At 50.9% G+C, this 144,179-nt stretch overlaps 1 protein-coding gene across 2 annotated transcripts; it reads left to right on the top strand.

Annotated features, from left to right (window-relative positions):
• The first annotated feature begins 32,502 nt into the window (after positions 1-32,502).
• On the top strand, positions 32,503-140,789 carry FAM83H (family with sequence similarity 83 member H). 2 transcript variants are annotated; one of them, XM_063921097.1, is made up of 5 exons: positions 32,503-32,701; positions 88,472-88,957; positions 104,510-104,674; positions 134,030-134,154; positions 136,763-140,789. In XM_063921097.1, the coding sequence occupies exons 2-5, from the start codon at positions 88,505-88,507 to the stop codon at positions 139,386-139,388; spliced, it is 3,369 nt and encodes a 1,122-aa protein (XP_063777167.1). In that variant the 5' UTR covers positions 32,503-32,701; positions 88,472-88,504; the 3' UTR covers positions 139,389-140,789. The 2 variants fall into 2 exon arrangements, with proteins under 2 accessions (XP_063777167.1, XP_063777166.1); XM_063921096.1 differs by lacking the exon at positions 32,503-32,701 and adding an exon at positions 41,907-43,125.
• Positions 140,790-144,179: the final 3,390 nt, after the last annotated feature.

The following is a 144,179-nucleotide window of genomic DNA, read 5'->3' as shown; positions in this document are numbered from 1 at the left end:
TAGTGGGCAGTATTGTATGTTTTTCCTCTGGCGGAGGCGCTGCTGCGATTCCTTGTCTTTAGATTAACACAACGCACTGTGCTGGATACAGAGGTCTATGTACTAAGCCATGAAGAGAGAGATAAAGTGGCCGAAGGTAAAGTACCAGCCAATCAGCTCCTAGCTGCCATGTTAGAGGCTGTGTGAGAAAAATGACAGGAGCTGGTTGGCTGGTACTTTACCTCCATCCACTTTATCTCTCTCTAGGGGCCGATTTATGATAATCCGCACGCTGTGATAAAATCAGCCCAATCTGCAATGCGATTATTGATGACATCACATGGATGTATGAATAATCCCATGCAGAGACAGAGCTTGTGAGAAAGCTCTGCCCCTGCGATGCCTCTCCGCACACTTATCGGGATATTTTTCGTAAAAAAATACCCAGAGTATGTGCTGAGAATCTGCTACTGCCGCCACCATGTACCCCATCTCGACTACCAAACACGCCCCCACTGCTGCTCTTCCTGCTGTGACCCCCCCGGTGCTTTATAGCGAGCTGCCGCTTCGCAGAAGCATCACTTTACTGCACCGGGGGTCACTCTGTCACAGGTATGAGGAAAGGTGGCGCACTTTGTCACACACATGAGGAAAGGTGCCACACTCACTCTGTCATGTATGAGGAAAAGTGCCATGCTCACTCTGTCATGTATGAGGAAAAGTGGCGCACTCACTCTGTCATATGTATGAGGAAAGGTGCCACGCTCACTCTGTCATATGTATGAGGAAAGGTGCCACGCTCACTCTGTCATATGTATGAGGAAAGGTGCCACGCTCACTCTGTCATATGTATGAGGAAAAGTGGCGCACTCACTCTGTCTCACATGTATGAGGAAAGGTGGTGCACTTTCTCTGTCACACACATGAGGAAAGGTGCCGCACTCACTCTGTCACATCTATGAGGAAAGGTGCCATGCTCACTCTGTCATATGTATGAGGAAAAGTGGCGCACTCACTCTGTCACATGTATGAGGAACAGTGCCACGCTCACTCTGTCACACGTATGAGGAAAGGTGGTGCACTTTCACACATATGAGGAAAGGTGCCGCACTCACACTGTCACATGTATGAGGAAAGGTGCCACGCTCACTCTGTCATATGTATGAGGAAAGGTGCCACGCTCACTGTCATATGTATGAGGGAAAAGTGGCGCACCCCCTCTGTCTTACATGTATGAGGAAAGATGGTGCACTTTCTCTGTCACACATATGAGGAAAGGTGCCGCACTCACTCTGTCACATGTATAAGGAAAAGTGCCGCACTCACTCTGTAACATGTATGAGGAAAGGTGCCACACTCACTCTGTCACATGTATGAGGAAAGGTGCCATGCTCACTCTCATGTATGAGGAAAAGTGGCGCACTCACTCTGTCACATGTATGAGGAACAGTGGCACGCTCACTCTGTCACACGTATGAGGAAAGGTGGTGCACTTTCACACATATGAGGAAAGGTGCCACGCTCACTCTGTCACATGTATGAGGAAAGGTGCCACGCTCACTCTGTCATATGTATGAGGAAAGGTGCCACGCTCACTCTGTCATATGTATGAGGAAAGGTGCCACGCTCACTCTGTCATATGTATGAGGAAAGGTGCCACGCTCACTCTGTCATGTATGAGGAAAGGTGCCACGCTCACTCTGTCATATGTATGAGGAAAGGTGCCACGCTCACTCTGTCATATGTATGAGGAAAAGTGGCGCACTCACTCTGTCTCACATGTATGAGGAAAGGTGGTGCACTTTCTCTGTCACACACATGAGGAAAGGTGCCGCACTCACTCTGTCACATCTATGAGGAAAGGTGCCATGCTCACTCTGTCACATGTATAAGGAAAAGTGGCGCACTCACTCTGTCACATGTATGAGGAACAGTGCCACGCTCACTCTGTCACACGTATGAGGAAAGGTGGTGCACTTTCACACATATGAGGAAAGGTGCCGCACTCACACTGTCACATGTATGAGGAAAGGTGCCACGCTCACTCTGTCATATGTATGAGGAAAGGTGCCACGCTCACTGTCATATGTATGAGGAAAAGTGGCGCACCCCCTCTGTCTTACATGTATGAGGAAAGATGGTGCACTTTCTCTGTCACACATATGAGGAAAGGTGCCGCACTCACTCTGTCACATGTATGAGGAAAGGTGCCATGCTCACTCTGTCACATGTATAAGGAAAAGTGCCGCACTCACTCTGTAACATGTATGAGGAAAGGTGCCACACTCACTCTGTCACATGTATGAGGAAAGGTGCCATGCTCACTCTCATGTATGAGGAAAAGTGGCGCACTCACTCTGTCACATGTATGAGGAACAGTGGCACGCTCACTCTGTCACACGTATGAGGAAAGGTGCCACGCTCACTTTGTCACATGTATGAGGAAAGGTGCCACGCTCACTCTGTCATATGTATGAGGAAAGGTGCCACGCTCACTCTGTCATATGTATGAGGAAAGGTGCCACGCTCACTCTGTCATATGTATGAGGAAAGGTGCCACGCTCACTCTGTCATATGTATGAGGAAAGGTGCCACGCTCACTCTGTCATATCGATGAGGAAAAGTGGCGCACTCACTCTGTCACATGTATGAGGAACAGTGCCACGCTCACTCTGTCACACATGTATGAGGAAAGGTGGTGCACTTTCTCACACATATGAGGAAAGGTGGTGCACTTTCTCACACATATGAGGAAAGGTGGTGCACCCACTGTGTCACATGTATGAGGAAAGGCGGCGCACTCACCATCACATATATGAGGAAAGGTGCTGCACTCACAGTCACATATATGAGGAAAGGTGCTGCACTCTGTCACACGTATGAGGAAAGGTGCCACGCTCACTCTGTCATATGTATGAGGAAAAGTGGCGCACTCACTCCGTCAAATGTATAAAAGTGCCACACTCACTTTGTCACACATATGAGGAAAGGTGCCGCACTCACTGTCACATGTATGAGAAAAGGTGCTACGCTCACTCTGTCACATGTATGCGGAAACGTGGCGCACTCACTCTGTCACATGTCTGAGGAAAGGTGGCGCACTCACTCTGTCACATGTATGAGGAAATAGATGACTCACTCAGTTACCTATATGAGGAAAGGTTCCACACTCACTCTGTCACATGTATGAGGGAAGGTGCCACTCTAATTCTGTCACAGATATTAGGAAAGGTGCAGCACTCATTCTGTCACAGATATGAGGAAAGGTGCCGCACTCACTCTGTCACACATGTATGAGGAAAGGTGGTGCACTTTCTCTGTCACACATATGAGGAAGAGTGCCGAACTCACTCTGTCACATGTATGAGGAAAGGTGCCATGCTCACTCTGTCACATGTATGAGGACAGGTGGTGCACTCACTCTCAAAACAAAATTTAAGATATATCCCTGCGCACAAATGCAGCCAACCCAAGGTCCTACCCAAGTGTGTCACCTTACACACTAGGAAGTGAATGATAGAGAGAATTTAGGATAGGGCTTCAGATGGCGCAAAATAATCAATAGTATTACAATGATTTACCCATGTGTGTTAGAGTCCGTTCCTTTTTCCATACAGGAAAGTTCATATGTAAGTCCGTTATCCAGGAGGTGGTGTATGAAAAAGAAACACAAACACAAATGTTCAGTAACACGCCTTGCAGAGGCTCAAAGGGTAAATATCAACCCAGGCTTCCTTCGACTATCCAATATTGGGGATGTGCAGTTCTATTTGTAAGGTTCACATGAAGTGCTGCTCACATGTATGCTTGGGTGGTCTGCAGTATGCCGGCAGTCGGCCTCCCGGCGACCAGCATACCGGCGCCGGGAGCCCGACAGCCGGCATACCGACACTTATTCTCCCTCGTGGGGGTCCACGACCCCCCTGGAGGGAGAATAAAATAGTGTGGCGCGCATAGCGCGCCACCGTGCCTGTAGCGTGGCAAGCGCAGCGAGCCCGCAAGGGGCTTATTTGCGCTCGCCACACTGTCGGTAAGCCGGCGGTCGGGCTCCCGGCGCCGGTATGCTGGTCGCCGGGAGCCCGACCGCCGGCATATCATAGTGAACCCGTATGCTTACTTATCAAAAACTGGAATAACTCCTATCAAGGTTTCTTTTGTCCTTCTAAAAGTGGTATTTAAGAACCGTATGCAGTCATACACCCATATTTATATCCCTGGATGGGGAGGATGCTCACATATATGCTTACTTCAGGATACGGTGTACTTTCATATAAAGGTTTATTTCAATATGTCCAGATGTTGTCCTCTTTCATTCCTTCAGTTAACTTTATGCTCGATATAAGCACAAGAAAACGAGGGAATGTGTGAGGGTACAAACAATTTTTAATAAAAGTAAAATAAAAAATACAAAGTTGTTTAAAAGATCATCACAAATGGTTTTATATCACAAAGAATCAATATTGTAATAACCAAGTGATACAACTGATCAACGTGAGAAAAAGATGGAAGACCCGGGTTATCTCACCGTTGTGTCGCTGCATTCACTGGTATAGTTGTTGTTCAGTTTCCATATGTTCCACCTGCACTCACTCTGTCACAGATATGAGGAGAGGTGCCGCACTCACTCTGTCACACATGTATGAGGAAAGGTGGTGCACTCACTCTGTCACATGTATGAGGAAAGGTACCGCACTCACTCCATCACATGTATGAGGAAAAGTGCCACACTCACTCTCTCACACATGTATGAGGAAAGGTGGTGCACTTTTTCTGTCACTTATATGAGGAAAGGTGCCGCACTCACTCTCACATGTATGAGGAAAGATGCCGCACTCTGTCACTTATATGAGGAAAGGTGCCGCACTCACTCTGTCACATGTATGAGGAAAGGTGCCGCACTCACTCTGTCACATGTATGAGGAAAGGTGCCGCGCTCACTCTGTCACACATGTATGAGGAACAGTGCTGCACTCAGTCACCTATATGAGGAAAGGTTCCGCACTCACTCTGTCACATGTATGAGGAAAGGTGCCGCACTCAGTCACCTATATGAGGAAAGGTGCCACACTCACTCTGTCACATGTATGAGCCACACTCTGTCACATGTATGAGCCACACTCTGTCACATGTATGAGAAAAGGTGGCGCACTCACTCAGTCACCTACACTCACTCTGTCACATGTATGAGGAAAAGTGCCACACTCACTCTGTCACATGTATGAGGAAAGATGCCGCACTCACTCTGTCACATGTATGAGGAAAAGTGCCGCACTCACTCTCACAAATATGAGGAAAGGTGCCGCACTCACTCTGTCACACATGTATGAGGAAAGGTGGTGCACTTTCTCTGTCACACATATGAGGAAGATTGCCGCACTCACTCTGTCACATGTATGAGGAAAGGTGGTGCACTCACTATGTCACATGTATGAGGAAAGGTGGTGCACTCACTCTGTCACATGTATGAGGAAAGGTGGCGCACTCACTCTGTCACATATATGAGGAAAGGTGCTGCACTCACTCTCACACATGTATGAGGAAAGGTGGTGCACTTTCTCTGTCACACATATGAGGAAGATTGACGAACTCACTCTGTCACATGTATGAGGAAAAGTGCCACACTCACTCTGTCACATGTATGAGGAAAAGTGCCACACTCATTCTGTCACATGTATGAGGAAAGGTGGCGCACTCCATCACATGTATGAGGAAAAGTGCCACACTCACTCTGTCACCTATATGAGGGAAGGTGCTGCACTCACTCTGTCACATGTATGAGGAAAGGTGCCACGCTCACTCTGTCACATATATGAGGAAAGGTGCCACACTCACTCTGTCACACATGTATGAGGAAAGGTGGTGCACTTTCTCTGTCACACATATGAGGAAGATTGCTGCACTCACTCTGTCACATGTATGAGGAAAGGTGCCACACTCACTCTGTCACACATGTATGAGGAAAGGTGGTGCACTCACTCTGTCACACATGTATGAGGAAAGGTGGTGCACTTTCTCTGTCACACATATGAGGAAGATTGCCGCACTCACTCTGTCACATGTATGAGGAAAGGTGCCACACTCACTCTGTCACACATATATGAGGAAAGGTGCCACACTCACTCAGTCACACATGTATGAGGAAAGGTGGTGCACTTTCTCTGTCACACATATGAGGAAGATTGCCGCACTCACTCTGTCACATGTATGAGGAAAGGTGCCATGCTCACTCTGTCACATGTATGAGCCACACTCTGTCACATGTATGAGGAAAGGTGCCACGCTCACTGTCACATGTATGAGGAAAAGTGCCACACTCACTCAGTCACATATATGAGGCAAGGTGCCGCACTCACTCTGTCATAAGCTGCTTCCACACCCTGGAAACTAAGTAATCAGAATCATTTCTAAAATGATTTCACTCATTTCTTCCCGTTTCCAGAGATACACTAGTTGTAAGAATTAAAAGTTAGTTTACAAGAAGGCTGCCAGTACTGCGTAGCCCTGAGCGCCACCAGAACCATGTTGGTGGTGCCTGAGGCGGCGGGATCTGGGGTGAGCCGGCGGGATCTGGGGTGAGCTGGGTGTCAGCGTCTCTGTGCAGCCGGCTGGATATAGGTAGGTGGGCAGGAATGGCTCAGTTTGATGTTTTCTCTGCACGTATCATTCCCAGCCCCCCTGATGTGTCTGCTCCGGTCTCCGTTACGCTCTGTCCTGGAATATGGAGTGATATTTGACATGGACAATGATAGTGAGTCAGGGAGGAGTCACTGGGATCTCATCACCTGTTCTCTCTCCTCTACCTGCTGCTTCACATCCTGCTATCACCTGGCCAGGCCTGTCTCAGGTGTCTGACGAGCCCCCGCCCCCCTTATGTAGCTCCCCCCGAGGGCAAACAGGCGCTCCCTCCCAGCTGCAGCACCACACCCAGCACACAACCTGACAGGCCTTGTTACCAGTTACAACAACATGGCCGCTCCACCCATTAACCCTGCAGCTGCTGTCTCCTGGCCAGATCCGCCATCATTCACCCACTCCAGCTGTCATATTGTTGTGTGTTATTTGATGTGTCAGGCTTTACAGGCATACATCTTATTTCTGGGTCTTGCGTCATTTTCTATTGTCATTTTCTGACGTGCCTGTTGCTGAGGTAATCCACACAGAATCCAGGGTCCGGCATCTTAGCCGGGGGGCAGGGTCTCCTGTCATACACACCGGAGGAGTATTTACCTACTCTCCGGGCTGTTGCGGTAGACTCCCAATTTTTTTTCTGGCAGTCCCCCGCACCCACCGGAAAGGGTTAGCCAGATCTGTTCCATCCCAGCCACTTCCTAGTGAAGAGCACAGGACGGGGAGATATTGCAGGGAACTGTGGCGCTGTATGGAGAGGTCAGGACTAAATTACGTGAAACTGTGTCATTTAGCCCCGCCTTATAGCGGCGCAGTGTGGCCGTAGGACGTAAGATGCAGCAGCCATTGTAACGGTGTAAGGGATCGCAGTCACACACTCCCCCGAAATGGTTGCAGCACTTCTGCGCTCCAGTCGCCACTTCCCCGCTTCCTTCCACAAGCGGTCACTGCCTGTCGCTCGCTTTGCGATGAAATGCTCACTGCGAATGCCGTAAGATCACCGTGGCACGTGCGCAGCGTACAACCTATGAGTCTCATTCAGGTGCGGCCGCAGTGCTGCTATTGGACGTTTTCTTACTGCGCGTGCATCTGAGCCTCAGTGCTCAGTAAGTGAAATGCGTTGGCGGTCACACCGAGGAATTCGATGCAAAGTGAGTGACAGGAAAACAGCGTTTAGGGGTGGGAATGGGGAGTGGTCAGGTAAACGCAGGCGCGCCATGTACAGTCGGCATTTTTTGGGCGTGCGTAAGTTAGCAGTTGCGATCTCACTCTCTACCGGAGAGCCCTCAGCATCCCGGGAGAGCAGCTCAGCCTGCGCGCCCTCAGACTCTCCGACATGACCCGATCTGCCGCGATGGTACCGATGTATCAGCAGTTCTACGCCTTCAGACAGAAATCATGCAACATCAGTGGGTGGTCCCTATGCTCAGGTTAGCTTCTGTCCGTATTAGCATATAACCACCATTGCGGGCACAAGATCGCAACGGCAGAAGCAGCAAGAACACCTACACCTGAATGAGCCGCTGTACACGTGCACAGTGGCAAAATATTGCACCGCAATGTACAACATCATCATCTCATCCCTCGCTGGACCAGGCCTCTTTGTCCATGGGCAGATTGAGCAATCCAGTATCGCCGCTCTCTTGTGTGTCTCAGAGCAATCCGGATCAGAAATGCACTGCGCAGTGTGCGCAGGAACACGAAACAGTAATGTGTGATCGCACCGAAACGCATCGTGATTGGGGAACCTGATGTGTCGTTTTAAAAATCCCTGAATTAAAAAAGAGAGTTTTAGTCTACTAAAGCATATACTGGGATGAAGCTAATGGCTCTTTGCGTTCCGTATCCCGCGGATGACGCAGTTGTTGTACAGAGACGATTGAAGGGAATTAGCTATATCATGTATCGTCTATGGCCATATTATCACAAAAAGAGAAACTGCCCCATATAGGCAAGTAGATGGCGGTCTAATATCAGCCCGTGGTGAGGTCCCTGGAACTTTGTTCACCCTCACTGAACGTTGCTGTTGGTGCTCATTCAATCTCTATGTGACAATTGCAGTATTTACAAATGCCAGAAGGTGACGCCACGCAACTCAGCGCAACGCTTCATGATAAGTAGGTACGGCCATCACATGGGGCACGTGCCTAGTGGTGCCACTTACTGGGGGGCGGCACAGCAAGCATAAGAGCCTTGGGGGGGGGCAGTAAATTGTGGTACATGAGATGGTGGAGGATGAGGTTGTGGCTGATATGGTGGTCTGGTGGCATTGTGACTGGCCACAACAAGTAGGGGCAGTAATGTAATGAGGGAGATCAGTGTTGTTGTGCCTAGGGGCGTGCAAGCGGCTATGTTGTTTAGGGAATCATTTTACACTTTACGACGCGGACAGAATTCTCATTTCTAGCAACAAGTTTTTACTGGACGGAAGAATTTTTGTGGGAAATATGTGATGACGTCCGTCTGTGACTTATGTAATACCTACAGGGGGTATTCGGAGTCTGGGAGATGACAGATTACATAATATGAACACGTTCCACCCATTCCACACAGCTGGATAGAGACACAAAGACATTAAACAAGAGAAATCGGTATCTAAATACTCTATGATCATGTCTCAGAATCATTTTGTCTTCTCCCCTATTTGTACACTGGCCCTCATTCGGAGTTGATCGCTTGCTAGTTGCTTTTAGCAGCAGTGCAAACGCTAGGCCGCCGCCCTCTGGGAGTGTATCTTAGCTTAGCAGAAGTGCGTACGAAAGGTTAGCAGAACTGCTCGAAAAAATGTTCATGCCGTTTCTGAGTAGCAGCAGACCTACTCCTACCTTGCGATCACTGCAGACAGTTTAGTTCTGTTTTGACGTCACAAACACGCCCTGTGTTCGGCCAGCCACTCCTCCATTTCCCCAGGCATGCCTGCGTTTGTATCTGACACGCCTGCGTTTTTTAGCACACTCCCGGAAAACGACCAGTTACCTCCCAGAAACACCCACTTCCTGTCAATCACTCACCGATCAGCCGTGCGACTGAAAAGCGTCGCTCGGACCTGTGTAAAACAGCATAGTTTTGTGTGAAGGTACTTGGCGCGTGTGCAGTGCGGCCCATACGCATGCGCAGAAAAGCCTTTTTTTTTTTTGCCTAATCGCTGCGCTGCGACCGAAAGCAGCTAGCGATCAACTCGGAATGAGGACCACAGTGACTTGCAGCTCGGGAAGACGTTTCCACGTTAGAACGCAGCGTTCTACATTACAGTTACTACATAGTCAGTATAGAAGTAGTAAAAGGGTTTTTTCCGCCCTTTCATTTTTGGTTTGTGGAAAGAACTGCCCCATGATATAGAGACATGACTGGAAAGCACAGAAAGAAGCCTAAATGGTGATTCAATTTATATAACAGGGGTGGGGAACCTTTGGCCCTGCAGCTGTTGTTGAACTACACATACCAGCATGCCTTGCTACAGTTTTGCTATTTGGCCATGCTAAAACTGTTGCAGGGCATGCTGGGATGTGTAGTTCAACAACAGCTGGAGGGTGGAAGGTTCCCCATCCCTGGTATATAGTAAGGGATGGGATCATTAGTGCCAGTACAGTGAAGTGCAGCGCCCCCTACAGCGTGAGTGACAGTTACGCCCCTTGTGATGAGTTAGGAGTGTTGCCAGGGTCCGGCTTTTGGGTTTTAGTCCAAATCCTGTCTCTTACAGTCTATAAATCTTCCACTTTCCTGACGTGTGAGCTGATTCTCCAGTGAGTGGAGAGGAAGCCACGGAGAGTCAAACTTACTACAACTGAGGGCACACTCAGGGCAGTGTGAGTGTTAAGGCCCGTAAGGGGGGGGGGGGGGGAGACGCTCATGTCACGCAGCTGGTGAGAGAGAGAGACAGTCCCACTATACAACAGAGTGTCAGCTCTCCTGCCAGTATCCTCGTGACCTGTGCTAATAGATGTAAATAAAGATAAGGCGCCCACCCATTGTGTCTCTGGAGAGCTGAGAGTGCAGCGTCCCCGGAGAATGGGAGTGCAGTTGTTCTCCCCGGAGAGATGGGAGTGCAGTTATTCTCCCCGGAGAGATGGGAGTGCAGTTGTTCTCCCCTGAGAGATGGGAGTGCAGTTGTTCTCCCCGGAGAGATGGGAGTGCAGTTGATCTCCCCGGAGAGATGGGAGTGCAGCGTTACTCTCCCCGGAGAGATGGGAGTGCAGCGTTACTCTCCCCGGAGAGATGGGAGTGCAGTTGTTCTCCCCGGAGAGATGGGAGTGCAGTTATTCTCCCCGGAGAGATGGGAGTGCAGCGGTACTCTCCCCGGAGAGATGGGAGTGCAGTTATTCTCCCCGGAGAGATGGGAGTGCAGCGGTACTCTCCCCGGAGAGATGGGAGTGTAGTTATTCTCCCCGGAGAGATGGGAGTGCAGTTATTCTCCCCGGAGAGATGGGAGTGCAGCGTTACTCTCCCCAAGGAGATGGGAGTGCAGTTATTCTCCCCGGAGAGATGGGAGTGCAGTTATTCTCCCCGGAGAGATGGGAGTGCAGCGTTACTCTCCCCGGGGAGATGGGAGTGCAGCGTTACTCTTCCCGGAGAGATGGGAGTGTAGTTATTCTCCCCGGAGAGATGGGAGTGCAGTTATTCTCCCCGGAGAGATGGGAGTGCAGTTATTCTCCCCGGAGAGATGGGAGTGCAGTTATTCTCCCCGGAGAGATGGGAGTGTAGTTATTCTCCCCGGAGAGATGGGAGTGCAGTTATTCTCCCCGGAGAGATGGGAGTGCAGCGTCACTCTCCCCGGAGAGATGGGAGTGCAGTTACTCTCCCCGGAGAGATGGGAGTGCAGTTACTCTACCCGGAGAGATGGGAGTGCAGTTATTCTCCCCGGAGAGATGGGAGTGCAGCGTTACTACTCTCCCCGGAGAGATGGGAGTGGAGCGTTACTACTCTTCCCGGAGAGGTGGGAGTGCAGCGTTACTCTCCCCGGAGAGATGGGAGTGCAGCGTCACTACTCTCCCCGGATAGATGGGAGTGCAGTTACTCTCTGCAGAGAGATCTGAGTGCAGCGTCACTCTCCCCGGAGAGATGGGAGTGCAGCGTTACTACTCTCCCTGGAGAGATGGGAGTGCAGCGTCACTCTCCCCGGAGAGATGGGAGTGCAGCTTTATTCCAGTCGCGTTACGCTCAGATGGAAAAAGAACTGTTGCTTCTAGTCTTTGCTTGTTAGAAGTTTCACACCTTCATGTATGGATGTCCAGTGCTCGTTGAGACAGACTGGCACCAACCCCTGATAATCTTTCTCCGCAAACCCCAGCAAAGTACCTCACCACAAAATCAATGTTCCTGGGCTCAGGTGTCCCTGATGAAGGATGTCATGGAGTTTGTTGTCCTTTCCTCCAGGAACATGGAGGCTCTCCATGATGTGAGATTCAGGGATGACCTAGCATATTGTCCTGCATGGCTGCCTTCTTCATTCCGGGAACTGAAGTGTTTTTCCAGTCTTTCTTCACCTTCCGTCATGAATTAACCCTCTCAGACAGCATCCTCTGATGTGGTCAGCGTTTTGTGGTATCTTTTGCCCTTCAAGGTTTTTCTTCTCAACAGGCCCACCAACGGCATCCCAGGTGTGAGGCCACCATATACCGGCATAAGGATGTCCTGCTTTGGCCCTCTATGGCTGATGACATTGAGCGGGTTGTCTCTGCCAAGGAACCTCTCGCACTCCATGAGATTCCCGACCTCCCTTGGTCCATCGTCCCTGTAGATATCTTTGAATGGAAGGTGAAATAGCAACTTGTGTTAGTGGATTTATATTCCGGTTGGTTCAAGAGAGATTTCTCTCGCTGGGTCCACAGGATTATCTACAGGATAACATTGGGATATTGTCGAGCGACAGCGAAACTGGCACCAACACGGTCACGAGCTTTCTGGCCTCCCAGGATGCATTGGGGCCTTCACCATATAGTCCCGCCCACTGACTCAGTCAAATCAGTTTTTTGCTTGGTGCGGCAGGAAGCCGCAGGGCTGCTAAGAGTAGCAGCCTCAAGCTTTTATTATTTTATTTTTATAGATTTACTATATTGGTTTTTTTGAGCGACTTCTCTTAACAGCGTCTTAAACGCATATTAGAAAGAGTCGCTCCAACAACTCCCCACCGGGTCGCAACAACGTTTACCTTCGGGTATTAGTGCTGTCTCGACGGGCGTCTGTGTCGGATGTTCTAGCAGGTCCAGCAGATGTAACCAGGCTGTGACCGGAGCATGGGGAGACGGTGAGTCTATGGACTTCCTCTTACTAGAGGGGTCAGGACACAGCTACACTGATTTGGTGGAGACTACAAACAGTGTGTTGATGCGCCGAACATCTCGAGTGTGACAGCGCTACGCTCCGGGGATCATAGGCGCCAGGACTAGGTAGAGGCCGTGATCCTTGGAGTTTAAGTCAACAGGGGGATTTAGACGCTCTCCTGGCCGCCCCTCCTCCGAGTTCATGGCCAGTTCCCGCGTGTTTCTCGTTTCATGAACTGAATGACCTCAATTCCGGCTCAGACGCTACCACGAGGGTACTCGGTCGCAGCTTAGATGCTGCGGTTGTGTACACTGGAGATAAAACCCGCAAGACCGAGTCGCAGGCCTTAGCGTCTGCATACACGTGGAAGTCGCTCAGCGTCCGTGTCCGTTGGTGAGCGTCCGTGTCCGTTATCAGTTATCAAGAGCGGCAGTGTACATCAGCAGCGTCTGAATCCACTCAGCGTCTTACGAGCGTCTTTGCTTGGATATGGAAGTGTGGTGAGTCTCCCTGTATCCCGCTCTCTGCAGGCAGGGTATACAGTACTAAAAATTCCTTCTATTTGTTAGTATGCATTGTTAATTTTTAGTACCTATTGCATATGAGATCTGTATATTACTGTGGTTTCTGCATGCTATGTTGAAAAAAAAGAACTGGTTAAAACAGAAGTACAATTTTCCTACTTATGTATAAGTTGTTATGGAGGTTGTATTCTCATATGGCAATGTCTAATGCTTTAACAGGTGACTGACTGCTAGTATGTGTGCTGACTTTTCTGTGTAATGTCAGTCCTGTTCTGACCCTCAAATCAGGTGCACTGTGGTCAGATTGATCTCACCTGTATATACTGACATATAGGGTGATTTTCAGCCACAAATTGTGTAGTCAATAACAGATTAATACCATGTCTGTGAGCGGCAAAAGTGATGAGGAGAATTTTTCAAGCACTCCTACAGCCCTAACATGCTTATCTTGTAAGTCAGGGGTAATTGATATGAATCAATGAGTCACTTATGAGGGTTTGTGTGCAAACTGTTTCGCGTTTCAGCGAAGTAAAAAGCAGGAGTTGGTACAACCACCAACAGAGCCACCATGGAATGAGTTCGCAAAGACTCTGTCTTCAATAGCGGACAGGTTAGCTCCGGTAGCACCACCTCAAGGGTTAAGTTACACTATGAACCCATACATGCAGCTCCCTTCCTACGGCTTGGTTCCAGTAGCCTCTACAAGCAACCAAGGGACAGGTAAGACTAAGACAGATACGTCTATGTGGCAGACTACACAAGATGATACATCGGATGATGATACAATAGCTTCAACTCCGTATGATGATCAGTCGCAGAGTTTTAGTTCAGAAGATGTAGCTGAACTTATTAATGCTGTGAAGGCTGTTCTCTCGTTGGAAGAGCCAGCCAAGACGGTGTTAAAAGCTAAAGCACCTGTATTTAAACGAACAAAGTCAGTGAAAGCTGAATTCCCAGCGTCGGATGAGCTGACGGAAATGATGGATGAGTCTTGGGCGGCGCCCAGTAAAAAGTTTAAGATTCCTAAAAGATGGGATTCTTATTATCCATTTCCAGCTGTGGATTGTTCGAAAAGGGAAGTTCCTCCAAAAGTAGATGCACATGTTCTGCGACTTGTGCATAAATCTGCTTTACCACTGTCATCTACCTCGCTAAATGATGTCACAGACAGAAGGGTAGAGAGCCTTTTGAAAAATGTATTTTCTCTAGTAGGAGCAGTGGTAAGACCTGCTATGGCTTTGGCCTGGGTAGCAAAGGCAATGGGCGAATGGATAGAGGAACTAGAGAATAGCATCCCTTCTCCTACTAGGGAACAGGAGGATCGTTTTTGCCGTTTAAGACAATCTGCCCAGTATTTGGAAGAAGCAGCAATTGATGTAGGTACAGTTGCTTCTAAAGCTTCAGCCTTGACAGTAGTTGCTCGCAGAGCAGTTTGGCTACGGACCTGGAAGACAGATGCGGAATCCAAGAAAGAATTGGAAGCATTGCCTTTTGTCGGTAATATATTTGGAAAACCTTTATCGGATATCCTAGAATCAGAGGCTGAATCGAAAAAGGTCAGATTTCCGGCTACCTATAATCCTAAATCCAAGGGTTTAAAATTTCGCTCATTTTGTTGGCAAAGCAAAGCGAAAGCTAAAGAGGAGCCTAAGCAACCCCAGTTTAACTCCATGGGTAGGAAGCAATGGGCTAGCAAAAAAACAGCTTCCAAGCCTGAACAGAAACCGTCAGCCTGAAGAGACTGGCCTCCGCCTGGAGGATTCCAGGGTTGGGGGCCAACTCCTTAATTTTGCACACATATGGCAACAGTCAACAGAAGATGCCTGGGTGCAGAAGGTAGTATCTCAGGGGTATGGGTTCCCATTCAGGAGGCAGCCTCCTCAAAGATTTTTTTGCACCAGCCCGTCTCGTATAGAGTCGAAGGCCAATGCACTGCAAGAAGCAGTTCAAAAATTACTGCAGTCAGGGGTGATTGTCCCAGTACCTCAATCACAAAGGGGACAGGGGTTTTACTCCAATCTATTTCTAATTCAGAAACCAAATGGGTCATATCGACCAATTCTCAATGTGAAAATGTTGAACAAATACATATGGATCCCGAAGTTCCACATGGAGACGTTACGCTTCATAATGTTGGCTATGGAACCGGGAGATTACATGGTATCTCTGGATGTACGGGATGCTTACCTACATGTGCCTATAGCACTGTTGCATCAGTGTTACCTCAGGTTTGCTATCCTCCAGGAACATTTTCAGTTCCAAGCTCTGCCTTTCGGGCTAGCTACAGCACCCAGGGTGTTTACCAAGATCATGGTGGTTATGGCAGCTTGTCTGCGCAAACAGGGGATAAGAATATTCCCATACCTAGACGACCTGTTAATCTTAGCACAGTCGCAAGATTTACTGTTGAGCCATCTTCAACAGACGATAGTTTGTTTACAGAGACACAGGTGGCTCATAAATTGGGAAAAGTCCCTAAATCCGTCACAGCGGATGGTTCTTTTGGGGGCCATATTTGATTCAGACCTACAGAAAGTTCTACCAGAGAAAAAGATAGTCAAGGTGCAGGTCATGGCTCAGGAAGCGTTGCAAGCCCAGACAATGTCAGTCCATGCAGCAATGCGACTGTTGGGTCTGATGGTATCAACCTTCGACATGGTGGAATATGCGCAATTCCACTCCAGACCATTGCAGCACCTTATTCTGACCAAATGGAACGGAAATCATCAAACGATAAAAAAGCAGATGATAAAGTTTCCAGTAAGTGTAAAAAGGTCTCTAGTGTGGTGGCTACAGACAGACCATTTAGACAAGGGGAGACCTGACAACAGATGCCAGCCTGCAGGGCTGGGGGGCGGTACTTGGATGCCTATGGTTCCAGGGAATATGGACCGCAAGGGAAAGTCGCCTGCCAATAAATCTGTTAGAAATAAGAGCCATTTACTTGGCTCTAGTTCAGGCAAAGGACAGTCTAAAAGGAAGACCAGTCCAGATCCGCTCAGACAATGCGACGGCAGTAGCATACCTCAATCATCAAGGAGGTACTCACAGCAAGAGATTGATGGAGGAAGTAACTCCCATTCTAAGATGGGCAGAACTCCATCTCCCGGCATTGTCAGTATTTGTCCCGGGTGTACTAAACTGGGAAGCGGACTTTCTCAGTCGGCACACCATTCAGGAAACCGAATGGGCACTACACCCAGAAGTATTTCAGACACTGGTGAACAGATGGGGTCTACCAGAGATAGACCTTATGGCGTCTCGTCTAAACAACAAAGTTCCAAGGTACGGATCGAGAACAAGGGACCCAGGAGCGGTCCTGGTAGACGCACTGTCAGTAGAATGGAGGTTTCAGCTGGCATATCTGTTCCCTCCAATATCTCTGTTACCCAGAGTAGTGAGAAAGATAAAACAGGCAAAAGGAGCAATGATTCTAATAGCTCCAGCTTGGCCAAGAAGGCATTGGTACACAGATCTGTTGAGAATGTCCGTGGAAGCACCGATACTGCTCCCTCAATGTCCAGATCTTCTAATGCAGGGTCCTTGTTGCCACAGTTATCTGGATCGCCTGTATTTGACGGCGTGGCTGTTGAAACTAGTGATGTGCACCGAAAATTTTTCGGGGTTTGGTTTTGGATTCGGTTCCGCGGCCGTGTTTTGGATTCGGACGCGTTTTGGCAAAACTTCTCTGAAATTTTTTTGTCGGATTCGGGTGTGTTTTGGATTCGGGTGTTTTTTTTACAAAAAAAACCTCAAAAACAGCTTAAATCATAGAATTTGGGGGTCATTTTGATCCCATAGTATTATTAACCTCAATAACCATAATTTCCACTAATTTTCAGTCTATTCTGAACACCTCACACCTCACAATATTATTTTTAGTCCTAAAATTTGCACCAAGGTCGCTGGATGGCTAAGCTAAGCGACCCAAGTGGCCGACACAAACACCTGGCCCATCTAGGAGTGGCACTGCAGTGTCAGACAGGATGGCCCTTCAAAAAATAGTCCCCAAACAGCACATGATGCAAAGAAAAATGAAAGAAAAAAAGAGGTGCAGGCATCGCAACCGACACAATTGGACTCTCCTTGGGGATTTGTGATTTAGAAGAACGCACAGTTCTTTGCTGTGCTTTTGCCATCTTAACTCTTTTAAGTTTTCTAGCAGGAGGATGAGTGCTTCCATCCTCATGTGAAGCTGAACCACTAGCCATGAACATAGGCCAGGACCTCAGCTGTCCCTTCCACTTCGTGTCGTAAATGGCATATTGGCAAGTTTACGCTTCTCCTCAGACGATTTTGATTTAGATTTTTGGGTCATTTTACTGAGCTTTATTTTTTTTGATTTTACATGCTCTCTACTATGACATTGGGCATCGGCCTTGGCAGACGACGTTGATGGCATTTCATCGTCTCGGCCATGACTAGTTGCAGCAGCTTCAGCACGAGGTGGAAGTGGATCTTGATCTTTCCTTATTTTACCCTCCACATTTTTGTTCTCCATTTTTTAATGTGTGGAATTATATGCCAGTAATATATCAATAGCAATGGCCTACTACTATATATACTGCGCACAACTGAAATGCACCACAGGTATGGATGGATAGTATACTTGACGACACAGAAGTAGGTAGAGCAGTGGCCTACTGTATCTTACTGCTATATAGTATATACTGGTGGTCAGCAAACTGTGCAAAACTGAAATGCACCACAGGTATGGATGGATAGTATACTTGACGACACAGAGGTAGGTAGAGCAGTGGACTACTGTACCGTACTGCTATATATATAGTTATACTGGTGGTCAGCAAACTGTGCAAAACTGAAATGCACCACAGGTATGGATGGATAGTATACTTGACAACACAGAGGTAGGTAGAGCAGTGGACTACTGTACCGTACTGCTATATACATAGTTATACTGGTGGTCAGCAAAATTCTGCACTGTCCTCCTACTATATACTACAATGCAGCACAGATATGGAGCGTTTTTCAGGCAGAGAACGTATAATACTGGTGGTCACTGGTCAGCAAAACTCTGCACTGTCCTCCTAATATATAATACTGCTGGTCCCCAGTCCCCACAATAAAGCAATTAGCACACTGAGCACAGATATTTGCAGCACACTGAGCACAGATATTTGCAGCCCACTGAACATAGAAACTGAGAAGACGCCAGCCACGTCCTCTCACGATCATCTCCAATGCACGAGTGAAAAATGGCGGCGACGCGCGGCTCCTTATATAGAATACGAATCTCGCGAGAATCCGACCGCGGGATGATGACGTTCGGGCGCGCTCGGGTTAACCGAGCAAGGCGGTAGGATCCGAGTCTGCCTCGGACCCGTGTAAAATGGGTGAAGTTCGGGGGGGTTCGGATCCCGAGGATCCGAACCCGCTCATCACTAGTTGAAACCTCTATCTTAGAGGCTAAAGGATTTTCTAAACAGGTAATCCAAACTATGCTTAGAGCAAGAAAGCCTTCTTCGGCCCGTGTGTATCATAGAATATGGCAAGCCTATATTTATTGGTGTACTGGAAAAAATTTCAATCCGAGATCCTTTAAAGTGTCAAGGATTTTGGATTTCCTTCAGGCAGGTTTGGATAAAGGGTTGAAAGTTGCTTCCTTGAGGGTTCAAGTATCAGCGTTAACCATATAGTTTCAGCAAAAGATTGCTGATTTACAGGATGTACGTACGTTTTTTTCAAGGAGTAGTACATATTCAACCTCCATTTGTTCCTCCTGCAGCTCCCTGGGATTTGAATTTAGTTCTTAAATTTCTCCAGGGCCTTCTGTTTGAACCACTTGAGAGAGCAGATCTCAAGTGGTTAACGGTTAAAGTTCTTTTTTTTACTGGCAATGGCGTCAGCCAGAAGAGTGTCAGATTTAGGAGCATTATTGTGTAAGTCTCCTTTCCTAAGTTTTTTTCCAGACAGAGCAGTTCTCAGAACGAGATCTAGTTATCTTCCAAAGGTGGTATCAAAGTTTCACCTGAATAAAGAGATTGTAGTCCCAGCTTTTCAGGTATCGGGACTTTCTGCGGGAGAAGCGTCGCTGGACGTGGTCCGGGCTTTAAGAATCTACATAGATCGTACTTGTGCCATCAGGAAAACAGATTCTCTCTTCATCCTCTACGGATTCCATAGAAGAGGATGGCCTGCTAGTAAACAGACGCTGGCGAGATGGCTCCGAATGGTAATATCAGAAGCTTATTCTCATGCAGATCTCCCTATTCCGGCTAATGGGGGTCATTCCGAGTTGTTCGCTCGTTATTTTTTTGTCTCAACGGAGCGATTAGTCGCTAATGCGCATGTGCAATGTCCGCAGTGCGACTGCGCCAAGTAAATTTGCTATGCAGTTAGGAATTTTACTCACGGCATTACAAGGTTTTTTCTTCGTTCTGGTGATCGTAATGTGATTGACAGGAAGTGGGTGTTTCTGGGCGGAAACTGGCCGTTTTATGGGAGTGTGTGAAAAAACGCTACCGTTTCTGGGAAAAACGCGGGAGTGTCTGAAGAAACGGGGGAGTGTCTGGGCGAACGCTGGGTGTGTTTGTGACGTCAAACCAGGAACGACGAGCACTGAACTGATTGCAGATGCCGAGTAAGTTTGGAGCTACTCAGAAACTGCTAAGAAGTGTCTATTCGCAATATTGCTAATCTTTCGTTCGCAATTTTGATAAGCTAAGATTCACTCCCAGTAGGCGGCGGCTTAGCGTGTGCAAAGCTACTAAAAGCGGCTTGCGAGCGAACAACTCGGAATGACCCCCAATGTCTCTGCACACTCTACACGTAAGGTAAGTCCTTCTTGGGCAGCACAACAGGGTGCTTCAGGAGAAAACAGATATGTAGGGCAGCCACATGGTCTTATTTATTTATTAACAGTTTCTTATATAGCGCAGCATATTCCGTTGCGCTTTACAATTAGAACAACAGTAATAGAACAAAACTGAGTAAAAACAGACAGACATAGAGGTAGGAAGGCCCTGCTCGCAAGCTTACAATCTATAGGTCTTCCATAAGCACCTTCATTAGACATTATTCCTTGGATACTTTTGCCTCTCATGACGCAGACTTCGGACAAAAGGTCCTCCTGTGCAATCAGGAGCGTCCCCACCACTAAATGGCTTTGGGAATCCCAATGTTATCCTGTGGATAATCCTGTGGACCCTGCCAGAGAAATATACGTTATGGTAAGAACTTACCGTTGATAACGTGATTTCTCTTATGTCCACAGGTATCCACAGGGATCCCACCCTGACGCATCTGATTTGAGGATCTGGACAATCACTAAAACCTCTTCCTTCTTGTATGGAAGGGTGTGCATGTGTGTTCTTATCGCCTAAACAGGTCTCTACCCGATGTTCCTGCCTAAACTCGCTGTGGAAAGAACTGATTTGACTGAGTCAGTGGGCGGGACTATATGGTGAAGGCCCCAATGCATCCTGGGAGGCCAGAAAGCTCGTAACCATGTTGGTGCCATTTTCGCTATCGCTCGACAATATCCCAATGTTATCCTGTGGATACCTGTGGACATAAGAGAAATCACGTTATCAACGGTAAGTTCTTACCATAACGTATATTTTCTTCCCAAACGGACAAATCATCAGCAAAATGAAAATCCACTTTTCTGCACGTGGCATAACACGCAAGCTGCTTACTGGCAACGCCATGCAGTTCATCAGTGGTGAGTCCAGACTTTCACCAGTGAGTGGGACATCTCACATGTCACCAGCAGAAAGGGCAGTATGTTCTCTGGAGGACCTGTCAGACAACTGTTATATAGATGGTTTTGACGTGTTTATATCGCTCCTCAGTTTGAGAAATACTCAGAGAGATGTATGTCCCTCTCCTGCTCAGAACCATCTGTCACCATTCAGACCCCTGTCGGGCTTGACAGTCGGGTCTGAGCAGAGATCTTCCAACAGTCTCAGTAGCTACGTGGTGCAATCTGCTGACGGTGTGTTGGATGAGCGCAACAGGCGCCACCTCCTCTTCAACTGACACCGACTGAGAGTGTCAGAACATCAATTATAATGGGCAATGAGACCCCTGAAGAAGCACCTATTGGGAGGACAGTCTCATGCCCAATGGTTAGCCTGTTCAGACACCAGCCACACCACTAGCCCCTTTCTCTTTCACCAGGTCTAGGAGAATTTCCAGGCCTAATCCACAATTCCAGGACTTTGGGGGAATACTTGTCTACCTGACCCTCTCCATGAGGGAGAAAATGTTCTGTTCCTGGACTTTCCTGGTAATGTATGATTGCCATCACCTGTGGTGAGCTAGTTAATTGATAAGAAAGGCGTTTCACCAAAGGTTACCAGGAAAGTCCAGGAACAGAGCATTTTCTCCCTCATGGAGAGGGTCAGGTAGGCAAGTATGGTACTAAGCCAGTCATAGCCAACCCTGGTCCTCGAGAGCTACCAATAGGTCACATTTTCCAGCTCACCCAGCAGGTGCACAGGTGTAGTCATTAATCACTGACACATTTTAAAAGAGCCACAGGTGGAGCTAAATAACTTAACTTGAGATTCTGTGAGGAGACCTGGAAAACGTGAACTGTTGGTAGCTCTCGAGGACCAGAGCTGGCTACCCCTGTACTGAGCAGTGAAAAAAAGTGGAGAAGTGAGCCAGTGGAGAAGTTGCCCGTGGCAACCAATCAGCTGCTCTGTATAATTTGATAGTATGCAAATTAGAGATGAGCGCCGGAAATTTTTCGGGTTTTGTGTTTTGGTTTTGGGTTCGGTTCCGCGGCCGTGTTTTGGGTTCGACCGCGTTTTGGCAAAACCTAACCGAATTTTTTTTGTCGGATTCGGGTGTGTTTTGGATTCGGGTGTTTTTTTCCAAAAAACCTAAAAAACAGCTTAAATCATAGAATTTGGGGGTCATTTTGATCCCAAAGCATTATTAACCTCAAAAACCATCATTTCCACTCATTTTCAGTCTATTCTGAATACCTCACACCTCACAATATTATTTTTAGTCCTAAAATTTGCACCGAGGTCGCTGGATGACTAAGCTAAGCGACCCTAGTGGCCGACACAAACACCTGGCCCATCTAGGAGTGGCACTGCAGTGTCACGCAGGATGTCCCTTCCAAAAAACCCTCCCCAAACAGCACATGACGCAAAGAAAAAAAGAGGCGCAATGAGGTAGCTGTGTGAGTAAGATAAGCGACCCTAGTGGCCGACACAAACACCGGGCCCATCTAGGAGTGTCACTGCAGTGTCACGCAGGATGTCCTTTCCAAAAAACCCTCCCCAAACAGCACATGACGCAAAGAAAAAAAGAGGCGCAATGAGGTAGCTGTGTGAGTAAGATAAGCGACCCTAGTGGCCGACACAAACACCGGGCCCATCTAGGAGTGGCACTGCAGTGTCACGCAGGATGTCCCTTCCAAAAAACCCTCCGCAAACAGCACATGACGCAAAGAAAAAAAGAGGCGCAATGAGGTAGCTGTGTGAGTAAGATAAGCGACCCTAGTGGCCGACACAAACACCGGGCCCATCTAGGAGTGGCACTGCAGTGTCACGCAGGATGGCCCTTCCAAAAAACACTCCCCAAACAGCACATGACGCAAAGAAAAATTAAAGAAAAAAGAGGTGCAAGATGGAATTGTCCTTGGGCCCTCCCACCCACCCTTATGTTGTATAAACAGGACATGCACACTTTAACCAACCCATCATTTCAGTGACAGGGTCTGCCACACGACTGTGACTGATATGACGGGTTGGTTTGGACCCCCACCAAAAAAGAAGCAATTAATCTCTCCTTGCACAAACTGGCTCTACAGAGGCAAGATGTCCACCTCATCATCATCCTCCGATATATCACCGTGTACATCCCCCTCCTCACAGATTATCAATTCGTCCCCACTGGAATCCACCATCTCAGCTCCCTGTGTACTTTGTGGAGGCAATTACTGCTGGTCAATGTCTCCGCGGAGGAATTGATTATAATTCATTTTAATGAACATCATCTTCTCCACATTTTCTGGATGTAACCTCGTACGCCGATTGCTGACAAGGTGAGCGGCGGCACTAAACACTCTTTCGGAAGAAAACACTTGTGGGAGGGCAACTTAGGTAGAATAAAGCCAGTTTGTGCAAGGGCCTCCAAATTGCCTCTTTTTCCTGCCAGTATAAGTACGGACTGTGTGACGTGCCTACTTGGATGCGGTCACTCATATAATCCTCCACCATTCTTTCAATGTTGAGAGAATCATATGCAGTGACAGTAGACGACATGTCCGTAATCGTTGTCAGGTCCTTCAGTCCGGACCAGATGTCAGCATCAGCAGTCGCTCCAGACTGCCCTGCATCACCGCCAGCGGGTGGGCTCGGAATTCTGAGCCTTTTCCTCGCACCCCCAGTTGCGGGAGAATGTGAAGGAGGAGATGTTGACAGGTCGCGTTCCGCTTGACTTGACAATTTTCTCACCAGCAGGTCTTTCAACCCCAGCAGACTTGTGTCTGCCGGAAAGAGAGATCCAAGGTAGGCTTTAAATCTAGGATCGAGCACGGTGGCCAAAATGTAGTGCTCTGATTTCAACAGATTGACCACCCGTGAATCCTTGTTAAGCGAATTAAGGGCTCCATCCACAAGTCCCACATGCCTAGCGGAATCGCTCCGTGTTAGCTCCTCCTTCAATATCTCCAGCTTCTTCTGCAAAAGCCTGATGAGGGGAATGACCTGACTCAGGCTGGCAGTGTCTGAACTGACTTCACGTGAGGCAAGTTCAAAGGGCATCAGAACCTTGCACAACGTTGAAATCATTCTCCACTGCGCTTGAGACAGGTGCATTCCACCTCCTATATCGTGCTCAATTGTATAGGCTTGAATGGCCTTTTGCTGCTCCTCCAACCTCTGAAGCATATAGAGGGTTGAATTCCACCTCGTTACCACTTCTTGCTTCAGATGATGGCAGGGCAGGTTCAGTAGTTTTTGGTGGTGCTCCAGTCTTCTGTACGTGGTGCCTGTACGCCGAAAGTGTCCCGCAATTCTTCTGGCCACCGACAGCATCTCTTGCACGCCCCTGTCGTTTTTAAAAAAATTCTGCACCACCAAATTCAAGGTATGTGCAAAACATGGGACGTGCTGGAATTTGCCCATATTTAATGCACACACAATATTGCTGGCGTTGTCCGATGCCACAAATCCACAGGAGAGTCCAATTGGGGTAAGCCATTCCGCGATGATCTTCCTCAGTTGCCGTAAGAGGTTTTCAGCTGTGTGCGTATTCTGGAAACCGGTGATACAAAGCGTAGCCTGCCTAGGAAAGAGTTGGCGTTTGCGAGATGCTGCTACTGGTGCCGCCGCTGCTGTTCTTGCAGCGGGTGTCCATACATCTACCCAGTGGGCTGTCACAGTCATATAGTCCTGACCCTGCCCTGCTCCACTTGTCCACATGTCCGTGGTTAAGTGGACATTGGGTACAACTGCATTTTTTAGGACACTGGTGAGTCTTTTTCTGACGTCCGTGTACATTCTCGGTATCGCCTGCCTAGAGAAGTGGAACCTAGATGGTATTTGGTAACGGGGGCACACTGCCTCAATAAATTGTCTAGTTCCCTGTGAACTAACGGCGGATACCGGACGCACGTCTAACACCAACATAGTTGTCAAGGCCTCAGTTATCCGCTTTGTAGCAGGATGACTGCTGTGATATTTCATCTTCCTCGCAAAGGACTGTTGAACAGTCAATTGCTTACTGGAAGTAGTACAAGTGGGCTTACGACTTCCCCTCTGGGATGACCATCGACTCCCAGCAGCAACAACAGCAGCACCAGCAGCAGTAGGCGTTACACACAAGGATGCATCGGAGGAATCCCAGGCAGGAGAGGACTCGTCAGAATTGCCAGTGACATGGCCTGCAGGACTATTGGCATTCCTGGGGAAGGAGGAAATTGACACTGAGGGAGTTGGTGGGGTGGTTTGCGTGAGCTTGGTTACAAGAGGAAGGGATTTACTGGTCAGTGGACTGCTTCCGCTGTCGCCCAAAGTTTTTGAACTTGTCACTGACTTATTATGAATGCGCTGCAGGTGACGTATAAGGGAGGATGTTCCGAGGTGGTTAACGTCCTTACCCCTACTTATTACAGCTTGACAAAGGCAACACACGGCTTGACACCTGTTGACCGCATTTCTGTTGAAATACTTCCACACTGAAGAGCTGATTTTTTTGGTATTTTCACCAGGCATGTCAGTGGCCATATTCCTCCCACGGACAACAGGTGTCTCCCCGGGTGCCTGACTTAAACAAACCACCTCACCATCAGAATCCTCCTGGTCAATTTCCTCCCCAGCGCCAGCAACACCCATATCCTCCTCATCCTGGTGTACTTCAACACTGACATCTTCAATCTGACTATCAGGAACTGGACTGCGGGTGCTCCTTCCAGCACTTGCAGGGGGCGTGCAAATGGTGGAAGGCGCATGCTCTTCACGTCCAGTGTTGGGAAGGTCAGGCATCGCAACCGACACAATTGGACTCTCCTTGTGGATTTGGGATTTCGAAGAACGCACAGTTCTTTGCGGTGCTTTTGCCAGCTTGAGTCTTTTCAGTTTTCTAGCGAGAGGCTGAGTGCTTCCATCCTCATGTGAAGCTGAACCACTAGCCATGAACATAGGCCAGGGCCTCAGCCGTTCCTTGCCACTCCGTGTGGTAAATGGCATATTGGCAAGTTTACGCTTCTCCTCCGACAATTTTATTTTAGGTTTTGGATTCCTTTTTTTACTGATATTTGGTGTTTTGGATTTGACATGCTCTGTACTATGACATTGGGCATCGGCCTTGGCAGACGACGTTGCTGGCATTTCATCGTCTCGGCCATGACTAATGGGAGCAGCTTCAGCACGAGGTGGAAGTGGATCTTGATCTTTCCCTAATTTTGGAACCTCAACATTTTTGTTCTCCATATTTTAATAGGCACAACTAAAAGGCACCTCAGGTAAACAATGGAGATGGATGGACTGCCGAGTGCCGACACAGAGGTAGCTACAGCCGTGGACTACCGTACTGTACTGTGTCTGCTGCTAATATAGACTGGTTGATAATGAGATGTAGTATGTATAAAGAAGAAAGAAAAAAAAAACCACGGGTAGGTGGTATACAATTATGGATGGACTGCCGAGTGCCGACACAGAGGTAGCTACAGCCGTGGACTACCGTACTGTACTGTGTCTGCTGCTAATATAGACTGGATGATAATGAGATGTAGTATGTATAAAGAAGAAAGAAAAAAAAAACCACGGGTAGGACTAGGTGGTATACAATTATGGATGGACTGCCGAGTGCCGACACAGAGGTAGCTACAGCCGTGGACTACCGTACTGTACTGTGTCTGCTGCTAATATAGACTGGTTGATAATGAGATGTAGTATGTATAAAGAAGAAAGAAAAAAAAAAACCACGGGTAGGTGGTATACAATTATGGATGGACTGCCGAGTGCCGACACAGAGGTAGCTACAGCCGTGGACTACCGTACTGTACTGTGTCTGCTGCTAATATAGACTGGATGATAATGAGATGTAGTATGTATAAAGAAGAAAGAAAAAAAACCACGGGTAGGTGGTATACAATTATGGATGGACTGCCGAGTGCCGACACAGAGGTAGCTACAGCCGTGGACTACCGTACTGTACTGTGTCTGCTGCTAATATAGACTGGATGATAATGAGATGTAGTATGTATAAAGAAGAAAGAAAAAAAAAAACACGGGTAGGTGGTATACAATTATGGATGGACTGCCGAGTGCCGACACAGAGGTAGCTACAGCCGTGGACTACCGTACTGTACTGTGTCTGCTGCTAATATAGACTGGTTGATAATGAGATGTAGTATGTATAAAGAAGAAAAAAAAAAAAAACCACGGGTAGGTGGTATACAATTATGGATGGACTGCCGAGTGCCGACACAGAGGTAGCTACAGCCGTGGACTACCGTACTGTACTGTGTCTGCTGCTAATATAGACTGGATGATAATGAGATGTAGTATGTATAAAGAAGAAAGAAAAAAAAAAAACCACGGGTAGGTGGTATACAATTATGGATGGACTGCCGAGTGCCGACACAGAGGTAGCTACAGCCGTGGACTACCGTACTGTACTGTGTCTGCTGCTAATATAGACTGGATGATAATGAGATGTAGTATGTATAAAGAAGAAAGAAAAAAAAAAACCACGGGTAGGTGGTATACAATTATGGATGGACTGCCGAGTGCCGACACAGAGGTAGCTACAGCCGTGAACTACCGTACTGTGTCTGCTGCTAATATAGACTGGTTGATAATGAGATGTAGTATGTATAAAGAAGAAAAAAAAAAAAACCACGGGTAGGTGGTATACAATTATGGATGGACTGCCGAGTGCCGACACAGAGGTAGCTACAGCCGTGGACTACCGTACTGTACTGTGTCTGCTGCTAATATAGACTGGTTGATAATGAGATGTAGTATGTATAAAGAAGAAAGAAAAAAAAAACCACGGGTAGGTGGTATACAATTATGGATGGACTGCCGAGTGCCGACACAGAGGTAGCTACAGCCGTGGACTACCGTACTGTACTGTGTCTGCTGCTAATATAGACTGGATGATAATGAGATGTAGTATGTATAAAGAAGAAAGGAAAAAAAAACCACGGGTAGGTGGTATACAATTATGGATGGACTGCCGAGTGCCGACACAGAGGTAGCTACAGCCGTGGACTACCGTACTGTACTGTGTCTGCTGCTAATATAGACTGGATGATAATGAGATGTAGTATGTATAAAGAAGAAAGAAAAAGAAAAAACACGGGTAGGTGGTATACAATTATGGATGGACTGCCGAGTGCCGACACAGAGGTAGCTACAGCCGTGAACTACCGTACTGTGTCTGCTGCTAGTATAGACTGGATGATAAATAATGATATAAAAAATATATATATATCACACTACTGCAGCCGGACAGGTATATATTATATAATGACGGACCTGCTGGACACTGTCTGTCAGCAGAATGAGTTTTTTAATTTTTATAGAATAAAAAAACACCACACAAGTCACACGACGAGTGTACTTTTTCAGGCAGACATTCAATCACAATATACTATACTGGTGGTCAGTGTGGTCAGGTCACTGGTCACAGTGGTCAGTGGTCAGTCACACTGGCAGTGGCACTCTGGCAGCAAAAGTGTGCACTGTTTAATATGTACTCCTGGCTCCTGCTATAACCTATAACTGCTCCCCAGTCTCCCCCACAATTAAGCTGTGTGAGCACAGTCAGATATTATACATAGATGATGCAGCACACTGGGCTGAGCACAGATATGGTATGTGAGTGTGACTGAGTCACTGTGTATCGTTTTTTTCAGGCAGAGAACAAGAACAGAACGGATTATTAAATAATAATAAATTATAAAACTGCACTGGTGGTCAGGTCACTGGTCATCAGTCACTAGTATAACTCCTCCTAAGCTCCAGTAAGTAAATGAAGTGTCTCACTCTCACTCTCCTATCTATTTTAATTTCTAAACGGAGAGGACGCCAGCCACGTCCTCTCCCTATCAATCTCAATGCACGTGTGAAAATGGCCGCGACGCGCGGCTCCTTATATAGAATCCGAGTCTCGCGATAGAATCCGAGCCTCGCGAGAATCCGACAGCGTGATGATGACGTTCGGGCGCGCTCGGGTTAACCGAGCAAGGCGGGAAGATCCGAGTCGCTCGGACCCGTGTAAAAAAACATGAAGTTCGGGCGGGTTCGGATTCAGAGAAACCGAACCCGCTCATCTCTAATGCAAATGATAAATCTTACTTCAATGCTGATTGGTTACCATGGGAAACGTATCCACTGGCTCACTTCTCCACTCTTTTCTCTGCTTTGTACATCTCCCCCTTATTCTCTCGTTAATGTTCTGTTGGTTGAAATTATATAGATCTATGCTGTATGTGGGTCAAACTTGCCTACTTACTGGCTGCTCCCACCGGGAGGGATCAGCCAGGCCGCAGAAGAGGGGGTGGTCCGTGAGTGTGGAGGAGGCAGTATAGGGGTATTGTAAAGGGGGGGAGGGGGCTTTGATGACGCGATTTAGCATGAATCGCGTCATCGCCCCGGGGGTCAGCTGAAGAAACTGGGGGAGCTGGTGGTGGTGAGATGGATGCGGGAGAATTGGCCACTTCCCCGTGGTGCCGGGAATGCCACCCAACTTTCGGGAGCCTCTCGGGCATTCCTGGAGAGTAGTCAAGTATGATGTAGATTGCATCACTGCCATGCACAGGAAGTGTATGTTATACAGGAAGTGCTGCTGCAGCCGTTGTGCAGTATGCCTTGCAGTTAGTAAAGACACACTTCTGCAGTTCTCCAGAGTACTGTGGTGATTTGCACACCTACCACAATGATTATGATCCAAACCATTCCATGTGGAAAGGGGAAGGAGGGGGGTAGATGATGCTGGGGACTGTAATTATCCACATAAGACTAGTAATTATCCATGTGATCTGAGAATGTCAAGGGATGGAAACGCTGACTTGCACGTATTCCATGGCAGATATAATTGTAAGTCTCAGTCTAACCATTTCCACACGTGCCGGCCTTTTACACTTCCATTTAAGGGAAATGGGTTATTTTTACAGACTGCCCCAGTTATAACCTGGTTTCTGGCCAGGAGAACGCTTCCCAGCATTACTTCATAGAAGCAGACATTCAGGCCCGGGACTGCGCTAAGACTGGCCCCGGAGGACAAGGATTGCTGTCTGGTTACTGACGGCCAGTAGGACAATGTGTCAGGAGATAAAACCATTTCCCCCCGCTGTGAGGAAAGTGTAATATGGAGGCCCGGATGGAGAATGCAGGAAAATGAGAGAAGCACTCACAGGATGAGGAAACCACTACAGGTCCATTGTTGTATGTAAGGAGGCGGCAGCGCCGACGCCGCAGCTTTATTACACCGTAACGAGTGCGAGCCACAGGCATGTATTTTATTCCGTGCCTCTAGTACCCCTCAAGCAGTTCCGTCATCTGTGGGGGTCAAAGAGACGCTGCAGCTGATGTTATTCCTGTATTTCTGTCTTATAATCCCGACTCCCGAGGGTGGAAAGTGACGTCGCCCTCGTTCCTTTCTCATGTTTCAGCTAAAAGAGAAATAACACAATTGTGTCGTCCACCTCCATCCCAGCGCCAGATAATGAGCGCCATTGCTATTATAATGAGAATATTACTGCGGCCGTAAGCCCGACCCACGTGGCTAAATTGTCCGCAGCGGCACTGAAGGGGTAGGCTGACCCTCATACACGACACCATTTTTACAAGGACAAACTGGTGCTAGGCGCCAATTTCAAATGTTTAGTCCAGCGCCGGGGTGTCTAAATAAAGTGTGTTACTGGCGCTGGGTGCAAATTTTAAATGTATGATCTGCGCTAGTTGCCATTCTTGATTGTGATGCCGGCGCTAGTGCCGATTGTGTAAAAATGTATTTTTAAAGGGCCCCGGACCCTCCCTGGCGGCAGCAGCAGCGACGCTGTTTGTTACCCTTTTGCTTCTGGTGCCCCGGCACTACAGGCTGTGCGCCGATCGCTGGGGTCCCAGAGCTCAGCTTCTGGTGCATCAGTGCTCCAGAGCAGCCGCGCAGCTGGTGCGCACGCTTCGCTCTGTAAGTCATGCGTGCCTACCTTTCAAAAAGCGTTTCAGGGATAGTGAGCGCGGTGTTACAGTGGAGTGTACTGCTGCTGCTGAGTATTGCTCAGTAAGATCTACTTGTTGATGAAAAGACTCTGATGGATTTCGGGGCTTGTTCATGCGTTCTGCTCCCGTGTGGTTACGTATAAGTGGCCACCAGAAACCTTGCTGGAAAATGCATCTAGCCATAGGGATCATTGTGCCCTATCACCCCACCTCCCGACTGTCCTGCATTCAGCGCGGCAGTCCCGTATTTCTAGGACTGGCCGTCCTGCAGCACATGCACAGGTCTCCGGGAAAATTGTCGGCCATTTTCCTAGTGAGTTTCCAAGTACACATGCGGAAAACACCAGGAAAATGGCCACCGCACCATTATTGCCATGGTACCTGCAGCGCTGCTGCTGCAGACTCAGGACACCGGAGGGTAAGTATTCAAATAAAAAATAGGTACAGAGAGTGCGGGAAGTGGTTACAATACCGCTAGTCGGGAACCCGGACGTCACTGTGCCGCCGCCGGAATACCGACTAGCGGTGAAATACCACCGCCAGAATCCCAGCGCCACAGGCTTTTCTACCTCTATGGGTGTCCACGAGAGACATAGAGAGAGAATATAAGCTGTGGCGAGCGCAGCGAAACATCATGGCTGCAGCAAGGCCTCATGGGGCTTTCTAGTGCTCGTTTCCACCACACACACTGCACCCATAATAGGTACACCAGTGGCCGGCAGAGCCTGGGGGTGCCCACACAGGGTGCCCTAAAGCTCCACCCCCTTTCTCTGAGGCCCCACCCTCTCTATGGTCATACACCTTTGTCGCTTTCCACGAACCATCATTATTAGGTCTGCTTATTATAACCAATGATCCCATGTGACTGGACCATACTTACCTACTTTGCTGCCTCCTCCTCCGGGAGGAGGCAGCGTTGTAGGTGTATGGGGGCGTTGCCGGCAGCAGGACGGGCGGTACGGAGGCGTGGCCGGCAGCAGGATGGGCGGTCCGGGGGCGTTTCATCAGGGTCGCGTCATCGTGACTCCACCCCCCGCTGTGCTGTGCTGAGAAACGAGGCGCTGCATAGTGGGGGGCGGAGCTACGATGACGCGATTCAGCGCGAATTGCGTCATCGGACCCCATCGGGCCGCCCACTTGTTCTCTGCTGCGGGCGGCCGAGGGGGAAAGCGGGAGGCTTGCCCACCTTTCCGGGGGGCCGGGAGGGTCACCCGATTTTCGGGAGCCTCCCGGCCATTCCGGGAGGGTAGGCAAGTATGGACTGGACAAACCTGCTACGTAATGGCGGCAGGGTGCAGTCAGGGAGATTGCTAGACTTTCAGGGAATAGGGGAGAGCCGGCCAGTTTGAGGTGCATCCCGGCCGTATCTGGATGGAGGAAGTTGCATGGTTGCCATTCACTTTGTCACACAGGAAGTGTTGGTCATACAGGAAGTGCCTCTGCAGCCATTGCTCAGCATGCATGCAGCTGGTATAGACACACTTCTGCAGCTCTCCTGAGCCCTGTGGTGATTTTGTTCACAGACCACTTTACAAATACAGCTGGCGTGTTTCCATGCAGAGCAGTTTCACAGCAGCCATCTTGGATTCAAAATGAGGCTGCCCTTTCCCTGAGAGCTGGCTGAGGTTCAGGGAGGAGACATGCACCCAGGTGAGCAGTCCTGGCGGGGTACTGTAGGTCCCATTGGTGTGAGGGCAAGATAATGGAGGTTGCACACAGTGAGGGGAAGATAATGTAGGTCTCAAACAGTGGATGTGAGGGGAATGCACACACATAGTGAGGGGAAGATAATGCAGTGCGCGCACACAGCGAGGTGTGAGGGGAATGTGCACACAGTAAGGGGAGGATAATGCAGGATGCAAACAGTGAGGGGAAGATAATGCAGGTGGCACACAGTGAGGTGTGAGGGGAATGTGCACACAGTGAGGGGAAGATAATGTAGGTCGCACACATTGAGTGTGCGGGGAATGCACACACATAGTGAGGTTGAAGATAATGCGGCGCGCACACAGAGAGGTGTGAGGGGAATGTGCACACAGTGAGGGGAAGATAATGCAGGTTGCACACTGTGGGTGTGAGGGGAATTTGCACACAGTGAGGGGAATATAATGCAGGTCGCACACAGTGAGGTGTGAAGGGAATTTGCACACAGTGAGGGAAAAATAATGCAGGTTGCACACAGTGAGGGGGATATAATGCAGGTTGCACGTAGTGGGTGTGAGGGAAGATGGCAGTGAGGTGTGGGGAGAGACATGCAGTGAGGTGTGAGGGGAGTTAGCACACAGTGAGGAGACGATAATGCAGGTTGCACACTGTGGGTGTGAGGGGAATTTGCACACAGTGAGGGGAAGATAATGCAGGTCGCACACAGTGAGGTGTGAGGGGAATGTGCACACAGTGAGGGGAAGGTAATGCAGGTTGCACACAGTGAGGTGTGAGGGGAATGCGCACACAGTGAGGGGAAGATAATGCAGGTTGCACACAGTGAGGTGTGAGGGGAATGCGCAGTTAGGGGAAGATAATGCAGGGCGCACACAGTGAGGTGTGAGGGGAATGCGCACACAGTGAGGGGAGAAGATAATGCAGGTTGCACACAGTGGGTGTGAGGGGAATTTGCACACAGTGAGGGGAAGATAATGCAGGGCGCACACAGTGGGTGTGATTGGAATTTGCACACAGCGAGGGGAAGATAATGCAGGTTGCACGCACTGGGTGTGAGGGAAGATGGCAGTGAGGTGTGATGGGAATTAGCACACAGTGAGAAGACGATAATGCAGGTTGCACACAGTGGGTGTGAGGGTAATTTTAACACAGTGAGGGGAAGATAATGCAGGTTGCACGTAGTGGGTGTGAGGGAAGATGGCAGTGAGGTGTGGGGAGAGAAATTCAGTGAGGTGTGAGGGGAATTAGCACACAGTGAGGAGACGATAATGCAGGTTGCACACTGGGTGTGAGGGCAATTTGCACACAGTGAGGGGAAGATAATGCAGGTCGCACACAGTGAGGTCTGAGGGGAATGCACACACAGTGAGGGGAAGATAATGCAGGTTGCACACAGTGAGGTGTGAGGGGAATGCGCACATAGTGAGGGGAAGATAATGCAGCGCGCACACAGTGAGAGGAAGATAATGCAGCGCGCACACAGTGAGGGGAAGATAATGCAGGTAGCACACAGTGAGGAGTGAGGGGAATTTGCACACAGTGAGGGGAAGATAATGCAGGTTGCACGCAGTGAGGTGTGAGAGGAATTAGCACACAGTGAGGAGACTATAATGCAGGTTGCACACAGTGAGGGGAATATAATGCAGGTTGCACGTAGTGGGTGTGAGGGAAGATGGCAGTGAGGTGTGGGGAGAGACATGCAGTGAGGTATGAGGGGAATTAGCACACAGTGAGGAGACGATAATGCAGGTTGCACACTGTGGGTGTGAGGGGAATTTGCACACAGTGAGGGGAAGATAATGCAGGTCGCACACAGTGAGGTGTGAGGGGAATGTGCACACAGTGAGGGGAAGGTAATGCAGGTTGCACACAGTGAGGTGTGAGGGGAATGCGCACACAGTGAGGGGAAGTTAATGCAGGGCGCACACAGTGAGGTGTGAGGGGAATGCGCACACAGTGAGGGGAAGATAATGCAGGTTGCACGCAGTGGGTGTGAGGGGAAGATAATGCAGGTGGCACACAGTGGGTGTGAGGGGAATTTGCACACAGTGAGGGGAAGATAATGCAGGCTGCACACAGTGAGGTGTGAGGGGAATGCGCACACAGTGAGGAGAAGATAATGCAGGTTGCACACAGTGGGTGTGACGGGAATGCGCAGTCAGGGGAAGATAATGCAGGGCGCACACAGTGAGGTGTGAGGGGAATGCGCACACAGTGAGGGGAAGATAATGCAGGTTGCACACAGTGGGTGTGAGGGGAATTTGCACACAGTGAGAGGAAGATAATGCAGGTTGCACACAGTGGGTGTGAGTGGAATTTGCACACAGTGAGGGGGAGATAATGCAGGTTGCACACTGTGTGATTGGAATTTGCACACAGTGAGGGGAAGATAATGCAGGTTGCACGCAGTGGGTGTGAGGGAAGATGGCAGTGAGGTGTGGGGAGAGAAATGCAGTGAGGTCTGAGGGGAATTAGCACACAGTGAGGAGACGATAATGCAGGTTGCACACTGTGGGTGTGAGGGGAATTTGCACACAGTGAGGGGAAGATAATGCAGGTCGCACACAGTAAGGTGTGAGGGGAATGTGCACACAGTGAGGGGAAGGTAATGCAGGTTGCACACAGTGAGGTGTGAGGGAATGCGCACACAGTGAGGGGAAGATAATGCTGGTTGCACACAGTGAGGTGTGAGGGGAATGCGCACACATTGAGGGGAAGATAATGCAGGTTGCACACAGTGAGGTGTGAGGGGAATGCGCACATAGTGAGGGGAAGATAATGCAGCGCGCACACAGTGAGAGGAAGATAATGCAGCGCGCACACAGTGAGGGGAAGATAATGCAGGTAGCACACAGTGAGGCGTGAGGGGAATTTGCACACAGTGAGGGGAAGATAATGCAGGTTGCACGCAGTGAGGTGTGAGAGGAATTAGCACACAGTGAGGAGACTATAATGCAGGTTGCACACTGGGTGTGAGGGGAATTTGCACACAGTGAGGGGAATATAATGCAGGTCGCACACAGTGAGGGGAATTTGCACACAATTAGGGGAATATAATGCAGGTTGCACGCAGTGGGTGTGAGGGAAGATGGCAGTGAGGTGTTGGGAGAGACAGACAGATGCACAGGGTGAGAGTACAGTGGGGGAGGAGAGTGCAGGTTGCACACAGTGAGGTGTGAGGGAAATATGCACACACAGTGAGGGGAAGATAACGCAGGTTGCACACAGTAGGTGTGAGGAGAATGCGCACACAGTGAGGGGAAGATAATGCAGGTTGCACGCAGTGGGTGTGAGGGGAAGATAATGCAGGTGGCACACAGTGGGTGTGAGGGGAATTTGCACACAGTGAGGGGAAGATAATGCAGGCTGCACACAGTGAGGTGTGAGGGGAATGCGCACACAGTGAGGGGAAGATAATGCAGGTTGCACACAGTGAGGTGTGAGGGGAATGCACACAGTTAGGGGAAGATAATGCAGGGCACACACAGTGAGGTGTGAGGGGAATGCGCACACAGTGAGGGGAAGATAATGCAGGTTGCACGCAGTGGGTGTGAGGGGAAGATAATGCAGGTGGCACACAGTGGGTGTGAGGGGAATTTGCACACAGTGAGGGGAAGATAATGCAGGGCGCACACAGTGAGGTGTGAGGGGAATGCGCACACAGTGAGGGGAAGATAATGCAGGTTGCACACAGTGGGTGTGACGGGAATGCGCACAGTCGGGAAGATAATGCAGGGCGCACACAGTGAGGTGTGAGGGGAATGCGCACACAGTGAGGGGAAGATAATGCAGGTTGCACACAGTGGGTGTGAGGGGAATTTGCACACAGTGAGAGGAAGATAATGCAGGTTGCACACAGTGGGTGTGAGTGGAATTTGCACACAGTTAGGGGAAGATAATGCAGGTTGCACACAGTGAGGGGAAGATAATGCAGGTTGCACACAGTGAGGGGAAGATAATGCAGGTTGCACCCAGTGAGGGGAATGTGCACACAGTGAAAGGAAGATAATGCAGGTTGCACGCAGTGGGTGTGAGGGGAGATGGCAATGAGGTGTGGGGAGAGACAGGCAGATGCACAGGGTGAGAGTGCAGTGGGGGAGGAGAGTGCAGGTTGCACACAGTGAGGGGAAGATAATGCAGGTTGCACACAGTGAGGGGAAGATAATGCAGGTTGCACACAGTGAGGTGTGAGGGGAATGCGCACAGTTAGGGGAAGATAATGCAGGGCGCACACAGTGAGGTGTGAGGGGAATGCGCACCCAGTGAGGGGAAGATAATGCAGGTTGCACACAGTGGGTGTGAGGGGAATGCGCACAGTGAGGGGAAGATAATGCAGGGCGCACACAGTGAGGTGTGAGGGGAATGCGCACACAGTGAGGGGAAGATAATGCAGGTTGCACACAGTGGGTGTGACGGGAATGCGCAGTCAGGGGAAGATAATGCAGGGCGCACACAGTGAGGTGTGAGGGGAATGCGCACACAGTGAGGGGAAGATAATGCAGGTTGCACACAGTGGGTGTGAGGGGAATTTGCACACAGTGAGAGGAAGATAATGCAGGTTGCACACAGTGGGTGTGAGTGGAATTTGCACACAGTGAGGGGAAGATAATGCAGGTTGCACGCAGTGGGTGTGAGGGAAGATGGCAGTGAGGTGTGGGGAGAGACATGCAGTGAGGTATGAGGGGAATTAGCACACAGTGAGGAGACGATAATGCAGGTTACACACTGTCGGTGTGAGGGGAATTTGCACACAGTGAGAGGAAGATAATGCAGGTCGCACACAGTGAGGTGTGAGGGGAATGTGCACACAGTGAGGGGAAGGTAATGCAGGTTGCACACAGTGAGGTGTGAGGGGAATGCGCACACAGTGAGGGGAAGATAATGCAGGTTGCACACAGTGAGGTGTGAGGGGAATGCGCACACATTGAGGGGAAGATAATGCAGGTTGCACACAGTGAGGTGTGAGGGGAATGCGCCCATAGTGAGGGGAAGATAATGCAGCGCGCACACAGTGAGAGGAAGATAATGCAGCGCGCACACAGTGAGGGGAAGATAATGCAGGTAGCACACAGTGAGGCGTGAGGGGAATTTGCACACAGTGAGGGGAAGATAATGCAGGTTGCACGCAGTGAGGTGTGAGAGGAATTAGCACACAGTGAGGAGACTATAATGCAGGTTGCACACTGGGTGTGAGGGGAATTTGCACACAGTGAGGGGAATATAATGCAGGTCGCACACAGTGAGGGGAATTTGCACACAATTAGGGGAATATAATGCAGGTTGCACGCAGTGGGTGTGAGGGAAGATGGCAGTGAGGTGTTGGGAGAGACAGACAGATGCACAGGGTGAGAGTACAGTGGGGGAGGAGAGTGCAGGTTGCACACAGTGAGGTGTGAGGGGAATATGCACACACAGTGAGGGGAAGATAACGCAGGTTGCACACAGTAGGTGTGAGGAGAATGCGCACACAGTGAGGGGAAGATAATGCAGGTTGCACGCAGTGGGTGTGAGGGGAAGATAATGCAGGTGGCACACAGTGGGTGTGAGGGGAATTTGCACACAGTGAGGGGAAGATAATGCAGGCTGCACGCAGTGGGTGTGAGGGGAGATGGCAGTGAGGTGTGGGGAGAGACAGGCAGATGCACAGGGTGAGAGTGCAGTGGGGGAGGAGAGTGCAGGTCACACACAGTGAGGGGAAGATAATGCAGGTTGCACGCAGTGAGTGTGAGGGAAGATGGCAGTGAGGTGTGGGGAGAGACAGGCAGATGCATAGGGTGAGAGTGCAGGTTGCACGCAGTGGGTGTGAGGGGAATTTGCACACAGTGAGAAGATAACGCAGGTTGCACACAGTGAGGGGAAGGTAATGCAGGTTGCACACAGTGTGTGTGGGGAGAGACAGGCAGATGCACAGGGTGAGAGTGGAGTGGGGGAGGAGAGTGCAGGTTGCACACAGTGAGGGGAAGATAATGCAGGTTGCACCCAGTGAGGGGGAATGCGCACACAGTGAGAGGAAGATAATGCAGGTTGCACGCAGTGGGTGTGAGGGGAGATGGCAGTGAGGTGTGGGGAGAGACAGGCAGATGCATAGGGTGAGAGTGCAGTGGGGGAGGAGAGTGCAGGTCGCACACAGTGAGGGGAAGATAATGCAGGTCGCACACAGTGAGGGGAAGATAATGCAGGTTGCACCCAGTGAGGGGAATGTGCACACAGTGAGAGGAAGATAATGCAGGTTGCACGCAGTGGGTGTGAGGGGAGATGGCAGTGAGGTGTGGGGAGAGACAGGCAGATGCACAGGGTGAGAGTGCAGTGGGGGAGGAGAGTGCAGGTTGCACACAGTGAGGGGAAGATAATGCAGGTTGCACACAGTGAGGGGAAGATAATGCAGGTTGCACCCAGTGAGGGGAATGTGCACACAGTGAAAGGAAGATAATGCAGGTTGCACGCAGTGGGTGTGAGGGGAGATGGCAGTGAGGTGTGGGGAGAGACAGGCAGATGCACAGGGTGAGAGTGCAGTGGGGGAGGAGAGTGCAGGTTGCACACAGTGAGGGGAAGATAATGCAGGTTGCACACAGTGAGGGGAAGATAATGCAGGTTGCACACAGTGAGGTGTGAGGGGAATGCGCACAGTTAGGGGAAGATAATGCAGGGCGCACACAGTGAGGTGTGAGGGGAATGCGCACACAGTGAGGGGAAGATAATGCAGGTTGCACACAGTGGGTGTGAGGGGAATGCACACAGTGAGGGGAAGATAATGCAGGGCGCACACAGTGAGGTGTGAGGGGAATGCGCACACAGTGAGGGGAAGATAATGCAGGTTGCACACAGTGGGTGTGACGGGAATGCGCAGTCAGGGGAAGATAATGCAGGGCGCACACAGTGAGGTGTGAGGGGAATGCGCACACAGTGAGGGGAAGATAATGCAGGTTGCACACAGTGGGTGTGAGGGGAATGCGCACACAGTGAGGGGAAGATAATGCAGGTTGCACACAGTGGGTGTGAGGGGAATTTGCACACAGTGAGAGGAAGATAATGCAGGTTGCACACAGTGGGTGTGAGTGGAATTTGCACACAGTGAGGGGAAGATAATGCAGGTTGCACGCAGTGGGTGTGAGGGAAGATGGCAGTGAGGTGTGGGGAGAGACATGCAGTGAGGTATGAGGGGAATTAGCACACAGTGAGGAGACGATAATGCAGGTTACACACTGTGGGTGTGAGGGGAATTTGCACACAGTGAGAGGAAGATAATGCAGGTCGCACACAGTGAGGTGTGAGGGGAATGTGCGCACAGTGAGGGGAAGATAATGCAGGGCGCACACAGTGAGTTGTGAGGGGAATGCGCACACAGTGAGGGGAAGATAATGCAGGTTGCACACAGTGGGTGTGACGGGAATGCGCACATTCAGGGGAAGATAATGCAGGGCGCACACAGAGAGGTGTGAGGGGAATGCGCACACAGTGAGGGGAAGATAATGCTGGTTGCACACAGTGAGGTGTGAGGGGAATGCGCACACATTGAGGGGAAGATAATGCAGGTTGCACACAGTGAGGTGTGAGGGGAATGCGCACATAGTGAGGGGAAGATAATGCAGCGCGCACACAGTGAGAGGAAGATAATGCAGCGCGCACACAGTGAGGGGAAGATAATGCAGGTAGCACACAGTGAGGCGTGAGGGGAATTTGCACACAGTGAGGGGAAGATAATGCAGGTTGCACGCAGTGAGGTGTGAGAGGAATTAGCACACAGTGAGGAGACTATAATGCAGGTTGCACACTGGGTGTGAGGGGAATTTGCACACAGTGAGGGGAATATAATGCAGGTCGCACACAGTGAGGGGAATTTGCACACAATTAGGGGAATATAATGCAGGTTGCACGCAGTGGGTGTGAGGGAAGATGGCAGTGAGGTGTTGGGAGAGACAGACAGATGCACAGGGTGAGAGTACAGTGGGGGAGGAGAGTGCAGGTTGCACACAGTGAGGTGTGAGGGGAATATGCACACACAGTGAGGGGAAGATAACGCAGGTTGCACACAGTAGGTGTGAGGAGAATGCGCACACAGTGAGGGGAAGATAATGCAGGTTGCACGCAGTGGGTGTGAGGGGAAGATAATGCAGGTGGCACACAGTGGGTGTGAGGGGAATTTGCACACAGTGAGGGGAAGATAATGCAGGCTGCACACAGTGAGGTGTGAGGGGAATGCGCACACAGTGAGGGGAAGATAATGCAGGTTGCACACAGTGAGGTGTGAGGGGAATGCGCACAGTTAGGGGAAGATAATGCAGGGCGCACACAGTGAGGTGTGAGGGGAATGCGCACACAGTGAGGGGAAGATAATGCAGGTTGCACGCAGTGGGTGTGAGGGGAAGATAATGCAGGTGGCACACAGTGGGTGTGAGGGGAATTTGCACACAGTGAGGGGAAGATAATGCAGGCTGCACACAGTGAGGTGTGAGGGGAATGCGCACACAGTGAGGAGAAGATAATGCAGGTTGCACACAGTGAGGTGTGAGGGGAATGCGCACAGTTAGGGGAAGATAATGCAGGGCGCACACAGTGAGGTGTGAGGGGAATGCGCACACAGTGAGGGGAAGATAATGCAGGTTGCACACAGTGGGTGTGAGGGGAATGCGCACAGTGAGGGGAAGATAATGCAGGGCGCACACAGTGAGGTGTGAGGGGAATGCGCACACAGTGAGGGGAAGATAATGCAGGTTGCACACAGTGGGTGTGACGGGAATGCGCACAGTCAGGGGAAGATAATGCAGGGCGCACACAGTGAGGTGTGAGGGGAATGCGCACACAGTGAGGGGAAGATAATGCAGGTTGCACACAGTGGGTGTGAGGGGAATTTGCACACAGTGAGAGGAAGATAATGCAGGTTGCACACAGTGGGTGTGAGTGGAATTTGCACACAGTGAGGGGAAGATAATGCAGGTTGCACGCAGTGGGTGTGAGGGAAGATGGCAGTGAGGTGTGGGGAGAGACATGCAGTGAGGTATGAGGGGAATTAGCACACAGTGAGGAGACGATAATGCAGGTTACACACTGTGGGTGTGAGGGGAATTTGCACACAGTGAGAGGAAGATAATGCAGGTCGCACACAGTGAGGTGTGAGGGGAATGCGCACACAGTGAGGGGAAGATAATGCAGGTTGCACACAGTGAGGTGTGAGGGGAATGCGCACACATTGAGGGGAAGATAATGCAGGTTGCACACAGTGAGGTGTGAGGGGAATGCGCCCATAGTGAGGGGAAGATAATGCAGCGCGCACACAGTGAGAGGAAGATAATGCAGCGCGCACACAGTGAGGGGAAGATAATGCAGGTAGCACACAGTGAGGCGTGAGGGGAATTTGCACACAGTGAGGGGAAGATAATGCAGGTTGCACGCAGTGAGGTGTGAGAGGAATTAGCACACAGTGAGGAGACTATAATGCAGGTTGCACACTGGGTGTGAGGGGAATTTGCACACAGTGAGGGGAATATAATGCAGGTCGCACACAGTGAGGGGAATTTGCACACAATTAGGGGAATATAATGCAGGTTGCACGCAGTGGGTGTGAGGGAAGATGGCAGTGAGGTGTTGGGAGAGACAGACAGATGCACAGGGTGAGAGTACAGTGGGGGAGGAGAGTGCAGGTTGCACACAGTGAGGTGTGAGGGGAATATGCACACACAGTGAGGGGAAGATAACGCAGGTTGCACACAGTAGGTGTGAGGAGAATGCGCACACAGTGAGGGGAAGATAATGCAGGTTGCACGCAGTGGGTGTGATGGGAAGATAATGCAGGTGGCACACAGTGGGTGTGAGGGGAATTTGCACACAGTGAGGGGAAGATAATGCAGGCTGCACGCAGTGGGTGTGAGGGGAGATGGCAGTGAGGTGTGGGGAGAGACAGGCAGATGCACAGGGTGAGAGTGCAGTGGGGGAGGAGAGTGCAGGTCACACACAGTGAGGGGAAGATAATGCAGGTTGCACGCAGTGAGTGTGAGGGAAGATGGCAGTGAGGTGTGGGGAGAGACAGGCAGATGCATAGGGTGAGAGTGCAGGTTGCACGCAGTGGGTGTGAGGGGAATTTGCACACAGTGAGAAGATAACGCAGGTTGCACACAGTGAGGGGAAGGTAATGCAGGTTGCACACAGTGTGTGTGGGGAGAGACAGGCAGATGCACAGGGTGAGAGTGCAGTGGGGGAGGAGAGTGCAGGGCTGGGTCAGCCTCAGGAATGTCTCTTTATCTGACAGCTCCCTGCAGTTACTGCTGGTGAATAAACAGAGCAGCCTGCCAGGCTCTGACTAGTCACTGGCTCTGGGTGGGGTTTACGCTTCTCTTCCTGAGGGAGTCTGATAGGGAGTGAGACCCAGGAAGAGACAGACTCAGCTGCAGAGAGACCGCTCCCCACCACCTGCCAAGGTAGGACCCGAGCACTGTCCCAGGAGACCCCCCCAGCACTTCCACTACTTGTGTGTAACTTTTCCCGCATCCACAGTTGTGTCTTGTTACATTAGTGCGCTGCTCCCATTCATCTGTGTGTCTGTGTCACACCGCCATAGAGCCAGACTGAGTATAACCAGACAGGATTACAGGGTACTCTGCGCTGTGCGCTCTCATATCCGCTGCCCCAGGCGGAGAAGAGGGACTGGCGCTGGGCGCGGGGTCCTGCCAGTACTTCTCCCACAAGTACAGACTCTTCTATGTACTAAGCCGTGGAGAGAGGTAAAGAACCAGCCAACCAGCTCTGCTTGTCACTTCTCAAACACAGCCTGCAACATGACAGGAGCTGATTGGATGGTACTTTACCTCCATCCACTTTATCTCTCTCCAAGCGGTGTTACACCTGGCACAGGTATCTGACTGCATACACAAGCTGCGTCTTATTTAGATTGTAAGCTCTTCTGAACAGGGTATCTCATATTGTCTCTGTGTTGTGCTTTTTACATCTATCTATCTATCTATCTATATCTATCACATTGTCTGTCTGTCTGTCTACAGTATCTATCTATCTATCTTTCTATCTATCTATCTATCTATCTATCTATCTATCTATCTATATCTATCACATTGTCTGTCTGTCTGTCTGTCTGTCTGTCTGTCTGTCTGTCTGTCTATCTATCTATCTATCTATCTATCTATCTATCTATCTATCTATCACATTGTCTGTCTGTCTGTCTGTCTACAGTATCTATCTATCTATCTATCTATCTATCTATCTATCTATCTATCTATCTATCTATCTATCTATCGTGCTAGTGAAGGTGTTGGTGATTTTGTAGATCTCAGTAATCTGTTTCATTTGTGATTCTGTTAATATAATTGTATTGTAAGTTAATAGCCGATAAAAGGGAGATCCTGAAATCCTGCCAGGCCCTCTTCATGCATTCCCTCCGTATAATACGTATAAGTACAGGTTACTCCCATCCAGGCTCCGTCCTAGTCTCTGTGTGTTGTGTAAGTGTGACATTGATTTGCACGGGTAGAAGTGTGTTTTGTGTGTTCTGAGACATGGGAGAAGTGACAGCGGCCATGTTTGATCAATCACTGATTCTGGGGGGGGGGGTATCACTGATTGGAGGGGCAGGGGGGGGGGGGGTTCACGTATCACTGAACCGGGGGTCTGAGCGGTGCAGTTAGTACTTTTATTTCCAGGTTTCAGGCTTTCACTTACTGACACATATAACTGTCGGACTCGGGCCTTGTCAGACTGGTGACAGGACAGGTTTTCATGATGCACTTTTTAAGCCAAATGTCCCTGGATTGTCCAGAGCAGTAATAGTCACTGATATGTGTCTGTATTATATATACCCGGGTGTTCCCTGGATTCTCTGCCGGGTGATTTTCTTGTCAATATTTGAGGATGAATTATACTTTAATAAATGAAGGTGACAGGATTTCCTGTGAGAGGTATAACCCTGTATATCCCAGCATGGCAGTGTGCAGTGGGGGTATACAGAAGACACGGACTGACCCCTCTTTCCGGTGCTGATGTTTATATCTGCACCTTGGTGCACCCCATTCTGTTCTCCGTGTAATTCCTCCAGGGGATGAATCGGGGTACAGTGATTTAGAGGTTGAGCCTCAGTTTTTTGCACCCACTTGGGGGCAGGAACCATCCTATGAGTGAAGGTCGCATTGTGCCCAGTTGTAGTCAGGATTATGGCTGAGTGACAGGAGGAGGAGGTGCCGAGAATTATCCGCCAGATTTAACGACCGGTTCCCAGGCGCACACCAGGAATTCTCTGTGTAACATGGGAGGGACACTGGGGTGTTCTGCATCTGACACATCACCCTAGGGTGAGACTCGGCCTAAACTATCACCCTGCACCCTCTAATGGTCTCCCACATTGCCCTGTGGCAGAGCAGCTTCGCACAGCCTGTAGCTCCCTAATGGTTGTAGAATGCTGGGACTTCTAGTTCTACAGCAGCTGGACGGTGACAAGATGCCTAACTTGCTCAGAGAGACCCTATTTTTTTTGCTGCATTATATCATGGATGATACCTAACTGCTATATATATATATATATATATATATATATATATATATATATATATATATATATATACAGTGTGTGTGTGTGTATATATCTATCTATATTTATGTATACGTGCGTGTGTATATGTGTGTGTGTGTGTGTGTATATATATATATATATATATATATATATATATATATACACACACACACACACACACACACACACACACACACACACACACGTTGAGTATCCCTTATCCAAATATTCCGAAATACGGAATTTTTTGAGCGAGACTGAGATAGTGAAACCTTTGTTTTCTGATGGCTCAATGTACACACACTTTGTTTAATACACAAAGTTATTAAAAATATTGTATTATAAGACCTTCAGGCTGTGTGTATAAGGTCTATATGAAACATAAAGGAATTGTGTGAATGTAGACACACTTTGTTTAATGCACAACGTTATAAAAAATATTGGCTATAATTACCTTCAGGCTGTGTGTATAAGGTGTATATGTAACATAAATGCATTCTGTGCTTAGATTTAGGTCCCATCACCATGATATCTCATTATGGTATGCAATTATTCCAAAATACGGAAAAATCCGATATCCAAAATACGTCTGGTCCCAAGCATTTTGGATAAGGGATACTCAACCTGTATATATGGGTGTGGTTCATCAAATCGACAGTATCTAGGTCGACAATGTTTAGGTCGACCACTATAGGTCGACAGTCTATAGGTCGACATGGATGGAAGGTCGACACGGTTTCTAGGTCGACATGTGCTAGGTCGACAGGTCTAAAGGTTGACATGAGGATTTTTTATTTTTTTTGGTGTCGTTTCCTTCGTAGGGTGACCGGGATCCCAAATTAGTGTACCGCGTCCCCTCGCATGGCTCGCTTCGCTCGCCATGCTTCGGGCATGGTGCCTTCGCTCCGCTACCGCTTCGCTCGGCACAGATTACCGTTCCAGTCGTAGTCCACGTGGATCGTTAAGTATGAAAAAATTCAAAAAAAGAAAAAATGTGAAAAACTCACGTCGACCTTTAGACCTGTCGACCTAGCACATGTCGACCTAGAAACCCTGTCGACCTTCCATCCATGTCGACCTAGTGACTGTCGACCTATAGTGGTCGACCTAAACATTGTCGACCTAGATACTGTCGATCTTCAGACCGGATCCCATATATATATATATATATATATATATATATATATATATATATATATATATATATATATATACAATGTGTATACAGGGTGATTCGAAAGTCGCAGTACACCCTTTTGTTTCAAAAACTGTGCAGGAAATGGGAAAACTGAATACTTGGGTAAGGAATGGGTGAGGTGGGCTATCTTTTAGGGTATGTACCGAACATGGGCGCCATCTTGAAATCGGCCATCTTGAATGTAAGTCAGTTTTTTCAAATGGTAAGGGGGTTGTACATCATGTCAGACAACATCAGAATTTGATGAAAAGTTTATTGCTGCACCCAGAAAGACCTCCAATTACACATAACACTGTCAGGTTCCTAATTTCCACATTCCGAGAAACTGGGACTGTGGCTGACAAGTCACGGAGTGGTCGTCCAAAGAGTGCTACTGGTCTTTCTGGGTGCCGGTTGTTAAAATCTGCAGCTATGACACAAAAACTTCGTTCTATGTATATATAATAATCTTAGACATCTGTCTGTGTATAAATATAGAGCCAGATTGCTGAGGAATGGCTGTGGTGCCTCTGGGCGGGAGGGGGAGGGGCGGCGGAGTGCTGTAAGACAGGTTGGCCCACTCCTCATACTGGAGAGACACCTCGGGCGTTGGACGCTGCTGCCTTGCGCTTCACTCCTGGAATTGGAACGAGAAGCACTCAGCCATTCAACCTGACCCACATGGAGTGCTGTGAGCACCTACCTGTGGAACGTGTAATTCTCTGGCTGCTTATTAACACTGTGATGATGAATCGGTTAGTGGCTGTGGCGGTGCGGGCACAGAAGGCCTTACAGATGGGCACAGCCGCGTATTCCTGCTGCTTCCATGTACAGGTTGCGTCTCCCGTATTTGCAAATCCAATATATTTTCCAGCATGACTGAGTGACGCCTGCGCTGCCTGATGGTTCAGTGTAAACTCTGTCTCATGCACAGAACTATTAAACCTTGCGTAGATGACCCTCCGGGCTGTGTATAGGGTGTATATGAAACATAAATACACTGCGTGTTAAGGCTTGAGTCCCGTCCCCAGGATATCTCATCATTATGGTATGCAAATATTCCATAATACAGAGAAATCTCATCTTCTGGTGCATGTCACGTATGGGAGGTTGTAATGTCAGCGGTCCGACACCCCAATCCCTGGTCTGATCCCATCATCACGCATGGAAATCTAACTGGTGTGACACTGCGATGTTCTATACATACAGTATATGCGTTCCTGGTGTGAGCGCCACGGTCCGTTACATGGGTCATAAGTCACCGTGTGTACATGTGGAGGGAGGCGATGGCGATTCAGTTGTTTTCCCCACGACTGCCACTAGATGGCATCTGACAAAGCAATTCAATTGTTGGTCTGTGTGGGGGGAGGGGGGGTACATTTCTGCTTGCAGCGTCTTGATGTGGCAGAGATGTGCGAAAACTCTGTGGTTTGGGCGCCGCAACGGCTGTCTGTGAGTTTAGTCGTGTTTAACCACTATACAAAGCTAAACCAGGTCTAATTGGACGCTACATGCGCGATAATTTTTGCGCAGAACAATGCAATCGCTTAGTCGGGCGCCCAATAATTAGAACCGCCTATAAGACGATTTAATCCCCCCCCCCCCCCCCCCCCACCCCTTGGTCACTGGGCGGCTGAGTTATATTAGGGAGACCCCAGGATTTCACACTTCACCCTCTGTATTAATTGTATAAAATAACGCTGAGAGATTGTTATGGTTTATTCATGTGACGTTACCATATATAATCCAGTGTCCAGCAGGCACGTCATCATCATGATGGTGAGAATCAGTTTATAGAATAGATAAGGGAGTAGAGATTTCCTGCATGATACTTGGGGAGGGGCTATTATTGATCAACATGAACCTTATGGACTACATCTAAATTACAAGTATGTGTGTGTGTGTGTGTGTATGTATGTGTATATATATATATATATATATATATATATATATATATATATATATATATATATGTATATATATATATGATTTATTATACAGCAAATGGAGAAAGGCTGCACTCCAGAGGCTTCACAAATAGTAAATATCACTACAAGTGTTTTTTGTAACATATCAGCGTTTCGGGGCCAGTCTTGAGAAAGGGGCAACTGGCCCCGAAACATCGTTATGATACAATAAACACTTGTGGTGATATTTACTATTTGTGAAGGCTCTGGAGGGGTGTGGATCATTAGATCGACAGTGTCTAGGTCGACAATGTTTAGGTCGACCACTATAGGTCGACAGGTCAAAAGGTCGACATTAGTTTTTCATGTTTTGTTGGTGTCGTTTTCTCCGTAGAGTGACCGGGAAGCCCAATTAGTGCAACGTGTCCTCTCGCATGGCTCACTTCGCTCGCCATGCTTCGGGCAAGGTGCCTCGCTACACTACCGCTCGGCACAGGTTACCGTTCCAATCGTAGTCCGCGTGGATTGTTGAGTATGAAAAAGTTCAAAAAAAGAAAAAAAATGTGAAAAAGTCATGTCGACCTGTTGCCCCAGAGCATGTTGACCTTGAAAACATGTCGACCTATAGTGGTCGACCAAAACATTGACGACCTAGACACTGTCGATCTTCAGACCGGATCCCCCACTGGAGTGCCGCCTTTCTCCATTTGCTGTATACTGAGTGGTGCAATCCCCTTTAGGAGGGCACCGAAGCACAGATAGACCCAGACGGGTCAAAGGAGTGCCGTGACGTTTGGATTTGCGCTATATGTGTGTGTATATATGTGTGTGTATATATATATATATATATATATATATATATATAGCCACTCTAACCATACATGGATGCAATAAAAGTTTCCTGATCAGCCTGTCTTTCTATCTGCTGAATGGTGCTGTGAAGTGACTGATAACAGGGGATAATAGCTTGTGCCCACTGCTTTGTAAGTGTATCGTATAAAACCATAAACCAGAGAGTCTCTGAAACCATGGCCTGCACTGACCCTTTGTCTATGTTTTTTGGATTGCCTAATTCTACAACCTCCAAGGATTACCAAACAATGGGCAATTATTCTTATCCACCCGTCTCCTCCCACGTGTCACTACACCCATGTTTAGGGTCCTGCGGCTTCGGATTTCTCCCCCAGGTAGTGCTTAGAAACATTTATCCTGAGCACCGGGTGGGGGAAGGATGCATTTAAGGTTCTCCATAGCGTTGAGCTTTGGCGCACTGAGCGGGGGTCATGGACGTGGGAACTCCACACTTGGATATCCATGGATGACAGAACTTTAATCCCTACCGCCATTATCCGCATCAAGATTCTTGGCGTATATCTGTTCTCCTTGCGTATGGTGACCGCCGCGCTTTTATCCCGAAGTCTGCGCTATTTTGTCTCCAGGAACCAGAATACGGTATCTCCAGGTTATATCTCGTGGCTCTGACACAGGTCACGGTGACTGTAAATGTTTTGTGGATTAAGAACATTTGATGAGAGTTTGTGTTTCACAATCTGGAGCTCACACTTTGGGAAAAGACGCCTCTGTCCGAGACGATGCCACCACAGTCTCCTGGAATACGTCCCATCGCAGCCCAATGTTGTATAATGGGAAGTGATATACTCCTGTACTGGGGTACAGAGAAGAGACGTGCTCTGTCTGGCCCCCTGCGTCCAACGCTGGCCCATTGTCTGTGACATTACAGTTGTAGTGGACTGAGGAGTGGTCTACTGACTCCTCATTGTGAGCTGAGCTCTTGGTTTTCATCCTGTGTCATTGCAGCTTCTGCTCCTCCGTGACGGCAGATGTTTATCCTGAGGAAAGCAGCTCATTGTGTATTCCCTATTATCCGTACACTCAGTGCTAGGAGTGTGTGTTATGGGGCGAGGGTGTAGGTGTATGTGTATAGCTCGGTTTGTGGAAATTTAGCCTGCGCTAATGTTACTGGGCAGATTTCCTGGGAATGTTTTTGTTTTTTGCTTTAGCCTCCCTGCTTTTTATTTATTTTTGCACCAGTATCTATAAATATATCTCCGTTCCATAACGTCATGATACAAACCAGTTAACACTAGGGAACACAGCAACAGCTGCAGGCTCTGTATTGTTAGTGAAGCTACACTGGAGGGACAGTAGGTGGCGCTGTGTCTTTAGTTGTCATTGTGTACTCTCTCTTTCTTGTGATAGTGTACTCTCTTCTAGAATTTTCTTGATAATACTCCATAATTGTGACTTTTACACGTACTTGTCACAAAATAAATGATCCCACAGTCATGTATGTTTGAGCCTCGTCTGCAACAGGTAATCCGCATGATGATGTAATTAGCATTGTCATCTACCTTGCCTTACTCACTTGATGATACAGACAGGTCACTCCCAACTATTGTCTTCCTTACGGCATCTCCTGCAAGGAAACTATGAACATTAAGGAAGAATAAGAACAATGAATACAGAACCTGTCTGAAATTCCCTGTTCAAACACAGAAACACACTGTTGTGAATGCCCAACTTCCCTTAGCAACGCGACACGGTCAGGGTAGTGCACTGTTTATTGCCTTGTTTACAGATGGCTTTAGGGCTGTTAACACTGGAATACACAATGCTTCTGCTTCAGGTTAACTAGCAACTACTTATCTGCGTCTCATAGTGCACAATGAGGGTCATTCTGAGTTGATCGCTCGCTAGCAGTTTTTAGCAGTCGTGCAAACGCTAAGCCGCCGCCCACTGGGAGTGTATTTTAGCTTAGCAGAAGTGCGAACAAAAGAATCGCAGAGCGGCTACAAAAAAAATTTGTGCAGTGTCAGAGTAGCGCCAGACCTACTCAGCGCTTGCGATCACTTCAGACCATTCAGTTCCGTATTTGACGTCACAAACACGGCCAGCGTTCGCTCAGCCACGCCTGCTTTTTTCCTGGCACGCCTGCCTTTTTTCCGAACACTCCCTGAAAACGGTCAGTTGACACCCAGAAACGCCCTCTTCCTGTCAATCACTCTGCGGCTGCCATTGCGACTGAAAAGCTTTGCTAGACCCTGTGTAAAAATACATCGCCCGTTGTGAAAATACGTCGTGCGTGCGCACTGCGCCGCATACACATGCGCAGAAGTGCTGCTTTTTCACTTAATCGCTGCGCTGCAAACATTTTTCACTAGCGATCAACTCGGAATGACCCCCAATGTGCTCCCATTGGGATGTTACGCTTCTCCCTGCAGACGCACGGAAGGACCCGTAAGATATAATTGCACTGGAGCATAATGGAAGCTAAACTGATTTTTCCAGTAGTTTTTATTTTCACATCTATTAAAATTCTGTTCTTGAAGGAGGTGAGCTTTTCACACACTGTCGAATGGCACCAACAGTGTGTTTCAGGGCGTTCAAAGGGCGATATCAGGCTCATTTGCAGCAAGCGTCTTCCATTAGGTTTTAGTACCCCTCATTTTGCTTTTAATTAGGGAAATTAACTTAAGAAAACCAATAAATCGCAGTAATGAGAAGACCGGAAATGTTTCAGTAGCTCGGTAAAGGCTGTAAGATGTATGGAGACGCCATTCCCAGTTGGCTGAACAATGGTCAGGACAAAGCGATGCATCGGTCATTGTATGGCCAGTGTATGTCCACTGGGCAGATCTGTGTGGGTGCAGTGAAGCAGTATGGTCATTTCTGTGGTAGAGTAGAGGAATATATAATTAGTGGAAGTGATAGCCTAAATCTGGCTAATTAGTTACGCACTGTTCACTGGTGATGGGGGGGAGCGTTGTATAGCGGGGACTGTCCTGGTGATGGGGGAGAGCGTTGTATAGCTGGGACTGTCCTGGTGATGGGGGAGAGCGTTGTATAGCGGAGACTGTCCTGGTGATGGGGGAGAGCGTTGTATAGCGGGGACTGTCCTGGTGATGCGGGAGAGCGTTGTATGGCGGGGACTGTCCTGGTGATGGGGGAGAGCGTTGTATAGCGGGGACTGTCCTGGTGAAGGGGGAGAGCGTTGTATAGCTGGGACTGTCCTGGTGATGGGGGAGAGCGTTGTATAGCGGGGACTGTCCTGGTGATGGGGGAGAGCGTTGTATAGCGGGGACTGTCCTGGTGATGGGGTAGAGCGTTGTATAGCGGGGACTGTCCTGGTGATGCGGGAGAGCGTTGTATAGCGGGGACTGTCCTGGTGATGCGGGAGAGCGTTGTATAGCGGGGACTGTCCTGGTGAAGGGGGAGAGCGTTGTATAGCGGGGACTGTCCTAGTGAAGGGGGAGAGCGTTGTATGGCGGGGACTGTCCTGGTGATGGGGGAGAGCGTTGTATAGCGGGGACTGTCCTGGTGATTGGGGAGAGCGTTGTATAGCGGGGACTGTCCTGGTGAAGGGGGAGAGCGTTGTATGGCGGGGACTGTCCTGGTGATGGGGGAGAGCGTTGTATAGCGGGGACTGTCCTGGTGATGCGGGAGAGCGTTGTATAGCGGGGACTGTCCTGGTGATGGAGAGAGTGTTGTATAGCGGGGACTGTCCTGGTGAAGGGGGAGAGCGTTGTATGGCGGGGACTGTCCTGGTGATGGGGGAGAGCGTTGTATAGCGGGGACTGTCCTGGTGAAGGGGGAGAGCGTTGTATGGCGGGGACTGTCCTGGTGATGGGGGAGAGCGTTGTATAGCGGGGACTGTCCTGGTGATGCGGGAGAGCGTTCTATAGCGGAGGCTGTCCTGGAGTTGCGGGAGAGCGTTGTATAGCGGGGACTGTCCTGGTGAAGGGGGAGAGCGTTGTATAGCGGGGACTGTCCTGGTGATGGGGGAGAGCGTTGTATAGCGGGGACTGTCCTGGTGATGGAGAGAGTGTTGTATAGCAGGGACTGTCCTGGTGATGCGGGAGAGCGTTGTATGGCGGGGACTGTCCTGGTGAAGGGGGAGAGCGTTGTATAGCGGGGACTGTCCTGGTGAAGGGGGAGAGCGTTGTATAGCGGGGACTGTCCTGGTGATGGGGGAGAGCGTTGTATGGCGGGGACTGTCCTGGTGATGGGGGAGAGCGAGAGCGTTGTATAGCGGGGACTGTCCTGGTGATGGGGGAGAGCGTTGTATAGCGGGGACTGTCCTGGTGATGGGGGAGAGCGTTGTATAGCGGGGACTGTCCTGGTGATGGGGGAGAGCGTTGTATAGCTGGGACTGTCCTGGTGATGGGGGAGAGCGTTGTATAGCGGGGACTGTCCTGGTGATGGGGGAGAGCGTTGTATAGCGGGGACTGTCCTGGTGATGGGGGAGAGTGTTGTATAGTGGGGACTGTCCTGGTGATGGGGGAGAGCGTTGTATAGCGGGGACTGTCCTGGTGATGGAGAGAGTGTTGTATAGCGGGGACTGTCCTGGTGATGCGGGAGAGCGTTGTATGGCGGGGACTGTCCTGGTGAAGGGGGAGAGCGTTGTATAGCGGGGACTGTCCTGGTGAAGGGGGAGAGCGTTGTATAGCGGGGACTGTCCTGGTGATGGGGGAGAGCGTTGTATGGCGGGGACTGTCCTGGTGATGGGGGAGAGCGAGAGCGTTGTATAGCGGGGACTGTCCTGGTGATGGGGGAGAGCGTTGTATAGCGGGGACTGTCCTGGTGAAGGGGGAGAGCGTTGTATGGCGGGGACTGTCCTGGTGATGGGGGAGAGCGAGAGCGTTGTATAGCGGGGACTGTCCTGGTGATGGGGGAGAGCGTTGTATAGCGGGGACTGTCCTGGTGAAGGGGGAGAGCGTTGTATAGCGGGGACTGTCCTGGTGATGGGGGAGAGCGTTGTATGGCGGGGACTGTCCTGGTGATGGGGGAGAGCGAGAGCGTTGTATAGCGGGGACTGTCCTGGTGATGGGGGGGGGAGCGTTGTATAGCGGGGACTGTCCTGGTGATGGGGGAGAGCGAGAGCGTTGTATAGCGGGGACTGTCCTGGTGATGGGGGAGAGCGTTGTATAGCGGGGACTGTCCTGGTGATGGGGGAGAGCGTTGTATAGCGGGGACTGTCCTGGTGATGGGGGAGAGCGTTGTATAGCGGGGACTGTCCTGGTGAAGGGGGAGAGCGTTGTATAGCGGGGACTGTCCTGGTGAAGGGGGAGAGCGTTGTATAGCGGGGACTGTCCTGGTGATGGGGGAGAGCGTTGTATGGCGGGGACTGTCCTGGTGATGGGGGAGAGCGTTGTATAGCGGGGACTGTCCTGGTGATGGGGGAGAGCGTTGTATAGCGGGGACTGTCCTGGTGATGCGGGAGAGCGTTCTATAGCGGAGGCTGTCCTGGAGTTGCGGGAGAGCGTTGTATAGCGGGGACTGTCCTGGTGATGGGCGAGAGCGTTGTATAGCGGGGACTGTCCTGGTGATGCGGGAGAGCGTTATATAGCGGGGACTGTCCTGGTGAAGGGGGAGAGCGTTGTATAGCAGGGACTGTCCTGGTGTTGCGGGAGAGCGTTGTATGGCGGGGACTGTCCTGGTGAAGGGGGAGAGCGTTGTATAGCGGGGACTGTCCTGGTGAAGGGGGAGAGCGTTGTATGGCGGGGACTGTCCTGGTGATGGGGGAGAGCGTTGTATAGCGGGGACTGTCCTGGTGATGCGGGAGAGCGTTCTATAGCGGAGGCTGTCCTGGAGTTGCGGGAGAGCGTTGTATAGCGGGGACTGTCCTGGTGATGGGCGAGAGCGTTGTATAGCGGGGACTGTCCTGGTGATGCGGGAGAGCGTTATATAGCGGGGACTGTCCTGGTGAAGGGGGAGAGCGTTGTATAGCAGGGACTGTCCTGGTGTTGCGGGAGAGCGTTGTATGGCGGGGACTGTCCTGGTGAAGGGGGAGAGCGTTTTATAGCGGGGACTGTCCTGGTGAAGGGGGAGAGCGTTGTATAGCGGGGACTGTCCTGGTGATGGGGGAGAGCGTTGTATAGCGGGGACTGTCCTGGTGATGGAGAGAGTGTTGTATAGCGGGGACTGTCCTGGTGATGCGGGAGAGCGTTGTATGGCGGGGACTGTCCTGGTGAAGGGGGAGAGCGTTGTATAGCGGGGACTGTCCTGGTGAAGGGGGAGAGCGTTGTATAGCGGGGACTGTCCTGGTGATGGGGGAGAGCGTTGTATGGCGGGGACTGTCCTGGTGATGGGGGAGAGCGAGAGCGTTGTATAGCGGGGACTGTCCTGGTGATGGGGGAGAGCGTTGTATAGCGGGGACTGTCCTGGTGATGGGGGAGAGCGTTGTATAGCGGGGACTGTCCTGGTGATGGGGGAGAGCGTTGTATAGCTGGGACTGTCCTGGTGATGGGGGAGAGCGTTGTATAGCGGGGACTGTCCTGGTGATGGGGGAGAGCGTTGTATAGCGGGGACTGTCCTGGTGATGGGGGAGAGTGTTGTATAGTGGGGACTGTCCTGGTGATGGGGGAGAGCGTTGTATAGCGGGGACTGTCCTGGTGATGGAGAGAGTGTTGTATAGCGGGGACTGTCCTGGTGATGCGGGAGAGCGTTGTATGGCGGGGACTGTCCTGGTGAAGGGGGAGAGCGTTGTATAGCGGGGACTGTCCTGGTGAAGGGGGAGAGCGTTGTATAGCGGGGACTGTCCTGGTGATGGGGGAGAGCGTTGTATGGCGGGGACTGTCCTGGTGATGGGGGAGAGCGAGAGCGTTGTATAGCGGGGACTGTCCTGGTGATGGGGGAGAGCGTTGTATAGCGGGGACTGTCCTGGTGAAGGGGGAGAGCGTTGTATGGCGGGGACTGTCCTGGTGATGGGGGAGAGCGAGAGCGTTGTATAGCGGGGACTGTCCTGGTGATGGGGGAGAGCGTTGTATAGCGGGGACTGTCCTGGTGAAGGGGGAGAGCGTTGTATAGCGGGGACTGTCCTGGTGATGGGGGAGAGCGTTGTATGGCGGGGACTGTCCTGGTGATGGGGGAGAGCGAGAGCGTTGTATAGCGGGGACTGTCCTGGTGATGGGGGGGAGCGTTGTATAGCGGGGACTGTCCTGGTGATGGGGGAGAGCGAGAGCGTTGTATAGCGGGGACTGTCCTGGTGATGGGGGAGAGCGTTGTATAGCGGGGACTGTCCTGGTGATGGGGGAGAGCGTTGTATAGCGGGGACTGTCCTGGTGATGGGGGAGAGCGTTGTATAGCGGGGACTGTCCTGGTGAAGGGGGAGAGCGTTGTATAGCGGGGACTGTCCTGGTGAAGGGGGAGAGCGTTGTATAGCGGGGACTGTCCTGGTGATGGGGGAGAGCGTTGTATGGCGGGGACTGTCCTGGTGATGGGGGAGAGCGTTGTATAGCGGGGACTGTCCTGGTGATGGGGGAGAGCGTTGTATAGCGGGGACTGTCCTGGTGATGGGGAAACCATTAGACAATCGGAAATGCTATGACGTTTTCCGGCTGTTATAGATTGAGCCCGGTATTTACAAGCGGAAACCTTCTGCAAGCTAGTCTGCAAATGGGTCCATAGTGGGGATCTGTCTGAATTAGCGGACACTACCCGGGAGGTGTTGCTGCAGTGTGTCCACACATACCCAGAAGCAGGCAGTCCCAGGGGCTGATAGTAGGAGCCTGTGTGGTCCCAGGTGCGGCTGTAGGATCTTGGAGGTGCCAGAGACTGCCCATTACGCAGTGGGAGGAGCTAGTATCAGGCGGTTACTGACGGTGAGCGGGAATCCCTTAGGTTATTCAGAATAGAGGATGATAACTCGCCCCTATCAGTGATAAAATCTGTGATCGCCTGGCGGAGGGAGGTCATCCTATCACACATGATATTACGCTATCTGGAATCGTTCTGCAATACGTCCTCTTGTGTTAAATCTAACGTATCTGGAATACATTTGTGAGTTTTGTTGATATTGCGCTGAGTATAATACATGTAAAATGCTGACCGCCCCTCTGTGACGCTACGCTTATGCCCTCTGGTCACACAGCGTGGTTATCGGCAATTATTGAGGGTCATTGAGGCCTCGGGCGGGATGTACTAATGTACATCGCCGCCCATCGCCACGATGCTGATCGCATATGTACTAACATATGCGATCAGCATTGCGGAGGACAGCTCTTCCGATAAGAGCTGTCCTCCGCGATGCGCAGCAGCAGCCTGACTTCCGGGATTCGGCCCCAGGAGTCAGTCTGCGCATGCGCGGGGTGACGGGGGCGGCCGCAGGGCATGCTGGGAGGGATCCGATCGGATCCCTCACACAGCGCCGCGGAGAGAAGCCCATAGGCTTCTATGGACTATCGCAAGCTAAAGCTGGCGTACCCCGCCGCGGCGCTGTCCTGCCGGCCGGGGGTTAGTACATCAGGAAAATGCGGTAAACAGGGAGTTTACCGCATTTTCCGCTTAGTACATACCGCCCCTCCTGAGATGGATAGTGGAGTCTACAGGAATGAGGCAAAGTTCATGTTCTCTCCTGTAAATGACTCTCCTACAGGGAGTGCATCGTTCTAGGTGTCACGCAGGTGTAAGGCAGACACTGATTACTATAGCGCCGTCCTGGCCTGGTCCAGAGTGCCCAGTGGCGTACCCAGAAACCCCCCCCCTGATGGACCAAATCAATTTTATTGCTAATTGTGGCTTACGAGCGTAGCTCCGCCCACTCGTGGCATTTTGCCGCGATTCGCGGACCCTCTGGGTAGAGCTACACACACTGACCTCTCTCAGCCAGCTGCAGGTGAACCAGACCTAATGGTCATAACAAGTCTTGAGGCTGCATGTGACCACCACACAGACTGATCCCTTCCTAGCTGCCCCCGGTAAGGAACCTCTGCCTCCAATAAACCATTGCTTCATATTCATAAGGGCTTTACACACAGTATACAGTACCAACATTATTGTACATGTGCACTGATTTTTTAGCTCAATGCATTTTATTTATATATATATATATATATATATATATATATATATATATATATATATATATATATATATATATATATACACACACACACACATACATTTTTCAAGCCAAATTGACAAGTTTAATAGCACCAGGAAAAGCTATTGGGAACATAACTAATTGAATACATTTTTTAAATATATAGAGTCAATAATAATATAAAAATGATCTATATGTAAAACTTCTGTAGGCTACTTGATTGAGGGGGTAATTCAGACCTGATTGCTCGCAAGTGTTTTTTTGCTGTCCTGTGTTCAGATACTTTGCCGCCTACAGGGGAGTGTATTTTAGCTGTGCAAGTGTGCGATCGCGTGTGTAGCTGAGCTGCACAAACTGATTTTGTGCAGTCTCTGCGCAGCCCAGAACTTACTCAGCCGCTGCGATCACTTCAGCCTGTCCGGGACCGGAATTAACGTCAGACACCCGCCCTGCAAACGCCTGGACACGCCTGCGTTTTCCCTGACACTCCCAGAAAATGGTCAGTTGCCACCCACAAACACCCTCTTCCTGTCAATCTCCTTGCGATCTCCTGTGCAATCGCTTTTTTTGCACCATCCCGTCGCTATGCACCAATGCCCGGTGCAGTCATCCGACGAGCCTGCGCATCGCAGGCTGTGAGAAAACGCAGCCTAGCGATCAGGTCTGAATTACTCCCTGAGCTATAAATATATTAATAGCACCTGAAGTCTAAAATCATTAGTGAAGTGGGGTGTAGATAGGAGTTCCATATTTATTACTGACAGCGGCTTCCTCCATCCTCCAGAATGCCGGTAGCGGGGCGAGCGGTAAGAGTCCCCTTGCGGGATTGCTGCGCTCGCCACTCTGTGGGCATCCACGAGTGGAATAGCCCTGTTGCACCGGGATTACGGCTGGCGGCATTGTTGGTTGTTAGGATTCCGGAGTCGGTATCCTGACCGCCGGGATCTCAACAGCCGGCAAATTAAACGTATCCCATAGAAAGTGGGGAAATTTGTCTGATGGAAACCCCCCTTTACAAATCCTGCATTTGCCCCTGGTGCCGGCTGCATATTCCCACCATTCATTAGCAGCAGGTGAGAGGGATAAGAAGGTCTATCTGGGGCAATTCTCTCTGGTACAGCTGCCCCGGTAACCATCCATGACCCCCCAAACATTCAGGGGCGCAGTGTGAAGCCTCAGCCCCCGGGGAAAGCGCATCCTATCCACTTTGAGTGTCTGGGAAGGGGGCACAGCCAGCCAGCATGTGGGGGTATGTGATGGGGCCCAGGGAAACGGTGTAAATCGGGAATGGAAATATGGAGCGATGGCACCCTACAGATGGGCATTACCAGTGTTCAGAGGGCATGCAGGGAGAGAAGCATGTATTGCATGGTCTGGGATCCAGTGACTGGCAGGGTAGTCGCAATGGAGAGGGGGCAGTAAAGGCGGCAAATGCGCAGCTAATACAGGGGTATTTTTTTTCGTGCAAATGACACCAGTAATGCTGCGGAGATTTCTCTATCCCTGCATGCGGTTATTGGTACATCCATGAAATGTCATCGATTATCCAATTGCGGATTTGGGGCGATTTTTTTCCTCAGATGCGTATGGTGATAAATCGGCCTGTTCGTGTGGTTTTAGGTACCAGGCGTACTGTTGAAATCCTACTTTAAGGTGGCGATTACAATTGATGGTGCCGGAAGGCGCAGTCACCCGGGTGCACAATACTTTCCGTGCCTAGACTGCGTTTAGCCGTATAAAGTGGCCAAACCTGCGCCAGTAAAACTGTGCGAAAAGCCGGACTTCGCATATTTCTCCTCTAGCCCCCTCAGGGGAGGACGAGCAGAAATAATGGGCGCCCGTGGTTTTCGCACCCAAATGGAGCAACAGTTTTGCTCTGTCGGGCGCAGGGCACAAACCTCCCCCCTAAGTGTGTTACGTTCCTGCCACTATACCGGTTAATTCAGAGTCTGTATTGTGACGGCGCAAGTATTTCACGTGGGCGAACCTGTGCTTCCCACCGGGGACAGTTATATAGTGCGCACGTTCCTCTGCTCCCGACTACAAACTATTGTTCCCTGGTATAAGCCTGTCAGGAAGCGGCTTTATTATCCTTTCACTGGGATTGCTGGCAGGAAGTCTCCTGCGCGCGGAGAACGTCTTCCCTCGCCATCAGACCTTCATCTCTCATACACCGCTCCGATACGCATCCTGTTATTACAAGCTCTCACCGGCCACATTGGATATTAGGGTTAGTGCTGCTATAAGTGAGAACTAGTGGAACGTGTTTGTGGGGAGGACGGCTGAGGCAGGCTTGTAAAACGTGGATGCCGGAGTCACTTTCTTGGAAGAGACATTTACAGGAAATGCTGAGCAGCTATGTAATGACATTATGGCGTTTGATGTGGCGTGCGAGGCAATGCGCCTGGTGGGGGGGGGGGTGTAATGTAACGGGGCAGAGTATAATCTGTAGGGGCCTGGTCTGGAGACCCTGTACATGGATACTCTAGGGATCCTGCAAAGGACCTTCAGTTATTTACTTTCATGTCTCCGGTAACATTTACTTATGTACATTGCATTGTCTTCCTAGCTTTCGTCTGTGCTTTTTAGCCGTGTCTTTATAGCAGCAGGGGGAGTTGTCCAAACATTTTGCTCTGTGCATTGATGCCACCTCTCCCTGATGCTATACAGACAATGCTGAAATGCATCAAAAGAAGATTGTGGCCGGAGACCCCCCTGGCCGCGCGGTTAATGGCAGCCTCGGCAGTGAAGGGGTTAACCCTCCGTGCTCTGTGCCATTTTAAAAAGGAACACTTGGCTCTAGGCACCATGCACTGTACATGACTAAATGTATGTTTAATAATGTGTTATATGTTATATCGTTGCGGTGTGCGTAGTTGGAGAATGATGGACTGCACGGTTATAGAACGGCATGGACGAAGCATTTATGGGAAAAATATGAGGTATTTTGCTTCTAAAAGGATTTGACCATTGTCCTGGCTCCAGCAGGGGATAGGTGGCGATTGGCAGGCCTTTTTGTGGCTAAACATTTTCTTTCAAATACAAACTAAGGTTTGGAAAGAAGACTGTTTGTGCTTTCAGCATCTCCTGTTGTGTGATAAGCCAAAACTGGTTTTACATGGAGGTGTGAAAGACAAAAGTGTCTGCTAAATCAGAATGCAAACTAGTGGGTTTCGTGTAACAAGAGTTTGATGTAAGATTTCCCAGGCTGCATTATGTAGGATGCAGATTTATGACAAGAGCGTTGTCTATGTGTGAGAGGGTGAATGGAATTGAATTTCCAGTTATATTTACATGTGTGACAGGAACAGGTTAATCAGATTGTGTTTGGGAAAGCCACTGGTTTGGTGATATGTGAAGAGGAGCAGAACATTGCTTTCTCCAGTTATTAACTCTTTTGAAACATAACTTGTATTTATTTATATTCTGTGAGATAACCTGATTGGTTAAAAAGACTCCGGGTGGGAGTACCCCCTGTGGTACTGTGTGTAGAATTTGGATAGAAAGAGAGGGGCCTGTGAGCCTCAGGGTATCATACCAACTTCTGTCCGCTGTATGATATCCCCTGGAAACAGGGAGCGTCCTTCTCAGGACTAGATTTGAGCGAATAAACATCTTCTGCCTCAAGACGACTTCTTCATCTTGTGACCGTCGGGGGTTATGCCAAACATAGTCCCGTTCTTCAGCTGGTTTGGGTACACCCAGCGTCTCCAAGCTCTGCCTCCCGCCAGCTACCGTACCGAGGCCTGGGCAAGCGACCAGTGGGGATCAGTCAACGCCACACAGGTGTGGTAGGGCGGCGTGTTGACGCATACTGAGCAGAACCGTGGTTCCAGACGCCACGAAAAGGAGGATTCTGGTGGTGGCAGCATAGTACCCGTCCACTGCGCAGTGGGTGGAGTCAGTAACAAGCGGTTACCGATGGTAAGCGGGAATCCCCTAATTGGCAAGGTCCCGTGTGACCTAAACCCGTTCCGTGAACGTGGGACGCAAGTCGGTGAGGGCCTAGGAAGCGTCTGGTCACAAAGATGATGAATATTAGCGGGATGTAGTTATGTGACCGGCGGTCAGGAGACCATTTCACAGTGATAAAGCACCAGCCAATCAGCTCCTAACTGTCACTTTTTCAACAGCCTGTGACATGGCAGCTAGGTGCTGATTGGCTGCTACTTTTTTTTGAGGCTTAGTACATCTCCCCCACATTGTTTAAAAGCCACCTCCAGACTTCTCCATGTCTGGCAATGTGTTATCCCTGGATAATGCGTAATTCTTCCTACTCTTCCTGGAATTGTCATGTTCCGTGGATGGGAGGACTCCGCTGACGTTCGCTCCAGGCTGCTACCATGGTCTCCCAGCAGTGCTGGTACAAGACTGACGACCGTCCCTCTGCTGCTTTACTAATCATCACCTGTAACCCACACGAGACGTGTAATGACGCTTATTTACCTTACAGGCAGCGCCATTCGCAGCTTAGGTGTAATAACGCTGCGCTCAGTGATGGTCGCCATGTTTACCATATCCCTGTATTACCAGCGGGTGGTAGTCATGTGACCGCCGGTCGGCTGACCGACAGTCACATGACCTCCAACAGGGACTATTTCCACTCGTGGGTGTCCACAACACCAATAGAGTGGGAATAGAACCCGTGGCGACCGCAGGTCGCCACCGAGCCCGCAGCGTGGCGAGCGCAGCGAGCCCGCAAGGGGCTTGCTGCACTCGCCCCTCCCCGCCGGGATCCCGGCGTCGGTATGCTGCCGGGATCCCGGCGTCGGTAAGGTGACCGGCGGTCAGGAGACCGCCGGTCACCCGTACTACACCCTTACCAGCATAGGCTCCTCCATTATGGCATACCAAACTGCTTAGGTGCTGTGCGTAATTGCGCTTGGAGGCGCTCCATGACTTGCGCCGGTCTGGGACGCAAGATGGCGGTCTCTGCGTTACAGAAGATTACACTGGGCAGTCTTTTATAGAGTAGGTGTGTTCTCTGGGCACCCCCAGAGCAATTGTTTAATGTGTGGAGGGTGTATTTGTAGGGTGTTGTTTGCCGTGGGCTGACTGTCTTCCCAGAGCAGGTTGTGTCCTCCATACTTTGTGTCCTGCATGGGCAGCTGCAGTCTAACACTGTCACATGACCTGGAATCGGTGGCAGGTGAGGGGGGAACGTGGGACTGTTAGTGGTCCCTGACCAAATGCTGCTGATTGTGTGACTCCTGAGGGAGCAGAAAACGTCATTGTAATAATTGCCCGTGTATAACGCCTACTGCAACACGCAAGTCTTATAAAGAGAGACCGCAGCGGAACATACGAGGCTGACGGAGCAGGTGCAGGCATGATACAGACAGGGACAGGTTATTATAATAGTTATTTATATAGCACTTTTCTCATACCTCCCAACATCGCCGGTGCATACAGAGGAACTTGGCTGCACACCCAAAATTAGGGGGTGTGGCTTAATGGCAAAAGGGCATGGCGTTGCAGTGAATAGCGAGCCACGCTCCCGTTTTTCGTCCTGCTGGGGGCTTGTCCATCGTTCCTGGGGCTGCTAGACAGCCTGTCTCCATGCCTCTTTCCCCGCCGGCACCGTGTGTGTGGCTGATATCAGATGCCTCCGGGACTGCCCCGCTGAAATCGTGACAAGTGGGGCCGGTATGATTTTCCCTAATAGGACTCAAAGTGCTTTATATCTGTCTTTACAGCACAAAATACAAACTGGCTTACCGGCGGATATTGGCGAAACGCCTGAGAACACAGGAAAGCCTGGAGTCTGTTTCTGAAGGACTGGAGTGGGTGCAGCTCGCACTGTGCGGGGAAGCGAGTTCCGGAGAGTCGGAGCCACAAAACTGAAAGCTCGACCGCCAGTCCTTCATCTACAGATCGCAGTAAGCGAGGGGGACGGTATTTTTTCATTTGTTGGGATGATGGGGCGATACTATGGGTTCTTGTACAGGAATATGGGAATGGATGGCATGCAAGGAAGTGCTGATTCCGGGCAGGATCCTCTTCCTGCAACAGGACAGGCCCCAAACTATTACAGCGGCCGCCTGGCTGTCACATGCTCTGGCTGATTGCTAGTACCGGATCCCTACTGCGCTGGCCAGGCTGTGAGGGTCCGGTCACATTCTCCGGCTGATTGCTAGTACCGGATCCCTACTGCGCTGGTCAGGCTGTGAGGGTCCGGTCACATTCTCCGGCTGATTGCTAGTACCGGATCCCTACTGCGCTGGTCAGGCTGTGAGGGTCCGGTCAGATGCTCCGGCTGATTGCTAGTACCGGATCCCTACTGTGCTGGCCAGGCTGTGAGGGTCCGGTCAGATGCTCTGGCTGATTGCTAGTACTCGATCCCTACTGTACTGGCCAGGCTGTGAGGGTCCGGTCAGATGCTCTGGCTGATTGCTAGTACTGGATCCCTACTGCGCTGGCCAGGATGTGAAGGTCCGGTCACTGGCTCCGGCTGATTGCTAGTACCGGATCCCTACTGCGCTAGCCAGGCTGTGAGGGTCCGGTCATTGCCTCCGGCTGATTGCTAGTACCGGATCCCTACTGCGCTGGCCAGGCTGTGATGGTCCGGTCAGATGCTCTGGCTTATTGCTAGTACCGGATCCCGACTGTGCTGGCCAGGCTGTGAGGGTCCGGTCACTGGCTCCGGCTGATAGCTAGTCCCAGATCCCTACTGTGCTGGCCAGGCTGTGAGGGTCCGGTCACTGGCCCTGGCTGATTGATGGTACCGGATCCCTACTGTGCTGGCCAGGCTGTGAGAGTCCGGTCAGATGCTCCGGCTGATTGCTGGTACCGGATCCCTACTGTGCTGGCCAGGCTGTGAGGGTCCGGTCACATGCTCCGGCTGATTGCTAGTACCGGATCCCTACTGTGCTGGCTAGGCTGTGAGGGTCCGGTCACTGGCTCCGGCTGATTGCTAGTCCCGGATCCCTACTGTGCTGGCCAGGATGTGAGGGTGTGGTCACTGGCTCCGGCTGATTGCTAGTACCGGATCCCTACTGTGCTGGCCAGGATGTGAGAGTCCGGTCACTGGCTCCGGCTGATTGCTAGTACTGGATCCCTACTGTGCTGGCCAGGCTGTGAGGGTCCGGTCAGATGCTCCAGCTGATTGCTAGACCCGGATCCCTACTTTGCTGGCCAGGCTGTGAGGGTCCGGTCACTGGCTCCGGCTGATTGCTACTACCGGATCCCTACTGTGCTGGCCAGGCTGTGAGGGTCCGGTCAGATGCTCCAGCTGATTGCTAGACCCGGATCCCTACTTTGCTGGCCAGGCTGTGAGGGTCCGGTCACTGGCTCCGGCTGATTGCTACTACCGGATCCCTACTGTGCTGGCCAGGCTGTGAGGGTCCGGTCAGATGCTCCGGCTGATTGCTAATACCGGATCCCTACTGCGCTGGCCAGGCTGTGAGCGTCCGGACAGATGCTCCGGCTGATTGCTGGTACCGGATCCCTACTGCGCTGGCCAGGCTGTGAGCGTCCGGACAGATGCTCCGGCTGATTGCTGGTACCGGATCCCTACTGCGCTGGCCAGGCTGTCAGCGTCCGGTCAGTGGCTCCAGGTGATTGCTAGTACCGGATCCCTACTGTGCTGGCCAGGCTGTGAGGGTCGGGTCAGATGCTCCGGCTGATTGCTAGTTCCAGATCCCTACTGTGCTGGCCAGGCTGTGAGCGTCCGGACAGATGCTCCGGCAGATTGCTAGTCCCGGATCCCTACTCTACGCTGGCCAGGCTGTTAGGGTCCGGTCACTGGCTCCGGCTGATTGCTGGTACCGGATCCCTACTGTGCTGGCCAGGCTGTGAGCGTCTGGTCACATGCTCCGGCTGATTGCTAGTACCGGATCCCTACTGTGCTGGCCAGGCTGTGAGCGTCCGGACAGATGCTCCGGCTGATTGCTAGTACCGGATCCCTACTGTGCTGGCCAGGCTGTGAGCGTCCGGACAGATGCTCTGGCTGATTGCTAGTACCGGATCCCTACTGTGCTGGCCAGGCTGTGAGGGTCCGGTCACTGGCTCCGGCTGATTGCTAGTACCGGATCCCTACTGTGCTGGCCAGGCTGTGAGCGTCCGGACAGATGCTCCGGCTGATTGCTAGTACCGGATCCCTACTGCGCTGGCCAGGCTGTGAGGGTCCGGTCAGATGCTCCGGCTGATTGCTAGTACTGGATCCCTACTGCGCTGGCCAGGCTGTGAGGGTCCGGTCAGATGCTCCGGCTGATTGCTAGTCCCGGATCCCTACTGCGCTGGCCAGGCTGTTAGGGTCCGGTCACTGGCTCCGGCTGGTTGCTGGTACCGGATCCCTACTGTGCTGGCCAGGCTGTGAGCGTCCGGACAGATGCTCCGGCTGATTGCTAGTACCGGATCCTTACTGTGCTGGCCAGGCTGTGAGGGTCAGATCACTGGCTCCAGCTGATTGCTGGTACCGGATCCCTACTGTGCTGGCCAGGCTGTGAGGGTCCGGTCAGATGCTCCAGCTGATTGCTGGTACCGGATCCCTACTGTGCTGGCCAGGATGTGAGGGTGTGGTCACTGGCTCCGGCTGATTGCTAGTACTGGATCCCTACTGCGCTGGTCAGGCTGTGAGGGTCCGGTCACATGCTCCAGCTGATTGCTGGTACCGGATCCCTACTGTGCTGGCCAGGATGCGAGGGTGTGGTCACTGGCTCCGGCTGATTGCTAGTACTGGATCCCTACTGTGCTGGTCAGGCTGTGAGGGTCCGGCAGAGGTACCAGGGTGGGGAAAGGTGAATGAAGGTGCATTTACCCCGATCCTGCGTCTGATGACAGAGTTCTCTGTATGGAGCAGAGTTTATTCTCTGGAGATGTGACGGTGATTGTGTCCTGAACATCACAGTGACCTCTTCAAAGGAGAGACACTCATCTCGCCGGCGCGACTCCATTGAAGTGTTTAATGAGGGCTTGGGCCTAGAGAAGGGATTAAGTGACATATAAGCGGTGAATATGCCCCACACGTCGCCTCCCTCTGTGTCATTGCGACAGATGCTCAGTGACTGTCCCACCTCGCTAGAGAGCGGCACCTATGGCTCCGGCAGTCCGTGCCTGACCATGTCCTTCCCTGTCTGCAAGCGCCACAGCCAGGTAATGCAGCCAGCGTGGCCCGCGTCCTGGGGTCTGTACCTCCCGGTGGTCCAGGAAACCAGGACATGGGGACAGAAAGTCTGGATGACCGTTACACCTCCGCCTTTCCTGTTACACGGGGATCTACCGGAGTCCTTCAGCCCGTCCATCTGTTCCTGGAGCCGCTATGCGGTAGGTTAGGACGCGGAAGTCCCGCTCCATGTTCTGTAAGAAGCTGGGGGGTTCCCTGGGAGTGGGGGGGCCCGGGTGAGTTCTGGAAACTGGTGTAGAATAAGCAGTGAGTGTAGGATCGGCTGGTAGAGTGTATCCTGTCCTTGTGCTGTGTATATGGGTGCCAGCGGGTGTGTGGGATGTGAACTATGGACCACGCGGCATGATAACACTGCTTTCACAACACACGCTATTAATATGTTACCAAGTTACACGCACTATATGTGGAAAACTCCCATGTTAAACAATGCTGCCAGCTGTCATGGAAACTTATCTGCATATACCGTCATAGATGTGTATAGATATAGATATATATATATATATATATATATATATATATATATATATAATTAGTGTGTGTAGTATGATACATTGCCATGACTACAGTCCGTGTGATTAGTGCAGTGTTGGCTGTAGTAGTGTTACGTTGTGTGTACACTGTGCGGTGCTGTCACCACAGTCTGGGATCCCCATTCCTCCCACTAAGGACCATTGTGTAGGTGTAAGTGAGCTGAGTGAGCACTCGGACCACCTGTCAGCGGCTCTCCCAGCAGGCAGTGAAGGGGTTACTGGGAGACGCTGGGAGCTGCAGGTAGAGGCACGCTGTGAGTCACAGTGAATGCATGCAGGACAGGTAGGGGCAGGCTGTCAGGAGCAATTATTCACGCAGGACAGGTTTCAGGCCTGGGAAGGGGAGACAGGAGTCCTCAGACAGGGATATCCTGACTGCATGTCCTCCCCTGACATGGACTTCTCCATCCGTGTGCATGACTTGTATCCTTCTTACTGAATATCCTGCATGCCCAATAACACTTTCAGCAAATTCAGGGCCGGGATTAAGGAGTCATTTCCATAAAGCCTAGGCCCGGATTTATTAATTGGGGTGGTGACGTTATATAGACCTTTGTTCTGTGATGATGGAATTTCTTTCTCTGATTAATTATGTGTTGTTCTCGTCTGGAAGCTTCGTATCAGGACTGATGCTCCTTCCACCGGTGATGTCAGCTCCCTGTCCGGGTGGTGTCACCTGTGCTCCCTGTCCCGGGTGGTGTCACCTGTGCTCCCTGTCCCGGGTGGTGTCACCTGTGCTCCCTGTCCCGGGTGGTGTCACCTGTGCTCCCTGTCCCGGGTGGTGTTCCCCCTGTGCTCCCTGTCCCGGGTGGTGTTCCCCCTGTGCTCCCTGTCCCGGGTGGTGTTCCTCTGTGCTCCCTGTTCCGGGTGGTGTTCCCCTGTACTCCCTGCCACGGGTGGTGTCCCCCAGTGTTCCACCTGTGCTCCCTGCCCGGGTGGTGTTCCCCTGTGCTCCCTGTCCGGGTGGTGTCCCCCCCTGTACTCCCTGCCACGGGTGGTGTCCCCCAGTGTTCCACCTGTGCTCCCTGTCCCGGGTGGTGTTCCCCTGTACTCCCTGCCACGGGTGGTGTCCCCCAGTGTTCCACCTGTGCTCCCTGCCCGGGTGGTGTTCCCCTGTGCTCCCTGTCCGGGTGGTGTCCCCCCCTGTACTCCCTGCCCCGGGTGGTGTTCCCCCTGTGCTCCCTGTCCCGTGTGGTGTCCCTCTGTACTCCCTGTCCCGGGTGGTGTTCCCCTGTGCTCCCTGTCCCGGGTGGTGTCCCCCTGTGCTCCCTGTCCCGGGTGGTGTTCCCCCTGTGCTCCCTGTCCCGGGTGGTGTCCCTCTGTGCTCCCTGTCCCGGGTGGTGTCCCTCTGTACTCCCTGTCCCGGGTGGTGTCCCTCTGTACTCCCTGTCCCGGGTGGTGTCCCTCTGTACTCCCTGTCCCGTGTGGTGTCCCTCTGTACTCCCTGTCCCGGGTGGTGTTCCCCTGTGCTCCCTGTCCTGGGTGGTGTCCCTCTGTACTTCCTGTCCCCGGTGGTGTTCCCCCTGTGCTCCCTGTCCCGGGTTTTGTCCCTGCTCCCTGTCCCGGGTGGTGTTCCCCTGTGCTCCCTGTCCCGGGTGGTGTTCCCCTGTGCTCCCTGTCCGGGTGGTGTTCCCCTGTGCTCCCTGTCCGGGTGGTGTTCCCCTGTGCTCCCTGTCCGGGTGGTGTTCCCCTGTGCTCCCTGTCCGGGTGGTGTTCCCCCTGTGCTCCCTGTCCCGGGTGGTGTTCCCACTGTGCTCCCTGTCCCGGGTGGTGTTCCCACTGTGCTCCCTGTCCCGGGTGGTGTTCCCCCTGTGCTCCCTGTCCGGGTGGTGTCCCTCTGCGCTCCCTGTCCCGGGTGGTGTTCCCCCTGCGCTCCCTGTCCTGGGTGGTGTTCCCCCTGCGCTCCCTGTCCTGGGTGGTGTTCCCACTGTGCTCCCTGTCCCGGGTGGTGTTCCCCCTGTGCTCCCTGTCCTGGGTGGTGTTCCCCCTGTGCTCCCTGTCCTGGGTGGTGTTCCCCCTGTGCTCCCTGTCCCGGGTGGTGTTCCCCCTGTGCTCCCTGTCCCGGGTGGTGTTCCCCCTGTGCTCCCTGTCCCGGGTGGTGTTCCTCTGTGCTCCCTGTCCCGGGTGGTGTCCCTCTGTGCTACCTGTCCCGGGTGGTGTTCCTCTGTGCTCCCTGTCCCGGGTGGTGTTCCCCCTGTGTTCCCTGTCCCGGGTGGTGTCCCTCTGTGCTCCCTGTCCCGGGTGGTGTTCCCACTGTGCTCCCTGTCCCGGGTGGTGTTCCCCTGTACTCCCTGCCACGGGTGGTGTCCCCCAGTGTTCCACCTGTGCTCCCTGCCCGGGTGGTGTTCCCCTGTGCTCCCTGTCCGGGTGGTGTCCCCCCCTGTACTCCCTGCCCCGGGTGGTGTTCCCCCTGTGCTCCCTGTCCCGTGTGGTGTCCCTCTGTACTCCCTGTCCCGGGTGGTGTTCCCCTGTGCTCCCTGTCCCGGGTGGTGTCCCCCTGTGCTCCCTGTCCCGGGTGGTGTTCCTCTGTGCTCCCTGTCCCGGGTGGTGTCCCTCTGTGCTCCCTGTCCCGGGTGGTGTCCCTCTGTGCTACCTGTCCCGGGTGGTGTTCCTCTGTGCTCCCTGTCCCGGGTGGTGTTCCCCCTGTGTTCCCTGTCCCGGGTGGTGTCCCTCTGTGCTCCCTGTCCCGGGTGGTGTTCCCACTGTGCTCCCTGTCCCGGGTGGTGTTCCCCTGTACTCCCTGCCACGGGTGGTGTCCCCCAGTGTTCCACCTGTGCTCCCTGCCCGGGTGGTGTTCCCCTGTGCTCCCTGTCCGGGTGGTGTCCCCCCCTGTACTCCCTGCCCCGGGTGGTGTTCCCCCTGTGCTCCCTGTCCCGTGTGGTGTCCCTCTGTACTCCCTGTCCCGGGTGGTGTTCCCCTGTGCTCCCTGTCCCGGGTGGTGTCCCCCTGTGCTCCCTGTCCCAGGTGGTGTTCCCCCTGTGCTCCCTGTCCCGGGTGGTGTTCCCCTGTGCTCCCTGTCCTGGGTGGTGTCCCTCTGTACTTCCTGTCCCCGGTGGTGTTCCCCCTGTGCTCCCTGTCCCGGGTTTTGTCCCTGCTCCCTGTCCCGGGTGGTGTTCCCCTGTGCTCCCTGTCCCGGGTGATGTTCCCCTGTGCTCCCTGTCCGGGTGGTGTTCCCCTGTGCTCCCTGTCCGGGTGGTGTTCCCCTGTGCTCCCTGTCCGGGTGGTGTTCCCCTGTGCTCCCTGTCCGGGTGGTGTTCCCCCTGTGCTCCCTGTCCCGGGTGGTGTTCCCACTGTGCTCCCTGTCCCGGGTGGTGTTCCCACTGTGCTCCCTGTCCCGGGTGGTGTTCCCCCTGTGCTCCCTGTCCGGGTGGTGTCCCTCTGCGCTCCCTGTCCCGGGTGGTGTTCCCCCTGCGCTCCCTGTCCTGGGTGGTGTTCCCCCTGCGCTCCCTGTCCCGGGTGGTGTTCCCCCTGCGCTCCCTGTCCCGGGTGGTGTTCCCACTATGCTCCCTGTCCTGGGTGGTGTTCCCCCTGTGCTCCCTGTCCTGGGTGGTGTTCCCTCTGTGCTCCCTGTCACGGGTGGTGTTCCCCCTGTGCTCCCTGTCCCGGGTGGTGTTCCCCCTGTGCTCCCTGTCCCAGGTGGTGTTCCTCTGTGCTCCCTGTCCCGGGTGGTGTCCCTCTGTGCTCCCTGTCCCGGGTGGTGTTCCTCTGTGCTCCCTGTCCCGGGTGGTGTTCCTCTGTGCTCCCTGTCCCGGGTGGTGTCCCTCTGTGCTACCTGTCCCGGGTGGTGTTCCTCTGTGCTCCCTGTCCCGGGTGGTGTTCCCCCTGTGTTCCCTGTCCCGGGTGGTGTCCCTCTGTGCTCCCTGTCCCGGGTGGTGTTCCCACTGTGCTCCCTGTTCCGGGTGGTATCCCTCTGTGCACAGGTAAAAGTACAGATGCCTTTATTTATCAGGTTGATATAATATACCCGTCAAGCCCTCATGTCTAGCTCTGGAACTGGGCACTGGTCCCTCACTGCGGGCAGGGAGATTGTGGGCCCGTTACTGGGCTGGATGTACGAGCTTCTTGATGAATGAACGGAACCAGTCTGCTCTGTATTGGCACCAGTAGATATTACCCAGGTACTGGTCGGCATGGAAACCTGGCTATCTCCCATCACTGAGCGCTATTAGGTCATTACACGCCTTCATATCACCTGTGTGTCAGACTGAGTCACAGATCAGCGTTCCCTCATACATCTGATCGCCGCTAGGGAGGAGTCTATGGAATTTTGAAAACAGAATAAAATTAAATGCGGGAGCCCCCAGGCCACATCGCCAACCTCCCCTCCCCCCAGAGACCCCTCCCAATGCCACATCGCCAACCTCCCCTCCCTCCCCCACACACAGACCCCTCCCAATGCCACAGCGCCAATGTGACAGTGATCTGGAGTTTGCTGATATAAATCATTGCTTATATGAATAGTCCTGTCGCTGTGATTTGCTGGTCTAGTTATGTGAATAAGACGCACAAGCAGACCCTGCTGATTACAATGATATGCGGCATGCTTATATTCTGTGTTCAACTGCGGCTGTATTTGAATGCGGAATGCTACGTTACATTGTTTTCCACCGACACTGTAACATAGCATTTCTCATACAGCCGCACACAGAATGTACATGTTACCTGGAAGGGGAAGTTACATATTAGCACAAAATGGTTATAACAATGGGGGTCATTCCGAGTTGATCGCTAGATGCCGTTGTTCGCAGTGCAGCGATCAGGCTAAAAATCGGCATTTCTGCGTATGCACCGCAATGCGCACGCGCGTCGTGCGGGTACAATGGCCTTTGTGGTTTTGCACAGGTTCTAGCAACGTTTTCATTCGCACTGTCAGCTGCAAGAAGATTGACAGGAAAGGGGCGTTTCTGGGTGTCAACTGACCGTTTTCAGGGAGTGTTTAGAAAAATGCAGGCGTGCCAGGGAAAACGCAGGCGTGGCTGGGCGAACGCTGGGCGGGTGTGTGATGTCAAAAGCCAACCCTCCAACGTTAGAATCAACGCACACGAAGAGTAAGTCCAGGGCTGGGCTGGTTTTGCACAAATGTTTTTGTAGGCTCTCTGCTGCACAGGCGTTCTGCAAAGTGACAATACACTCCCCGGTGGGTCGGCGACAATGCGTTTGCATAGCTGCTAAAAACTGCTAGCGAGCGATCAACTCGGAATTAAACCCCCAATGTTGAAAGAAAAATGACAAAGTTCTGTCTCCGTGTATTAATGGAAATCTAATGTCGTCCTCATGTTCGGGTGCGAGGCTGGTGCATTTATCCCGCAGCATACAGTATATACCGTACGTTCTTTCTAGGCTGTGAGATCAGGAAATAAGTTACTCGAATGACGGCTTCACCTGCCGTTGTGTGTTGAGAATTCGCTGTTTGGTGCTACCCTGCACAGGACGTTTCCCGAGCAGTCAGAGCACAGTGTATACCAATGGCGTACATTTTCTGTGCTCGCCACTGGGACCGACACCATATGTCAATGCTCTTAAAGGTATCCATCCTCCGATAAGGTTCTAACGTCCCAGATCTCTATAATAAAATTCTGATTAATAACACTTCTATAGCGCCAGCATCCTCCGTAGCGCGTTACAATTAAGAAGCAGCAGTACCGCAGCGCTGCATTACCGTACTGACACAGCGGTAAGAGGGCGCAGGTCACATGTGCGCAATATATAAAATGCTAATGGAACATTTATTTGAAAATTGTTTGAAATCTTTACTGGTACACAGAACGATCGGCGGCTGGTCACTGAGCCTGTGGCGCCAGCTGCCTGTGTGTGTAGGGGTGACTTAGCAAAAGGGGTGACTACATTCGCAACGCGTCCCGGTCTGTATCACAGTATGTATTAAGTTGTTCGGTCTGAGAAATGTATCGGGTGAAATCCGTTCAGATTCTCTCACAATTTTGGGGCTCCAGCGCATGGTCCGTGTGGGCTGGTCCGGAAGCCTGTAAGTTGTTGGCGGTATAATTGCGATTTGCGTCTGTTGGTATTTCTGTCTGATCCTAAATTGTGGCATTTTCTCGTTTCTTGTATTTTTTTTCTTTTCTAATTTGGACAGCGAGCGCAGCGGTGTTTGGATTAGAGTGTTGTGTTTGGGTGGAAAACCATTAATATTGTACCGCGTGGGCGCTGATGCTCGGGTCCGTCCACTTTACTTCATGGTCTACGTAATGCGCTCTCGTCTGCTTGCTGGGAAGGGCAGGCCGCCCAGCTCCCTAGTGACGTGGGTGGGCTTGCAGCGTTCTCATCATTGCCCGGCCGTGTGATGGCGTGAATCGCGGCACTTACCAGGACGGCACGCCCTCTCCAGGGGGTCGGGAATGTTGGTGAACATTTTTGGGCTTTAGCTCCAATTGGACGAGGCTGCGGGGGGATCAGGGGGATTGACCGACTACTTTGTAACAAATTTGAGCACCTCTATACGATGATGTAAGAATCTAAGATGATAAATACACCAAAAGAGAGGAGTGGTTTTATATCCTGAGTACGGGCGCCCGGGGGTCTGAAGTCAGTATTTTGTATTCTCGGACTGAGGTTTGTGTGTTGCGTCTTGTGCACTGTGTGCTGTGAGATTCCGCTAACCGCCCTGGAAGCAGATTCCCACCGTGCGGGTAGGTTCTGTGACCCTGGGGCAGGTGCAGGAATACGGGATTACCCCTGTGATAATGTACAGAAACTCTGGAATTAGAATGCTGCTTTGGCGCCATTCCTGTGCGGATATCGGTGGAATACGTCCCTTTTCCAGGATGACGAGGTCTTCGGGTGTATGGCGAACTATAGAACAGTGGTTCTCAACCTCGCTCCTCAAGTACCCCCAACAGTTCATGTTTTCCAGGTAACCCAGCAGGTGCACAGGTGTATTCATTACTCACTGACACATTATAATAGACCCACAGGTGGAGCAAATTATTTCACTTGCAATCCTGTGAGGAGACCTGGAAAACATGCACTGTTGGGGGTACTTGAGGAGCGCGGCTGAGAACCACTGCTATAGAATACTGTGTGTTAGCAGCTTAGTGTCCATCTCAGGAATGGTGGCCAGCAAACGTGTCGGCCATGTCTGCGTTACTTGCCATCCCCTGTGTATATAAAGTGGCCTGTAAGTTACACACGTCTGGTTTCCTGTGAGGTGGCGGTTGCGCTGTAGTCACCTGACCCGGTAACTTGTCCAGATCCCATCTGCTCGGTCTCCCTGTGTACGCTGCTGGTAAAGTGGCTCTCAGTGCCACGCAATGTGCCACGCTCCGTGCATTCCTCCCAGTACTTTGGGCTTACACACTCTCGGTGATCTCTGATCTAATCCTGAGAGAGGCACATGTTGCCTGTGAAGTGCCTCGTGGCGCGCCGTGTCCTGTTTTACAAGCCTGAGCTGTGAGTGGCATTCCTGCACAGACTGGTATGTAGGGCGCACCCTCCCAGGTACAGAGTTCTGCTAATGCCTGACATACCCAGGATGCTTTGTGTCCAGAGACTCTCCGCTCAGTGAGGCTTATTCACACAAGTGGAACTTCCTGGCAATGTGCTGTTTTCTACGTAGGTCCCCTCCCTCCTGGGACCCGTCACTTCTGAATGTCCCTCTGCTGTTGGGACTGTGGGAAGATGCGGCTCGTGTGAAATGCGTACCTGCCCCCAGCACAACGCGTTTCAGTGATTACCAGGAGAACTCTGATTATAGAACCGGTGTAATGGCAGCAGGTTCTCCTCCTCTTGGAGCAGCAGAGGCTCTGCACAGTCCCTGTCATCCCATCCTGCAAGCTCCAACACGCACTAGCAGCTTATGGGACTTGTAGTTCCCCAGAAGGTTGGGATTCATGACTGACACCCCCTGATATGGAGGTATTACTGATCATTTCTCTATCGTCCTAGTGGATGCTGGGGTTCCTGAAAGGACCATGGGGGATAGCGGCTCCGCAGGAGACAGGGCACAAAAGTAAAGCTTTCCGATCAGGTGGTGTGCACTGGCTCCTCCCCCTATGACCCTCCTCCAAGCCAGTTAGATTTTTGTGCCCGGCCGAGAAGGGTGCAATCTAGGTGGCTCTCCTAAAGAGCTGCTTAGAAAAGTTTAGCTTAGGTTTTTTATTTTACAGTGAGTCCTGCTGGCAACAGGATCACTGCAACGAGGGACTTAGGGGAGAAGAAGTGAACTCACCTGCGTGCAGGATGGATTGGCTTCTTGGCTACTGGACATCAGCTCCAGAGGGACGATCACAGGTACAGCCTGGATGGTCACCGGAGCCTTGCCGCCGGCCCCCTTGCAGATGCTGAAGTAAGAAGAGGTCCAGAATCGGCGGCAGAAGACTCCTCAGTCTTCTAAAGGTAGCGCACAGCACTGCAGCTGTGCGCCATTTTCCTCTCAGCACACTTCACACGGCAGTCACTGAGGGTGCAGGGCGCTGGGAGGGGGGCGCCCTGGGAGGCAAATGAATACCTATTTTGGCTAAAAATACCTCACATATAGCCTCCGGAGGCTATATGGAGATATTTAACCCCTGCCAGAATCCGTTAAGAGCGGGAGACGAGGCCGCCGAAAAAGGGGCGGGGCCTATCTCCTCAGCACACAGCGCCATTTTCCCTCACAGAAAGGCTGGAGGGAAGGCTCCCAGGCTCTCCCCTGCACTGCACTACAGAAACAGGGTTAAAACAGAGAGGGGGGACACTAATTTGGCGTTAGAAATATATAAAAAAGATGCTATAAGGGAAAACACTTATATAAGGTTGTCCCTATATAATTATAGCGTTTTTGGTGTGTGCTGGTAAACTCTCCCTCTGTCTCTCCAAAGGGCTAGTGGGTCCTGTCCTCTATCAGAGCATTCCCTGTGTGTGTGCTGTGTGTCGGTACGTGTGTGTCGACATGTATGAGGACGATGTTGGTGAGGAGGCGGAGCAATTGCCTGTAATGGTGATGTCACTCTCTAGGGAGTCGACACCGGAATGGATGGCTTATTTAGGGAATTACGTGATAATGTCAACACGCTGCAAGGTCGGTTGACGACATGAGACGGCCGACAAACAATTAGTACCGGTCCAGACGTCTCAAAAACACCGTCAGGGGTTTTAAAACGCCCGTTTACTTTAGTCGGTCGACACAGACACAGACAGGGACACTGAATCCAGTGTCGACGGTGAATAAACAAACGTATTCCTTATTAGGGCCACACGTTAAAGGCAATGAAGGAGGTGTTACATATTTCTGATACTACAAGTACCACAAAAGAGGGTATTATGTGGGATGTGAAAAAACTACCGTAGTTTTTCCTGAATCAGATAAATTAAATAAAGTGTGTGATGATGCGTGGGTTCCCCCCGATAGAAAATTATGGGCGGTATACCCTTTCCCGCCAGAAGTTAGGGCGCGTTGGGAAACACCCCTTAGGGTGGATAAGGCGCTCACACGCTTATCAAAACAAGTGGCGGTACCGTCTATAGATAGGGCCGTCCTCAAGGACCAGCTGACAGGAGGCTGGAAAATATCATAAAAAGTATATACACACATACTGGTGTTATACTGCGACCAGCGATCGCCTCAGCCTGGATGTGCAGAGCTGGGGTGGCTTGGTCGGATTCCCTGACTAAAAATATTGATACCCTTGACAGGGACAGTATTTTATTGACTATAGAGCATTTAAAGGATGCATTTCTATATATGCGAGATGCACAGAGGGATATTTGCACTCTGGCATCAAGAGTAAATGCGATGTCCATATCTGCCAGAAGATGTTATGGACACGACAGTGGTCAGGTGATGCAGATTCCAAACGGCACAAAGGTGTATTGCCGTATAAAGGAAGAGGAGTTATTTGGGGTCGGTCCATCGGACCTGGTGGCCACGGCAACTGCTGGAAAATCCGCCGTTTTTACCCTAAGTCACATCTCTGCAGAAAAAGACACCGTCTTTTCAGCCTCAGTCCTTTCGTCCCTATAAGATCATATCTGCCCAGGGATAGAGGAAAGGGAAGAAGACTGCAGCAGGCAGCCCATTCCCAGGAACAGAAGCGTTCCACCGCTTCTGACAAGTTCTCAGCATGGCGCTGAGACCGTACAGGACCCCTGGATCCTACAAGTAGTATCCCAGGGGTACAGATTGGAATGTCGAGACGTTTCCCCTTCGCAGGCTCCTGAAGTCTGCTTTACCAAGGTCTCCCTCCGACAAGGAGGCAGTATGGGAAAAAATTCACAAGCTGTATTCCCAGCAGGTGATAATTAAATTACCCCTCCTACTACAAGAAAAGGGGTATTATTCCACACTATATTGTGGTACTGAAGCCAGAAGGCTAGGTGAGACTTATTCTAAAAAATTTTTTGAACACTTACAAAGGTTCAAATCAAGATGGAGTCACTCAGAGCAGTGATAACGAACCAGGAAGAAGGGGACTATATAGTGTCCCGGGACATCAGGGATGCTTACCTCTATGTCCCAAATTTGCCCTTCTCACTAAGGGTACCTCAGGTTCGTGGTGCAGAACTGTCACTATCAGTTTCAGACGCTGCCGTTTGGATTGTCCACGGCACCCCGGGTCTTTACCAAGGTAATGGCCGAAATGATGATTCTTCTTCGAAGAAAAGGCGTCTTAATTATCCCTTACTTGGACGATCTCCTGATAAGGGCATAGTCCAAGGAACAGTTGGAGGTCGGAGTAGCACTATCTCGGATACTGCTACAACAGCACGGGTGGATTCTAAATATTCCAAAATCGCAGCTGATCCCGACGACACGTCTGCTGTGCCTAGGGATGATTCTGGACACAGTCCAGAAAAAGGTGTTTCTCCCGGAAGAGAAAGCCAGGGAGTTATCCGAGCTAGTCAGGAACCTCCTAAAAACAGTGCATCATTGCACAAGGGTCCTGGTAAAAATGGTGGCTTCCTACGAAGCAATTCCATTCGGCAGATTTCACGCAAGAACTTTTCAGTGGGATCTGCTGGACAAATGGTCCGGATCGCATCTTCAGATGCATCAGCGGATAACTCTATATCCAAGGACAAGGGTGTCTCTCCTGTGGTGGTTAGAGAGTGCTCATCTTCTAGAGGGCCGCAGATTCGGCATTCAGGATTGGATGCTGGTGACCACGGAGCCCAGCCCGAGAGGCTGGGGAGCAGTCACACAAGGAAAAAATTTCCAGGGAGTGTGATCAAGTCTGGAGACTTTTCTCCACATAAATATACTGGAGCTAAGGGTAAATTTATAATGCTCTAAGCTTAGCAAGACCTCTGCTTCAAGGTCAGCCGGTATTGATCCAGTGGGAAAAACATCACGGCAGTCGCCCACGTAAACAGACAGGGCGACACAAGAAGCAGGAGGGCAATGGCAAAAACTGCAAGGACTTTTCGCTGGGCGGAAAATCATGTGATAGCACTGTCAGCAGTGTTTCATCCCGGGAATGGAAACTGGGAAGCAGACTTCCTCAGCAGGCACGACCTCCACCCGGGAGAGTGGAAACTTCATCGGGAAGTTTTTTCCACATGATTGTAAACCGTTGGGAAATACCAAAGGTGGACATGATGGCGTCCCGTCTGAACAAAAAACGGGACAGGTATTGCGCCAGGTCAAGAGACCCTCAGGCAATAGCTGTGGACGTTCTGGTAACACTGTGGGTGTACCAGTCGGTGTATGTGTTCCCTCCTCTGCTTCTCATACCTAAGGTGCTGAGAATTATAAGACGTAGGGGAGTAAGAACTATACTCATGGCTCCGGATTGGCCAAGAAGGACTTGGTACCCGGAACTTCAAGAGATGCTTACAGAGGTCTTATGGCCTCTGCCGCTAAGAAGGGACTTGCTTCAGCAAGTACCATGTCTGTTCCAAGACTTTACCGCAGCTGCGTTTGTCGGCATGGCGGTGGAAAGCCGGATCCTAAGGGAAAAAGGCATTCCGGAAGAGGTCATTCCTACCCTGGTCAAAGCCAGAAAGGAGGTGACCGCACAACATTATCACCACATGTGGCGAAAATATGTTGCGTGGTGTGAGGCCAGGAAGGCCCCACAAAGAAATTTCAACTCGGTCGTTTCCTGCATTTCCTGCAAACAGGAGTGTCTATGGGCCTCAAATTGGGGTCCATTAAGGTTCAAATTTCGGCCCTGTCGATTTTCTTCCAGAAAGAATTGGCTTCAGTTCCTGAAGTCCAGAAGTTTGTCAAGGGAGTATTGCATATACAACCCCCTTTTGTGCCTCCAGTGGCACTGTGGGATCTCAACGTAGTTCTCAAATCACATTGGTTTAAAACCAGTCAAATCTGTGGATTTGAAGCATCTCACATGAAAAGTGACCATGCTCTTGGCCCTGGCCTGGACCAGGCGAGTGTCAAATTGGTGGTTTTTTCTCAAAAAAGCCCATATCTGTTTGTCCATTCGGACAGGGCAGAGCTGCGGACTCGTCCCCAGTTCTCTCCCTAAGGTGGTGTCAGTGTTTCACCTGAACCAGCTTATTGTGGTGCCTTGCACCTACTAGGGACTTGGAGGACTCCAAGTTGCTAGATGTTGTCAGGGCCCTGAAAATATGTTCCAGGACGGCTGGAGTCAGGAAAACTGACTTGCTGTTATCCTGTATGCACCCAACAAACTGGGTGCTCTTGCTTCTAAGCAGACTATTGCTAGTTGGATGTGTAATACAATTCAGCTTGCACATTCTGTGGCAGGCCTGCCACAGCCAAAATATGTAAATGCCCATTCCACAAGGAAGGTGGGCTCATCTTGGGCGGCTGCCCGAGGGGTCTCGGCTTTACAACTTTGCCGAGCAGCTACTTGGTCAGGGGCAAACACGTTTGCTAAATTCTACAAATTTGATACCCTGGCTAAGGAGGACCTGGAGTTCTCTCATTCGGTGCTGCAGAGTCATCCGCACTCTCCCGCCCGTTTGGGAGCTTTGGTATAATCCCCATGGTCCTTTCAGGAACCCCAGCATCCACTAGGACGATAGAGAAAATAAGAATTTACTTACCGATAATTCTATTTCTCGGAGTCCGTAGTGGATGCTGGGCGCCCATCCCAAGTGCGGATTATCTGCAATACTTGTACATAGTTACAAAAATCGGGTTATTATTGTTGTGAGCCATCTTTTCAGAGGCTCCACTGTTATCATACTGTTAACTGGGTTCAGATCACAGGTTGTACGGTGTGATTGGTGTGGCTGGTATGAGTCTTACCCGGGATTCAAAATTCCTCCCTTATTGTGTACGCTCGTCCGGGCACAGTACCTAACTGGCTTGGAGGAGGGTCATAGGGGGAGGAGCCAGTGCACACCACCTGATCGGAAAGCTTTACTTTTGTGCCCTGTCTCCTGCGGAGCCGCTATCCCCCATGGTCCTTTCAGGAACCCCAGCATCCACTACGGACTCCGAGAAATAGAATTATCGGTAAGTAAATTCTTATTTTCTCCGTCATGTGTGAGGTCTGTAATGCTGCGTTACTTACTCACGGGAAACAAAAATGTCACTCGCAGTTTTCACATACTTTAGTCTCATTTCTGTCATTATACAGCAAATAACAGAACACGCCGCTGTCAGGACTCACAGAACTGGTGTCTCCGCACTGGTGGGACTGGGAGGACAGGGATTAGGCGTCTGGCGACAAACCGGAAATCAATTCAACAAGGACTTGGGAGTCCGCCAATGGCCCTTATTCCAAGTTGATCGCTAGCTGCTTTCGGTCGCAGCACGGCGATTAGGTGAAAAAGCGGCATTTCTGCGCATGCGTATGGGCTGCAGTACGCACGCGTGAAGTACTTTCACACGAAACTATGCAGTTTTACACAAGGGCGAGCGATGCTTTTCTGTCGCTCTGTTGATCGGTGAGTGATTGACAGGAAGTGGGTGTTTCTGGGCGGTTGCTGCCCGTTTTCAGGGAGTGTGCTAAAATACGCAGGCGTGACAGGTAAAAACACAGGCGTGCCTGGGGAAACGGGGGAGTGGCTGGCCGAACGCTGGGTGTGTTTGTGACGTCAAACAAGGAACTAAACGGACTGAAGTGATCGCTAACTAGGAGTAGGTGTGGAGCTGCTCTGAAACTGCACAATCTTTTTTAGTAGCAGCGCTGCGATCCTTTCGTTCGCACTTCTGCTAAGATACACTCCCAGAGGTCGGCGGCATAGCGTGTGCAATGCTGCTAAAAACTGCTAGCGAGCGAACAACTCGGAATGAGAGCCAATGTTCCAACGTTATCATAATCAAACGCTGCTCGCCCCCTGCTGTGATCAGATGCGCTTCCAACGCCACGCTACATCGCCAACCGGTACCGTGCGACCGGATGGACGTACTCTGCCACCAGGCTTGTATTTCCGAGAGGCCGGATGGGCTTATTCAGGCACCTGAGTCACCTGCTGTGGGCTATAGGGGTTTCTTCTTACCTGTTGCTGACTCCTCCTACTGCGTCATAAGGGATCTAGTCAGTGCCACCCCCAGGCACCAGCACCTGGAACGACTTACAGCTGGGTAGGGTTGCGGCCACACTACTGTAGCACCTTCGGGATAATGACTGGCCGCTTACTATGGATCGGCTCCTCTTTGGTAGGGCGCGGAGGGCGGAGCTCGGAGATGGGGGTTTAAGCTACGGACAACCAGAGAACAGAAGTTTTTGCCCTTATCTGGTGGTCACATGATGCAAGGCAGGGGCAAGTAGATTTGTTAGCCCCAGTACGTCTGTAATACATGCATACGTTCCTGTAACTGGAGCACAGTGCTGGGCCTTACTCCCCCGTGGTGCTGCAGAGCCGAACATGAACTCCTGTGCCGCCCAAATACAACACGTTCCATACATCATAACATCGCCTGACCGCTGCGTTACCGATAAAACAATATTTCACTAGTCGCAGTGCCAGGACTTAACTCTTTAGGTGCTGCACTTACCAGACGCTATTCAGCCTCCGCCAGCAGCAACAGGCATTGCAAACATCCAAACGCGTCCTATGCACAATGCTTACTGTACGTATTCACTGCGTAGCGCCAACATTTCTCCCTGATGGCGCGGTGGCGGCCATCTTAGCTGAGTGGCTCAGATAGAAACACAGAATGTGACGCCAGATAAGAACCGCGTGGCCCATGTACACGCACACACTTACACGCTAGAGTTAATTGTTTATTGGGAGCCAATTCACCTACCAGTATACTTTTGGATTGTGGGAGAAAACCGGAGTACCCGGAGGCTAGGATGCTCATCCAACATGGCCACCTGGCGAACGGAGGCGGTGCCAGCCCGTGTGTGGGTGTATGGGAGGGCGGCACACAAAGCGCAGACTATTAGATAATGAAATGAGCTCCGCTACCTCCCTGTGTGTGCTACTGATGCTGGGACTTTGTGTTCCGAGAAAAGGATCCGATGTGCAAACAGCTGGTACTCCCAGCGCTGAGAGCAGGAAGATGCCATTGCAGTCCTGAGTGTTCTGTATAGAAGGGGGAGTGTTCCAGCTTCCTGTGCCGCACGCTGGCAGCGCTCACGCCTTCTGCCAGGCCGGAGGGGAGCGCAGAGCTGGTCGCGCAGGAGGTCAGGTCCCCCCCTCCCCCGGTGAGGTTGAGCCATCGCAGTATTTAGCCGCAGAGAATGGAGACTGCCGATCATTCATGACATACAGTAGGGGGCTATGTACTAAGTCTTGGAGAGAGGTAAAGTAGCAGCCAATCAGCTCCTGACTGCCATGTTACAGGCTGGTACTTTATCTCTCTCCACTTTATCTCTCTCCAAGGCTTAGTACATAGACCCCATAGTGCGAGCTGAGAGAGCATGCGGCGGTCACCTGTACACCCGTCGGGCGCTGGCTCTGTCACAGGGCGATAACAGCCATTGCACCACAAGGTTTAGACTCTGTGTAATCCAGATTACTGGTCCTGTGACAGGCGGCACCGCAGCAGCAGCAGTGCCAGGGAGCGTAGCCGGCTGTACCCGCTGTGATCCATGTGTCAGAGTGTATCCTGCAATCTGCACCTCCTCCCAAATTCCATTCATAAATACCCTCACTGTAACTCTGCTCCACGCCCTGATCCCTGTACTGACTGATCTGTCACCTGTGCTGAGGCTGGCCGCACTACCCGGCACCTCTCGCTCTCACCCGGCACCCCTCGCTCTCACCCGGCACCTCTCGCTCTCACCCGGCACCCCTCGCTCTCACCCGGCGTGCCTCGCTCTCACCCGGCACCCCTCGCTCTCACCCGGCACCCCTCGCTCTCACCCGGCACCCCTCGCTCTCACCCGGCACCCCTCGCTCTCACCCGGCGTGCCTCGCTCTCACCCGGCACCCCTCGCTCTCACCCGGCACCCCTCGCTCTCACCCGGCGTGCCTCGCTCTCACCCGGCGTGCCTCGCTCTCACCCGGCGTGCCTCGCTCTCACCCGGCGTGCCTCGCTCTCACCCGGCACCCCTCGCTCTCACCCGGCACCCCTCGCTCTCACCCGGCACCCCTCGCTCTCACCCGGCGTGCCTCGCTCTCACCCGGCACCCCTCGCTCTCACCCGGCACCCCTCGCTCTCACCCGGCACCCCTCGCTCTCACCCGGCGTGCCTCGCTCTCACCCGGCACCCCTCGCTCTCACCCGGCACCCCTCGCTCTCACCCGGCACCCCTCGCTCTCACCCGGCGTGCCTCGCTCTCACCCGGCGTGCCTCGCTCTCACCCGGCACCCCTCGCTCTCACCCGGCACCCCTCGCTCTCACCCGGCACCCATCACTTTCTCCCGGCACCCCTCGCTCTCACCCGGCACCCCTCGCTCTCACCCGGCACCCCTCGCTCTCACCCGGCACCCCTCGCTTTCTCCCGGCACCCCTCGCTCTCACCCGGCACCCCTCGCTCTCACCCGGCGTGCCTCGCTCTCACCCGGCGTGCCTCGCTCTCACCCGGCGTGCCTCGCTCTCACCCGGCGTGCCTCGCTCTCTCCCGGCGTGCCTCGCTCTCTCCCGGCGTGCCTCGCTTTCTCCCGGCGTGCCTCGCTTTCTCCCGGCGTGCCTCGCTTTCTCCCGGCGTGCCTCGCTTTCTCCCGGCGTGCCTCGCTTTCTCCCGGCGTGCCTCGCTTTCACCCGGCGTGCCTCGCTTTCACCCGGCGTGCCTTGCTCTTACCCAGCACGCCTCGCTCATACCCAGCACACCTCACTCTTACCCCGCATGCCTGTAGGGATCCACTCTTATCCAGCGTGCCTCACTCTTATTCAGCGTGCCTCACTCTTATCCAGCGTGCCTCACTCTTATCCAGCGTGCCTCACTCTTATCCAGCGTGCCTCACTCTTATCCAGCGTGCCTCACTCTTATCCAGCGTGCCTCACTCTTATCCAGCGTGCCTCACTCTTATCCAGCGTGCCTCACTCTTATCCAGCGCATGCCTCACTCTTATCCAGCGCATGCCTCACTCTTATCCAGCGCATGCCTCACTCTTATCCAGCGCATGCCTCACTCTTATCCAGCGCATGCCTCACTCTTATCCAGCGCATGCCTCACTCTTATCCAGCGCATGCCTCACTCTTATCCAGCGCATGCCTCACTCTTATCCAGCGCATGCCTCACTCTGACCACGCATGCCTCGCTCTTATCCGGTGTGCCTCGCTCTTACCCCGCATGCCTGTAGGGATCCACTCTTACCCAGCGTGCCTCGCTCTTACCCAGCGTGCCTCATTCAGTATGATGGCCTCTGCCAAGCAGAAAGCTGAAATGTGTGATGATGAAATTGAGGCGGCCATGGTGGAAGCGCGTGACTATGCCTCAGACAGCTCCGGCCGGCCAGAGGAATGTTTTACTATTTATGTAGCAGACAAGAAATTGGGACAAACTGTGAAAGTACCAAATATTCTGTCCTGGCCAATCACAGTGTGCGCTGCACATCGTCTGCTATTTGTTTGCTGGTCCCTAGTAGGGTCACGCTGCAACGGAGTTTAGTAAATAGCGCCTGATTCAGAGATGTGTGCAAATGCATACACAGCTGCGACTGCGTGCACAGCAGCGATTGGTCTGAATACGCCAGCGTCGCTGTGCGCCGGCGCATGCCAAACAGCCGACGGCTGTCTTTTTAGCTATGGATTGTCTCTGCCTGATTGACAGTCGGGGGCGGGACAGCGGCCGGTAAGCCGCCATTTAGGGCGGGGCACCGGCCGCCATTTGGAGGGTGCGCGGCGCGGCAGCTGCGTGATGTCACACACAGGGGCTGCGACGAGTAGCTCCCTGCCAGCGTGCAGGAGCTGCGCAAACATATAATGTATACAGTGCCCTGCATGAGGCACTACTGCGTATTATGTATGCACTGCCATGCAGGGGGCAGTACTGAGCGTGTAATGTATATTATCATGCAGGAGGCAGTACTGAGCGTGTAATGTATATTATCATGCAGGAGGCAGTACTGAGCGTGTAATGTATATTATCATGCAGGAGGCAGTACTGAGCGTGTAATGTATATTATCATGCAGGAGGCAGTACTGAGCGTGTAATGTATATTATCATGCAGGAGGCAGTACTGAGCGTGTAATGTATATTATCATGCAGGAGGCAGTACTGAGCGTGTAATGTATATTATCATGCAGGAGGCAGTACTGAGCGTGTAATGTATATTATCATGCAGGAGGCAGTACTGAGCGTGTAATGTATATTATCATGCAGGAGGCAGTACTGAGCGTGTAATGTATATTATCATGCAGGAGGCAGTACTGAGCGTGTAATGTATATTATCATGCAGGAGGCAGTACTGAGCGTGTAATGTATATAATCATGCAGGAGGCAGTACTGAGCGTGTAATGTATATTATCATGCAGGAGGCAGTACTGTGCGTGTAATGTATATTATCATGCAGGAGGCAGTACTGAGCGTGTAATATATATTATCATGCAGGAGGCAGTACTGAGCGTGTAATGTATATTATCATGCAGGAGGCAGTACTGAGCGTGTAATGTATATTATCATGCAGGAGGCAGTACTGAGCGTGTAATGTATATTATCATGCAGGAGGCAGTACTGAGCGTGTAATGTATATTATCATGCAGGAGGCAGTACTGAGCGTGTAATGTATATTATCATGCAGGAGGCAGTACTGAGCGTGTAATGTATATAATCATGCAGGAGGCAGTACTGAGCGTGTAATGTATATTATCATGCAGGAGGCAGTACTGAGCGTGTAATGTATATTATCATGCAGGAGGCAGTACTGAGCGTGTAATGTATATTATCATGCAGGAGGCAGTACTGAGCGTGTAATGTATATTATCATGCAGGAGGCAGTACTGAGCGTGTAATGTATATTATCATGCAGGAGGCAGTACTGAGCGTGTAATGTATATTATCATGCAGGAGGCAGTACTGAGCGTGTAATGTATATTATCATGCAGGAGGCAGTACTGAGCGTGTAATGTATATTATCATGCAGGAGGCAGTACTGAGCGTGTAATGTATATTATCATGTAGGAGGCAGTACTGAGCGTGTAATGTATATTATCATGCAGGAGGCAGTACTGAGCGTGTAATGTATATAATCATGCAGGAGGCAGTACTGAGCGTGTAATGTATATTATCATGCAGGAGGCAGTACTGAGCGTGTAATGTATATTATCATGCAGGAGGCAGTACTGAGCGTGTAATGTATATAATCATGCAGGAGGCAGTACTGAGCGTGTAATGTATATTATCATGCAGGAGGCAGTACTGAGCGTGTAATGTATATTATCATGCAGGAGGCAGTACTGAGCGTGTAATGTATATTATCATGCAGGAGGCAGTACTGAGCGTGTAATGTATATTATCATGCAGGAGGCAGTATTGAGCATATAATGTATACAGTGCCCTGCAGGGGGCAGTACACAGCATATAATGTATACAGTGCCCTGCAGGGGGCAATACACAGCATATAATGTATACAGTACCCTGCAGGGGGCAGTACACAGCATATAATGTATACAGTACCCTGCAGGGGGCAGTACACAGCATATAATGTATACAGTACCCTGCAGGGGGCAGTACACAGCATATAATGTATACAATACCCTGCAGGGGGCAGTACACAGCATATAATGTATACAATACCCAACAGGGGGCAGTACACAGCATATAATGTATACAATACCCTGCAGGGGGCAGTACACAGCATATAATGTATACAATACCCTGCAGGGGGCAGTACACAGCATATAATGTATACAATACCCTGCAGGGGGCAGTACACAGCATGTAATGTATACAATACCCTGCAGGGGGCAGTACACAGCATGTAATGTATACAATACCCTGCAGGGGGCAGTACACAGCATGTAATGTATACAATACCCTGCAGGGGGCAGTACACAGCATGTAATGTATACAATACCCTGCAGGGGGCAGTACACAGCATGTAATGTATACAATACCCTGCAGGGGGCAGTACACAGTATGTAATGTATACAATACCCTGCAGGGGGCAGTACACAGCATGTAATGTATACAATACCATGCAGGGGGCAGTACAGAGCATATAATGTATACAATACCCTGCAGGGGGCAGTACACAGCATATAATGTATACAATACCCAGCAGGGGGCAGTACACAGCATGTAATGTATACAATACCCTGCAGGGGGCAGTACAGAGCATATAATGTATACAATACCCTGCAGGGGGCAGTACACAGCATATAATGTATACAATGCCCTGGAGGGGGCGGCCTAGGACTGGAGGCTTATTACATTGTAATGATTTTGGTTCTCTCTTCCCTCTAGGGCCAGTCTCTCCCTTCCCTCTGGTGTAGACCCATGGCACGTCGGTCTCAGAGCTCGTCACAGGGGGACAACCCATTGGACCCCAATTACCTACCTCCACACTATAAGGAGTATTATCGCATCGCTATCGATGTTCTTGCAGAAGAAGGAACAAATGCGTACGAGCGCTTCCTCGTGGATGAGGGGGCTCCAGACTTTTTATGTCACTCGGAAATTGATCACATCACCAAATATCTGCAGAGACCCCCAGAGCCCAGCCAGGAGAGCCTGTACTCGGACCCCGTGTACAGTGCAGAGGAGGATGATTGCTCTTCCGGGACTTACTGGCCAATGCACTCAGACACTGCCGCCCCAGAGCTGGACCTCGGGTGGCCCACAACCTTTGGCTTTCAAGGGACGGAGGTGACCACCCTGATACACCCCCCACCCCCTGATAACCCCAGCATAAAGGAGGAGGTCCGCAGGATGATCCGATCCGCACAGCAGGTGGGAAAACACTTTACTTTACTTATGATCCACCTGGCATGTTATAGCACATGTGTAATGCGTCATGGTGTGCTATAATGTAGTAAGAGAGTACCAATGAGTGACTATAGGAGGAAACAGCAGGTAGTACTAATGAGTGACTATAGGAGGAAGCAACAGAGAGTACTAATGAGTGACTAAGAGGAAGCAGCAGGGAGTACTAATGAGTGACTATAGGAGGAAGCAGCAGGGAGTACTAATGATTGACTATAGGAGGAAGCAGCAGGGAGTACTAATGAGTGATTGTAGGAGGAAGCAGCAGGGAGTACTAATGAGTGACTATAGGAGGAAGCAACAGGGAGTACTAATGAGTGACTAAGAGTAAGCAGCAGGGAGTACTAATGAGTGACTATAGGAGGAAGCAGCAGGGAGTACTAATGAGTGATTGTAGGAGGAAGCAGCAGGGAGTACTAATGAGTGACTAGGAGGAAGCAGCAGGGAGTACTAATGAGTGATTGTAGGAGGAAGCAACAGGGAGTACTAATGAGTGACTGTAGGAGGAAGCAGCAGGGAGTACTAAAGAGTGATTGTAGGAGGAAGCAGCAGGGAGTACTAAAGAGTGATTGTAGGAGGAAGCAGCAGGGAGTACTAAAGAGTGATTGTAGGAGGAAGCAGCAGGGAGTACTAAAGAGTGACTAGGAGGAAGCAGCAGGGAGTACTAATGAGTGATTGTAGGAGGAAGCAACAGGGAGTACTAATGAGTGACTGTAGGAGGAAGCAGCAGGGAGTACTAAAGAGTGATTGTAGGAGGAAGCAGCAGGGAGTACTAAAGAGTGATTGTAGGAGGAAGCAGCAGGGAGTACTAAAGAGTGACTAGGAGGAAGCAGCAGGGAGTACTAATGAGTGACTGTAGGAGTAAGCAGCAGGGAGTACTAATGAGTGACTGTAGGAGTAAGCAGCAGGGAGTACTAATGAGTGACTAGGCGGAAGCAGCAGGGAGTACTAATGAGCAATTATAGGAGGAAGCAGCAGGGAGTACTGATGAGTGATTATAGGAGGAAGCAGCATGGAGTACTAATGAGCAATTATAGGAGGAAGCAGCAGGGAGTACTGATGAGTGATTATAGGAGGAAGCAGCAGGGAGTACTAATGATTGATTATAGGAGGAAGCAGCAGGGAGTACTAATGAGTGAATAGGAGGAAGCAGCAGGGAGTACTAATGAGGGACTATAGGAGGATGCAGCAGGGAGTACTAATGAGTGATTATAGGAGGAAGCAGCAGGGAGTACTAATGAGTGACTATAGGAGGAAGCAGCAGGTACTACTAATGAGCGGCTATAGGAGGAAGCAGCAGGGAGTACTAATGAGTGATTATAGGAGGAAGCAGCGGGGAGTACTAATGAGTGACTATAGGAGGATGCAGCGGGGAGTACTAATGAGTGATTATAGTAGGAAGCAGCAGGGAGTACTAATGATTGACTATAGGAGGAAGCAGCAGGGGGTACTTGTGACAGGACGATACCGTACGGAAGCACTCGCAGCTTCCGCGTCCCGTTGACTGTGCACAGAATGGAAGGTCAAGCCGCACGAGGCCTGACCACATAGGGGATTCCCGCTTACCGTCAGTAACCGCCTGTTACTGACTCCACCCACTGCGCTGTGGGCGGGTTCTCGCTGCCACCACCAAACTCCTAACCTGCCGTGGCGTTTGGAACCACGGTTCTGCTCTGTATGTGCCGACGCACTGCTTTACCACACCTGTGTGGTGTCGACGAATCCCCACTAGCCACTTGCTAGGCCTCTACCGGTAGCTGGCGGAAGGCGGAGCTTGGAGACGTCAGGTGCTTCCCTGGACAGCCAGAGAACGGGGCTAGGTTTGGCCTAACCCTGTTGGTCACAAGATGAAGCAGTCTTCTTGAGGCAAAGGTGTTTATTGCTCAAATAACCTTTAAAAAGGCTCCTCCCTATTGCTAGGGGCAACAGCATACAATCAAGATCTTTTCAGCAGAAGAAGATGTTATAATACACACTCCTATGGGCCAACTGCCCTTCTTTTATCCCTCTCCAAGACCCCTTACCACAGGGGGTAAGCCCGCCCTGTGGTGTACAACCAATCAATGTTTACCCATGAGCTGTGCATGCTCTGGTCTCATGCACACCTAACATTGTTCCCTATGGACAGTGGGGAGTGGTCGGTCTCCTTGGACTCTCCCATCTGGGAGAGCAGGCTACTCCCACGGTGCCGTCCAGTCTGGCTGGGGGGAAGTTTTCCCTCCTAAATCTGACTTCCAGAAACCTGCCCGGGACCCCTCTCACTGCCTGCAGCCTGGATTTGGGCTCCAGAGCTGGGCAGCCGGGCTCCCCGGTCCAGGTTTCTTGGCACTACGGCTGATCTCCATGGAGCTCCAAGAAACCACTCAGCTTGTTTTATAGCTAAGCTGCTTCTCTTTCTCCCTGTACCCTTTGGAACTGTGAGGCTGGATGGGAAAACATTCCGTTTTTTGGGGAAAGGGTCTGGGAGAATCCATCAGCCTGCACAGCTATGGATTCCCCCCTCCTGGGACACACAATCAAGTAAGTGCACTTTCTCTTTAAATATATTACATTTAAAATCACACTGTACATTGCTGAGCCTGTGCCTTGCACAGACTCTACATACTCAGGCACTGCAGTGCCTTCCCTAGCCCTGCAGCCTGGCTGCTAGGGCTCTCCCTCTCAGTGCTGGAGGTATGGGGCTGGCTTCCCCCATCCTCCAGCCTGCCTTCCTGCCTCTGGGGTTCCAGGGAGCTGGCTCTCCCTGTCCCCCCAGGGTGGCACTAACCAGTGGCCTCGCCGCACGCAGCGGCGCACCCCCCTGTACCTAAGCCCGGCGGCCCGGGACACTGGTCCCGGCCGCCGTGACTCTGGCTTTGTTGTAGCGCTGGGGCGCCGGGAGCGTAGCTCCCGGACCCCAGCGCTCATCAGCCTGCTCGCCCGCCTAATTCACCCACGCCGCTAGGGAGCCGGCTAGCCCGGTCCCCCATGCGCGGCGCTGACTGGTGGCCTCGCCGCACAGGAAGCCGGCTAACTCGGTCCTCGTGTGCGGCGCACCCCCCTTGCTGCCCGGCAGCCCGGGACGTCCGTCCCGGCTGCCGCGGCTGGCCACCTCCGACGGGCTGAGGCGCTGGGAGCAGAGCTCCCGGCCCCCAGCGGCGGCTCTCACATAGAGCACTACAGCGGGAGCCGAGCTCCCAGCCGCAGCGCTCACCCTTCTCCCCGGCGCGCACACTCCAGTGCGCCCGGGGCTACACTGACCGCTGCCGGGAGCGGAGCTCCCGGACTCCGGCGGTCAGCGGCTGCCTCCTCTCCCCCGGCGTGCACACTCTGCTGAGCGCGCCGGGGGGCTGTCCTCCCTGCCGTGGTCTCCGGAGGGGTCCGGGACCACGGCACAGTTTAAAAATACATGTGCACACATTTTATACATCACGGCGCCTAGCGCCCAACATACATTTTTAAATCTGGCGCCAAGCACCCTTTGTCCCTCAAAATGGCGCCGGGCACTAGGGGTTTAACCCCTTCAGTGCCAAAGCGGCCATTTGCCTCGTGGCTGGGGCTCTCCGGCCACAGTACTAATGAGTGATTATAGGAGGAAGCAGCAGGGAGTACTAATGATTGACTATAGGAGGAAGCAGCAGGGAGTACTAATGAGTGATTGTAGGAGGAAGCAGCAGGGAGTACTAATGAGTGATTGTAGGAGGAAGCAGCAGGGAGTACTAATGAGTGACTGTGGGAGGAAGCAGCAGAGAGTACTAATGAGTGACTAGGAGGAAGCAGCAGGGAGTACTAATGAGTGATTGTAGGAGGAAGCAGCAGGGAGTACTAAAGAGTGATTGTAGGAGGAAGCAGCAGGGAGTACTAATGAGTGATTGTAGGAGGAAGCAGCAGGGAGTACTAATGAGTGATTGTAGGAGGAAGCAGCAGGGAGTACTAATGAGTGATTGTAGGAGGAAGCAGCAGGGAGTACTAATGAGTGATTGTAGGAGGAAGCAGCAGGGAGTACTAATGAGTGACTAGGAGGAAGCAGCAGGGAGTACTAATGAGTGATTGTAGGAGGAAGCAGCAGGGAGTTCTAATGAGTGATTGTAGGAGGAAGTAGCAGGGAGTACTAAAGAGTGATTGTAGGAGGAAGCAGCAGGGAGTACTAATGAGTGATTGTAGGAGGAAGCAACAGGGAGTACTAATGAGTGATTATAGGAGGAAACAGCAGGGAGTACTAATGAGTGACTGTAGGAGGAAGCAGCAGGAAGTACTAATGAGTGATTATAGGAGGAAGCAGCGGGTAGTACTAATGAGTGATTATAGGAGGTAGCAGCAGGGAGTACTAATGAGTGACCAGTGGAGGCTTCAGGGAGTACTAATGAGTGATTATAGGAGGAAGTAGCAGGGAGTACTAATGAGTGATTATAGGAGGAAGCAGCAGGGAGTACTGATGAGTGACCAGTGGAGGCTTCAGGGAGTACTAATGAGTGATTATAGGAGGAAGCAGCAGGGAGTACTAATGAGTGACTGTAGGAGGAAGCAGCAGGGAGTACTAATGAGTGATTATAGGAGGAAGCAGCAGGGAGTACTAATGAGTGATTATAGGAGGAAGCAGCAGGGAGTACTAATGAGTGACTAGGAGGAAGCAGCAGGGAGTAATAATAACGGAGCATTGGGGAAGCGGCAGAGAGCGCTAACGACTGAGCATTGGGGAAGTGGCAGGGAGCGCTATTGACTGAGCATTGGGGAAGCGGCAGGAAGCGCTAATGACTGAGCATTGGGGAAGCTGCAGGAAGCGCTAATGACTGAGCATTGGGGAAGCGGCATGGGAACACTAATGACTGAGTATTGGAGAAGCGCAGGGAGTAATAATGACTGAGCATTGGGGAAGTGGCAGGGAGCGCTATTGACTGAGCATTGGGGAAGTGGCAGGGAGCGCTAATGACTGAGCATTGGGGGAAGCGGCAGGGAGCGCTAATGACTGAGCATTGGGGAAGTGGCAGGGAGCGCTATTGACTGAGCATTGGGGAAGTGGCAGGGAGCGATAATGACTGAGCATTGGGGAAGTGGCAGGGAGCGATAATGACTGAGCATTGGGGAAGCGGCAGGGAACGCTAATGACTGAGCATTGGGGAAGCGGCAGGGAACGCTAATGACTGAGCATTGGGGAAGCGGCAGGGAACACTAATGACTGAGTATTGGAGAAGCGCAGGGAGTAATAATGACTGAGCATTGGGGAAGTGGCAGGGAGCGCTATTGACTGAGCATTGGGGAAGTGGCAGGGAGCGCTAATGACTGAGCATTGGGGGAAGCGGCAGGGAGCGCTATTGACTGAGCATTGGGGGAAGCGGCAGGGAGCGATAATGACTGAGCATTGGGGAAGTGGCAGGGAGCGCTAATGACTGAGCATTGGGGAAGCGGCTGGGAGCGCTAATGACTGAGCATTAGGGAAGCGGCAGGGAACGCTAATGACTGAGCATTGGGGAAGTGGCAGGGAGCGCTAATGACTGAGCATTGGGGAAGCGGCTGGGAGCGCTAATGACTGAGCATTGGGGAAGTGGCAGGGAGAGCTAATGACTGAGCATTGGGGAAGTGGCAGGGAACGCTAATGACTGAGCATTGGGGAAGTAGCAGGGAGCGCTAATGACTGAGCATTGGGGAAGCGGCAGGGAGCGCTAATGACTGAGCATTGGGGGAAGCGGCAGGGAGCGCTAATGACTGAGTATTGGGGGAAGTGGCAGGGAGCGCTAACGACTGAGTATTGGGAGAAGTGTCAGGGAGCGCTAATGACTGAGTATTGGGGAAGCGGCAGGGAGCGCTAATGACTGAGCATTGGGGGAAGTGGCAGGGAGCACTAATGACTGAGCATTGGGGAAGCGGCAGGGAGCGCTAATGACTGAGTATTGGGGAAGTGGCAGGGAGCGCTAATGACTGAGCATTGGGGGAAGTGGCAGGGAGCGCTAATGACTGAGCATTGGGGGAAGCGGCAGGGAGCGCCAATGACTGAGTATTGGGGGAAGTGGCAGGGAGCGCTAATGACTGAGCATTGGGGGAAGCGGCAGGGAGCGCTAATGACTGAGTATTGGGGAAGCTGCAGGGAGTAATAATGACTGAGTATTGGGGGAAGTGGCAGGGAGCGCTAATGACTGAGTAATGGGGGAAGCGGCAGGGAGCGCTAATGACTGAGTATTGGGGGAAGTGGCAGGGAGCGCTAATGACTGAGTAATGGGGGAAGCGGCAGGGAGCGCTAATGACTGAGTATTGGGGGAAGTGGCAGGGAGCGCTAATGACTGAGTAATGGGGGAAGCGGCAGGGAACGCTAATGACTGAGTATTGGGGAAGCTGCAGGGAGTAATAATGACTGAGTATTGGGGGAAGTGGCAGGGAGCGCTAATGACTGAGTAATGGGGGAAGCGGCAGGGAACGCTAATGACTGAGTATTGGGGAAGCTGCAGGGAGCGCTAATGACTGAGCATTGGGGGAAGTGGCAGGGAGCACTAATGACTGAGCATTGGGGAAGCGGCAGGGAGCGCTAATGACTGAGTATTGGGGAAGCGGCAGGGAGCGCTAATGACTGAGCATTGGGGGAAGCGGCAGGGAGCGCTAATGACTGAGTATTGGGGGAAGTGGCAGGGAGCGCTAATGACTGAGTATTGGGGGAAGTGGCAGGGAGCGCTAATGACTGAGCATTGGGGGAAGCGGCAGGGAGCGCCAATGACTGAGTATTGGGGGAAGTGGCAGGGAGCGCTAATGACTGAGCATTGGGGGAAGCGGCAGGGAGCGCTAATGACTGAGTATTGGGGAAGCTGCAGGGAGTAATAATGACTGAGTATTGGGGAAGCTGCAGGGAGTAATAATGACTGAGCATTGGGGGAAGTGGTAGGGAGCGCTAATGACTGAGTAATGGGGGAAGCGGCAGGGAGCGCCAATGACTGAGTATTGGGGGAAGTGGCAGGGAGCGCTAATGACTGAGCATTGGGGGAAGCGGCAGGGAGCGCTAATGACTGAGTATTGGGGAAGCTGCAGGGAGTAATAATGACTGAGTATTGGGGAAGCTGCAGGGAGTAATAATGACTGAGCATTGGGGGAAGTGGCAGGGAGCGCTAATGACTGAGTAATGGGGGAAGCGGCAGGGAGCGCTAATGACTGAGTATTGGGGGAAGTGGCAGGGAGCGCTAATGACTGAGTAATGGGGGAAGCGGCAGGGAGCGCTAATGACTGAGTATTGGGGGAAGTGGCAGGGAGCGCTAATGACTGAGTATTGGGGAAGCTGCAGGGAGTAATAATGACTGAGTATTGGGGGAAGTGGCAGGGAGTAATAATAACTGAGTATTGGGGAAGCGGTAGAGAATGAAAATCCAGGAATATATCAGGACGCTGGTCAGATGCCGGATAATCTTCTGTTAGAGATATATACTGTATATGCAGTCGGCACTTCAGGACGTGTAACAAGTAAATCACTAGGTGCAGTTCCAACCTATCGGGTATATTATTGTTATTATTTTAAGTCTTTTTTCTCTAACGTCCTAGTGGATGCTGGGGACTCCGAAAGGACCATGGGGAACAGCGGCCCCGCAGGAGACTGGGCACAAAAGTAAAAAGCTTTAGGACTACCTGGTGTGCACTGGCTCCTCCCCCTATGACCCTCCTCCAAGCCTCAGTTAGATTTTGTGCCCGAACGAGAAGGGTGCAATCTAGGTGGCTCTCCTGAGCTGCTTAGTGTAAAAGTTTAAAGTAGGTTTTTTATTTTCAGTGAGTCCTGCTGGCAACAGGCTCACTGCATCGAGGGACTAAGGGGAGAAGAAGCGAACTCACCTGCGTGCAGAGTGGATTGGGCTTCTTGGGCTACTGGACATTAGCTCCAGAGGGACGATCACAGGCCCAGCCATGGATGGGTCCCAGAGCCGCGCCGCCGTCCCCCTTACAGAGCCAGAAGACGGAAGAGGTCCGGAAAATCGTCGGCAGAAGACGTCCTGTCTTCAATAAGGTAGCGCACAGCACTGCAGCTGTGCGCCATTGCTCTCAGCACACTTCACACTCCGGTCACTGAGGGTGCAGGGCGCTGGGGGGGGGGGCGCCCTGAGACGCAATAAAAACACCTTTTTTGGCAAAAAAAATACATCACATATAGCTCCTGAGCTATATGGATGTATTTAACCCCTGCCTATTTTTACATAAAAAAGCGGGAGAAAGGCCACCCAAAAAGGGGCGGAGCCTATCTCCTCAGCACACTGGCGCCATTTTTTCCTCACAGCTCCGTTGGAGGAAGGCTCCCTGACTCTCCCCTGCAGTCCTGCACTACAGAAACAGGGTAAAACAAGAGAGGGGGGGCACTAAATTGGCAGATAAATATATACAGCAGCTATATTAGGGAAAAACACTTATATAAGGTTATCCCTGTATATATATATAGCGCTCTGGTGTGTGCTGGCAAACTCTCCCTCTGTCTCCCCAAAGGGCTAGTGGGGTCCTGTCCTCTATCAGAGCATTCCCTGTGTGTGTGCTGTGTGTCGGTACGTTGTGTCGACATGTATGAGGAGGAAAATGGTGTGGAGGCGGAGCAATTGCCGGTGTTAGTGATGTCACACCCTAGGGAGTCGACACCTGACTGGATGGTCTTATGGAAAGAATTACGTGATAGTGTCAGCACTTTACAAAAGACTGTTGACGACATGAGACAGCCGGCAAATCAGTTAATACCTGTACAGGCGTCTCAAACACCGTCAGGGGCTCTAAAGCGCCCGTTACCTCAGGTCGATACAGACACAGACACTGACACTGACTCCAGTGTCGACGGTGAGGAAACAAACGTATTTTCCAGTAGGGCCACACGTTACATGATCACGGCAATGAAGGAGGTTTTGAACATTTCTGATACTACAAGTACCACAAAAAAGGGTATTATGTGGGGTGTGAAAAAACTACCCGTAGTTTTTCCCGAATCAGATGAATTAAATGAGGTGTGTGATGAAGCGTGGGTTTCCCCCGATAAAAAACTGCTAATTTCTAAAAAGTTATTGGCATTATACCCTTTCCCGCCAGAGGTTAGGGCGCGTTGGGAAACACCCCCTAGGGTAGATAAGGCGCTCACACGCTTATCAAAACAAGTGGCGTTACCGTCTCCGGATACGGCCGCCCTCAAGGAGCCAGCTGATAGAAAGCTGGAAAATATCCTAAAAAGTATATACACACATACTGGTGTTATACTGAGACCAGCAATCGCCTCAGCCTGGATGTGCAGTGCTGGGGTGGCTTGGTCGGATTCCCTGACTGAAAATATTGATACCCTGGACAGGGACAGTATATTATTGACTATAGAGCATTTAAAGGATGCATTTCTATATATGCGAGATGCACAGAGGGATATTTGCACTCTGGCATCAAGAGTAAGTGCGCTGTCCATTTCTGCCAGAAGAGGGTTATGGACGCGACAGTGGTCAGGGGATGCGGATTCCAAACGGCATATGGAAGTATTGCCGTATAAAGGGGAGGAGTTATTTGGGGTCGGTCTATCGGACCTGGTGGCCACGGCAACGGCTGGAAAATCCACCTTTTTACCCCAAGTCACCTCGCAGCAGAAAAAGATACCGTCTTTTCAGGCTCAGTCCTTTCGTCCCCATAAGGGCAAGCGGGCAAAAGGCCACTCATATCTGCCCCGGGGCAGAGGAAGGGGAAAAAGACTGCAGCAGACAGCCTCTTCCCACGAACAGAAGCCCTCCCCCGCTTCTGCCAAGTCCTCAGCATGACGCTGGGGCCTTACAAGCGGACTCAGGCACGGTGGGGGCCCGTCTCAAGAATTTCTGCGCGCAGTGGGCTCACTCGCAAGTGGACCCCTGGATCCTGCAGGTAGTATCTCAGGGGTACAAATTGGAATTCGAGACGTCTCCCCCTCGCCGGTTCCTGAAGTCTGCTTTACCAACGTCTCCCCCCGACAGGGAGGCGGTATTGGAAGCCATTCACAAGCTGTATTCCCAGCAGGTGATAATCAAGGTACCCCTCCTACAACAGGGAAAGGGGTATTATTCCACGCTGTTTGTGGTACCGAAGCCGGACGGCTCGGTGAGACCCATTTTAAATCTGAAATCCTTGAACACTTACATAAAAAGGTTCAAGTTCAAGATGGAGTCACTCAGAGCAGTGATAGCGAACCTGGAAGAAGGGGACTATATGGTGTCTCTGGACATCAAGGATGCTTACCTCCATGTCCCAATTTGCCCTTCTCACCAAGGGTACCTCAGGTTTGTGGTACAGAACTGTCACTATCAGTTTCAGACGCTGCCGTTTGGATTGTCCACGGCACCCCGGGTCTTTACCAAGGTAATGGCCGAAATGATGATTCTTCTTCGAAGAAAAGGCGTCTTAATTATCCCTTACTTGGACGATCTCCTGATAAGGGCAAGGTCCAGAGAACAGTTAGAGGTCGGAGTAGCACTATCTCAAGTAGTACTACGACAGCACGGATGGATTCTAAATATTCCAAAATCGCAGCTGATTCCGACGACACGTCTGCTGTTCCTAGGGATGATTCTGGACACAGTACAGAAAAAGGTGTTTCTCCCGGAGGAGAAAGCCAAGGAGTTATCCGACCTAGTCAGGAACCTCCTAAGACCAGGCCAAGTGTCAGTACATCAATGCACAAGGGTCCTGGGAAAGATGGTGGCTTCTTACGAAGCGATTCCATTCGGCAGATTCCACGCAAGAACTTTTCAGTGGGATCTGCTGGACAAATGGTCCGGATCGCATCTTCAAATGCATCAGCGGATAACCCTGTCTCCAAGGACGAGGGTGTCTCTCCTGTGGTGGTTACAGAGTGCTCATCTCCTAGAGGGCCGCAGATTCGGCATTCAGTATTGGGTCCTGGTGACCACGGATGCCAGCCTGAGAGGCTGGGGAGCAGTCACACAGGGAAGAAATTTCCAGGGCTTGTGGTCAAGCATGGAAACGTCACTTCACATAAATATCCTGGAACTAAGGGCCATTTACAATGCCCTAAGTCAGGCAAGACCTCTGCTTCAGGGTCAGCCGGTGTTGATCCAGTCGGACAACATCACGGCAGTCGCCCACGTAAACAGACAGGGCGGCACAAGAAGCAGGAGGGCAATGATGGAAGTGGCAAGGATTCTTCGCTGGGCGGAGAATCATGTGATAGCACTGTCAGCAGTGTTCATTCCGGGAGTGGACAACTGGGAAGCAGACTTCCTCAGCAGACACGATCTTCACCCGGGGGAGTGGGGACTTCACCCAGAAGTCTTCCACATGATTGTGAACCGTTGGGAAAAACCAAAGGTGGACATGATGGCGTCCCGCCTCAACAGAAAACTGGACAGATATTGCGCCAGGTCAAGGGACCTTCAGGCAATAGCTGTGGACGCTCTGGTAACACCGTGGGTGTACCAGCCAGTGTATGTGTTCCCTCCTCTTCCTCTCATACCAAAAGTACTGAGAATCATAAGAAGGAGAGGAGTAAAGACTATACTCGTGGCTCCGGATTGGCCAAGAAGGACTTGGTACCCGGAAATTCAAGAGATGCTCACGGAAGACCCGTGGCCTCTACCTCTAAGAAAGGACCTGCTCCAGCAGGGACCATGTCTGTTCCAAGACTTACCGCGGCTGCGTTTGACGGCATGGCGGTTGAACGCCGGATCCTGAAGGAAAAAGGCATTCCGGAGGAAGTCATCCCTACCCTGATCAAAGCCAGGAAGGATGTAACCGTACAACATTATCACCGTATTTGGCGTAAATATGTTGCGTGGTGCGAGGCCAGGAAGGCCCCTACAGAGGAATTTCAACTGGGTCGTTTCCTGCATTTCCTGCAAACAGGACTGTCTATGGGCCTCAAATTAGGGTCCATTAAGGTTCAAATTTCGGCCCTGTCAATATTCTTCCAAAAAGAACTGGCTTCTGTTCCTGAAGTTCAGACGTTTGTCAAGGGAGTACTGCATATACAGCCTCCTTTTGTGCCTCCAGTGGCACCTTGGGATCTCAATGTAGTTTTGGGATTCCTAAAATCACATTGGTTTGAACCACTCACCACTGTGGACTTAAAATATCTCACATGGAAAGTGGTAATGCTGTTAGCCCTGGCTTCAGCCAGGCGTGTCTCAGAATTGGCGGCTTTATCCTATAAAAGCCCTTACCTAATTTTTCATACGGACAGGGCAGAATTGAGGACTCGTCCTCAATTTCTCCCTAAGGTGGTTTCAGCTTTTCACTTAAACCAGCCTATTGTGGTGCCTGCGGCTACTAGGGACTTGGAGGATTCCAAGTTGCTGGACGTAGTCAGGGCCCTGAAAATATATGTTTCCAGGACGGCTGGAGTCAGAAAATCTGATTCGCTGTTTATCCTGTATGCACCCAACAAGCTGGGTGTTCCTGCTTCTAAGCAGACGATTGCTCGTTGGATTTGTAGTACAATTCAGCTTGCACATTCTGTGGCAGGCCTGCCACAGCCAAAATCAGTAAAAGCCCATTCCACACGGAAAGTGGGCTCATCTTGGGCGGCTGCCCGAGGGGTCTCGGCTTTACAACTTTGCCGAGCAGCTACTTGGTCAGGGGCAAACACGTTTGCTAAATTCTACAAATTTGATACCCTGGCTGAGGAGGACCTGTAGTTCTCTCAATCGGTGCTGCAGAGTCATCCGCACTCTCCCGCCCGTTTGGGAGCTTTGGTATAATCCCCATGGTCCTTTCGGAGTCCCCAGCATCCACTAGGACGTTAGAGAAAATAAGAATTTACTTACCGATAATTCTATTTCTCATAGTCCGTAGTGGATGCTGGGCGCCCATCCCAAGTGCGGATTGTCTGCATTACTTGTACATAGTTATTGTTACAAAAATCGGGTTATTGTTGTTGTGAGCCATCTTTTCAGAGGCTCCTTCTGTTATCATGCTGTTAACTGGGTTCAGATCACAAGTTGTACGGTGTGATTGGTGTGGCTGGTATGAGTCTTACCCGGGATTCAAAATCCTTCCTTATTATGTACGCTCGTCCGGGCACAGTATCCTAACTGAGGCTTGGAGGAGGGTCATAGGGGGAGGAGCCAGTGCACACCAGGTAGTCCTAAAGCTTTTTACTTTTGTGCCCAGTCTCCTGCGGAGCCGCTGTTCCCCATGGTCCTTTCGGAGTCCCCAGCATCCACTACGGACTATGAGAAATAGAATTATCGGTAAGTAAATTCTTATTTATTATTTGCTGAGACAAGAAGTGACATTATAACAACGGATACGTTCCAGAGTAGAACCGACACGGAGGGAATCTAAAGCACCGTTCAGAATAACACTTCAGGAAATGACAGAAGTAATTTACAACAAAGTAATTAGTCATTAGGTCCCCTTGACATGAATGGGAAGAAAGTGGACAGCCTAAGACAAGTGATGGGAGAAGCTCCAGTAGTAGATTCAAATGTTTTTTAAACCTCAGACTGTTCAGACACAGGCAAATAATTGCCGACACCTTTTTCACGAAGTGTATTGTGGCGTGGCCGTCAAAATATAATAATTGCATCAAAAAGACCTGAAGCTCTTCCAATCGGGGGAAGAGGGGGCAGCTATTGCCCAGTGTCGTTATCCGGTCGGAGGAACCGTGCCCTGCGGCTGAGACAGAGCTTTCTGACACTGGGCAGTACTGTTCTGTGGGTGTAGTATGGTATGCCGGCTGTCGGGGTCCCGGCGCACAGCATATCGGCGTCGGAATCCCGACCGCCGGCATACGGACAGCGTGGCGAGCGCAAATGAGCCCCTTGCGGCCTCGCTGTGGGCACGGTGGCGTGCTACGCGCGCCATGCTATCGATTCTCCCTCCAGGGGGGTCGTGGACACCCAAGAGGGAGAAACGGTGTCTGTATGCTGGCTGTCGGGATTCCGGCGCCGGTATACTGTGCATCTGGACCCTGACAACCGGCAAACTGAAGGCCACCCCTGTTCTGCTTGTGTCCTGCACAGATACAAGGTACCCCATGCCAGACACAGCAAAGCAGCCCCAAAACATAACCAAGCCCCCCCCCCCATGTGTCTGGTGTTCTTATATTTTCCTTCTTTATACTTCTGTCCGCACACAGAGCGTGACGTTCCATGAAGCTGCCGTCGTGGCTCATCTGACGAAGGACTTTCTCCCAGAAGCTTTGTGTCCATATGAAATTTGACAAATTTCAGTCTGGCATTTTTATTTATTTTTTCTTAAAAAGCGTTGTTTCAATAAGCTGTAAGGTACTAACAAATCTATCCATGTCTGTATATATAAAAACACTGGGCAGAAACATGCCACGCGAGGCTACAGAAAGCGCAGCGGAGGATCCAAACAACCCAGAGAGATTAAAGCAGCAATAAAATACTTAGCAAATATTAAATAGAGTCTAGATAGGTGCAAAAGACCAATATGCACTTTATAACGCTACAATATGGTAAGCGGCCCCCCAAACTTACCTAAGGCCAAATGAAAAGCAATATCATGTACTGGGCAGCAGGGGGAAGTATTCTGCTATAGTAATTGGCAAATACCTAATCTAATCGGCTATAGATAAGACATACCGACACCATAGACAAGACCGTGAGAGGATAGCGTATGGAGACGCCATCAGGCAGAGCAGAGACTTGGCACTACCCCCCCCCTCTAGATGACAAGGGCGCGCAGTCTAGAGTGGCCAAGGCGGGTGTATGCTGTAGAACGCTGCCTGGCCACTCCCCCTCCCCGCACCCAAGCGGCTGCATCCCGTCAGTCAGGTTTTATCTCAGGGGGCACTGTGTGGGATAATGCAGGACTTGTTCTGTACAGGCGCAGAACGTCTCCTGAATCCTCACATTGTATGTTATATGTCTGTGTTTATTTGGTCCTTCTCACTATGTATCCTCAGGCATCTTATTCCTATTTCCCTACAGGGTATAAGCCTGCGTGCAGGGCCCTCTGACCTCTCTGTCTGCTGGTACACCATCTCCTCTTACGGTTTGTTCCCAGTTGTAAGATGTGAAATGCTGGCGCCATATAAGTAACTAGTAATAAATAACTGGACTTTGTGGGATGCTTTGTTGTTGGTCCTGGTTGCTGGTTATGCCCCGCGGTGACGGCCTGGCAGCTTTTGTAGGCGCCCTGCTGCTTCTCTCGTCATGGCAGGAGCGGCGTGCAATCGGTTGATGTTCGGCACCTGGGGAAATTTGGGTGTTTCATGTTAGAGATTTTGGTTCCGTATTGTCCCTGGTGAAAGCTTAAATCTACCTGAAACGTTGGGGCTGCAATAGTCACTCTGCATTGGTTGATTGACGTGTAACGTGTCCTGCACAGGTAAATCTGTAATAGAACGTGGTCATGTATCAGACTGACGTCCTGCCGCTGGCCGTACTGTACACTGCGGGATGGTTACGTCAGTGTGGGCCCAGAGCAGGCGACTGTACAAGATACTGACAGCAGATAGATGTTGTTCCACCTTGTAGTGATAATAAGATGTTTTCTCCTCCTGGCCGGTGGCGTTGCACAGCGCCGGTCGCTGATAACCGCGCTCTGCGCTCCGCCGCTGACTGCAGTCATTTGCGCAGGACTGACCGTACTTTGTGTCGTACTCCTCAGGTGATCGGCATCGTGATGGATATATTTACAGACGTGGACATCCTCTCGGACCTCCTGGACGCTGCTGCCCGTCGTGTTCCGGTCTACGTCATCCTGGACGAGATGAACTCTCAGCACTTCCTGGATATGGCGTCCAAATGCCGGGTCAACCTGAACTACGTGGAGGTAAGACTCCCGGGACTTAGTGGGAGCTCTCGGTAATGTTCTGATGGTCTCTTATCAGATACTGCACAGATGTGAAACGCGCCGGCCCATCTGACGCTCACACCACAGTCCCGGCAGTCCGTACACTGGTCATAGGGGGGTGAAAGTAAGTCAGTATATTAAAGGTGTCCCCTTCTGCAGGGGTATCATCAATGATCTACGGCTTTCCTAAAAGTATATAATAAAGTCTACTTGGAGACTCTCCACAGCAATGCGGAGGAGAGCGCCCTCCGGTGGTAGCCTGTGTCTTGCAGCCACCAGCCAAATGGAATGAGACAAACCTTTTGCCGTAAACACATTAAGTACAGACTCCACACAGATAGGACCCTGGTCAGAATCTAACCCAAGACCTCATTGTTGTGAGGCAGCAATGCTAACCACTACATCACCGTGTAGCCCAAGCCATTAGAGCGGAGAGAGGTGAATTTCAGGTTCTGCCGTGTTGTAGTCTCGGGATCTGCCTCTGTCCTCCCCAGACTAATAATAATAATATAATGAGCCGCTGTCACCGTCTTCTGGCTGCTCCCACCCAGTAGTGTCTCTCATGTTTACCTGCATTGTAATGACACCTTGTGCAGCAGCGTGACGTCAGACCACACCTCTCTCCCATACGCCACCTGTCTTATTGTCCTAGCTGCAGATCCCAGAGACAGTGACTCACGTTCTCTAAGTACAGTGGTTGGGGAATGGGAGAAAGATGGATATCGGCTGCCCCAGCGCAGATTGTCAGCTCACTGAGCTGCAGTCCGGCCGTGAATGGTCTAATGATAACGGAAAGTGCGTCTGGAAGAGGACGCCGTGCTCGACCGACTACACTAAAGGGCATCCAGGGGTCTGTCGCCAAACGCAGTACCTGGCTCTGTCCATCTCACGTGTATGAGTTATTTAGGAAATGATCCTGTGGGTGATGGCGGCAATTCATACAACTTTGGCGCGCAGGTGTAAATGCGCTTTGCGTAAAACTTGGTGCCAGCTCCCAAATTAATTTCTGCTCCATCTGTGATATGTACTCTTAAATATATAACCAGCCAGAATAAAATACAGGCCCAGAAATTATTATACCGCGCGGCGGAGTAAGCTGAGTCTACGTACTGTAGTCCTGACATAGAATTAGAGGAATTGCTCTATATGACCATCTAGTGGTCACACGTGGCACTACAACCTTTCCATGAGGCATTTCTACATTTCATAGGTTCTCAAACTAGGTCCTCAGTAACCCAAACAGTACATGTTTTCCAGGTCTCCTCAAAGAATCACAAGTGAAACAATTAGCTCCACCTTTGAATCTTTTGAAATGTGTCAGTGAGTAATGAGTACACCTGTACTCCTGCTGGGTGACCTGGGAAACGTGTCAGTGAGTAATGAATACACCTGTGCACCTGCTGGGTGACCTGGGAAATGTGTCAGTGAGTAATGAGTACACCTGTGCTCCTGCTGGGTGACCTGGGGAATGTGTCAGTGAGTAATGAGTACACCTGTGCATCTGCTGGGTGACCTGGGGAATGTGTCAGTGAGTAATGAATACACCTGTGCACCTGCCGAGTGACCTGGGGAATGTGTTAGTGAGTAATGAATACACCTGTGCACCTGCTGGGTGACCTGGGGAATGTGTCAGTGAGTAATGAGTACACCTGTGCAGCTACCGAGTGACCTGGGAAATGTGTTAGTGAGTAATGAATACACCTGTGCACCTGCCGAGTGACCTGGGGAATGTGTCGGTGAGTAATGAATACACCTGTGCACCTGCTGAGTGACCTGGGAAATGTGTTAGTGAGTAATGAATACACCTGTGCACCTGCTGGGTGACCTGGGGAATGTGTCAGTGAGTAATAAGTACACCTGTGCAGCTGCCGAGTGACCTGGGAAATGTGTTAGTGAGTAATGAATACACCTGTGCACCTGCCGAGTGACCTGGGGAATGTGTCGGTGAGTAATGAATACACCTGTGCACCTGCTGAGTGACCTGGGAAATGTGTTAGTGAGTAATGAATACACCTGTGCACCTGCTGGGTGACCTGGGGAATGTGTCAGTGAGTAATGAGTGCACCTGTGCACCTGCTGGGTGACCTGGGAAATGTGTTAGTGAGTAATGAATACACCTGTGCACCTGCTGGGTGACCTGGGGAATGTGTCAGTGAGTAATAAGTACACCTGTGCAGCTGCCGAGTGACCTGGGAAATGTGTTAGTGAGTAATGAATACACCTGTGCACCTGCCGAGTGACATGGGGAATGTGTCGGTGAGTAATGAATACATCTGTGCAGCTGCAGTGTGACCTGGGAAATGTGTCAGTGAGTAATGAGTACACCTGTGCTCCTGCTTGGTGACATGGGGAATGTGTCAGTGAGTAATGAGTACACCTGTGCTCCTGCTGGGTGACATGGGGAATGTGTCAGTGAGTAATGAGTACACCTGTGCACCTGCCGAGTGACCTGGGGAATGTGTCAGTGAGTAATGAGTACACCTGTGCACCTGCCGAGTGACCTGGGGAATGTGAGCTGTTTGGGGTCCTAAGGAGTAAGCGCCAGTATCCCAATTCCTCATGACACTGTACAGCTGATAATACTGTATACTGCCCTCCACATCTTACACATTTTCAGTGTTTTCCTGGCAGTAAAATGTTTCATGTACCCTCATTTTGCCGCACTGACAGGGCGATAGTCTGATCTTGTAGCTTGTGCGCCATTTCAGTAGTCCTACGTGGAGATTGGCCGTTTCAGGGATGTGCACTACAATTCACCGGGTGACCTACGGATGTATCCACACTCATTGTTCGTTTGCCGCGATGCGTGTGCATTGAGCAGTGAAAGGCGCAGTCCGGCGTACTAAGGCGCAGGTGCGACGAGGCACGCCGAGAGTGGCCGTGTGGCTACATCTGTAGTGGCCCTTCCTGTGCGTACGGACGTATGTCAGCCAGAGCTGTCGTGTCATACACTTATCCTCAGATTGTGCCGAATAGCCGCGCCATGCGTCTCACCGCAGATCTTGTATAGTGCATGCACGGGTACGCGGGGCACTGCTCTGGCATTGCATGCGGCTTCTGTGTGTGGCCCTGAGTAATGGTACAAGGGAGCCACGCCATGCCTCATGCCACGCAGGTTGTGCGTCTCCTCTGTGATGTAAATACTGATCCTGAGTGCCCAGGACACTAGAAGACACTTTGGATGCGGCTACAAAGTAAATTAGATGCTGAATTCAGCAATAAGTCTAAGTCACACCGTGCGTCTCACGCCATATAGGGCTATAATCAGAATCAGTTTATTGCCAAGTATATCAGTACAAGATACACAATACACAAGGAATTGGTTTCCGATAGCTGCAGCTCCCATACAGCATATGATATACAGCAAAAAACATAGAGGAAGAAGAACGCGTGAGGTGTGACTGGAATACACAAGTAGGGATCTGAGTGTGAGAGTACTGCTAAGCCAGGGGCGATTGCTGGAGGAAAGCAGCTGTTCCTGTATCTCGCAGCTGTTCTGTATCTCACAGCTGTTCCTGTATTTCGCAGCTGATCCTGTATCTCGAACAGCATCTCGCAGCTGTTCCTGTATCTCGCAGCTGTTCCTGTATCTCACAGCTGTTCCTGTATCTAGAAGCTGTTCCTGTATCTCGTAGTTGGCGCTAGTTGTGAGCATTACCGTATGCCAGATAAGGATGGTTGTATGAGGCACATCTGCTGCTTCCCTCTGTGTCTCTTCCCATCCATACAGGTCTGCCCCTTTACCAGATGAGATAATATATATAGCTGTATTTACAGATGTGTCCTCATACATCCAGCCTCAATACACCATGCAACTAGAGATGCCTCATACACCCAGCCTCAATACACCATGCAGCGAGAGATGCCTCATACATTCAGCCTCAATACACCATGCAGCGAGAGATGCCTCATACATCCAGCCTCAATACACCATGCAGCGGGAGAGGCCTCATACATCTAGCCTCAATACACCATGCAGCACGAGATGCCTCATACATCTAGCCTCAATACACCATGCAGCACGAGATGCCTCATACATCCAGCCTCAATACACCATGCAGCGAGAGATGCCTCATACATCCAGCCTCAATACACCATGCAGCGAGAGATGCCTCATACATCCAGCCTCAATACACCATGCAGCGACAGATGCCTCATACATCCAGCCTCAATACACCATGCAGCTAGAGATGCCTCATACACCCAGCCTCAATACACCATGCAGCGAGAGATGCCTCATACATCCAGCCTCAATACACCATGCAGCGAGAGATGCCTCATACATCCAGCCTCAATACACCATGCAGCGAGAGATGCCTCATACATCCAGCCTCAATACACCATGCAGCGTGAGATGCCTCATACATCCAGCCTCAATACACCATGCAGCGTGAGATGCCTCATACATCCAGCCTCAATACACCATGCAGCGAGAGATGCCTCATACATCCAGCCTCAATACACCATGCAGCTAGAGATGCCTCATACACCCAGCCTCAATACACCATGCAGCGTGAGATGCCTCATACATCCAGCCTCAATACACCATGCAGCGTAAGATGCCTCATACATCCAGCCTCAATACACCATGCAGCGAGAGATGCCTCATACATCCAGCCTCAATACACCATGCAGCGAGAGATGCCTCATACATCCAGCCTCAATACACCACGCAGCGAGAGATACCTCATACACCCAGCCTCAATACACCATGCAGTGCGAGATGCCTCATACATCCAGCCTCCATACACCATGCAGCGTGAGATGCCTCATACATCCAGCCTCAATACACCATGCAGCGAGAGATGCCTCATACATACAGCCTCAATACGCCATGCAGCATAAGATGCCTCATACACCCAGCCTCAATACACCATGCAGCGAGAGATGCCTCATACATCCAGCCTCAATACACCATGCAGCGAGAGATGCCTCATACATACAGCCTCAATACGCCATGCAGCATGAGATGCCTCATACACCCAGCCTCAATACACCATGCAGCGTGAGATGCCTCATACATCCAGCCTCAATACACCATGCAGCGAGAGATGCCTCATACATCCAGCCTCAATACACCATGCAGCGAGAGATGCCTCATACATCCAGCCTCAATACACCATGCAGCGAGAGATGCCTCATACATCCAGCCTCAATACACCACGCAGCGAGAGATGCCTCATACATCCAGCCTCAATACACCACGCAGCGAGAGATGCCTCATACATCCAGCCTCAATACACCATGCAGCGAGAGATGCCTCATACATCCAGCCTCAATACACCATGCAGCACTAGATGCCTCATACATCCAGCCTCAATACACCATGCAGCACGAGATGCCTCATACATCCAGCCTCAATACACCATGCAGCGAGAGATGCCTCATACATCCAGCCTCAATACACCATGCAGCACTAGATGCCTCATGCATCCAGCCTCAATACACCATGCAGCGAGATATGCCTCATACATCCAGCCTCAATACACCATGCAGCGAGAGATGCCTCATACATCCAGCCTCAATACACCACGCAGCGAGAGATGCCTCATACATCCAGCCTCAATACACCACACAGCGAGAGATGCCTCATACATCCAGCCTCAATACACCATGCAGCGAGAGATGCCTCATACATCCAGCCTCAATACACCATGCAGCACGAGATGCCTCATACATCCAGCCTCAATACACCATGCAGCACGAGATGCCTCATACATCCAGCCTCAATACACCATGCAGCGAGAGATGCCTCATACATCCAGCCTCAATACACCATGCAGCACGAGATGCCTCATACATCCAGCCTCAATACACCATGCAGCACGAGATGCCTCATACATCCAGCCTCAATACACCATGCAGCACGAGATGCCTCATACATCCAGCCTCAATACACCATGCAGCGTGATGCCTCATACATCCAGCCTCAATACACCACGCAGCGAGAGATGCCTCATACATCCAGCCTCAGTACACCATGCAGCGAGAGATGCCTCATACATCCAGCCTCAGTACACCATGCAGCGAGAGATGCCTCATACATCCAGCCTCAGTACACCACGCAGCGAGAGATGCCTCATACATCCAGCCTCAGTACACCACGCAGCGAGAGATGCCTCATACATCCAGCCTCAATACACCACGCAGCGAGAGATGCCTCATACATCCAGCCTCAATACACCATGCAGCGGGAGAGGCCTCATACATCCAGCCTCAGTACACCATGCAGCGAGAGATGCCTCATACATCCAGCCTCAATACACCATGCAGCGAGAGATGCCTCATACATCCAGCCTCAATACACCATGCAGCGAGAGATGCCTCATACATCCAGCCTCAATACACCACGCAGCGAGAGATGCCTCATACACCCAGCCTCAATACACCATGCAGCGAGAGATACCTCATACATCCAGCCTCAATACACCATGCAGCACGAGATGCCTCATACATCTAGCCTCAATACACCATGCAGCACGAGATGCCTCATACACCCAGCCTCAATACACCATGCAGCGAGAGATGCCTCATACATCCAGCCTCAATACACCATGCAGCGGGAGAGGCCTCATACATCCAGCCTCAATACACCATGCAGCGTGATGCCTCATACATCCAGCCTCAATACACCACGCAGCGAGAGATGCCTCATACATCCAGCCTCAGTACACCATGCAGCGAGAGATGCCTCATACATCCAGCCTCAATACACCATGCAGCGTGAGATGCCTCATACATCCAGCCTCAATACACCATGCAGCGAGAGATGCCTCATACATCCAGCCTCAATACATCATGCAGCGAGAGATGCCTCATACATCCAGCCTCAATACACCATGCAGCGAGAGATGCCTCATACATCCAGCCTCAATACACCATGCAGCGGGAGAGGCCTCATACATCCAGCCTCAATACACCATGCAGCACGAGATGCCTCAAGCATCCAGCCTCAATACACCATGCAGAAAGAGATACCTCATACATCCAGCCTCAATACACCATGCAGCGAGAGATGCCTCATACATCCAGCCTCAATACACCATGCAGCATTAGATGCCTCATACATACAGCCTCAATACACCATGCAGCGAGAGATGCCTCATACATCCAGCCTCAATACAGCGGGAGAGGCCTCATACATCCAGCCTCAATACACCATGCAGCGTGAGATGCCTCATTCATCCAGCCTCATTACACCATGCAGCGAGAGATGCCTCATACATCCAGCCTCAATACACCATGCAGCGAGAGATGCCTCATACATCCAGCCTCAATACACCATGCAGCATTAGATGCCTCATACATACAGCCTCAATACACCATGCAGCGAGAGATGCCTCATACATCCAGCCTCAATACAGCGGGAGAGGCCTCATACATCCAGCCTCAATACACCATGCAGCGTGAGATGCCTCATTCATCCAGCCTCATTACACCATGCAGCGAGAGATGCCTCATACATCCAGCCTCAATACACCATGCAGCGAGAGATGCCTCATACATCCAGCCTCAATACACCATGCAGCGGGAGAGGCCTCATACATCCAGCCTCAATACACCATGCAGAAAGAGATACCTCATACATCCAGCCTCAATACACCATGCAGCGAGAGATGCCTCATACATCCAGCCTCAATACACCATGCAGCACTAGATGCCTCATACATACAGCCTCAATACACCATGCAGCGAGAGATGCCTCATACATCCAGCCTCAATACACCATGCAGCGGGAGAGGCCTCATACATCCAGCCTCAATACACCATGCAACACTAGATGCCTCATACATCCAGCCTCAATACACCATGCAGCGTGAGATGCCTCATACATCCAGCCTCAATACACCATGCAGCGTGAGATGCCTCATACATCCAGCCTCAATACACCATGCAGCGGGAGAGGCCTCATACATCCAGCCTCAATACACCATGCAGCGGGAGAGGCCTCATACATCCAGCCTCAATACACCATGCAGCGAGAGATGCCTCATACATCCAGCCTCAATACATCATGCAGCGAGAGATGCCTCATACATCCAGCCTCAATACACCATGCAGCGAGAGATGCCTCATACATCCAGCCTCAATACACCATGCAGCGGGAGAGGCCTCATACATCCAGCCTCAATACACCATGCAGCACGAGATGCCTCATGCATCCAGCCTCAATACACCATGCAGAAAGAGATACCTCATACATCCAGCCTCAATACACCATGCAGCGAGAGATGCCTCATACATCCAGCCTCAATACACCATGCAGCACTAGATGCCTCATACATACAGCCTCAATACACCATGCAGCGAGAGATGCCTCATACATCCAGCCTCAATACAGCGGGAGAGGCCTCATACATCCAGCCTCAATACACCATGCAGCGTGAGATGCCTCATTCATCCAGCCTCATTACACCATGCAGCGAGAGATGCCTCATACATCCAGCCTCAATACACCATGCAGCGAGAGATGCCTCATACATCCAGCCTCAATACACCATGCAGCGGGAGAGGCCTCATACATCCAGCCTCAATACACCATGCAGAAAGAGATACCTCATACATCCAGCCTCAATACACCATGCAGCGAGAGATGCCTCATACATCCAGCCTCAATACACCATGCAGCACTAGATGCCTCATACATACAGCCTCAATACACCATGCAGCGAGAGATGCCTCATACATCCAGTCTCAATACACCATGTAGCGAGAGATGCCTCATACATCCAGCCTCAATACACCATGCAGCACGAGATGCCTCAATACACCATGCAGCGAGAGATGCCTCATACATCCAGCCTCAATACGCCATGCAGCGAGAGATGCCTCATACATCCAGCCTCAATACACCATGCAGCGGTAGAGGCCTCATACATCTAGCCTCAATACACCATGCAGCGTGAGATGCCTCATACATCCAGCCTCAATACACCATGCAGCGTGAGATGCCTCATACATTCAGCCTCAATACACCATGCAGCGTGATGCCTCATACATCCAGCCTCAATACACCATGCAGCGAGAGATGCCTCATACATCCAGCCTCAGTACACCATGCAGCGGGAAATGCCTCATACACCCAGCCTCAATACACCACGCAGCGAGAGATGCCTCATACATCCAGCCTCAATACACCACGCAGCGAGAGATGCCTCATACATCCAGCCACAATACACCATGCAGCGAGAGATGCCTCATACATCCAGCCTCAATACACCATGCAGCACTAGATGCCTCATACATCCAGCCTCAATACACCATGCAGCACGAGATGCCTCATACATCCAGCCTCAATACACCATGCAGCGAGAGATGCCTCATACATCCAGCCTCAATACACCATGCAGCACTAGATGCCTCATACATCCAGCCTCAATACACCATGCAGCACGAGATGCCTCATGCATCCAGCCTCAATACACCATGCAGCGAGATATGCCTCATACATCCAGCCTCAATACACCATGCAGCGAGAGATGCCTCATACATCCAGCCTCAATACACCACGCAGCGAGAGATGCCTCATACATCCAGCCTCAATACACCACACAGCGAGAGATGCCTCATACATCCAGCCTCAATACACCATGCAGCGAGAGATGCCTCATACATCCAGCCTCAATACACCATGCAGCACGAGATGCCTCATACATCCAGCCTCAATACACCATGCAGCGAGAGATGCCTCATACATCCAGCCTCAATACACCATGCAGCACGAGATGCCTCATACATCCAGCCTCAATACACCATGCAGCACGAGATGCCTCATACATCCAGCCTCAATACACCATGCAGCACGAGATGCCTCATACATCCAGCCTCAATACACCATGCAGCGTGATGCCTCATACATCCAGCCTCAATACACCACGCAGCGAGAGATGCCTCATACATCCAGCCTCAATACACCATGCAGCGAGAGATGCCTCATACATCCAGCCTCAGTACACCATGCAGCGAGAGATGCCTCATACATCCAGCCTTAATACACCACGCAGCGAGAGATGCCTCATACATCCAGCCTCAGTACACCACGCAGCGAGAGATGCCTCATACATCCAGCCTCAATACACCACGCAGCGAGAGATGCCTCATACATCCAGCCTCAATACACCATGCAGCGGGAGAGGCCTCATACATCCAGCCTCAGTACACCATGCAGCGAGAGATGCCTCATACATCCAGCCTCAATACACCATGCAGCGAGAGATGCCTCATACATCCAGCCTCAATACACCATGCAGCGAGAGATGCCTCATACATCCAGCCTCAATACACCACGCAGCGAGAGATGCCTCATACACCCAGCCTCAATACACCATGCAGCGAGAGATACCTCATACATCCAGCCTCAATACACCATGCAGCACGAGATGCCTCATACATCTAGCCTCAATACACCATGCAGCGGGAGAGGCCTCATACATCCAGCCTCAATACACCATGCAGCGTGATGCCTCATACATCCAGCCTCAATACACCACGCAGCGAGAGATGCCTCATACATCCAGCCTCAGTACACCATGCAGCGAGAGATGCCTCATACATCCAGCCTCAATATACCATGCAGCGTGAGATGCCTCATACATCCAGCCTCAATACACCATGCAGCGAGAGATGCCTCATACATCCAGCCTCAATACATCATGCAGCGAGAGATGCCTCATACATCCAGCCTCAATACACCATGCAGCGAGAGATGCCTCATACATCCAGCCTCAATACACCATGCAGCGGGAGAGGCCTCATACATCCAGCCTCAATACACCATGCAGCACGAGATGCCTCATGCATCCAGCCTCAATACACCATGCAGAAAGAGATACCTCATACATCCAGCCTCAATACACCATGCAGCATTAGATGCCTCATACATACAGCCTCAATACACCATGCAGCGAGAGATGCCTCATACATCCAGCCTCAATACAGCGGGAGAGGCCTCATACATCCAGCCTCAATACACCATGCAGCGTGAGATGCCTCATTCATCCAGCCTCATTACACCATGCAGCGAGAGATGCCTCATACATCCAGCCTCAATACACCATGCAGCGAGAGATGCCTCATACATCCAGCCTCAATACACCATGCAGCGGGAGAGGCCTCATACATCCAGCCTCAATACACCATGCAGAAAGAGATACCTCATACATCCAGCCTCAATACACCATGCAGCGAGAGATGCCTCATACATCCAGCCTCAATACACCATGCAGCACTAGATGCCTCATACATACAGCCTCAATACACCATGCAGCGAGAGATGCCTCATACATCCAGCCTCAATACACCATGCAGCGGGAGAGGCCTCATACATCCAGCCTCAATACACCATGCAACACTAGATGCCTCATACATCCAGCCTCAATACACTATGCAGCGTGAGATGCCTCATACATCCAGCCTCAATACACCATGCAGCGTGAGATGCCTCATACATCCAGCCTCAATACACCATGCAGCGGGAGAGGCCTCATACATCCAGCCTCAATACACCATGCAGCGGGAGAGGCCTCATACATCCAGCCTCAATACACCATGCAGCGAGAGATGCCTCATACATCCAGCCTCAATACATCATGCAGCGAGAGATGCCTCATACATCCAGCCTCAATACACCATGCAGCGAGAGATGCCTCATACATCCAGCCTCAATACACCATGCAGCGGGAGAGGCCTCATACATCCAGCCTCAATACACCATGCAGCACGAGATGCCTCATGCATCCAGCCTCAATACACCATGCAGAAAGAGATACCTCATACATCCAGCCTCAATACACCATGCAGCGAGAGATGCCTCATACATCCAGCCTCAATACACCATGCAGCACTAGATGCCTCATACATACAGCCTCAATACACCATGCAGCGAGAGATGCCTCATACATCCAGCCTCAATACAGCGGGAGAGGCCTCATACATCCAGCCTCAATACACCATGCAGCGTGAGATGCCTCATTCATCCAGCCTCATTACACCATGCAGCGAGAGATGCCTCATACATCCAGCCTCAATACACCATGCAGCGAGAGATGCCTCATACATCCAGCCTCAATACACCATGCAGCGGGAGAGGCCTCATGCATCCAGCCTCAATACACCATGCAGAAAGAGATACCTCATACATCCAGCCTCAATACACCATGCAGCGAGAGATGCCTCATACATCCAGCCTCAATACACCATGCAGCACTAGATGCCTCATACATACAGCCTCAATACACCATGCAGCGAGAGATGCCTCATACATCCAGTCTCAATACACCATGTAGCGAGAGATGCCTCATACATCCAGCCTCAATACACCATGCAGCACGAGATGCCTCAATACACCATGCAGCGAGAGATGCCTCATACATCCAGCCTCAATACGCCATGCAGCGAGAGATGCCTCATACATCCAGCCTCAATACACCATGCAGCGGGAGAGGCCTCATACATCCAGCCTCAATACACCATGCAGCGTGAGATGCCTCATACATCCAGCCTCAATACACCATGCAGCGTGAGATGCCTCATACATTCAGCCTCAATACACCATGCAGCGTGATGCCTCATACATCCAGCCTCAATACACCACGCAGCGAGAGATGCCTCATACATCCAGCCTCAGTACACCATGCAGCGGGAAATGCCTCATACATCCAGCCTCAATACACCATGCAGCGTGAGATGCCTCATACATCCAGTCTCAATACACCATGTAGCGAGAGATGCCTCATACATCCAGCCTCAATACACCATGCAGCACGAGATGCCTCATACATCCAGCCTCAATACACCATGCAGCGAGAGATGCCTCATACATCCAGCCTCAATACGCCATGCAACGAGAGATGCCTCATACATCCAGCCTCAATACGCCATGCAGCGAGAGATGCCTCATACATCCAGCCTCAATACGCCATGCAGCAAGAGATGCCTCATACATCCAGCCTCAATACACCATGCAGCGTGATGCCTCATACATCCAGCCTCAATACACCATGCAGCGTGATGCCTCATACATCCAGCTTCAATACACCATGTAACACGAGATGCCTCATACATCCAGCCTCAATACACCATGCAGCGTGAGATGCCTCATACATCCAGCCTCAGTACACCATGCAGCACGATGCCTCATACATCCAGCCTCAATACACCATGCAGTGTGAGATGCCTCATACATCCAGCCTCAATACGCCATGCAATGCGAGATGCCTCATACATCCAGCCTCAATACCCCTTGCAGCTTGAGATGCCTCATACATCCAGCCTCAATACACCATGCAGCGAGAGATGCCTCATACATTCAGCCTCAATACACCATGCAGCGTGAGATGCCTAATACATCCAGCCTCAATACACCATGCAGCGTGAGAGGCCTCATACCTCCAGCCTCAAAACACCATGGAGCGCTAGATGCCTCATACATCCAGCCTCAATACACCATGACGCACAAGATGCCTCATACATCCAGCCTCAATACACCACGCAGCGAGAGATGCCTCATACATCCAGCCTCAGTACACCATGCAGCGAGAGATGCCTCATACATCCAGCCTCAGTACACCATGCAGCGAGAGATGCCTCATACATCCAGCCTCAATACACCACGCAGCGAGAGATGCCTCATACATCCAGCCTCAGTACACCACGCAGCGAGAGATGCCTCATACATCCAGCCTCAATACACCACGCAGCGAGAGATGCCTCATACATCCAGCCTCAATACACCATGCAGCGGGAGAGGCCTCATACATCCAGCCTCAGTACACCATGCAGCGAGAGATGCCTCATACATCCAGCCTCAATACACCATGCAGCGAGAGATGCCTCATACATCCAGCCTCAATACACCATGCAGCGAGAGATGCCTCATACATCCAGCCTCAATACACCACGCAGCGAGAGATGCCTCATACACCCAGCCTCAATACACCATGCAGCGAGAGATACCTCATACATCCAGCCTCAATACACCATGCAGCACGAGATGCCTCATACATCTAGCCTCAATACACCATGCAGCACGAGATGCCTCATGCACCCAGCCTCAATACACCATGCAGCGAGAGATGCCTCATACATCCAGCCTCAATACACCATGCAGCGGGAGAGGCCTCATACATCCAGCCTCAATACACCATGCAGCGTGATGCCTCATACATCCAGCCTCAATACACCACGCAGCGAGAGATGCCTCATACATCCAGCCTCAGTACACCATGCAGCGAGAGATGCCTCATACATCCAGCCTCAATACACCATGCAGCGTGAGATGCCTCATACATCCAGCCTCAATACACCATGCAGCGAGAGATGCCTCATACATCCAGCCTCAATACATCATGCAGCGAGAGATGCCTCATACATCCAGCCTCAATACACCATGCAGCGAGAGATGCCTCATACATCCAGCCTCAATACACCATGCAGCGGGAGAGGCCTCATACATCCAGCCTCAATACACCATGCAGCACGAGATGCCTCATGCATCCAGCCTCAATACACCATGCAGAAAGAGATACCTCATACATCCAGCCTCAATACACCATGCAGCGAGAGATGCCTCATACATCCAGCCTCAATACACCATGCAGCATTAGATGCCTCATACATACAGCCTCAATACACCATGCAGCGAGAGATGCCTCATACATCCAGCCTCAGTACAGCGGGAGAGGCCTCATACATCCAGCCTCAATACACCATGCAGCGTGAGATGCCTCATTCATCCAGCCTCATTACACCATGCAGCGAGAGATGCCTCATACATCCAGCCTCAATACACCATGCAGCGAGAGATGCCTCATACATCCAGCCTCAATACACCATGCAGCGGGAGAGGCCTCATACATCCAGCCTCAATACACCATGCAGAAAGAGATACCTCATACATCCAGCCTCAATACACCATGCAGCGAGAGATGCCTCATACATCCAGCCTCAATACACCATGCAGCACTAGATGCCTCATACATACAGCCTCAATACACCATGCAGCGAGAGATGCCTCATACATCCAGCCTCAATACACCATGCAGCGGGAGAGGCCTCATACATCCAGCCTCAATACACCATGCAACACTAGATGCCTCATACATCCAGCCTCAATACACCATGCAGCGTGAGATGCCTCATACATCCAGCCTCAATACACCATGCAGCGTGAGATGCCTCATACATCCAGCCTCAATACACCATGCAGCGGGAGAGGCCTCATACATCCAGCCTCAATACACCATGCAGCGGGAGAGGCCTCATACATCCAGCCTCAATACACCATGCAGCGAGAGATGCCTCATACATCCAGCCTCAATACATCATGCAGCGAGAGATGCCTCATACATCCAGCCTCAATACACCATGCAGCGAGAGATGCCTCATACATCCAGCCTCAATACACCATGCAGCGAGAGATGCCTCATACATCCAGCCTCAATACACCATGCAGCGGGAGAGGCCTCATACATCCAGCCTCAATACACCATGCAGCACGAGATGCCTCATGCATCCAGCCTCAATACACCATGCAGAAAGATACCTCATACATCCAGCCTCAATACACCATGCAGCGAGAGATGCCTCATACATCCAGCCTCAATACACCATGCAGCACTAGATGCCTCATACATACAGCCTCAATACACCATGCAGCGAGAGATGCCTCATACATCCAGCCTCAATACAGCGGGAGAGGCCTCATACATCCAGCCTCAATACACCATGCAGCGTGAGATGCCTCATTCATCCAGCCTCATTACACCATGCAGCGAGAGATGCCTCATACATCCAGCCTCAATACACCATGCAGCGAGAGATGCCTCATACATCCAGCCTCAATACACCATGCAGCGGGAGAGGCCTCATACATCCAGCCTCAATACACCATGCAGAAAGAGATACCTCATACATCCAGCCTCAATACACCATGCAGCGAGAGATGCCTCATACATCCAGCCTCAATACACCATGCAGCACTAGATGCCTCATACATACAGCCTCAATACACCATGCAGCGAGAGATGCCTCATACATCCAGTCTCAATACACCATGTAGCGAGAGATGCCTCATACATCCAGCCTCAATACACCATGCAGCACGAGATGCCTCAATACACCATGCAGCGAGAGATGCCTCATACATCCAGCCTCAATACGCCATGCAGCGAGAGATGCCTCATACATCCAGCCTCAATACACCATGCAGCGGGAGAGGCCTCATACATCCAGCCTCAATACACCATGCAGCGTGAGATGCCTCATACATCCAGCCTCAATACACCATGCAGCGTGAGATGCCTCATACATTCAGCCTCAATACACCATGCAGCGTGATGCCTCATACATCCAGCCTCAATACACCACGCAGCGAGAGATGCCTCATACATCCAGCCTCAGTACACCATGCAGCGGGAAATGCCTCATACATCCAGCCTCAATACACCATGCAGCGTGAGATGCCTCATACATCCAGTCTCAATACACCATGTAGCGAGAGATGCCTCATACATCCAGCCTCAATACACCATGCAGCACGAGATGCCTCATACATCCAGCCTCAATACACCATGCAGCGAGAGATGCCTCATACATCCAGCCTCAATACGCCATGCAACGAGAGATGCCTCATACATCCAGCCTCAATACGCCATGCAGCGAGAGATGCCTCATACATCCAGCCTCAATACGCCATGCAGCGAGAGATGCCTCATACATCCAGCCTCAATACGCCATGCAGCAAGAGATGCCTCATACATCCAGCCTCAATACACCATGCAGCGTGATGCCTCATACATCCAGCCTCAATACACCATGCAGCGTGAGATGCCTCATACATCCAGCCTCAATACACCATGCAGCGGGAGAGGCCTCATACATCCAGCCTCAATACACCATGCAGCGGGAGAGGCCTCATACATCCAGCCTCAATACACCATGCAGCGAGAGATGCCTCATACATCCAGCCTCAATACATCATGCAGCGAGAGATGCCTCATACATCCAGCCTCAATACACCATGCAGCGAGAGATGCCTCATACATCCAGCCTCAATACACCATGCAGCGGGAGAGGCCTCATACATCCAGCCTCAATACACCATGCAGCACGAGATGCCTCATGCATCCAGCCTCAATACACCATGCAGAAAGAGATACCTCATACATCCAGCCTCAATACACCATGCAGCGAGAGATGCCTCATACATCCAGCCTCAATACACCATGCAGCACTAGATGCCTCATACATACAGCCTCAATACACCATGCAGCGAGAGATGCCTCATACATCCAGCCTCAATACAGCGGGAGAGGCCTCATACATCCAGCCTCAATACACCATGCAGCGTGAGATGCCTCATTCATCCAGCCTCATTACACCATGCAGCGAGAGATGCCTCATACATCCAGCCTCAATACACCATGCAGCGAGAGATGCCTCATACATCCAGCCTCAATACACCATGCAGCGGGAGAGGCCTCATACATCCAGCCTCAATACACCATGCAGAAAGAGATACCTCATACATCCAGCCTCAATACACCATGCAGCGAGAGATGCCTCATACATCCAGCCTCAATACACCATGCAGCACTAGATGCCTCATACATACAGCCTCAATACACCATGCAGCGAGAGATGCCTCATACATCCAGTCTCAATACACCATGTAGCGAGAGATGCCTCATACATCCAGCCTCAATACACCATGCAGCACGAGATGCCTCAATACACCATGCAGCGAGAGATGCCTCATACATCCAGCCTCAATACGCCATGCAGCGAGAGATGCCTCATACATCCAGCCTCAATACACCATGCAGCGGGAGAGGCCTCATACATCCAGCCTCAATACACCATGCAGCGTGAGATGCCTCATACATCCAGCCTCAATACACCATGCAGCGTGAGATGCCTCATACATTCAGCCTCAATACACCATGCAGCGTGATGCCTCATACATCCAGCCTCAATACACCACGCAGCGAGAGATGCCTCATACATCCAGCCTCAGTACACCATGCAGCGGGAAATGCCTCATACATCCAGCCTCAATACACCATGCAGCGTGAGATGCCTCATACATCCAGTCTCAATACACCATGTAGCGAGAGATGCCTCATACATCCATCCTCAATACACCATGCAGCACGAGATGCCTCATACATCCAGCCTCAATACACCATGCAGCGAGAGATGCCTCATACATCCAGCCTCAATACGCCATGCAACGAGAGATGCCTCATACATCCAGCCTCAATACGCCATGCAACGAGAGATGCCTCATACATCCAGCCTCAATACGCCATGCAGCAAGAGATGCCTCATACATCCAGCCTCAATACACCATGCAGCGGGAGAGGCCTCATACATCCAGCCTCAATACGCCATGCAATGCGAGATGCCTCATACATCCAGCTTCAATACACCATGTAACACGAGATGCCTCATACATCCAGCCTCAATACACCATGCAGCGTGAGATGCCTCATACATCCAGCCTCAGTACACCATGCAGCACGATGCCTCATACATCCAGCCTCAATACACCATGCAGCGTGAGATGCCTCATACATCCAGCCTCAATACACCATGCAGCGCGAGATGCCTCATACATCCAGCCTCAATACACCATGCAGTGTGAGATGCCTCATACATCCAGCCTCAATACGCCATGCAATGCGAGATGCCTCATACATCCAGCCTCAATACCCCTTGCAGCTTGAGATGCCTCATACATCCAGCCTCAATACACCATGCAGCGAGAGATGCCTCATACATTCAGCCTCAATACACCATGCTGCGTGAGATGCCTAATACATCCAGCCTCAATACACCATGCAGCGTGAGAGGCCTCATACATCCAGTCTCAATACACCATGTAGCGAGAGATGCCTCATACATCCAGCCTCAATACACCATGCAGCACGAGATGCCTCAATACACCATGCAGCGAGAGATGCCTCATACATCCAGCCTCAATACGCCATGCAGCGAGAGATGCCTCATACATCCAGCCTCAATACACCATGCAGCGGGAGAGGCCTCATACATCCAGCCTCAATACACCATGCAGCACTAGATGCCTCATACATCCAGCCTCAATACACCATGACGCACAAGATGCCTCATACATCCAGCCTCAATACACCATGCAGCGAGAGATGCCTCATACATCCAGCCTCAATACACCATGCAGCGCTAGATGCCTCATACATCCAGCCTCAATACACCATGCAGCACGAGATGCCTCATACATCCAGCCTCAATACACCATGCAGCGCTAGATGCCTCATACATCCAGCCTCAATTAACCATGCAGCGTGAGATGCCTCATACATCCAGCCTCAGTACACCATGCAGCGGGAAATGCCTCATACATCCAGCCTCAATACACCATGCAGCGTGAGATGCCTCATACATCCAGTCTCAATACACCATGTAGCGAGAGATGCCTCATACATCCAGCCTCAATACACCATGCAGCACGAGATGCCTCATACATCCAGCCTCAATACACCATGCAGCGAGAGATGCCTCATACATCCAGCCTCAATACACCATGCAGCGAGATATGCCTCATACATGCAGCCTCAATACACCATGCAGCGAGAGATGCCTCATACATCCAGCCTCAATACACCATGCAGCGAGAGATGCCTCATACATCCAGCCTCAATACACCATGCAGCGAGAGATGCCTCATACATGCAGCGAGAGATGCCTCATACATTCAGCCTCAATACAGCATGCAGCATGAGATGCCTCATACATCCAGCCTCAATACACCATGCAGCGACAGATGCCTCATACATGCAGCCTCAATACACCATGCAGCGAGAGATGCCTCATACATCCAGCCTCAATACACCATGCAGCGAGAGATGCCTCATACATCCAGCCTCAATACACCATGCAGCGAGAGATGCCTCATACATCCAGCCTCAATACACCATGCAGCACTAGATGCCTCATACATACAGCCTCAATACACCATGCAGCGAGAGATGCCTCATACATCCAGCCTCAATACACCATGCAGCGGGAGAGGCCTCATACATCCAGCCTCAATACACCATGCAACACTAGATGCCTCATACATCCAGCCTCAATACACCATGCAGCGTGAGATGCCTCATACATCCAGCCTCAATACACCATGCAGCGTGAGATGCCTCATACATCCAGCCTCAATACACCATGCAGCGGGAGAGGCCTCATACATCCAGCCTCAATACACCATGCAGCGGGAGAGGCCTCATACATCCAGCCTCAATACACCATGCAGCGAGAGATGCCTCATACATCCAGCCTCAATACATCATGCAGCGAGAGATGCCTCATACATCCAGCCTCAATACACCATGCAGCGAGAGATGCCTCATACATCCAGCCTCAATACACCATGCAGCGGGAGAGGCCTCATACATCCAGCCTCAATACACCATGCAGCACGAGATGCCTCATGCATCCAGCCTCAATACACCATGCAGAAAGAGATACCTCATACATCCAGCCTCAATACACCATGCAGCGAGAGATGCCTCATACATCCAGCCTCAATACACCATGCAGCACTAGATGCCTCATACATACAGCCTCAATACACCATGCAGCGAGAGATGCCTCATACATCCAGCCTCAATACAGCGGGAGAGGCCTCATACATCCAGCCTCAATACACCATGCAGCGTGAGATGCCTCATTCATCCAGCCTCATTACACCATGCAGCGAGAGATGCCTCATACATCCAGCCTCAATACACCATGCAGCGAGAGATGCCTCATACATCCAGCCTCAATACACCATGCAGCGGGAGAGGCCTCATACACCCAGCCTCAATACACCATGCAGAAAGAGATACCTCATACATCCAGCCTCAATACACCATGCAGCGAGAGATGCCTCATACATCCAACCTCAATACACCATGCAGCACTAGATGCCTCATACATACAGCCTCAATACACCATGCAGCGAGAGATGCCTCATACATCCAGTCTCAATACACCATGTAGCGAGAGATGCCTCATACATCCAGCCTCAATACACCATGCAGCACGAGATGCCTCATACATCCAGCCTCAATACACCATGCAGCGAGAGATGCCTCATACATCCAGCCTCAATACGCCATGCAGCGAGAGATGCCTCATACATCCAGCCTCAATACGCCATGCAGCGAGAGATGCCTCATACATCCAGCCTCAATACACCATGCAGCGGGAGAGGCCTCATACATCCAGCCTCAATACACCATGCAGCGTGAGATGCCTCATACATCCAGCCTCAATACACCATGCAGCGTGAGATGCCTCATACATTCAGCCTCAATACACCATGCAGCGTGATGCCTCATACATCCAGCCTCAATACACCACGCAGCGAGAGATGCCTCATACATCCAGCCTCAGTACACCATGCAGCGGGAAATGCCTCATACATCCAGCCTCAATACACCATGCAGCGTGAGATGCCTCATACATCCAGTCTCAATACACCATGTAGCGAGAGATGCCTCATACATCCAGCCTCAATACACCATGCAGCACGAGATGCCTCATACATCCAGCCTCAATACACCATGCAGCACGAGATGCCTCATACATCCAGCCTCAATACGCCATGCAGCGAGAGATGCCTCATACATCCAGCCTCAATACGCCATGCAGCGAGAGATGCCTCATACATCCAGCCTCAATACACCATGCAGCGAGAGATGCCTCATACATCCAGCCTCAATACATCATGCAGCGAGAGATGCCTCATACATCCAGCCTCAATACATCATGCAGTGAGAGATGCCTCATACATCCAGCCTCAATACACCATGCAGCGAGATATGCCTCATACATGCAGCCTCAATACACCATGCAGCGAGAGATGCCTCATACATCCAGCCTCAATACACCATGCAGCGAGAGATGCCTTATACATGCAGCGAGAGATGCCTCATACATCCAGCCTCAATACAGCATGCAGCATGAGATGCCTCATACATCCAGCCTCAATACACCATGCAGCGACAGATGCCTCATACATGCAGCCTCAATACACCATGCAGCGAGAGATGCCTCATACATCCAGCCTCAATACACCATGCAGCGAGAGATGCCTCATACATCCAGCCTCAATACACCATGCAGCGAGAGATGCCTCATACATCCAGCCTCAATACACCATGCAGCACTAGATGCCTCATACATACAGCCTCAATACACCATGCAGCGAGAGATGCCTCATACATCCAGCCTCAATACACCATGCAGCGGGAGAGGCCTCATACATCCAGCCTCAATACAGCGGGAGAGGCCTCATACATCCAGCCTCAATACACCATGCAGCGTGAGATGCCTCATTCATCCAGCCTCATTACACCATGCAGCGTGAGATGCCTCATACATTCAGCCTCAATACACCATGCAGCGTGATGCCTCATACATCCAGCCTCAATACACCACGCAGCGAGAGATGCCTCATACATCCAGCCTCAGTACACCATGCAGCGGGAAATGCCTCATACATCCAGCCTCAATACACCATGCAGCGTGAGATGCCTCATACATCCAGTCTCAATACACCATGTAGCGAGAGATGCCTCATACATCCAGCCTCAATACACCATGCAGCACGAGATGCCTCATACATCCAGCCTCAATACACCATGCAGCACGAGATGCCTCATACATCCAGCCTCAATACGCCATGCAGCGAGAGATGCCTCATACATCCAGCCTCAATACGCCATGCAGCGAGAGATGCCTCATACATCCAGCCTCAATACACCATGCAGCGAGAGATGCCTCATACATCCAGCCTCAATACATCATGCAGCGAGAGATGCCTCATACATCCAGCCTCAATACATCATGCAGTGAGAGATGCCTCATACATCCAGCCTCAATACACCATGCAGCGAGATATGCCTCATACATGCAGCCTCAATACACCATGCAGCGAGAGATGCCTCATACATCCAGCCTCAATACACCATGCAGCGAGAGATGCCTCATACATCCAGCCTCAATACACCATGCAGCGAGAGATGCCTTATACATGCAGCGAGAGATGCCTCATACATCCAGCCTCAATACAGCATGCAGCATGAGATGCCTCATACATCCAGCCTCAATACACCATGCAGCGACAGATGCCTCATACATGCAGCCTCAATACACCATGCAGCGAGAGATGCCTCATACATCCAGCCTCAATACACCATGCAGCGAGAGATGCCTCATACATCCAGCCTCAATACACCATGCAGCACTAGATGCCTCATACATACAGCCTCAATACACCATGCAGCGAGAGATGCCTCATACATCCAGCCTCAATACACCATGCAGCGGGAGAGGCCTCATACATCCAGCCTCAATACACCATGCAACACTAGATGCCTCATACATCCAGCCTCAATACACCATGCAGCGTGAGATGCCTCATACATCCAGCCTCAATACACCATGCAGCGTGAGATGCCTCATACATCCAGCCTCAATACACCATGCAGCGGGAGAGGCCTCATACATCCAGCCTCAATACACCATGCAGCGGGAGAGGCCTCATACATCCAGCCTCAATACACCATGCAGCGAGACATGCCTCATACATCCAGCCTCAATACATCATGCAGCGAGAGATGCCTCATACATCCAGCCTCAATACACCATGCAGCGAGAGATGCCTCATACATCCAGCCTCAATACACCATGCAGCGGGAGAGGCCTCATACATCCAGCCTCAATACACCATGCAGCACGAGATGCCTCATGCATCCAGCCTCAATACACCATGCAGAAAGAGATACCTCATACATCCAGCCTCAATACACCATGCAGCGAGAGATGCCTCATACATCCAGCCTCAATACACCATGCAGCACTAGATGCCTCATACATACAGCCTCAATACACCATGCAGCGAGAGATGCCTCATACATCCAGCCTCAATACAGCGGGAGAGGCCTCATACATCCAGCCTCAATACACCATGCAGCGTGAGATGCCTCATTCATCCAGCCTCATTACACCATGCAGCGAGAGATGCCTCATACATCCAGCCTCAATACACCATGCAGCGAGAGATGCCTCATACATCCAGCCTCAATACGCCATGCAGCGGGAGAGGCCTCATACATCCAGCCTCAATACACCATGCAGCGACAGATGCCTCATACATGCAGCCTCAATACACCATGCAGCGAGAGATGCCTCATACATCCAGCCTCAATACACCATGCAGCGAGAGATGCCTCATACATCCAGCCTCAATACACCATGCAGCGAGAGATGCCTCATACATCCAGCCTCAATACACCATGCTGCGAGAGATGCCTCATACATCCAGCCTCAATACACCATGCAGCGCGATGCCTCATACACCCAGCCTCAATACACCATGCAGCGAGAGATACCTCATACATCCAGCCTCAATACACCATGCAGCGAGAGATGCCTCATACATCCAGCCTCAATACACCATGCAGCGAGAGATGCCTCAATACACCATGCAGCGAGAGATGCCTCATACATCCAGCCTCAATACATCATGCAGCGAGAGATGCCTCATACATCCAGCCTCAATACATCATGCAGCGAGATATGCCTCATACATCCAGCCTCAATACACCATGCAGCGCGATGCCTCATACACCGAGCCTCAATACAACATGCAGCGAGAGATGCCTCATACATCCAGCCTCAATACACCATGCAGCGCGATGCCTCATACATCCAGCCTCAATACACCATGCAGCGAGAGATGCCTCATACATCCAGCCTCAATACATCATGCAGCGAGAGATGCCTCATACATCCAGCCTCAATACATCATGCAGTGAGAGATGCCTCATACATCCAGCCTCAATACACCATGCAGCGCGATGCCTCATACACCCAGCCTCAATACACCATGCAGCGAGAGATGCCTCATACATCCAGCCTCAATACACCATGCAGCGCGATGCCTCATACATCCAGCCTCAATACACCATGCAGCGAGAGATGCCTCATACACCCAGCCTCAATACACCATGCAGCACTAGATGCCTCATACATCCAGCCTCAATACACCACGCAGCGAGAGATGCCTCATACATCCAGCCTCAGTACACCATGCAGCGAGAGATGCCTCATACACCCAGCCTCAATACACCATGCAGCGCGATGCCTCATACACCCAGCCTCAATACACCATGCAGCGAGAGATGCCTCATACATCCTGCCTCAATACACCATGCAGCGCGATGCCTCATACATCCAGCCTCAATACACCATGCAGCGAGAGATGCCTCATACACCCAGCCTCAATACACCATGCAGCGAGAGATGCCTCATACATCCAGTCTCAATACACCATGCAGCGAGAGATGCCTCATACACCCAGCCTCAATACACCATGCAGCGAGAGATGCCTCATACATCCAGCCTCAATACACCATGCAGCGAGAGATGCCTCATACATCCAGCCTCAATACACCATGCAGCGAGAGATGCCTCATACATCCAGCCTCAATACACCACGCAGCGAGAGATGCCTCATACATCCAGTCTCAATACACCACGCAGCGAGAGATACCTCATACACCCAGCCTCAATACACCACGCAGCGAGAGATGCCTCATACATCCAGCCTCAATACACCATGCAGCGAGAGATGCCTCATACATCCAGCCTCAATACACCATGCAGCACTAGATGCCTCATACATCCAGCCTCAATACACCATGCAGCGAGAGATGCCTCATACATCCAGCCTCAATACACCATGCAGCGAGAGATGCCTCATACATCCAGCCTCAATACACCATGCAGCGCGATGCCTCATAACCCAGCCTCAATACACCATGCAGCGAGAGATACCTCATACATCCAGCCTCAATACACCATGCAGCGAGAGATGCCTCATACATCCAGCCTCAATACACCATGCAGCGAGATATGCCTCATACATGCAGCCTCAATACACCATGCAGCGCGATGCCTCATACACCGAGCCTCAATACAACATGCAGCGAGAGATGCCTCATACATCCAGCCTCAATACACCATGCAGCGCGATGCCTCATACATCCAGCCTCAATACACCATGCAGCACGAGATGACTCATACATGCAGCCTCAATACACCATGCAGCGAGAGATGCCTCATACACCCAGCCTCAATACACCATGCAGCAAGAGATGCCTCATACATGCAGCCTCAATACACCATGCAGCGAGAGATGCCTCATACATGCAGCCTCAATACACCATGCAGCGAGAGATGCCTCATACATACAGCCTCAATACACCATGCAGCGTGAGATGCCTCATACATCCAGCCTCAATACATCATGCAGTGAGAGATGCCTCATACATCCAGCCTCAATACACCATGCAGCGCGATGCCTCATACACCCAGCCTCAATACACCATGCAGCACTAGATGCCTCATACATCCAGTCTCAATACACCATGCAGCGAGAGATGCCTCATACACCATGCAGCGCGATGCCTCATACACCCAGCCTCAATACACCATGCAGCGAGAGATGCCTCATACATCCTGCCTCAATACACCATGCAGCGCGATGCCTCATACATCCAGCCTCAATACACCATGCAGCGAGAGATGCCTCATACACCCAGCCTCAATACACCATGCAGCGAGAGATGCCTCATACATCCAGTCTCAATACACCATGCAGCGAGAAATGCCTCATACACCCAGCCTCAATACACCATGCAGCGCGATGCCTCATACACCCAGCCTCAATACACCATGCAGCGAGAGATGCCTCATACATCCAGCCTCAATACACCATGCAGCGCGATGCCTCATACATCCAGCCTCAATACACCATGCAGCGAGAGATGCCTCATACATCCAGCCTCAATACACCATGCAGCGCGATGCCTCATACATCCAGCCTCAATACACCATGCAGCGGGAGATGCCTCATACACCCAGCCTCAATACACCATGCAGCACTAGATGCCTCATACATACAGCCTCAATACACCATGCAGCACTAGATGCCTCATACATCCAGCCTCAATACACCATGCAGCGAGAGATGCCTCATACATCCAGCCTCAATACACCATGCAGCACTAGATGCCTCATACATACAGCCTCAATACACCATGCAGCACTAGATGCCTCATACATCCAGCCTCAATACACCATGCAGCACTAGATGCCTCATACATACAGCCTCAATACACCATGCAGCACTAGATGCCTCATACATACAGCCTCAATACACCATGCAGCACTAGATGCCTCATACATACAGCCTCAATACACCATGCAGCGAGAGATGCCTCATACATCCAGCCTCAATACACCATGCAGCGCAATGCCTCATACATCCAGCCTCAATACACCATGCAGCGAGAGATGCCTCATACACCCAGCCTCAATACACCATGCAGCACTAGATGCCTCATAAATACAGCCTCAATACACCATGCAGCACTAGATGCCTCATACATCCAGCCTCAATACACCATGCAGCGAGAGATGCCTCATACATCCAGCCTCAATACACCATGCAGCGAGAGATGCCTCATACATCCAGCCTCATTACACCATGCAGCACTAGATGCCTCATACATACAGCCTCAATACACCATGCAGCACTAGATGCCTCATACATCCAGCCTCAATACACCATGCAGCACTAGATGCCTCATACATACAGCCTCAATACACCATGCAGCACTAGATGCCTCATACATACAGCCTCAATACACCATGCAGCACTAGATGCCTGGCGGGAGTGAGCCACCAGATCCCGTGTAACTCCGATAATTTCGGGCTTCTAGTTTTGTCTAAATGTGTCTTTTGTCGCAACGCAGTGCAGCTAGGAAGCACGAGGAGACTGTGCTGCACCTGTATACTGTGTTTGTCCGTCTGTATACTGTGTGTGTCCGTCTGTATACTGCGTGTGTCCGTCTGTATACTGTGACTGTCCGTCTGTATACTGTGCTACACCTGTATACTGTGTGTGTCCGTCTGTATACTGTGCTACACCTGTATACTGTGTGTGTCCGTCTGTATACGCAGCAGAACAGAACTTGTATTGAAGAAAAGCTGCGGCTGCTACATTGTAGCACTTTGTGTACAGATCAGAGACTTAGTCGCACACAGCTATACAGGTGTCATACATCACATTAATCAGCGCAGTCTCCTGGTGCGTCCGAGTCACATCACGTTGCGACTAAGATGCAATTTCGGCAGATAAGACCCCCGACGCGGGCAGACTGTCGCAGGACGTGACGCGCCAAGAGGGGCTGTTTGGTGCGACTGCAGCAGTGAGGACACATCTGTATATGGAGAGGGGCTTATCATAGCGCTGCTGAGGTCCCCGGAGCCCCCACACTCCGCCATCGCCGTGCTGTCAATCAGGTCAGCTCTGGGGCGGTGTTGTGGGACCATCCGTGGACCTTGGTGGCTTTGTCGGGTGAGTAATATCCTGTGTGAGCTGCATTATACGGTTTGGGTGGAGTTGGGATCATTAAATGTAAATAGAAGTCGTCACAGAGGAGATTACTCATGAATAAATGTTCTGTCACTTCCTGGGAATGGAGAGCAGGAGATACAGCCGTACGGTACCTCGCTCCTCAAGTACCCCCAACAGTGCATGTTTTCCAGGTCACCTAGCAGGTGCACAGGTGTATTCATTACTCACCGACACATTATAATAGACCCACAGGTGGAACAAATTATTTCACTTGCAATCCTGTGAGGAGACCTGGAAAACATGGACTGTTGGGGGTACTTGAGGTTGAGAACCACTGCTATATATAATATAATTCTTCTTGTACGGCTCACGCTGAGAGATCCATAGATAGCCCGGTAATGACTGGCGCTGTGGTGTATCTGGGGTGTCGTATCATTAGGACAGGCATACTCGCCCACCTCTGACATCCGGGGATTTGGGATTAGCGCTGGCGTCACCGTTCACCTGTATGTGCATTATGCGTGTTAGTAAAGGACTCTATTACACAGGGAGGATGGCTGTCTCAGCTCACGGGATGGCTTGTCCTAGTAGTGCTTTCAGCAGGACGTCAGTAGTTTCATAACAGAAAATTCCTCTTCAGATTTGGTAAAGTTTGGTGTAAATGACAAACCCTCCCCCCCCCCCCCCCCACTCATGCCCTGAGCAGCTGCTGTCCTGTGGCTCTCGCAGACGGGGGTGTCCGGTGGTTCCTTGTATGTGTCCTGTAACCTGATATAATTCTCTGAGTCCCGTGTGCCGCGTTCTGATGCGATTTATGTGCTGGAAGAAATATGTTGCTTTGTATTCAAAGAATTCTCTTGTTTCCCCTCCTTTGCTCTGCACAGTTCCTGAGGGTGCGCACGGTCTCCGGGCCCACCTACTTCTGCAGGACGGGAACCACCTTCAAGGGGAACCTGCTGGAGAAGTTTCTACTGGTGGACTGCACGGTGGTCCTGAGTGGCACATACAGGTGAGTAGCAGAGGACGCCCGTATCGCCGTCCGCCAGGCGTTTCCAGCAGGCTGCAGAGAGGAGCTCGCTTCAATCCATATCTATCTATCTATCTATCTATCTATCTATCTATCCATACATACATACATACATACATACATACATACATACATACATACATACACTGCTGTACAGTGATTTTTTCTGGAAGACACGTTTCAATGGGACATTGTACTAAGAATGTAATTAGGTGTGGCAGCATTATAATTAGCTGGGATTAATAAATGCAAATACCGATGTTATTGTTGGCTAAATTGAATAAATGAATAAATTAAATGTAATAAATGAAATCCCTCGGTAAATATGATTAGAAGACGATTGTGCCCGCCGCCCATTTCTTCCTCCCAGCCCGATCATGATTCTTTTAAGTTAAGACAAAGTTTGGCGGATATTCATCGTGTGGCCGCGGTGTGTGTGTGTGTGTGTGCAGTTGCGCACCTCTGAATGCATCAGTTGCACAGGCGCGTTCAGACTAAACGCTTAGGGACCGCGCGTGCAGTTGGTGTGAGAGCTATAGTAGCCAGAAATTGGGTCTCTGTCCTTCTGGGTGATTAAAATGGACATACATGGCAGCACTGACTTAGATGTGTCCTCAATACGGCATGCGGCAAGAGGCCCGACGCGTATGAGTGGTCAGGTACTGTGCGATGCGGCTTGCGCCGAGTGTCTCTTTCGCCAAACAATGGGTCTTCCTCACAAACAGATGTGACAAACTATGACACCAAAAGTAGAGTAGTACACAAGCGCTATTGGTCCTTATAGATTCCTTAAAACAAAATAAAAAAACGGTTTCCCTTTAAATTTTAAGGGATGATCTTCTATGTTAGATGTTCAGTATTCTTCCTAGGGTTCGCACCTCCAGACTGAGCTCCTCTCGAGTGATTGTACACATATAAAGGTATCTTTTTCACAATATCTCCAGTTTTTTCTGTCTTCCTCTATAGTCCCTATGTTTCTCCTTAGAGACGCTCACCTCATATACGGGCCCTATATGCTCTAAAAGGTTTCTTTTATTCAGATCTTCATACAGCACACCATATCCACCGTAATCAGAAGGCACCCTCCCCTTATTAGGACGCCCACCTTAGGGCCCAGCCCTATGTTCCTTGAAAGGTTTCTTTTGCTGCCTCCTTCACTCGGTGGATATTGCCGGTGATCTCGTATCCAATCCGAGATATTCAGTTCTCATGAACACAGGTAAGTATCACACGTCCAAGATACAGGTAAAAGATTTAATTTCCAGAAAAATTTACATACAATAAAAAATAGCTAAAAACACACCCCACAAAAAAGGCCGTCTAGGTTTGTCCCTCTGTATTCCCCTTAGAAACCGATAGGGACAATTTTTCCCCAAAAAGCTATTTTTGGCCCTTTAAAGCCTCGGTTTTAAATTGGGATAATCCAAAATGGAAAACAAACCTTCTGACCAGGGGTTAAAATCGATAAATACCAACGCGTTTCGGATAAAAATCCTTCCTCAGTCTGGAGGTGCGAACCCTACGGAGAATACTGAACATCTAATATAGAAGATCATCCCTTAAAATTTAAAGGGAAACCGTTTTTTTATTTGTTTTAAGGAATCTATAAGGACCAATAGCGCTTGTGTACTACTCTAGTTTTGGTGTCATATATGTATTTTGGGAGTGGTGTTCCCAAAGGGTTTTAGTGCAAAGCTGCTTTTAGGCGCAAGTCATATCTCTCTTACTGATTGCAGATGTGACAAACTGAAACCAATTAATTTGATATGTGACACTTGTATATCTGTGTGTGTGTGTGACTGAATTTGTACACAAACACAACGGTACTTGGAGTGAAAATATATAGCAGACGCAGCATTGTAGCGATTCAGAGACATTAATCACATGTACGAGTGTCCCTTGTCTAACTAATCCATCCCATGAAGCGATTTGTTGCATCCATTTATGTCTAAGATGCATTTTCGGGAGACAGAGATGGTTGGCGCCAGCTGAGTCGCACAGGACCTGCGAGAAGGGATGTTTGGAGCGGCTGCTGCGTTAGTGTATGTGTAGGTGTGCTGCGTTAGTGTATGTGTAGGTGTGCTGCGTTAGTGTATGTGTAGGTGTGCTGCGTTAGTGTATGTGTAGGTGTGCTGCGTTAGTGTATGTGTAGGTGTGCTGCGTTAGTGTATGTGTAGGTGTGCTGCGTTAGTGTATGTGTAGGTGTGCTGCGTTAGTGTATGTGTAGGTGTGCTGCGTTAGTGTATGTGTAGATGTGCTGCGTTAGTGTATGTGTAGGTGTGCTGCGTTAGTGTATGTGTAGGTGTACTGCGTTAGTGTATGTGTAGATGTGCTGCGTATGTGTAGATGTGCTGCGTATGTGTAGGTGTGCTGCGTTAGTGTGTGTAGATGTGCTGCGTTAGTGTATGTGTAGATGTGCTGCGTTAGTGTATGTGTAGATGTGCTGCGTTAGTGTATGAGGACACGTCTGTAGGTGTGCTGCAGTGAAGGTCTCTATGGTCAGCATAGTCTATGCTTTTATCTGCCATAACGTGATAAATGGATTACTGTAGTATGGTGGTAACGAGTCTATGTTCCTCTGTTCCCTCAGCTTCATGTGGTCATTTGAAAAGATCCATCGCAGCATGGCTCACATCTTCCAAGGCGAGCTGGTCTCCAGCTTCGATGAGGAGTTCCGCATACTGTTTGCCCAGTCTGACCCCCTCATTCCTCCTGAGAACGCTTTGGTCAAGATGGACAAGCCATACATGGGAATGGTTCCTTTTGCCGGCCCTCGCCCGTATGATCGAAAGCTTCACTTCATGTTCCCCAGGGATGACAGCTCACAGCATTCTTACCCCTCCTTTGGTGTAGACCCTGATAGACACTATTTCCAGCCATTCCGCAGAGAGGACACGAGGAACGCCATGGACATCCCTGGAATGAGAGCTCATGGGCAGAGGTTTCCGGATCCGATGCAGATGGACAAACTGCAGATGTCTTTCTTGCAAAACAAGCAGATGGAAATTGATGCCTATAAGAGGCACAGCTTTGCTGAAGGCACTTTTGAAAACTATACGGCCTCTAAGCAATACTCTAGGCAAATGTTCATGAACGCTGACAATAATGAATACCGGATGCAGTCAAGCCACTTTCAGAAAAGTCAGTTTGTACAAATGGAGCGACCTGGCCGGACTCAGGGACTGTTTGAAAAGATCCGAGGCAACCGCCAGGGCATACAAGATATGGATGACATGGACGCCAGGTTTCCTCATTACAAGGCTTTGCAAGGAGAAAGTAATTTGGCTCTTGAGAGTCCTCACACAAGACTAGGTTACAACCCTTCCAGTTCTTCCCGAGAGGTCATACATGGTTCTGACCAGATGATGCATGGGGGAGAAGGACGCTTTGGGCAAAGGTCACAGCATCGTCAGAAATTCATGTGTCAAATGTCACCCACACAAAAACAGAGCAATGAGCAAAAGCAGTTTTTCCAGGACCAAGACACAGATAAGAAACTCCAAGAAAACAAGCAAGGGTTGCGCAGCTGGCGGATCTCCTCGTACCTGAGCGGCATACAGCCAGACCAAGAGGAAGAAGGCTTGGTGGTACCCATAGATTCAGAGCCCTTTGATGATTCTCTAGTACCGGTGGACAAACTAGCACCTGCAAGTGATAATTTTATGAAGTTCACTGTTGATCCTATCCCCCCATACAAGCCTTTAATGACTCTTAACGATGCCCCGATGCCAGTAGAACCAACCAAGGAATTATCCATATTTGAGAAGGAGAAAGAAGAAAGTTCCCTAGCACGGCATGATTCTTTCCGGTCAAGGACTAACCCATTGATCCAAAGAAGTTCCCGGCTAAGATCATCACTTATATTCAGCAACTCAAAGTTAGAACTTCACAATTCGACTTCTGAAGCTGTACAGGTTCTTCAGAAGGAGCAAAGCACCAGTGAGGTGATTAAGGAAAATGAAATCACGAAGACCTCATCTAAAGTGGCCGAAATCCTAGAGAGGTACAGAAGTGTCAACAAAGACAACGAGGTCACTACAGTGATGCAAGCCAAAGCTGCCTCTAAAGTCATTGAGGAGGAGACAGAAGATGGACAGAAAAAAAGCACAGAATCTTTGGCATACAAGTCTCTAGAATCCAAGCTGCTGGATAAAGATTCCTTTAGTCGGACACTTTTGGAATCTCAGTATCGCTCTTCAGTTACGTCTCAATTCCAAGAACTTTTGAGTAAAGAATCAAAGTCTAGTTCTTTCACCAGGTTTGAACAAAAGGTCTCAAATTTCCAGACAATAGAAAGCAACAAACCTGCTCTCCCAGAGTCCAAAGAGAGTGGACCCATAATTACTGAAATTGTAGAGCCGCCAAAACCACAAGCAATAGAAGTGCAAAAGTCCCAGAGCATAGCGACATCTGGCCTCAATTTTGGAAATGCTCTAGAGAGTATGTCACAAAACCCAACTCCCGTCAGCCCCTTGACCAAGTCAGAGGAGGAATTGTCAAAAACTGATCAGAATCCCTTTGAGTTCATGCGAAGAGGGTCCATGAAACTCAAACAGTTTTTGCAATCGAAAGCTGAGAAGAAAGCAGAAGAAGAAGCAGCTTCTGATGCAGCTAAAGTAGAGAAACAAAATAATGCGCTGAAGCGTCTTTCTAAAACAGACAGCTCAGAATCTACACCTGTGGTGGATGGGGAAGAGAAGACTACTAAATTACCATCCGTTTCTCCAAAGTCTACATCTACTCCCCAAAGCCGGTTGTCTGCCTCAACCTCAAATGTCATCTTCAGCAGTAACCTACGTGATGACACCAAGGTGATCTTGGAGCAAATATCTGCCAACAGCCAAAAAAACAGGGCTGAGATGGCCAAGCAGTCACAAGCTCTGACCACAAATGACACAGAGGGGGAATCGCCCAGTACCAAGTCCTCAGAAGCCATTGTGGACGCTGCCACCACAACAGACTCGTCCTCCATAACCAGGACAGGAAGCTTCCTAAGCCGCTTTTCACGGCCTTCCCCAACCTCCCCAGAGGATAGAGACAACCTGCTAAAGCGGATGGAGAGCATCAGGAAAGAAAAACGCGTCTACAGCAGGTTTGAGGTATTTTGCAAAAAGGACGAACCGCAAAGCAACGCGGACGAGAATGACGAGGACTCTAAAGATAAGAAGCTGGGAAAGTTTGTGCCTAGGATTTTAGGAAGTCTAATTAAGAAATGACCAGAGATACAGTGCAGACTTTTCCATTCGGTGCCAAGTCTACTTCAGTCTACCGAGAACTCTTGTGCGCTAAATGCCATCCGAGGTGTTATTTGGACAGCCCGATTTCCATTGTAGAGTTGTCCAGAGACCTCAATTGTGGAAAATTTATATTAATAGTTGAAATTGTTATATACAGCAAAAAAAAGTGTTCAAACTACTGACTTGATCCTACAGAGACAATTAAGATGTTTACTTGGATGTCCTGCTTGAGAACAGATGATGACATCGTAAAGGGAACTTGCCTAAGAAACTCCCACTTGTGCCTGGGTGACGGCGCAGAGCAGCTCGTCCATGGCTGAGTTTTATATAGTCTGCGTCTTTCTCGTCACTTCTGCTGTGACTCTATAGCGGCAGCATAGACGGGGGGATAACCCAGCTCTTCACCTGGAGCAGGTTCTCTTTGACTCTCCAGTGGGTGTGGAATTACAACTCCCACAACTGCCATACATCCATCACTCGCTTTACACACTAACCGCTACGCATTAATTTATTCGGCAGAAGTGTCATAGTCATTAACAAGTTAAACGGTACCTGATGACAATAATAATGGGAGGTTCTAGTAAATATTGGGATAAAAGCTCATGGGTGCCCTAGTTTTATATACAGAGGATGAAGCACTGAACAGTCATTACTGGTTTTAACAATCCCTATTTTTCTACATTTTGTAAATACCAATATATATATATATTTCTTAGCAGTATGAAAAATATCCGTGACTTGTGCTTGTAACCAGACAGCCAGGAATATCACAGTCGCCTCACGATACCATAGAGTTATGTGACATCATTCAGTGACATCAGTCGTTGGCGGACATTTTAACATTTTAATTCCATCTGTTGAATGTGCAGATATTGGGGCCTTTTTTTTAATAATCTAATGTAGCGTTACCGCCAGCAACAGCTCCTCTGTCTATGGGGGTTCAATGCTGATGTCTCTGATTGGCTAATAATTCAGGTTTTATAAAAGAAATAACTTGAAGCACGCACAAATTTCAGCAGGGCTTGTGGTTACTGGCGTTCGGCTGCAGCGGTCTTCGCGGGGCTCTGCTTATCTGGTCTCGCTCTTCCATGGGGGACCTTAGTAGCCGCTACTGTATTATGGGAGCCGCGTCATCAAGTGACCACTTACTGTAGTATTGTGAAGGGCAGTGGGGCCCGGCTTGCTGGAAGCTCCTATGTAGCATGTCTCCTCACGGCATTGGCTGTATGCACACTGATTGTCACCTGCTGAAGGCGTGCGATGGCCAAGCTGCGCAATTTGTAATAAAACACTTTTTACCGTTGTTTTATATGGTGACCAAATGAAACGTGTCTGGGGTGAGAGGATATGTAAAATAAAGCTCTGACTGTACAACAAGCATTACATGATTGCAGTGTACTTTGTCACAATCCCTCTTTCCAGCAGGGGGCAGTGCAGGGACTGACAGTCATCTCTTGTCGCAAGCAGCAGAGGGGGCAGATGGGTCAGACATTGCATATAGGGGGGAGGGGGTCCTGAACTGCCTACACTAGTTCTAAACATGGAATGTTGGGGACCCACCTGATGAGGTCACCTTGTCGTGGTAGTGTACACTTGTCTACATAGTGTATACCTATGAAATCTCCAGCTCACAAGCAGATAGGTTGGAAACTAATTTAGTGGCATTACTTTCCCATCGGATACGTTAATAAGAAAATGGTTTGTAAAGGAACAAGCAGAAGATAGGGGTGTATGTATATTGTATTGTGTGCTCCCCATTAATGTGTTGCCTGCAATCAGCGTCATCTGAATACAGATGTGTCCTCCTCCATCCTTGCTGCAGTCACACTGAACAGCCTTTGAAGTCGCGCCATGCCTTCATAGGGGTCAATAGCGCAGAGCTTCTTTTTTTTTTTTTTTTTCCTCTTTTTTTCCCCACGAAAATGTGTCTTAGATGCAAAGTAATGTAACAAGACGCTCAAGCAGCTTCTGCTGATTACAGTGATATGCGGCATGCCTATATTCTGTGTGTAATTATGTCTCTATCTGCATCCGAAATGCCGTGTTACAGTGACTTCCAGGAAAATCCTGCACATGGAGGTGATTCAGACCTGATCGTAGATGTGCTAAATTTATCACAGGGCTAGTTCGCCCCGCATGTCAGGCCCTAACCCCCCCCCCCCCACACACACACACACACACACACACACACGGGTGCGAAAGCATCGCGCGGCAGCAGCAATGTTTTCACACCCGCCAAGTAGTTCCCTACCTGCGCAGCCCTGCTGCGCTGACAGGCGATTACCCGCTGCGTTCTGGGTCACAGTGCAACTGCCGCGGCACGCCCCGCAATGGTCCAGACACACCTGCGTTGTCCGGACCGCGCCCCGCCAATGGTGTTCTAACGCCGTTGGCACGCTGCCTTCCACCCTGCGACCGCCTCTTCCTGTCATCCAGTCAGAGGCGATCGCAGTCCTGAAATGCGCAGTAGGCAGAGGTCTTCAGGATTGCGATGGCTGCAGGTGTAGCGGTTGGGTCTGAATTCGACCATTTGGATGCAGATACAGCCGCCGTCACGCACAGGATACAGGCACGCTGAATATCATTTTACTCAGCAGAGGCTGCCCATGCGTCCTATTGCTTTGCATCTAATGGTGCCCATACTCTTGTGCGATGCCCCGCAACGCGACATCGCTGGGCATCGCATCGGCAGTTCAGGTGCGATGAAATCGCACCTGAACTGTCAAAGTGATTACCATGCGATCATGCGATAGATCACATGGTAATCACGTGATGGGCACGTCACCACCGAGTGGGAGCGGCGTCTGGCCGCTCCTGGCGGGTGCCCATTGCACATCGCAGTGCAATATATAGCATGTGTTTTTAAAACACATACGATTGCACTGCGATTCGATAAATATTAAGTGCAGCACATACTATCTTGAGACGCGAGATTCGACCGGCGTGCCCGCGCATCGCGTGGATAGGTACCTAAAATGTGCATACAATCTCCCAATTTATCTCACAGATTCGATAAAAATCGAAGGATTGTACCCGATATCTCACAAGTGTATGGGCGTCATTAGACGCATTTACGTGGAGAAGAAACAAAAAAAAGGTTCGGCGCTACCGATTCACACGGCACTCATGCGTTATGTATAACGCGGCTTGTAGCGCACCGAGCAAAGATGTAAAAGGATTCAGTAGGGATCACATCCGGCTGCTCCTGACACCACTCAGTAGGGATCACACCAGACAATTCCTGACACCACTCAGTAGGGATCACACCAGACAATTCCTGACACCACTCAGTAGGGATCACACCAGACAATTCCTGACACCACTCAGTAGGGATCACAGGCGGCTCCTGACACCACTCAGTAGGGATCACAGAGGTGATTCCTGGCACCTCTCAGTAGGGATCACACAGGTGATTTCTGACACCGCTCAGTAGGGATCACACCAGGCGACTCCTGACACCACTCAGTAGGGATCACACAGGTGATTCCTGACACCGCTCAGTAGGGATCACACAGGTGATTCCTGACACCACTCAGTAGGGATCACACAGGTGATTCCTGACACCGCCCAGTAGGGATCACACAGGTGATTCCTGACACCGCTCAGTAGGGATCACACAGGTGATTCCTGACACCACTCAGTAGGGATCACACCAGTTGACTCCTGACACCACTCAGTAGGGACCACACTAGGAGGTTATGGGCACCACTCAGTAGGGATCACACTAGGAGGTTATGGGCACCACTCAGTAGGGATCACACTAGGAGGTTATGGACACCACTCATTAGGGATCACACTAAATGGTTATGTACACCACTCAGTAGGGATCACACCCGGCTGCTCCTGACACCACTCAGTAGGGATCACACCAGGCGACTCCTGACACCACTCAGTAGGGATTACAGTAGGAGGTAATTGACACAATTCAGTAGGGATCACACCAGGCATCTCCTGGCACCACTCAGTAGGGACCACACTAGGTGGTTATGGACACCGCTCAGTAGGGATCACACTAGGAGGTTATGGGCACCATACAGTAGGGATCACACTAGGTGGTAGTGGACACCTCAGTAGGGATCACACCAGGCGACTTCTGACACCACTCAGTAGGGATCACACTAAATGGATATGGGCACCACTCAGTAGGGATCACACTAGGAGGTTATGGACACCACTCAGTAGGGATCACACTAGGAGGTTATGGACACCGCTCAGTAGGGATCACACTAGGAGGTTATGGACACCGCTCAGTAGGGATCACACTAGGAGGTTATGGGCACCATACAGTAGGGATCACACTAGGTGGTAGTGGACACCTCAGTAGGGATCACACCAGGCGACTTCTGACACCACTCAGTAGGGATCACACTAAATGGATATGGGCACCACTCAGTAGGGATCACACTATGAGGTTATGGGCACCACTCAGTAGGGATCACACTAGGAGGTTATGGACACCACTCAGTAGGGATCACACTAGGAGGTTATGGACACCTCTCAGTAGGGATCACACCAGGCATCTCCTGGCACCACTCAGTAGGGATCACACAAGGTGGTTATGGACACCACTCAGTAGGGATCACACTAGGAGGTTATGGACACCTCTCAGTAGGGATCACACCAGGCATCTCCTGGCACCACTCAGTAGGGATCACACTAGGTGGTTATGGGCACAACTCAGTAGGGATCACACCAGGTGACTCCTGACACCACTCAGTAGGGATCACACTAGGAGGTTATGGACACCTCTCAGTAGGGATCACACTAGGT

This window comes from Pseudophryne corroboree, chromosome 5 (assembly GCF_028390025.1).
Source record: "Pseudophryne corroboree isolate aPseCor3 chromosome 5, aPseCor3.hap2, whole genome shotgun sequence".
Taxonomy (NCBI): Eukaryota; Metazoa; Chordata; class Amphibia; order Anura; family Myobatrachidae; genus Pseudophryne; species Pseudophryne corroboree.
The sequence above is the reverse complement of the archived record's forward strand: the minus strand, read 5'-3'. Positions and strand labels throughout refer to the sequence as shown.

Bases quoted from the DNA above. Each gene is read 5' to 3' on its own strand.
- FAM83H (XM_063921097.1), top strand. From the start codon at position 88,505: ATGGCACGTCGGTCTCAGAGCTCGTCACAGGGGGACAACCCATTGGAC. The intron at 104,675-134,029 runs GTAAGACTCCCG...TGCTCTGCACAG, and splicing joins TCAACCTGAACTACGTGGAG to TTCCTGAGGGTGCGCACGGT. The intron at 134,155-136,762 runs GTGAGTAGCAGA...CTGTTCCCTCAG, and splicing joins GTCCTGAGTGGCACATACAG to CTTCATGTGGTCATTTGAAA.